The sequence below is a fragment of the Rhamphochromis longiceps genome, linkage group LG8 (assembly GCF_057381845.1).
Source record: "Rhamphochromis longiceps isolate RC_006_pf linkage group LG8, R_longiceps_female_GT1.1, whole genome shotgun sequence".
Lineage (NCBI taxonomy): Eukaryota > Metazoa > Chordata > Actinopteri > Cichliformes > Cichlidae > Rhamphochromis > Rhamphochromis longiceps.
In genome coordinates, this window is record NC_140564.1 from 18,140,138 (window position 1) to 18,254,393 (window position 114,256).

General features: G+C 40.2%; 5 protein-coding genes across 8 annotated transcripts; 3 read left to right on the forward strand and 2 right to left on the reverse strand.

Moving 5' to 3' along the window:
• The first annotated feature begins 239 nt into the window (after positions 1 to 239).
• Positions 240 to 15,525, forward strand: plekha4 (pleckstrin homology domain containing A4). 2 transcript variants are annotated; one of them, XM_085416226.1, is made up of 25 exons: positions 240 to 366; positions 781 to 1,740; positions 3,712 to 3,775; positions 3,899 to 3,997; positions 4,121 to 4,193; positions 4,287 to 4,387; positions 4,538 to 4,656; positions 4,745 to 4,957; positions 5,070 to 5,364; positions 5,671 to 5,727; positions 5,899 to 6,045; positions 6,816 to 6,875; positions 6,986 to 7,066; positions 8,811 to 8,963; positions 9,085 to 9,183; positions 9,387 to 9,495; positions 9,941 to 10,002; positions 10,315 to 10,416; positions 10,508 to 10,598; positions 10,802 to 10,857; positions 11,324 to 11,464; positions 11,547 to 11,954; positions 12,561 to 12,682; positions 12,781 to 12,890; positions 13,821 to 15,525. In XM_085416226.1, the coding sequence occupies exons 2-25, from the start codon at positions 1,700 to 1,702 to the stop codon at positions 14,999 to 15,001; spliced, it is 3,984 nt and encodes a 1,327-aa protein (XP_085272352.1). In that variant the 5' UTR covers positions 240 to 366; positions 781 to 1,699; the 3' UTR covers positions 15,002 to 15,525. The 2 variants fall into 2 exon arrangements, with proteins under 2 accessions (XP_085272352.1, XP_085272353.1); XM_085416227.1 differs by lacking the exons at positions 240 to 366; positions 781 to 1,740 and adding an exon at positions 2,995 to 3,509.
• A 1,105-nt stretch (positions 15,526 to 16,630) lies between these two features.
• Positions 16,631 to 42,118, forward strand: LOC146663452 (liprin-alpha-3-like). The gene is made up of 32 exons (XM_085415282.1): positions 16,631 to 16,866; positions 24,163 to 24,973; positions 27,310 to 27,411; positions 27,839 to 28,003; positions 28,750 to 28,824; positions 28,922 to 28,981; positions 29,198 to 29,326; positions 30,082 to 30,174; positions 30,520 to 30,572; positions 31,124 to 31,217; positions 31,313 to 31,447; positions 31,566 to 31,649; positions 31,767 to 31,898; positions 31,981 to 32,043; positions 32,580 to 32,659; positions 33,001 to 33,184; positions 34,304 to 34,497; positions 34,593 to 34,836; positions 34,928 to 35,067; positions 35,156 to 35,304; positions 35,449 to 35,545; positions 35,785 to 35,866; positions 36,326 to 36,526; positions 36,609 to 36,671; positions 37,029 to 37,055; positions 37,839 to 38,014; positions 38,110 to 38,207; positions 38,306 to 38,481; positions 38,592 to 38,660; positions 39,018 to 39,180; positions 40,833 to 40,922; positions 41,039 to 42,118. Exons 2-31 carry the CDS (start codon positions 24,638 to 24,640, stop codon positions 40,883 to 40,885), a joined length of 3,717 nt encoding a protein of 1,238 aa, XP_085271408.1. The 5' UTR covers positions 16,631 to 16,866; positions 24,163 to 24,637; the 3' UTR covers positions 40,886 to 40,922; positions 41,039 to 42,118.
• A 3,144-nt stretch (positions 42,119 to 45,262) lies between these two features.
• fgf21 (fibroblast growth factor 21) lies at positions 45,263 to 45,932 on the forward strand. Its single transcript, XM_085415283.1, has 3 exons — positions 45,263 to 45,323; positions 45,454 to 45,557; positions 45,642 to 45,932. The coding sequence occupies exons 1-3, from the start codon at positions 45,263 to 45,265 to the stop codon at positions 45,930 to 45,932; spliced, it is 456 nt and encodes a 151-aa protein (XP_085271409.1).
• A 1,980-nt stretch (positions 45,933 to 47,912) lies between these two features.
• LOC146663454 (potassium voltage-gated channel subfamily A member 7-like) lies at positions 47,913 to 52,716 on the reverse strand. Of its 2 annotated transcripts, none has more exons than XM_085416231.1 (3): positions 52,476 to 52,716; positions 51,516 to 52,257; positions 47,913 to 49,509 (listed from the first exon to the last, which is right to left on the reverse strand). In XM_085416231.1, the coding sequence occupies exons 2-3, from the start codon at positions 52,191 to 52,193 to the stop codon at positions 48,616 to 48,618; spliced, it is 1,572 nt and encodes a 523-aa protein (XP_085272357.1). In that variant the 5' UTR covers positions 52,194 to 52,257; positions 52,476 to 52,716; the 3' UTR covers positions 47,913 to 48,615. The 2 variants fall into 2 exon arrangements, with proteins under 2 accessions (XP_085272357.1, XP_085272356.1); XM_085416230.1 differs by having other exon boundaries at positions 51,516 to 52,270.
• Positions 52,717 to 56,671: 3,955 nt separating this feature from the next.
• On the reverse strand, positions 56,672 to 111,134 carry LOC146663455 (voltage-gated potassium channel KCNC1-like). Of its 2 annotated transcripts, XM_085416228.1 has the most exons (6): positions 110,530 to 111,134; positions 102,476 to 103,162; positions 80,752 to 81,733; positions 78,911 to 79,105; positions 77,815 to 77,943; positions 56,672 to 61,788 (listed from the first exon to the last, which is right to left on the reverse strand). In XM_085416228.1, exons 1-5 carry the CDS (start codon positions 110,575 to 110,577, stop codon positions 77,822 to 77,824), a joined length of 2,034 nt encoding a protein of 677 aa, XP_085272354.1. In that variant the 5' UTR covers positions 110,578 to 111,134; the 3' UTR covers positions 56,672 to 61,788; positions 77,815 to 77,821. The 2 variants fall into 2 exon arrangements, with proteins under 2 accessions (XP_085272354.1, XP_085272355.1); XM_085416229.1 differs by lacking the exon at positions 77,815 to 77,943.
• Between the last annotated feature and the right edge of the window lie 3,122 nt (positions 111,135 to 114,256).

Sequence of the window (114,256 nt, forward strand, 5' to 3'; positions counted from 1 at the left end):
AAACCTTTGACCAGAGAAATCTTCCTGTGATTTAATCATCTGATGGATGCAGCTGAATAAAATGTTGTTGGTGTGATTTATGCTTGACCTTTGGCCTTTCAAGCTAATGTTGCCATTTTTTCCTCACTAAAATAAACTGCATTTCCCATAATCCTATGAGAGGGCCCCACAGGTTGTTAAGCGTGTAACAGGAGACTATTAGTAGTCATGCAGCTGTCTGTCACTGCATGCGGGCGACTGCTCACTATGTTAAAAGGGAGTGGTCAATAATTACTGTAGGCTAGCTGATTTGTCCCACGTGAGAACGGGACATCCTGAGCATCCTGGATAAAGACCTTCCTGGATAAAAGCAAATGGCCTGGACACGTGAGCTAATTATAAGACAGCACGATTATTATTGAGTGTTGAGAAATAGCTTGAGTGTTTGCGTCTAGGTCGCAGGATTCTGAAAAGCTCATTTCACAGGAGATACTCTTAGATTAAAGATACTGCCAACCAGGCTTCAGGACGCTCCTGCTTACACTTGACTTTTCTCTTGTCTCCCGTGTTCTTATCATACCACTTAAAATGCTTTTGATATCTTACTCCTGTGCTACAATAACACCAGCTCTCCTGAGGCATGTGTACACTGCTGATTATCAGCATTCAGCTTCTCTTTGAGTGCCTTTCTTCCCGTTAAGCTTTTGTACATATAAGTATATAACAGGCATAGTTTTAATTACTCTCAATCCGTCAACCTTAAAGCGCTGTACTTTCTTTCTTCTTCTTCTTTTTTTATAGCTGTATTAACGGAGCATCATTAGTTTTCTTCTGTACTCTCTACAATCAGCTATACAAGACGCTGACTTGGCATAGCAGAAAAAATATATAAGAAGGGACCATCTCGGAAAATTATTTTTGCCTAATTGTGGGAGCCTTTCAAGTCTAGACAGGCTAATTATAAAATAATTGGTTATCTTATATTTTAATGCAGCTTCTGAAGGTTTTACATCTGTTCTTAAGGCTTCTTTTTCTTTTAATAATTTAAACTTTAATAGATTTAAAGTGCCTAAACAATCCATCAACCAAATGTCAAATTGCTTTCCTAACTCAAAACTTTACTTTGTCTTGCACATGGCATGGTTTTGGAAGTAAGCCAGAGCCTTAAAGCCTTTGTCTCATTGTGCCCCTCATTCTCTGAATATTTTGGCTTTTATTGGGGGTGCTGACTCAAGACTGGCATCCAAATCTCTGATTGTAGTAAAGCTACACTGAGAATTTAAATAATGCAAGGGGCAAAACAGAAGCACGAGAAAACAGCTGTTTTTTGTTTTTTTTAATGTGTGTGTGGGAATTCTTGAGTCACAAACCCACACTCAGCAAAAGACAGAGAGGCTGTCAAGGGCATGGCAAGAGGGAGGGACAGTGAAGAAGAAGAGGGGGAGGAAGAAAGAAGGGGCTCACAGAGAGTGCACTGTTAGTGGACAGAAAAACAGACTGAGTGCTAACAGCCAGCGTAGGTAGAGCACCAAGCGAGGACTGCTGCTACAAGTCAGACCAGAGTGAAACAGTCGACAACAGAGAGGGAGATTCACACGTCCACGGAGAGCAGCGGAGTGTAGCAGAAGAGCGTTGTGACTGTTTGGGCAACAGGAGCTCGTGGTAGCCAAGAAGAAGGCTGCCAAGCCTGAAGAGATGCTGTGAGGAACAGTGCCAAGTGATGGAGCTTGAAGCAGCCAGCAGGCAGGCGCGATTAGTCAGGTATATACAGCAATATGGCATCTTTATTAACATTTATGTCTCATGTAGTTCTAGATGGTTGCACAGTTAAACATCACACTTCTTAATCATTTATCTTTATTTAATCTTTGGTCAATAATGTGACAAATTGTGAGCAAAGTTGCTAAAGGTTAACAATACTGTGAAGCAGCTTTGTGGCTGATATTTATTATCTGTGGCTGAAACACTCAGTGGCCCCCTGAGGGACCTCTTTGAACCTGTGCTAAACTTTTCTGTAGTAACTCAGCAAGTTTTACTCTTATAAGCATCAACTTTATGGCTTCAACACCTTAAAATGTGCAGCAACCAGCAATCTCGTGTCCTCAGAAATGACAGCCCAGTTAAGAGTCGAGAGAGTGTCCTACGTCACTGCTTTGCTTTATCAAGGTCAAACGTATTTTGATAGCTTTCGTTGGCTTTTAAAAGTATGAGAATGTGGGAGACATACAAATGTTTTTGTTGATAGAGAGAGGGAGAGGATTATTTTCTGGGGCAATGTATTCAACATGGTCTGTGTCCAACTTCACATGATGCTTCAGAGTCCTCGGGCATCACAAAGCGCACTCTGTGTCGTGCACAGACCCACCGTTTGTCCTCCCCACCATCCCTCTTTAGCATTTTAAGTCTTCTCCTCTCTGAGGTGGTGACCCTCACTGATTAAAAAGGAGATTTTCCAAATATTTCACAACACCCACAGAACCCCCAGTGGCTATGAGGTTGTTGGTCTCTAACAAAGACGTGACTGAGTTCTCTCATTTACTCCATGCCGCACTTGTAGGGAAATGTGGTTGATACCGGCAGAGCTTGTGGATACCAAATCATATCAAACATCTGGTTCATCCATGCAAGTGTTTGTGGTGGCTCAACGTGAGATGCTCCTCGTGATTTATTTTTTCATCTTCAAGTTCATCTGTATTAGTGTTTCACAAAGGTCACAAATGAGCCAAGAAGGCCGTAAAAATACATCTTTGATAAGGAAGCTTAAGCAGGTGTAACTCGAAATTTCAGTTTCTCCATTGGAGTTATTTTGCTGTCAAATATTTATGGACGAATGCAAATGCCTTACATAATATGCACACACAAAAGAAATGTAAGGAATATTTTTGTTGTAGTACATGAAGAAATATATAAATATATACTGCACACTAATAGTAAAAGAAACAGTAATAAGAAAGTAGTTTAACATAAAATACCAAATCCACTGATTGTTGTATGTTGTCACATATAAACATGCAAAAATTTTATTTTCCCTTTTATATTTAATTTTTTATACTACTATAGCATTATTATTATTATTATTATTATTATTATTATTATTATTATACAAAGTAAACAACTTTTACTTTCCCACCACCATGCTCCTTTATTTGGGTTTTCTATTCTCAGCGATCCACACTGCAGTTATGCAGTTTGGACCAGATAGTGTCTCATACCAGCCCCGTCCCTGCTGCCAGATTGGTTTTCACACAGTCCCAGCCCCTCCCTACCACCACAGCGACGCAGCTGTCACCTGTCAGTTTGCATGGTGGGGATGCGCATCGGCCTGTTATGGCTCAGAATAGAATTGTGGGAGAGTTTTTCTGGAAGTATGGGGCAACCACACCAAGTCCTTGAGAGAATGAACAGTTGAGCAGGGAAAAATCTCAACTATATAGGAATGTGGCATTTGTTACGTCGGAGCTTACAGGGCTGCTGGTCAGTGGAGTGACTGACTGCTTCTACAGAGGGGGACACTGATTCAGATTGTACTGGTAAGCGGTTACATCTTAGCCATACCAGCTTCAAGTAGCTCATTTGAATATGTGGGCAGAGTCATCTTACAGCCATGTATCTTGGTATTCAGGGGGTCTATGTGGAACTTTATGGGGTTTTATTACTGTGTGACTATTTCCTTTTAACTGTTGTTTCCATCTTTTTCCTGTGGTCTGAACACATTTATTTGTCACCCTACAGAATGGATGACCACGACAGAGTAAGCCAAGCGTCCAGCGTGGCCACAATATCTTATTTTCCCGTGGTAAAGTTTTGTTTTCAAATTACAAGGCTCCCGTCTTTGTACGCATGGGTGACCTAGTGTGATGCTGTTAATGCATAAGCACATGTGTGCACACAAATGTATTTTTCCCTGTTTTGGTAACAGGAAAGTGATGGGAAGGTGCAGACATTCGGGAAGAGGTGTCAGTCTGCCAAGAGAGATCCCAACTGCTCTGTGGTTATCAGAGGATGGCTCAACAAAAAAGTACTTTTGCATCATTTGCTTTCATGATCTACTTAAAAAGATCAACAACTTCACTGTTGCATGCGGAAGAGTGTGTGACTGAGTTTACTGAAGAGCAGAGCCTAATTGATCTTCCTCCCGCAGGATAGCTCTGGTTTGAAGCTTTGGAAAAGACGATGGTTCGTCCTCTCTAACTACTGTCTGTTTTACTATAAAGGTAAGAGATCGGCACTTTGTCTGGAGGAGAAATTGTATCATGTGTGGTGATGCATCCCTTCTTTTGTTAATGTCTCATCCATCCTCTTCTCAGACAGCAGAGAAGAATCTGTTCTGGGGAGCATCCCACTGCCAAGCTACAAAATCCTGTTCTGCACGCCGAGGGAATGCAAGAACAGAAAGTTCACCTTTAAGGTATTATTGTTAAACCAAGTCATTGCAAGGATATAAGGCATTCTCCAATCATGCGTATGTGCATGCAATATTTAAGTGTATATGTAGATTAGGAAATGTGAATTTTTAATAATGAAAAAAACAATTTGTGAATAATATGTGTCAAACTAGGTAGTGCATCAGGGGATGCGCTCTTATTTCTTCAGTGCAGACACTCAGGAGGACATGTTGGGTTGGGTTCGAGCCCTCAGTCAGTCTGCTGCAATGGAGCCAGACAGCTCCATGAACAGGTTCAGTTCCATTCAAAATAGTCATGAGGTTTTACATTCGGTCGTTTTACACTATTTTGACTCATAAGCATTTTTCTGATGCTTTCAGGCGCTGCTCAAGTTATCACGACTTTACGCAGATAGGTGGCAGCAGTGAATCAGTGGACCTCCCTAAATCTCCCTCTGATGATGAGGGTCTATCCCAGAAACACAGGCACGTCAGCAGGACTCTGAGTGAACCGAGTAAGCTCAGTGGTGGAAGGATGGGGAGATCGCACTCAGAGCAGAGGGAGAGGCGGAGCATTCATCAAAGAAACAGCAGGTTGTCAAGTCGTCTGTGTGTGTGTGAATGGCATATCCAAGTGGTTTTCTTAAAAGCTGAAACAATAACTGCAAAGGCTGCTTTGTGCTGTTTCTGCTATATTCACAAACAGAACACCGAGCCCAGATTTAAGCAGAAGAAGAGCTTGTGGTCCAAACAAGGAGGAGGATTTTCTCCTGGGTCAAATCGCACCGTCACAAACAGATGTTATGGCAACAGGTTCTTTGACCTCCAGAGGTCAGCTGGGATCAAGACCACACACACCGATGGGAAGGGTTGACATACGACCCCATGATGACCCGATCATGCTGCCACATACTCTTTACTATGCACCTGCCTCACCGAATCTGGAGTTCAAATCCAATCCCAGCACTCCAGGCTCAGAAAGGTGGCAAAGTCTAAGCAAGGTTGGAACTTTCAAAAAAAGATCTTGATATTTAATTGTTTCATGAGAGTCAATCTGTATAAAACCTAATGCCAAAACTCATCTTATCTCAGAGAAATGGCCTCCAAACAGGGGGATTGGAAAGATTTCCCTCGGGATGAATAAAGTATTCTGATCTGAAAAGTATCCAAGTTGTATCACGCATTTTATCTAACTTGACTAATACAGTGTATTAAAAAGCATCAGCTTGAGTGGAATGGCCCTTTTAAAGCACAGTTTTGTGTTAACAGCTCATGTTTGTCAACCCTTTCTCTTTCCCTGTTTTTAGCCTGCCTCTGTATATGGTTCTGTTCATCATAGCAGTGGGCGAAGACCTTTAGGGAAGGTAAGCAATTAAAAAAATCTTTGTTGTTATTAGTAATGTTAAATTTAATTGAGTAAAATCTTCTTAAACAGATCATTAAAGTCACCAATAACAGTTTTTACTCTCTCTGCACAGTAGCACAGTGTTTGATATTGTGTTCTCTTTTCACATACATGCGGTCTCCTTCCTCAGAGTTACTCCACAGGGGCACATGCAGACTTACTGCCCCCTTTACCCCCCTCATCGAGAGCCTCACATTCTCCACACCCCCCACAACACCACCACCATCATCACCATCACCGCAGCCATTTATCTGTTTGTGTGCTACCGCCAGCTATGGTACAGCCCAGCCTGCTGAACTGTGCTGTATTCTTACAGCATTTTGTGTGGTACAACATGCTCAGTGGTGCTGTGGTGTCACGTGTCCTACCCCTTTATTTAAAAAAGAAAACACTGTAGACTTTTTCTAAATGTATTAATACAGTTGTCCTGTGTATGTCATTGACTTGTTATATGTCTGTCACTGTCTTTTATTGTCACTAAGTCTGTTTTTTTTGTTACTAACAAACTGTGTGTTTGTTATTATAATTGTGTTTTTCTGTTTTATTATGTATTTATACTGTTTTGTCTGCCAAGATTATGCTACATGTACTATAATGACTATTACATGAAGTTGGTGTTTGATCAGTAATCTAAAAATACATGTGTTTTAAGCATTTTCAACATTTATGTCTCTGATTCATGGCAATTCATGCTATAAGCAGATGGTTGCAGTGTGCTAAAGCTTGTGCAGTGTTCTGCAGTGTTAAAACAGCTGAGTTTTAACATTCAGGCAGTAACATTTAAGCATTAATCTACATGTTTCCCTTAATATGATTTAACATTAGCAAGATTTTTTTTTTTTAAATTTAAAGAAAATGTTATATATATATATATATATATATATATATATATATATATATATATATATATATATATATATATATATATTTAGGTATCTAATGATACATTGAAGGTTTGTGAAGAGGAAGGAGAAATATTTTAAAATCATTGTTAAAAAAAAAAAAAAAAGTACTGTGAAACAAAAGGGTGACTATGATGATTTTCAGGCCCCAAAACCTGACCCGAGGGAAATTCCACCACTCCGGCCACTTGAAAGTGATGCAGACGTGAGTGTTCATAATTTCAGCATTTGGGTCTTAACAGTCACCAGACCAGCGCAAACTGAAATCATTTGTTAGGTTTTTTTGTAGTCATGAGTTTGATTTTGTCTCCTCAGGCTGTGTTAACAAGGTTGTGTGGGTGTGACAAACTGCTGCAGTCTCTGTCTGTAGAATTGGCCCAGCTACAAATGGATAAGGTCGGAAATTCAAAAGATTTAATTCTATATAGACAATACATGACCCAAGCATTTAATCTAAAGACACACACACACACACATATATAAACTTAGCACAAACAGCAAGGAAACTTTTGTGTGGTCGAGTATTTGTTTGCTGTAAAAATGCTTCTTGGAAACAAATCTTACACCATTTAATTCCCTTTAAATGGTGTAAGATTTGGAAGGAAAACGTATTCGTGGGTTGAGCAGCAGAGTTGAGTATGTGGATCGCACCCATAATTAACTTACCAAATCTTCTCTGCCAATCCCAAACAGCTGTTTCTGCTTTTGACTCTTTATTGGTGTCATTTATTGGATTAGATGATTGAAGCCTTAAAACAGAAGACATACTGGGCCTCAGTAGCATGTGGAAGAACCATACACAGCAACAACAGCCTGGTGCGTCCTTCTCGTGCTGCTCATCAGCTTTGTCACACACTGCTGTGGGATGGCATCCCATTCTTCAACAGCATTTGTTGCAAGTCAGTGGTGTGGCGTGATTGTGCTGATCACTCTGGCACGAATAGCACGCTCAAGCTGATACCACAAGTGTTCAGTGGGGTTGAGGTCAGGACTGCAAGCAGGCCATTCCATCCTACCCACTCCCAAATTCTGAAGGTTGTTTCTGATAAGCCCCACTCTGTGGGGGGAAGCGTTGTCTTCTTGGAGGATAGAGTTCGGTCCAGGACTGTGGAGATGTGTGACTGCCAGTGGTTGCAGAATCTCATCTTGATATTTCTCTGACTTTAGTTTGCCTCCAATGATGACATGCCTTGTTTTTTCAGTTGCCTCCACCAAAAGCCATTACCCTATCAGTGCAGCAATCAGCATAGCGTTGTCCACATCTTCTCCACACTTTGGTCCTACAATCCACCTGCTGTAGGCAAAATCTTGGCTCATTGCTTAGCGTAAACAGGCCTGGCAGTGAAGTGCAGTCCTGGCAAGCCTCCTGGCAGCCCTATGAGACCAGGGATTGGTTGTATATAGGCTGTTCTGCATTGTCTGGGTAGAGAGTAGTCAGGCATATTGTCCTGCAAACCTTGACTATAAATTTGTAGAAGACTATCTATGGTGCTGACAACATGAGGAAATGGTCTTCTTGTGGTTAACTTCTTGGTCCTGTCTCTAGCATCCACTGTTATATGGAACTTGGCCTTCAATTTGGAGACGATACTGGGATTCACTCCAAATAATGCTGCAGCTGGGTTTTGCAGAACACTAGCTTGAAATTGCCCTATGGCACAGGCTCTATCTAGCTTAGAGCAGACACTAACTGACTGCTGTAGCAGGGTCCCTGCTCACAGGTGCAACCCACCTACTCTACCTACAAATGGATTTTCCTTGTAAATATGGCACCATTTAAAGGGAAATAAACACGCTCTACAAAGGAATAAGATTTATTGGCAAGAAGCACTATTACAACCAACTAATAATCAACCAAACACCAATTTCTTTACTTTTGGTTCCACTCAACTAATAGAATTTAAAAAAAAAAAACATATAGGTTCACTCCCAGTACATTTATTTATTAGGACACTGTGACTTTTTAAGAACAATTATTACAGAAAAAATAGGACAGTCGTAAGAAAAGTTACTGAACTTATTGAGTAATTAAAACATTTGTGCAATTAAGCTACGAGAAGTACAGCCAGATTTTGTTTATGTTTATTTAGAACTTTACACACATATAAAGTTCTTTTCCTCACATCTGCGCGTGTTTCAGGACAATGTCCAGTGTGCTTTGGAAGTTTCCAGACTGCAGCTAGAAGAGTGGAAGAGCCATGGACCCCAGGCCCACGAGGAAGCGCTGACCGAGAAGGCTTTGTTACAAGAGGAGCTGGTGACAGTCCGGGCCAGAATGTGTGACGTATCACTGGTGTGTTAAAAAACAAAAAACAAAAACCCTCATATTAGATTACAATAATATTTCTTCACTGATGCTGAATCATCAACTATGGGTTATTGAACTAATCCTCTGATATTTTCTTTATATTCAGGAAATAGAGCGGGTTTGGTGCCAGTATGAGAGGATGGAGAGTGAACTGTCTGTTGTCCGTTCACAACTTCAGCACATCTGTAACTTTGGAATGCCACAAGTAATTTTACACTACAAACCAAATAGTTTTTGCCTGATAAGACCCATGGCCTCCCAAAGAAACTTTGTTAAAGTGTGCACAACATCTATTGAAAAGTTTGCCTCAAATTTGATGATCCTCATGTGGGGAGTGGGGCTCAAAATGTGAAACTCTCTTATATTTTGATGTTCTATGTGGATCATGTCCATGTTCTATCCAATCAGGAGCAATCTCAGGCTCAGAGAGAGCTGTGGATGATGGAGGACATACTCGATGGACTAAAATCCAATCGGAGTCACTTCCGCTACCTGCTGGGGATACAGAGACATCACTGTGAGCATCAGCTAGACATCCTACTGTAATATTCAGACTCTTACTGCACAACTTTTCTTTCATCCATTTATAACAGTCGATCTTTGCCTGAATCTTTGCATTTCTGAACAATAACAGCACATTAAATGTGACATTTAAATGAAAAAAAGGTTATCAACAACACCAGCTCATTACACTGTCTGAGCTACTGACAACCCTTAAACTCATGTACTCAATAATACAAATGATTGAAATACCATGTTTTAAAGCAAGACACGTGATGTTGTTATTCAGTGCAGATCAGTGCCACATAGCTAATTATAATAATAATTGCTCCTGGCTGCCACTTGGGGCCACCAGTGTATACAGCAGTTTCCTGGTGTAACCTTGATACTGCACATGGAACCTGACAATAACCTGACAATGACCAGAGTCAACACTGTGACCTTTTCTGTCTCTCCCTCAGTGTTTCAGTCCACAGCTCCGCATCCTGGATCCCCTGGCTCTCCCACAGAGTGTCTTCCAGTGGTATGACACTTGTCCATTGTTCATTTGTCAGTGGCCCCTGACATTTGCGCTCTGCTTATGAACAAGCAGGGAATTGTTGTCCATTCAAGTCATTTTGCTGGCTTGCTGGCTACATGATGTTTTTTGGCTTTACAGCATTTGATTTTAGTTATTGATAATATTCATCGTGTGAGGCTAGTTGTTAGAGAGTAAAAACAGAACAGCAAGATTTGCACAGAGCAGCATTCATTTATATGACTATGTCTGGCACAGATAAATTGGCTTTTCCATAATAGTTCCACAGTGTTCATCACATTCCTATGATCCCTGCAGGACGTGGAAGAGGAGCCGCCAGTCCGCCCACCGTTACCCCAGGAGCTACAAGAAAGCCAGAGCAGGAACATGAGCCATGGATGGGCAGAGTCCCCATATGAGGTGGGCAATTTTTTAAAATCCGCCAGAAAAGACATTCAAGTTTGGTAATATTTTCATGGATGTTTCTGATATTTCTATGCTTATGTTTCAGGCAATCTACAGCCACACTGTTGATCCTGTACACAGAAGAGGAAACAGCCAGCCTGCCCTCCTTAATGTGAAAGCACATAGAGATCCCTCCGGTTGGCACAAATATGCTCACTACAGAAATAGGCTGATATTAATACACTGTGCTGTATATTAATTTTTTCTGTCATATCTATTATTAATAGCTTTAGTAGGTGTTCTATGCATAATGCTAAATTATCCCACAGTGGCTTTCTACCCTTACATTTCTTTATACCCATCCTTTTTCCACTTTCCTCTATTTTCATCTCATTTTTAGACTCTCAGTCTGGTTCAAAGTGGATCCCACCAGACACAACCAACCAATCGACCAAGGTTTGATTCTTCATAATTTCCTGTGTGTTGGCATGCGGTGTGATCCAAAATGCTCCAAATATAGAAGCAGTCAAAGCTGATATTTCCTCATTGCAATCACAGCCAAATTCTAATTCTTTGATTCTCTCATCCTCCTTGCAATTAGGGCATGTTGCAGTACCTGTTCTAGACGAGAGGGGGAGGTAGAAGCTCACGTCTCAATGCAGTAGCTCAGCTCAACTGTAGCCACCAACCCCCTCTTTCTCACCTGCACAAATGCATATATATAACAGTATATATAGACAGGCATAGCGAGCAAATATCCATCATAATTTCACACACACAGATTCTTCTGCACAAACAGATTCAAACATAAAGCTATTTTAATCATCTTTATAATGGCTGACAGGGTTTCTCGCTTTATGAATCTTTGAGCTGCAGTCATCATAAATGACTCATATTCTAAACAGCCCATGTTTTTTTCTAGAAGCTGAAGATGAAGATGAGTGAAGAAGAGCAGATTGAGAGAATGAAGAGAAATCAGGAGAGGGTGACTAATAGGAAAAAACCTCCTGTTCCTGCTCCAGGTGCCCAGACTCAGGGTCAAAGTTCAGAGCCAAAAGCAGAGGTTTGCCAAGTAATGAATGAATGAATGAATGACTATATTGTGTTGTATATATATTTACTTTTCTTACTTGGTATTCTCTCAGGCCCCTTTTCCCTTAAGGGTGACGCGAGTGGTTACAGCTGTACTACCGTCTTCGCTTGTGGCCAGACGAGTTTCTGTCGAGGATCCTCCTGCTGAGCTTGATACTCCACTGGCTGAGCAGATCCCATCTGAGAAACGGCTAAATCTGGCTGAACAGGGTAAAAAACTGTTAAGCAAACCACCCAGGAGGCCCTTGTTGGAGAATCCTGATCAAAACTGGTCCTCAGCAGAGATGGACCAGGATCAGCCCATTAAGAAGACATACAAAGATCAGCATCAAGGAGCATCCAGGACCTCCACGAAAGAGTTACTTTCAGAAGTGAGCAGAACTGAGAGTTTAGAGACGTCAAGCAATCAAATTCGAGATGACGCCGGTTTAGAAAATGGAAGCGCAAGCTCAAATATAAGGGTAAGAAGAAGACAACATTAAGATTCATATGATTAATAAACTAAAAGGATACAATACGATAAATCCATCACATTTAATTTCATATCAGATTGCAGATTAATTTGACTCAGTCTGAATGAGCTCTAATGTGCTGTTGACAGTAGATTTATCTCCTCTGTCGGGATGTATGACAATTGCACATAAACCATTTTTCCTTTTGTTTTTTGTAAATATGCTTTATTTTTTACTTTTTATTTTACTTTCTTGAACTTAATATGTGAACATTGCATTAAAGTTTAATGCGGATATAAAGCTTGTTTAAACAAACAGCTGGAGATTCTCGATGAAGCAAGAGGCCTTGTATCAGTGTCTGTACAGTAATTCTGAACTACAGTTAATTCAGTATCACTTTTATAAGTGACTCAAAGCCTAATAAAATGTTAAAGCTGTATTTGAGCTGTTATAGAAGGCCTGATGTGACAGATATGTTAATATCATTGCATCAGTTGTGTCATTCAGCAGTATTTATCAATACTGCATAGAAAATTATAAATGTCGCTCTTACAATTATTCTTTTAGTTAAAGTTATTGTTATATGTGCATTTTAATATAAATCCATCTCAACAGAAAGTGGAGCAGTCTACTGCCCTTCTGACCTCAAACATGGACTATGACCTCTGTCTGACCCATGAACAGCGAGAGGCCAAGCTCCGGCGAGTGGAACGAATACGAGAGAGAGTCATAAGAAGGTGTGGGGGGGGGGGGGGGCTGTTTTCTTTTTTACACAGTGTAAATGTTCTTTATATTGATGAAAGTCTCAGCAAATTGGCTGTTGTCTGTCTATCAGCGCAGTCAGAGAGAGTGCCACTACACACAGTCAGCTCTCGGTTATGGGAAAGGAGAAGGAAGTTCACCATGTTCCCTCTGATGCAGCGAGAAAACAAAGATTGAAAGCAGGTACTTACTAATTTAGCAATACAGTATTGATTTATATAGATTTACTAACATTATATAGTAGTTGAGTTAATAATTAACTTGTCACTTAGGACACTTGGCATTATTAACAATTAAAGATCACTGAATGTATATAAAAGACAGACATGGACTAGGAGTCTGAAATTGACTGGAAGCATTATTTTTTATAGCCAGCAGGGGGCAACACTTATGGATTCAAAAATAGATTCTATTGAACTCAATTTCACTCAATTTATGACTTCAATCAGCATTTTCCTAATAAGTTTATGTTTTTGATTGCCAGTTTTATGGCAGTTTTAAACAAAAAGATGTTAATTTTGTAAATTGTTGTGACATTCAGAGGAAAGAAGAAAAACAGTAGTAAGGCCCTTGGCTACCTTGTTGCTATTGTATAAGACCGTGGACAATCTGATATCCCCATGTTGGTCTTGTTCCTACATCATAACAATGTCGGTCCAGGATGAATATTGCAGCTGAACAATCTCATTATCTAAGCAGTCTGTTCACATTAGCTAAGAAGTTAGCTAATGCTATTAAAAACTATCACTAGCAAACCAACACAAGTAAGCTAAAGTTGCTTAACAGCAAGCGTAACTTGATTCTATGTCTGTTATATTGCACAAATTAATTAAGGAAACACTTGTAATGTCTACTATTTGTTTTACATAAACATTTTTTTCTTATTCCAAAACTGTGATATTACAACAATGTGATTGGTTAGTTGCAATGTTAGTCCTGGGCCAACATTATAATGATGATACAGCAGCTGAACTTACAGCTTTTAACAGTAGTCCACTAGCCAGTGGGTGGCACCATGGTCGCTACGTCAAACTTTTATGATGGTTTCTATATTAGTAGAAGTGCTAACTGCTAACTATTGCACCTGACAGATTAAATCATCTGTGTTTTCAGGCCATGATGGCCATGGAAGCTGTGGGGATAACTTAAGAAGTTCTGGAGAGCTTCAGCTTTCAAGTGCAATATCTGAGGATAAAGAGGAAGAACACCAGCAACTTAATAATCAGGCCAAGTTAGAGAACAGAACACAGCACAGCGGGAGACCGGGGGTTGCCAAAAGTAAGATCAAACGTCCAGCTTCACCCTATCATATCTCATCCATGACTGTTTATCCGAAAGATGGAGGGAAGAGATTCATAGGTCTCAAAGATGATGAACAGAAAAAGGTTGAAGACAATCCTGATGGTGATGATAATGAAAGTGATTCTAAGGCCTCTGATCTGAGAGCCAAATGGTTCCTTTCCACAAACCAGTGGAAAGGATTCATACCTCTACAGATCCCTGCCACAGAAACACTGTGTAATGAGGAGGCAGCAGACAACCAGGCAGCTTCATCTGATGGCATTACTGATTCAAATGAAATGTTATCAGCAGTGAGCGAGAGCTTAGAGAAGATGAAAGAGAACCATTCACTCTTCTATAAGATTGCATGTGACATCAGTATTTCAGATTCAGACATAACAAAGAACGATGGGAATTCATGTGCTCAAACATCATCTGGGCCAGAAGATAAAGACCCACTGTTGATCACTGAGTCTGTGCCAGCCGATGCTGCCAGTAATGTTGGCCCTTCATCTGACCAAGAGAATAAGGATGTCACTCAGCCTGTGTCATTAAATGGTAATGAAAGTAGTGGGACAGCTGCTTCCAAACCTCGAGATTCAACAGTGGACCTTCAGGAAAAAGCAACAAAAGATGCTTCTGTTTTTGAAAAGAGCGCTGCAGATGAATGTGAGCACAACTCAAGGTCAGAAAGCCAGCTGAAAGTTAAAGAAACTACTGGCAGAGTTTGCATTGGGGACACTGATCCCAAACAGACACTGGATGGAAGTGCAAGTCAGACAAGAGAGGAACGTAGTAGAGCGAAAGAGTCAGGGGACAGGAAGTTTGGGCGAGTGAGATCGGAAGAACTGAAAAAGTCTGCTAGTTTATGCGACGAGAAAAATGAGAATGTCCCAGAACAAGGCAACAAAAGCTCTGCTGCTCTATCCAGCTCTGTGCATGAAGCCGGACGTGTGATTCGGAGTGCTTCTTTCGGAAAGGCGAGAGTAACAGTATTAAGAACAAGTTTATAAAAGAAAGCACAGAGACGGCTTAAGGAGCTTAAGTGAACAAACTCAAGAAGGACAAGAACACAGTTTAGAGTGACTGCAGTGAAAAATGTTAGAAGAATTCAACTGACTGAAGGAGTCTGGACCTAATTTTAAATTACAAATTGTATAATGGGAACATATAGTATCAGAAACACCTTTAATATTTGGTAAGTTTAAACATTTCCACTATCTACTGTTGAACATTTATGCAAATGCAATGGAAAGTCTTAATATTTCATCATAACAAAAACTATGTACTGTATGGAAATAAAGTATTGTTCATGCAGTGGAAAAAACCAAATACCTTCTCTATAGCCGCTGTCGATACACGCTCTGTGTTTGAGGCTAACATGATCATTCCTCTCAAAATATGCATTCAACATAGCGCAGGAGTCATAGCTAATGGCTGCTCGTGATTGGTAACCCTTTTATTGTTCCTGCTGCAAAATGTGTTGTTGTTTTTTGTATCTCAGATATCCTGATTAATAAAACTGCTGTGTGCCACGTCGAGACCCAGACTCGAGCTTTGTATGTGCCAGAATCACATTTATGTTTTGCTCTCATTTCAGCCCTTTTTTTCCCACCCACTGAAGGTCCCCGCGGTGTTTAGGTGCTTTTCTCTGAGGAGACCTGATGCAGAATTACACGGGGTTGCTGAAAAAGCCTTTGTCACTTTAAATCCTTGCCATGTCTCAGTCGATGACATCATTGTCTGAGAACACATTACATCACCACTTCCCAGGCTCTCTCTCTTAAAGACAGCACCACCTTATGTTTACTGAGCCACACACATATACACACACATGCAGACATACAGTGAGAGAGAGACCCACTGATCTGTTTACAAATGTGATATCAATATCAGCACGCATACTAATAACAGTGAGCATACACACTATGTATGGGCTGGTGAATTAATTTGGTGTAAATGGTAAATTAGGAACAGTAATCGTAAATATAGCTTGTTTCTAACAGGGCTATTCACTTTAAACATATTCCTGCAGTCATTAAATATCATTGGCATGCATTCCAGACACCATTACAGGCTGTTAAATGCAGTCCTGAATACATTTAAAGGAGGAACCAGTAAGTTCTGATATAGGCTACAGTATTTATTGTGTGTTTGCAGCATAAAGTGAAAAAAGGTGGTGCATAATATAGACATAATTGTGACTTTTAGAGGCTTCTTCCATAACAATCACAGCATATGCAGACATATTTAACAGTTAGCAACACATAGTTTTGAGATATATGTTAAACATTCACGTGACTTTTTCTAATGAGCTGAAGTTGGACATCCCACAGCTTGCTTTTGCAGAATCATTTATATGCATATATATAACTGCCTTCTATTTAACTGGTGACTCTGTGGGCAGACTGCAGCCCAGAAACACGGGCAGAATTCGCTAGTGTCAAGAAAAATGTCAGCTGGTTATTTGCTCTTCTCTGATATACATACACACTGTATGATTAATCAGGTGTGTGGCCGGCCCGGGAGTGCGCGTGAGTGCGTGGCGCGCGCGTAAATCAGAGAGATGCGGAGAATGCTGAGAGAATGTTTCTTTAAGACCCATTACCTTCCAATCCGACAGAAGGGGGGTCTGTGGTAAGGTGGCGTATCGTCTCTCTCCGCGTCCCCTTCCTCGCTGCTTAGCTACATGTGGGCAGGGAGAGACGGGGGAAAGGAAATAATAATAATAATAATAATAATAATAATAAAACATACACTAAGCTTTATTTCGGCTCTGGGTGAGGGCACGCACGCCGAGGCGGGATCCGCGGGGGATGGATCTAAGGAATATTTAACATCAAACATGGACACTACAGGCTCCCCCCTGATGACTGTGGTAAGGATGGAACTTCACACCGCCCCATCGCAACCCAATTTCAACTGAGAGGGATAACAGTGTTCGTCGAAAGACGCAGAAGAGGAGAGGGGAGAAAAAGGCATGCATGTACTAATATATCGGTGGATGCAGTGCGCGCGTGCAAGCGTGTGATAACAAGTAGGATGCCTTGCATTGTGTTGTCACGGATCGAAAGGGGGTGCTTTACATGTGTTTGTGTGTGAGTGTGCGTTTGTTTGCGTGTGTGCTGGTTGGGGGTGGGGGGCATGGTTGTATTTGCTAAAAGCACGGGCAGTTATTAGATAGACTATGCAACGCGGTATGTCGCTGTCGGGCATTGACAGGTGTGTTGGCAGCACACGCCAAGATTTATTTAGGGCGCGCTTGCTCGCTCCCGTTTGCATACAGTTAGGTGAGGCGATAGCTACTTGCGAGGGAGAGAGAGCGAGATGGGGTCCTCATAAGATGATAAGATGCCACTGTATATTGGCCTGCTATGTTTTGCTTGTAATTAATCATGGCTGCAACTAAGCTCTTTGCCGTTGGGAGCTTTGTAGTCAAACCACCCAGCTCCTCTCACTGCCTTATGGCTTTATAACTCCATAATGGTTGAGAAAAAAATTGGTCTGAAAATGTGCATTGAGTATTTATTTATTTATTTGGTAGGGGGACATAGTCCACAGTTTTAGTCGACCAGGATCTCTGTGGAGCAGGCATGGATTTATCTTCCTCCCAATCTGCTTTGATGGCCATTTTAACAGCCGAAGTGACAGATCTGAGAGCTGCAATACACAACTGCCCTTTTTTTTACTATAAGAATGTAGATGTGCGCGTGTGCGTTCGTGCGCCCATCATCAGATGGTCTTTCCTGCATACATTCAGAAATGGAGGTGCAGGCTGGCTACAGCTTGCTCGACCTGTCAGTTTCCCCCTTTAGCCTGGTGTGCAGTGTGAATGCCACTGCAAATGAAAGCATGCTGGTTCGGATCCCGGTGTTTCCATTCCTCCACCCAAGCTGCCGACAATCATTTATCGATTCCAGTGATGCGTCTCTTGCCCAGGGGTACCGTTAAAGGGGGAAGAGTGGGGTAGGCGTCCATTATTAGTGGCTATGCTCTGCTTTTAATGGAAATGCAAATAATTCACTGGGCATGCATGCATTCTTGGCCGTGAATGTGATTTAACATTTAAGAGGATGTAAAACCGGCTGCAGAGCCCCTCATTCTTCAGTTTCTCATTGTTGGCGGCTGTGGGAGCCTGCAAACCCCTCTCCCCGCCCCAGTGTCTGGTGGAAGAGAGCTGTTTTTGCAGCTCTATCGCCCCCTCTCTCTCTTCCTCCCTCCCTCCCACAAACACACACTCAGAGCACACAGTTTTTCTTTGCCCATTTTTTCTTTTTTCTTTTTGTGGAGACAGGGAATATTTAGTAACACGATACCCCGCCTAATTAGGGGCCTTGTCCTAACTGGTCATCTAGTAATCACATACTGTAAAGCCAGTCTGTCCAAGCCAGAGAAGGGAACCCATCAGAATTCAGTGTGACTGTTTATCACTTGTGATGATGATGATGATGATGATGCTGGTGTGGGCAATCACATTCTCGCAAGTACATTCGTTTCAGTGTGGTAAGACTTCAGCTGAGACTTCAGTAGTGACACTGTGCCTGAGCTCACCCTTTACACCAATGAAGCGGATACATTTTAGGGAAATGTTGCCACCAGCTCATTGTTTTCTATCTGCTTTTCATATTTCTACAGCAATAAGGAGAAAAGAGAAAAGGTCTAAGTAATGCTACTATGCTGCTAAAGCTTGTGGCATGATAACTATCCTACAGCAGTCTCTCTTGTTTTGTCTCTTCTGCACATGCTCATAAAGACAGATCCTGAAGCCCAGTGACCTCACAGCTGACGCTTCAGTCAAAACTGCAGGCTGCACAGTTATGTTATGCCTGCACTGAATCAGGACTCCAGCTTTTATTGCCGTTTTTCCACAACAGACTCATCATATGACACTGTAGGAATTCAGAGAAATGTTAATGTGACCTGTGCATTGACTAGTATGGCTGAAGTATTTACTTTAGCCCTTTCTGAACTAATGCAAAGGTGCTTGTTAGGATGGGTTATAGCAGCCAGCGTGGATGAAAGTTTAATTCTGTCCTTAGCAGTGCCCTTTTTGTGCGCCTCAGTGTATGTTTTGGGTAGTTTGGAACACAGAGTAACTGCCAGAAGCTGTTGTTTATGTTACATTGCTGGTTTGAAGGAACCACTCGGGGAAAAGTCTGAGCAAACATTTGAGGGTCTTAGTGCAATTTCATGAACAGCATATTTTCACTAAGCTATGTAATGGACCTGATTCATACACCCAAGCCAGAGGCACCATCACCAAAGGGTTTTCAGTTCATATAGTACATTTTGACAAATATATTTGGTCCTTTTTAATGTAAAAAAGATGAATACTTTCTAATCCAAACAAAATGGTGCATTATTAAATTTCACAACAACAATGATATCAACGATTTTTTTTAAAAACACCTAATCCAAGGAAATAAGTATAAACATTAATGGCTTTATTAACAGACATACTTTATCTCTGATCCATACTGAGCCTCATCATCAGCTGTCTTAGTGCTAAGGATAGGCTGTAAATAACAGCCACCGTCGTGTCAACCACTGGATTGTAAAATCCTAACATGCAGTGATAAGCTGTCAGTCATAGGGGTCATGCCCTAAATAAGCCCTTAATAATTAAGACCTAATGCAATTTTCTTTCTCCTCATACTGTTCAGTCAGACAACTCATGTTTGAACTGACTGATTTTAGAACCCAGCTGATTTACCGGCTCCGCTGCTCCCAGTATATAACCTATTGCTGATGTATCTTTATCTTTATAACGACTCATAAATCAAAATTTAAAAAGTAAAGAGGAGAAACACTTTTCAGCCATATTATAGGTGTTGATGGCACATAGTTTGTCCACCTCAGACACATGTTTGGAACCACAGAAAAACCAGCTGACCCATGCAGGATCAAGCAGCGGGTGAACGAGTACAACAACGAGTTGTTGTAGCAGTAAAACAGACTCATAAATAACTAATAATGACACATAAAAATGCTAAGTTTATGCTTTTTGCGAATGAAAGAAAAAAAATACCGCCATACAAATTAGATTTTTAAGTAATCAGATATTGGTCTTAGTTTTAAAAATATATCATTCAGGGTCTAATTTATTTATTAAAGCAGGAGAGCCTAGTTTGGCATCTTGGCTATGAACTCATTCCTTTGCATAAATATGATGCACATAGAAATCGGAGTGATAAGTAAATCTCTCTCCCTGTAGTCTATAGGTGGATGCTGAGGTGGTGGAGGGGGTGAACCAGCAGTCACCCATGCAGGGCAGCAGTGTTACTGATGTGTCAGAGAGAGAGAGAGAGAGAGATGGCAAGTTTTGTATCTAAAATAGATTAGATCCAAATTATGGTGTGTGATGGTGAAAGTGAGCAGCGTTAGTTACCACAAAAAGGGGAACTAGCTGGAAATTAAATGTATTTTTACAGCAAAGTTTAAGGATGTTAATTTATGCTGTAAAGTTTTGAATTTTAACATGTGGTTGTGAATGATTGGCGTCAGTATCATTTTGTAACCCCAGAGGCTATTAGATATTCAGTGACATTTTTTGTATCAGAGAATTACACACCTAAAGAAGTTTTCCCACTATGAAGCAGATTATCACCTTATTATTTCCTGTGTCTGTGTTGAAAGGCCTTACCTAAAATCTCACCCTTTCTTAATATGGAACGCACACTGCGGTCTTGATATGGTTTATTTTTGTGTATGTGGTCATCAGACTGCAGCTATTAATCTGTCAAAGAAGTTCAAAGCTGTTCCTGAATCAGATTTTTATTTTGAACTGTATTTTAAGGATATGCAGGCGATGCCAGGTCAGTCTTGCGTCTTAATTATCCACCAGCGGAGCAGGAAAGGAAGTAAGCTGTTTTTTAGTGGGACACACAGCAATATTGCCAAGTGCTCTAGCCAGCTCACCAGCATGAGAAGCTAATTCAGAGCTGTAACAGACCTTAAATTACCAACCAACAGCTACCCCATTTGTGGTTCCTGGATGCCCATATAACAACGATAAGCACTGATTTTACAGGAAAATCTGGACCATGTTGCCTCAGTCCCCACCGCCCCATTCAACCTCCAATATTCTGTAAATACATACAGTGCTGCCCCTTAATACACTCATTTACACTGCCTTTAAGATTGATGTGTATAAAGTGCTTTAAGTGCACAATATGGCATCTGAGCATATTTAAGACGCCCTTCTTAACATACTGTAATACCGCCAAAAGGCTTTTACTGTGAGGTTTTATATCATTTTAATCAGTTTTGGTTGTCAGTGTTGTTTCTAAGTTGTTGTTTCATGATATCACATCATAAATACCCAAATTCTTTAGGCTGAAACGTTTTGAATACAAATAGTTCCAGTAATTTCTAGTCCCATTTCCACAGGTGAATTAAATAAAGCATTTGACATGTAATCTCCCTTTACAAAATTGGGTTGTCAATCAAGAATAGGTTGTTTAAAGAGGTCAGTGAATTAACAAGTCAGCCACAAAATGACAGACCACATAAAACTACAGAGTGGGGTCGGTGAGTTTTGAGGTCCAAAGTGTGTAAAAGTCGTCAGCATGCGGCTGAATCAGTAACAGCAGAGTTTAAATCCATAAACATCAGCAAAAACAAGCTGCTTGCTTGGAGCTTCACAGTGTTGGTTTCCATGGCTAAATAGCTCCTGTAGGTGTAAGTGGACCAGTAATTTTGTTCACATACTGTTTAAAGCTGTTTGAGTACGTATCCGGTATTAGGATTATATGGAGATCCTCTGAATACTCCAAATTTAAGTAACATTGCACAATTATTAAAATGTACAATTACATAAACTAAAAATGTTTTAGGAGCTGAATTTTTTTAACACCAGTCTTTTTTCACCAGCTGATTCACACTGTGGATGAACACCAGCTGATTCATTTTTCCAGCAACTATATACCTTTTATTTTTGATTTTTTAAATTCAAATTTAGGGCTGTCCTAAATACATAGTGGGGGTATTTAATGCTAAACACCAAAGGTTTTTATAGATTGATAGATTTTTATCAATCCCCCATTTTAATTTATTATGCTGTCCCCTTTATCACCGAAGAGACCACTAACTGAGTTATTATCACTGGTGCTGAGCCCTGTGGCCTAAATATGGTTGAATTACAAAAAAGATTATTTTTGCTGAACTCTGAAATTCTTCATTGCACTTCCTGTTTTGTCTTTTTTCAGTCTCACTGATAAAAAAGAATTATGTGTAGTTCACCACATGAGTCCAAACCACTCGAAAGTATAAAGTGCGAGCCCTTAAGTACTCCAGATAAGACAATAAAAAATATTTGTAGAAAGCAGACTCGAGACAAAATAATAATGCTGATTGCTTGGAACTGTATGATTTTGGCCCACTGTTTGCAGGATCAGACACAGGCCTCATTTGGTAATTTAAAAAAAGGGTAATTTAAGATATGCAGCTGATTAAAAGAAAACCAGTGCAGTGAGCTCACTTCTTCATACTTAACTGCCTTGTTATAGAAAAGCCTTACATTCTCAGTCCATCCAGGTCATGAAAAAAGAAGGCAGTTGAACCAAAAGAAATTCAGCTGCTTTCTATTTTCAACTTCTCAAAAAAAGCTTTGAAATGTAAAAAAAAATTAAAACTTGTTTTGATTTTTCCTAAATTTCAAGATTACCTTAATGCTTTAACTTCACTAACATATTTGAATGTTTTGTTCATTTCTTTTTCTTGTGGCCAAGATCAGATTCCAGTATGAACTGGTCCAAAGCTCAACTGCATGCTTAGCAGAGCTAAATGACTCTTAGATTTCTCACTAAAAAGTTAAGCTCACCATAAAACAAGAATCACGTGAATGGAAGTGGCCCAAATCAGAATAAGAAATATTAGATACAGTTATGAGTTGTGCTCATATCACAAAAAGCAAACACTCTTGTTTGCTTTTGTAGCTAAAGTTTGAAAAGTAGACTGATGCCACTCTCTTATCTGTCCGTAACAATATAACGCTAGTGCATCATAATGCTAATGCAGCATTTTAGCATAAAAGCTAACACTGTTCCACCTGAAGGTAAAAACCCATGTATCCACAGTTCAACGTGATTCACTGTGGTAGATTTTGGAAACGTTGAATCAAGCCAGAGGCAACTATTTCAGTCTTTGGGGCAGATTTACTAAATGGGACAAAACAGTGTGCTAGCACAATCCCCAAATAGGGCTCATAGGTGTATCTAGTTTTTCAGTTGATGTGCAAAAAGGTGTGCGTTTTCTAAACACAGGCACAGTCAGTAATTTTCAATGTCAAGCACAAAAAATAAGATGCTTTTGTTGGGGTGGAGTATTAGCACAAGTAACAGTAAACTGAGTTTTGCAGATGTTAGCAAATCAGATTTAAATATATCCCTCCCTATATTTTTGAGTCTTCAGAAAGGAACTCAGAGAAAAAAACATATGCAACTCTCTGAGTTTCCACCCTCCTTGGGTGTTTTTGTTTTTACACCATAACCTAGTTTATGACTTAGCTAGCTAATTTCTAGCTGGTACTTTACACTGTATTTCACAAATAGATATGAAAGTGACATCAGTCTTTTCATATTATAGTGCGTTATAACCCCGAACTTGTCGTGACAGATGACTGTCACGCATTGTATAATGGAGGTTTCTTCCTGTTCAAAGGGAGTTTTTCCTTACCACTGTCGCCAAGCACTTCCTCATAGGGCTTCTTCTGATTGCTCTGTATTACGTCTTCACCATACAATATAAAGCACCTTGAGGTGACTGTTGCTGTAATTAGAACTCTTGGTGTTTTCCAAAGTATTGAATTATTGTTTCAGTTACCTTTTAAAGTCAGAGTCTATGTTTTGTGGACTATGACTGAGTTGAACAGCATTAGTTTAAATTTTCACTCATTTCTCATGGTCCATGAATCAGTGTGAATTGTATTCAGATTCTGTTCATTTCATTGGAGCTGCCATTGCATTATTACATATTAGGTCAACCTGTTTGTCATTTTGTCAGAAATGCTAATTACAAATCAGCAGTTGGCTTCATTGTCACCGTTCCTCACATTTTCATTAGTCTTGTTGTCGCAAACTACCAGCTCATGCTTGTACAGTACTTTCACAGTTGTTATACTCACAGTGGAATTTATTGTGTGAGATCTAATACAATGTGTGCTTTGATTTTTCAGCTCTTACCAACGACGCTTTGAGGAGCCCTGCCTTGTGGACACAATTTAGGTGCATTGGTCCTCCTTTGTCCCTTCCTTTCCCATTACCCCTTCCCTTCTTCACCCTCAGCCAATCCTACAGCCACCCACAGAACGACTTTCCTGCAGTCCCTCTTATATAACAGGGGAACACATAAGCCTTCTAATCATTTGCCATGCAGGTTGGGACTGAGTGATGCAAGTCTAGTGAGCAAAGACATACAAAAGTAAGTGCAGGAGAAAACAGTTTAAAAAAGGCAATAAACACAGGAAGATGTAGGAGTAGACATAAACCAAAAGAATAATATTTTTGGAAAAAAAAATGTAAAGATTTATATTTTGTACATCAAACTTTTGGCTGAAGCTTAACAAAACCCAAGGCACGACAACAGGCGTTTTGCACGTACAATCCCCCATTTAGTTCTCTTTTATTACTTGACACACACGACACGGTCTCATGATGATGTGCGAGGTGATGCCCACCATATCCGAAGATGGGCGAAGTGGCACCGGTGGAGGCCCCACCTCACCCGCCAGCGCGGGAATCGGAGGCCCAGGAGGAGCAATGGGTGGAGGAGGATTCAGTGGCAGGGAGCCCAGAGGTGGAGGAGATGAAGGAGGCAGCACAGGGAACTTGGAGTCTCTAATGGTCAACATGCTGACAGAAAGGGAAAGGCTGCTGGAGAACCTGAGGGAGACGCAGGAGAGCCTGGGTACAGCTCAGCTCCGCCTCCGTGAGCTTGGCCATGAAAAGGAGTCGCTTCAGAGGCAGCTATCAATTGCTCTGCCACAGGTAAATCTGTACACGTATATATTTACACTGTGCTTGTGTACGTGGGTTACAACGTTTGGGTGTGTTTTCCTGATGCAAGTGTTTTATGGAACATTTCTGCCTGTAAGGTAACTTTTGCTTATTCTCTGCGTTATCAGAACTGAGTTACATATGAGTCTGCATTTATGAGTGTGTCATCATGAAGCGAGCTCATGAGACAGTAAGCCTTTGCAGTGATGCCTCGTGGAGAGAGAGAGACACTCAGCTCCAGCTAGAACAGGACATTAGACACTTCCCCCACTGCATGCTTAGAGTCTTCACTAATTCTGTTTCTAGTAAATGCTGTAGGTTGACGCTCGTCTGGCTGTCAAGTCCAAGTTGCATCTGCAAATTTCCCCTTCGTTGTGTAACCAGGTTTTATTATGTTTGTTAATCATGTCGTTAGTGGGTGATTAATGAGAGTGGAAGATAATATGTGCTTGGGCCTTATCTGAACTTCAATAAAAATGTAATTTATTGGAATTCTCTGAGCTTGCCTGATAAAATTGCTTATTGATATTAACTGGAATTTACAAGTTTTATCCTACCATTATTAAAAAAAACTCAATCTCTCCTTTCTCCTCATCTAAAGCTGAATGTATTGTAATTATAGTATGTAGAATTTAATGTACACGTGACCCCTCTAGCCACTAATATACAAGGTGTGTCAGGACAAATAATAATAATAATAATAATAATATTTTTTTTTAATTCAGTCAGATTCCTTTTTATGCCTTTTTGATAAAGTCCATTTCTGACTTGACTGTTGTAATGGCTTTCTTCCAAACATTTAGGGTTACTGATGTTAAGTTAATCCACTGAGTTACTCACGGTTCAGTTTGGTGTCCAAAAGTAGTCCAGAGTGAGTAGGAAGTCAAAGAGTGTGTGTGGATAACAAAAAGGTGCCGCAGCAACCCAAACTAAAGAAAGTGATTAATGTACAGTATGTATACAACACCATATACTGACCACGCAGTTTAACACAATACTTATTTATAGCAGGCAGTTTTACGTGTCTCCTTAGTATTAGGCTCTAACACTCGTCTAGAACATCATACAATCTACATATGCTCTCCAACTATTTTGATAGCTTATTATAGTTTGCTTATTTTGAACAAAAATACCACACATTTTCCCCTTAAATTTCCATAATAAACCTAGTTTAATATCATATACATCCTCCTACATGTCCACTATATGGATGTTGAAATGTGTTTCTTTGTTTTCTCAGCATATCAGTTTTTCCATAAATTAATTTACTGGTTATAATAATAAGCAGTTATGGCCTTGAACACCTCGGAAACAAGGTTAAGTATTAATGTAAGAGCCATATTGTTGGATGGAATTCGAATGTACATGTGTTCATGTGAGTGCAGCATGAATTATAAGACAATGTGTAATTTCTCCGCGACATAGGGCCACGTGCACTGTAGACCAGGAATTCAAATTTATTCAAACAAATGGAGGCCGTAGCCTGTAAAGATAGAGTGAGATGAAATAGAAATGAAACGACAAGGGGACAAGGAGAGCCAACTGCGAAGCTGACCCCTATCCAAACAAGAAACAATCCCATAAGGCCAAGAGCCAATAAACACGCTGTGTCACCATCTGTATAGATTTCTCTTTGGCTCTTTCTCTTTCCCCCCTTGTAAACACAAACCAGTTTCATATGCCTACCTTTAAGTGTTTGTGAATCCTAACCCTAAACATCTGCACACTGTCACTCTTAAAAGCAGCTTCTAAGGCCTTAGATGCGTTTTATGGAAATAAAAAAATCTTTTACCGTCGATCCTATGAGTTTTTCTCACTGTGCAGAAATCGTGTAGTACTACCTCTCCTTTTCGGGCTCACTTTCAGCACCATGAAGGAGTTGCGAGCGCATTCCCAGTGGTGCTGTAAATGACATATCAATGCTGTGTTTTGGGGGGTCTCTCCTGTGCATTCCAGAGCCGAGTCATTGTGTAACAGCGTGATGTAATCCATGCATGAATGCGAGTTCACAGAGGAGGATGAGCACGATGAGAGCGGTGGTGGAAAGTGTGTCATTGATTTACATGATTATTATGTAGGTTTACATCATGTTTGTCCTCCTACATTGCTGGTCTCAGGTGTTTCACAGAGTGTGTAACTGTAAGCCTTTGGTTCTGTATATTTTTAGCACTATGTGTGCATTTGCTGTGTGTGTGCATGCTCGTGTCTCGCCTAGATCAAAACTCACTGCAGCTGAACTGCCTGTGCCGAGACCACTTAATCTATTAAAGCCATACGTTTGTGTAGTTTGTTTTCTTGCCTCTGAACGCAGCTTGTGTGTTCCACAGGAGTTTGCTGTGTTGACTAAAGAGCTGAACGTTTGCCGGGAGCAGCTTCTAGAGAGGGAGGAGGAGATCGCTGAGCTGAAGGCAGAAAGAAACAACACACGTGTAAGATGTTTAGCAGCCATTTTGCTTATTAGCACTGTAACAGGCTCTGTGTTATCTTCCTCACCCATTGTGGTTGTGTGGGTGTCACACTGTTTCATTTGCTTCTGTTTGTTTTTCCTTCTCTTGATCTTCTTTTTTTTCCTAATCCACGCTCTCTTTTCTCTTCATGGCCCCTTTTCATTGTCCATATCTGCTTTCATTATGTCTTTTTTTGCTGTGCTGAACGTTTCTCGTCACTCTTAAAACCCTCACTGCTCTGTGCCGCCCCTGAGCCTACTCTCTTTTTTCATGATCCCGGCAGTTACCCTGTAATCTCTGCTCCTGTCTCTAATTCCTGCTCATTTTGTATGAGCTTTTTCCTTCAAATTGCCTTTCTTACCTCTCTCTCTCTCCATCCTTCTCCCAATTAACCCACTCAATCGTTCAGTTGTTGCTGGAACACCTGGAGTGTCTTGTGTCTCGCCATGAGCGCAGTTTGAGGATGACGGTGGTGAAGAGACAAGCCCAGTCCCCTGCAGGGGTCTCCAGTGAGGTGGAAGTCCTCAAGGCCCTCAAATCCCTGTTTGAGCACCACAAGGCCCTGGATGAAAAGGTGTGTTTGAAAGGCTGAGAGCAAGAGATTTCACTCGCTCAGACCAAAAATTGAGCCAAAAGATTATTAAACTCAAAGTCATAAGTCACTAGAAACATGCTTGAGGTAAAAAGGGAGGTGAAAGGACAGAATCGGCAGGTGGCAATAGAGCCCACTAGCAGCACGGAGATGTCAGAGGGAAAGATGGGAGACTTTCCAGATTAAATAGACCACCAAAGTGTGAGGGTGTGTTTGGTGTATAATGTGAGAACAGAGAGGCAGGATATACATATATATACAACTTGGCTGCTCAAAGTAGGATTCAGGCTGCAGGTTTAGCTCACATGTTTCCGTATAAAATCAAATATTATTGCTTTATGACAATGAAAATTTACTTTGACGTTGTTTGCTGTGATGATCATATAAAGGTCCACTTATAATGAACTGCTCTTCTCCCGAGTTAGCACTAGAGCATCATTTACTGTGATAGACGTGAATAAATCAAGTCCTGTCAGCCTTAGTGATTGTCTCATGAGGATTGCTCACACCCAGTGCTGAGTTGGGTTCAATTAAAATGCAGTGTGGTGTGCAGAAATTCCCAGTGTAGCTTCCGTGGTGAGCTTCATCTCTGATGCGTGTGTTTTGACCTCTCATGAACTCTTATTTGCTTATTCGGTAGTGATAAAAATGTAATCACAATCTTGATATTAATTCCCCGGTGTCAAGTTGACTTACTGCATGCCATTTCGTATTGCTTCACCCCGCAGGTTCGAGAAAGGCTCCGTGTGGCCCTTGAGAGGGTGTCCATGCTAGAAGATCAACTCGCAGCGTCTTCTCAAGAGGTAAAGTCTAACATGCCAGGATTGTGATTTGACGTTAACGAGCGGCTCAGTGTGAAGGGAACATTTATTTGGATCGTCTGTTTATCTCTCTTTTCAGGTAATCTCTTTAAGAGACCAAATTAAAAGACGTCAGCAAGGGGTGGACGGCGGGAAAGATGTAAGGGAGGGTTTTATGCATGTTGGTTCCAGTTGTTTTTGTGTATGTGTTAGCGTCCAGACAGTCAGTAGAAAGTAGATATTGGGTAACATGGTGTGTCAGTGTGATTTTTAACTCACCTACAGTTTCATTTACGTTTTTCTGCAATAACAACCCCATTCTAACTCTTTTTTTTCTTCATCACTCTCATTTCCTGCTTTATTCTCACCATTCCAGCGACTGCCCAATGGTCCTTCCTCTGGACTGGAAGATGGGGAGCTTGACAGACAGAGAGAAGGGGAGATAGAGCGGCAGAGAGCTGAACTCTCCCAGCTGAGGGAGAGGCTGGCCCTCATGTGCCGGCAGGTTGGTGTTTGTGATCCTCTGTGTCGAACTTTGTGAGAATGGCTTTTAGAGTTTGCATTGGGTTTCATGTCTTAAACGGTACGCCCACAAATTCTCTGTCAAAATCCAAAATAAAATATAAAAGCTTCTAGCAAAGTCCTGATTAAATCATTTACTATTGTCCACACATCCACAACATGCCTGACCCATCCCAAACGGCCTGAAGGAAAGCAGGTGAAACTGTTTGAATTCCCAGCTACATTTCTGTCTCCCCTTTGTTTGTAAGTTTGGTTTATTATATAACCCACCCTGGCTATCGTAATAAATCAGTGCCAGCTCCTCACTAGCAATTCCAGCAACACAGCATATCCCAAGGAGGAGGATAACTAATCACAGTACTTCTCCTGGTCACCCTCTTCCCTCTTGTGGCCGGTTACACTACTGCAGTTGCTTTAAGACACCGTATTCATCCCATATAGTAGGCTATATGACGCCATTTGATTTTAATAGCTGTACGTAGCACAAAATCTTACATAAGAGATCAGAAATGTTTAGAGTAAAATGAGTAATGCTTTGCTCTAACCTTCAAAACATCTTAAAACCTTTTGCGTGTTCTGTGCGTCACCACGTTACACCCCCAGAGTCTCGTGTGGACCCAACTGGCATTTGTAATCAGTCACTGTCTTGTCTGTTTACACTTAGTGCCGTGGCGGTTAATACTGGCTCACGTAGGTTCAATCTGTGTCATCTCTGGTCCCTTTGTGTTGTCACGTTAGGTCGGGGAAATAGAGGAACAGCTTGCCGCCGCCAGGAGGGAGGTGACGAAGTCAGAGGAGGCCAATCAGAAGCTCCAAAGGGAAGTGAAAGAGGTTTGTTGGGCCAGTCTGTCTCTTCATGGCCAAGACCCTGAGATCTCACAGCACCCAGGGTTCCAAGAGTACAACGCAACGGGCATATGTATTAATATTTATTATTCCAAAGGGGGATGAGAGTAAAATTAACCGATATCAAAGAAATGCTGGGCTGAAATGAATGCCATAATAAATATTAATATACTCCTGCAGTCTAACAATAGAGTGCTCTGTGCACGTATTCAAAGAAGCGTAGTAGAAATCTCTTACCTGGCCAGTAGTTTTCTACGTGATAAGCACTCATGTGTTTTGTATATTGCAAGTTTTATATTTATATCATTTTGTTTCATGAAATATTACCAGGCCCTTTGCCAAAGAGAGGACATGGAGGAGAGGATTACAACACTAGAACGAAGGTATTCTTTTCTTTTCTTTTCTTTTCTTTTCTTTTCTTTTCTTTTCTTTTCTTTTCTTTTCTTTTTTTTCTTTTCTTTTCTTTTTTTAGTCTTCTATTTGTAGCTATCTTGTCTATTTGTCATCTATTTGTAGCTTGAAAGAAGCTCAAGACCAGAAGACCAGAATTTTATGCATAAACTATGATGCACATAGCAGAAGGACCATATGTTTCACCTGTTGGCAGGCAATGCGTTGCAAAAGCATCGTGACGCCTCTTTATAGCATCTAAGCTAGTTTTACATAATGACATTTGCATTCACTAATGATTCAGTGAATATTTGGACAGAAACAGTAATTAGTTTGGATGTATTACCCCTTAGATTTGATGTACCGGGTTATATTAACATTTGTTTAGAATTAATACTCCATTAAACTATCTAAGTTCCTGTTTCAGATTAGTGCTGTTTCAGCACCAGCTAACTTAAAACAGTCACAAACATTCATATATGTCACGGTATTTCGATTTAGGACCGCTGCAGCATTCCTCTTTGATGGCGGCTTTGTGTTGCAGGTACCTCAGCGCCCAGAGGGAGGCGACTTCTCTACATGATATCAAAGACAAGCTGGAAAATGAGCTGGCGAGCAAGGAGTCCCTGCACAGACAGGTAAAGTTTGGCTCAAACAAGCCAGTATCCAGCTGTGTTGGTAACAAAAGTCACGAACGTTTCTGTGTCTGATGAATGTTTTCTTGACTGTCTAGAGTGAAGAAAAGAACAGGCAGCTACAGGAGCGTCTGGATGAGGCGAAACAGAAGCTCCAGCAGACCCTGCAGAGGGCAGAGACATTACCTGAGATTGAGGCCCAGCTTGCACAAAGAGTGGCTGCTCTCAACAAGGTGGGCAATCAATATCAACCACTAACTCTTTTGAATAGAATATTCCAGCTTTTATTCGAATCTCATTTCAAATATTTTAACCAGCATCTGCAAATATCTTTTTGTTCTTACACAAAAGGCTGAAGAACGTCACGGAAACTTTGAGGAGCGACTACGGCAAATGGAAGCTCAACTTGAGGAGAAGAACCAAGAGCTGCAGAGGGTGACATTAATCATATTTTCCTGCTGAGACACAGTCTGATGTGAATTCTCAATTCTGAATAAAGTTTAAATTTTATCTCTGCTTTTATTCCTCCTCTCCTTCGTGTCTTCATTCCAGGCCAGGCAGAGGGAGAAGATGAATGACGAACACAACAAACGCCTCTCAGACACTGTGGACAAGCTTCTGTCAGAGTCCAATGAGAGACTTCAGCTGCATCTCAAAGAAAGAATGGCAGCACTAGAAGAGAAGGTAGAAAAAGAAGAGTATTGTGTATAAACCACTGTACCACATGAAAATGCATATGTATACTTTTTGTTTTCTTTGCTTCTAGAATGCTCTTTCTGAGGAACTGGTCAATATGAAGAAAATCCAAGATGATCTTCTTGCTAATAAGGTATTCACTTTTGTATTTTTTGTAGTTACAGATTAGAGGTGAGACACCCCATGATATGATGTTATCACAATACTTCACTCACGATACGATATTATTGCGCTTTTTTACAGTTTGCAATAACTAATACTTCGATGAGTAACCTTTTTTTTAATAGTTAAATAACTTATCTCAATTAAGTTATTATGCTGCCAAAAGAGGCTGTGAGCCAACACCAACACCGTCACTAAAATCTGCCATAGAAGAATGAATGAGGTCAACTTGGTAATTACATGTAGTCTGTTACTGATAGTGCAGATAAATCATCAAAGCTAAGTGTTGGGTGATTTTTCATTTGAGACTATTTAATCGAAGCCCTTTTTAATTGTTTCCAGAGTGTTCGGACTTGTTTAATAAAATATTAATATTTGTTGTATTGATACAATATCCCCACGCAAAATTTCACGATATGATGCTGTATTGGTTTTTTCCCCTACACCTATTACAGATGTTTAAACCTTTGGCGTCATGCTAAAAGTGTTTTCTCCTCTTTGTTTTAGGAGCAGCTGATTGCTGAGCTGGAGCGAGTCCAACTGGAGCTGGATCAGCTGAGAGGAAGGCCAGGCTCGTCCTATTCCAGGTTAGCTGACATGAACCCTCACGGCAAAGTATTTATGCACCGTGCCCTACATTTATGAATACTCAAAGTCTCCCAAAGAACACAGCGCTTATGCTGAGTACACCATTTGTTTACACTCCTCTGCTTTGTAAAGTTGTTCACATTGTACCTGGAGGCTGTTGGGCTGTCTGATAAATACACAAACAAATGCTTTATTCATAATTTTATAGCTTTTAGTTTTAAATTCCTTGTTTATTTATGGGGGAATCTTTGTGTGTGACAGTGCTGTGTGTTTGCACACTCACCCACGAAATGTTTTCAAGTGCTGCTGCTTAACATTTGAATTCTGGATCTCATCATAGGGCGGGCAGCGTGAGCTCACTTCCCTCCACCCTTTTTCGAAGATCTCTTCCAGGGAGTGCCTCGGAGCTGCGGTACCCTCAGGGTGGAGGCTCACTCCCAGCTGGCTATGGCAGCTCCTCTAGTGGGGTCGTGGTCAGGCGTCACCGTGGCCGTTGGGGGACTCCTAGAGATGATAGTAACAAGGTGTCGATCTCAGGCTGAGATAATGATGATGTGCATATATGCAACGTTATATACAGCCATCATAGGCTTAACTTTGTGCTCTGAATGATTTCTTTAAAATGTTCTTTTTTCCAGGGTGGTATGATTGTACAAAGAAACAAGAACTGGGTGCAAAAGTTTGAATTTATTTGGGATTTTCTCTGATCCATGCAGGGTTAAAAGTGTAGAAATACCCTCACTAATGTTTCATATTCCAGAAGCCTAGTGGGTCAATACTAAACATTTGCAAAGTTGCAAGATCATCAGTTAAAACAACTGTATGTAAAATTAAGTTATTTGGATTTGTCACCACTTCGTCAAGATCTAAAAGAAGACCCAAACTGTTACCTTCAGTTGAAAGGAAATTGGTTAGGATGCTCAGGAACGATGCAGGAATCACCAAGGCCTGCTATGAGCTGAGAACTGCCTTAAAACCAACATCACTTCCATACTAAAGTGTGTTTTTCATCACTATGGGCTAAGAGGATACAGACTAAAATCGGCATCTTCAATTTCAATTTCAATTTGCAGCTGCCCACATGGACAAGCCAAATGTGTTCTGTAGAAAGATTTTATGGCCAGACAGGATAAACATTCAGCTATTTGGCACAATGACAAGAGCTATGGTTGGGGGCTTTTGAGCGTAACAACACTATACACAAAGTGGATGGAATAATGAAGAAGGGGGAATTTAAATGAATTTTACCAACTCTGCCAAGAAGAGCAGTCACATATTCAGTCAGAAATATGCCAAAAGCTTATCGATGGGAACCAAAAGTGTCTGGTCAAGGTGCAATTTGCTAAGAGACATTTAAGCAAATATCAGTAGGGAATGTGTATAGTTTTGTGTAGAAAAAAATCCCAACTCAGTTCAAAGTTGTGCACCCAAATCTTGGCTTTTAAAGACTTTAAAGATGCATGCCGCACAATCATTCCACACCGGGACGTGAACAATTCAAATAAATCATTCAAAGCACCAGATTACCAAGATATATAAGCCTTTGTAAACATTTGACCACAACTGCATATACTGTGATATGGTGCTATTTTCTGAATGACACCATTGTCTCTATCCGTTCTATTGTTTTTCTCATTTTCCAGTATGGAGAGTGGGACAGCAGCACTATGCTGGGTCCTGGGTTTGAGGGCGGCGTGGAGGGAGGCTGCTCTGATGATGAAGAGGATCGGGAGACTATGTTCGGGTCGGAGCTGCTCTCTCCCAGTGGGCAGACGGATGTACAGACTTTGGCCATCATGCTACAGGAGCAACTGGAGGCCATTAACAAAGAGATTAAGTAGGTTTTGTGTGCAACAGTGTGTAGATGAGAGTGTTGTGAGATCCTAGGATTGTTTAGCCTACTGTTAAAATTCTTCTCTCTTCTCCTTTAAGGCTGATTCAGGAAGAAAAAGAAAGCACGGAGCTGAGGGCAGAAGAGATTGAGAGTCGGGTCAGCAGCGTAGCCCTCGATGCCTCAACTCTTCCACCCTCTTCACTGGGTGGACGTGACAGTGTCGGGAGGGGCTACATGACTCCCTCCATCACCTCGTCCACATTGGCGTCACCCTCACCACCCAGTTCTGGACATTCCACCCCCCGCCTGCCCCATTCACCTGCCAGGGAGAGCGATAAGCAGGTGCTGTCTCACTGCTGTTTTATACCAACAAATGAGTGAAGTTACACTGAATTTCCCCATATAAACCTTTTGAACTTTGTCCACCTTACAGAACAACAAAGACGGTGAAGAATGCAGAGCACTCGCCCTGATTGACTCCACCCCTCCGCCTGTTCCTCGAGCCCTACGGTTGGACCGAATGACACACACTCACCCAGGGGCAGGCCTTGATGATCACCGTGAATTTCGCAGGTACTCAGAATAATATTAACATGCAGTATATTTGGCTCTGAATTTAGCCCTGAAGTGGACTCAGTTTTCCGTCCCTCTGTTTGTCCAGTCTTTCTGCTGACGGTGCCACCACAGCTAGCCAGGATTCCCTTCACAAAGCCAGCAAAAAGAAAAGCATCAAATCCTCTATTGGTCGTCTCTTTGGCAAAAAGGAAAAAGGACGGATTGGTGCACCTGGACGTGAATCTGCCTCACTGGGTGTGTGAACAGCCTGGACACTAGTCATTCAAAATGCCGTCTCTCATGTCCAAGTCATACATTTATCTGTTTGCAGTGAGAGAATCATCAACAGTGAAACCAATACAGGAAGTAATTATTATTTTTAACCTATGATCTTTACAGCCTCCACACCCTCTGATGACCTGGGTTCAGCTGATCCATTAGGTCTGGCTAAACTTGGAACTGGAACAGTGGAAAAAGATCGCCGCAGCAAAAAGAAGTGAGATCAGTCATCTTTCCACACGCTTCTCATGTTGTAGCGACATCTTTGATCCTAATGCGATATTGCAATACATTTCGTAGTTTAGTATTAATTTAAACAGAAAAATGTACGCCTATGCGGTGCCGCAAGGCTGAAACGTTTTTAACTTCTCATGTTGATTTTCTATTTATAAAAGAAGACAGTGGTAAGGTGAGATATGAAGAAATTAATCTTCTGTTTTCCACTCTCCTTGCCAGGCACGACTTATTAGAGGAGGCATGTCGTCAGGGTCTGCCTTTCGCCTCATGGGATGGCCCGACTGTTGTTACGTGGCTTGAGGTACGTTTCTGAGCCTCAGGACATAAAACCATCAGACTGATTTGGACCAGTTTATGTAAAGTTTAGTATGTTGTCATTACCGACATATTACATTACCGGAATATATATTGTATACATGATGGTAGATGATAATCTTATTTAAAGCCAAAGCTTTAAATAATGAGGTCAGTGAATGCACAGGTAGAAGTCTCTTTGGAGAAGTCTTTTTTTCCACTCTTGGTAAAGCAGCCCTACTCTACTGCTATTAAAACCTTCTGTCTGTGAAGGGCAACCAATCAGAAGGAAGCCAGCTTAAACGGAAGGTAGCTGGGGAGAAAAGCTAAAAATGCTCGTTTCAGAAATAGGATGTATTTTTTTTGGTATTTCACTCACAAGGTTTTTGTCACCAAGTCATACTTTATTTGAAGAATGTTACTGTTACTGTTCGTTGTGCACCACTTCTGCTTTCTGTTGTCCCAGCTGTGGGTCGGGATGCCAGCGTGGTATGTGGCAGCATGTCGTGCCAACGTGAAGAGCGGCGCCATCATGGCAAACCTGTCGGACACAGAGATCCAGAGGGAGATTGGCATCAGCAACCCTCTACACAGACTCAAACTTCGCCTAGCCATTCAGGAAATGGTCTCCCTCACCAGTCCATCTGCACCCGCAAGCACTCGCTCTGTAAGCCTGCGTACAAATCCCAGTTAAAAAACACGGCACGGGGGGTAGACACAAACTAATAATTTGTGCGCTGCCGTTACAGTCAACAAGTAACATTTGGATGACGCACGCTGAGATGGAGTCTCTCACTGCTGCCACCAAACCAGTAAGATTATATTTCATGTGAAATACAGAGAAGCTGTTTTTATATTGCATTGATTTATTTGACACATTTGTTATGTCGTGAGCAAACTGTCCCGTTAATAAGGTTTCTTCTTTTTTTTTGTCTCTTAATTAGGCATGTTTGGCTACACCTTTCCCTTGCTGTTCCCTAAAAATCAGTTTTGATGTAGTGTTTTCCATCTAATTCTCACTCACTAACAAAGCTTTTCCTCCTTTTGCCTTCCCTCTCCTCCTCTGTCCCGACACTGATTCATTACAAACACAAACTCTCACTGGTGACCTTTCCCTCTCTTTGCAAATATCTGCTCCTTTCCTCTGTACGCTCGGCCTGAACCGTAAGGAGCAGAAGGAGTTCAGCTGGGATCAGGTGAGCTGCTGAGAATCCACAGGCCATCACATGATTTGCAATTTATTTTTAAATAAAGGCTTACCAGGAAACCAGGAGACACAGCCTTAAAGGGAAGAAGAGCTAAAACGAAGTCTTTAAATATGCATCTGTGTGTCTAACGAGACATGCTTATATAAATCCAGGTTTGAAGGTTGTAGACTGGCACTTATTTTGCCTTTTTTTCATCTCTCTCTTTAAATAATCAGAAAGTGAAGGAAAACAAAAAGCAGCAGAAATACTTTACTTTCATAGGTCTAGAGTTAACACATAACTAATTATTTGAGACATGAGTTACACTTTAGCGGCGCATTTTTAGAAAGTGAGACCAAATTGTTTTTGCCATTTTAGGCTACAAGTATACTGTTTCCTGTTCCCAGTAATACAGAATTTGTTTCAGAGAGATGTTTAGCATGACCGCTGAGTGGCCAGCAGTGTGTATACACGAGTGTGGTGTATATAGAGCCCACGGGAAGGAGAAACAAATGGAGAAAACCCTGCATGGCGGGGGATTTTGTTTTTATTACACTTTCAGGTTTCCCTTTTACTACTATTTTCTCTGCACTTTATCTGCCCTGTTCCAAGGAATTAAGAAGTCACTAAATATTGTTAATACAAACACATTGTAATTTTTCCTGTTTCATTATTTAGCTCAAGTGAAACACACAAATTTGTTTTATATTCAGAATGTTACCTTTAGGATTTTTTTTTTCATGTTTATTATGCATCTTGTTTACTCTCATGTCTATAAACCTTGTTCTCCAGATCCTGGCCTATGGAGACATGAACCATGAGTGGGTGGGAAATGAATGGCTGCCCAGCCTGGGTCTACCCCAGTACCGCTCTTACTTCATGGAATCGCTGGTTGATGCTCGCATGCTCGATCACCTCACCAAGAAAGAATTGAGGGGCCAGCTGAAGATGGTGGACAGTTTCCACAGGTGAAAGAAAGGACACCCACGTTATTGGATTAATTTTATGTTCTGCATATTTCCACCCACTGCATGTCTTAGGTCTCTGTCCTTACTACTTATAGGGTGAGCCTTCACTATGGCATCATGTGCTTGAAGCGCTTGAACTATGATAGAAAGGAGCTGGAGAGGAGGAGGGATGAGAGCCAACATCAGAACCAAGGTGAGGCCTTTGGATAATGCCCCAAACTTGATTTCAAAGCATTAGTTTACTCACACTGGTGTGTTTTTGTCTTTGTCTTTGAATTTGTGTTTCTCCAGATGTGATGGTGTGGTCCAATGAGCGAGTGATGTGCTGGGTGCAGTCTATCGGTCTAAAAGAATTTGCTGACAACCTGTTAGAAAGTGGGGTCCATGGGGCCCTGCTGGCACTGGATGACACCTTTGACTACACTGACCTGGCCCTCCTTCTTCAGATACCAAATCAGAACACACAGGTAGACTACCTCACGTGCTCTACAACAGCCGGCGATGTCAGATGCTCTTCTGTTATCTTAATCTACAGGTGTAAAATTACCCGAAACATCTTTTCGTCTGTCTCTTTCAGGCAAGACAGCTCCTAGAGAAAGAGTACAATAATCTCATCTCCATGGGAACAGAGAGGAGGCCCGATGAGGTACAACAACAGGAAATATTTTCAGGAAATATTTTTTTTGCCCTTTGTTTAATGTGCTATGAAAGATAAATTTCTTTCAGGGTTAAAAAGAAAGACTAAAACATGGCTTTTCCTTGTAAAGGAAGGCTTTACTGCTAGTGAACTGCTGGCAAGCCACAGTGGTTCAGCTGTGTTTACACGGGTGCTAATTGCTTAGTTACAGCTTGTAGGGCTAAAAACTGTGCAACTGTGGAATATTGTCACAACAAATACTGCTTTGTCAAATACTGTTTTGTTAAACCCCACTAATGCATAATGAATAAGGGCCAGTGAATGCTGTTGTTTTGAATCACTAGCATTATTTCCTTGTCTCCACAGGACGGCACAAAAACATTCACACGGTCACCGTCATGGAGGAAGATGTTTAGGGAGAAAGACCTCCGTGGCGTTACCTCCGATTCCTCAGAAACATTACCTGCCAACTTCCGTGCCTCTGCCATCTCGACCCCGTCTGTCACACTGAGAAAAGTCCAGAGTGAAGGTGAGGACTTGAGCATGATAACAACAATACTGTCAGGATCAGGGATTACACAGCAGTTTTTTCCTGTTTAAAAAAACCCCAAAGGAACAGTTCACCCCAAAATCAAGTTTCTATCTTTTATTTCTCTGGCTTTTGCTGCTATTTATCATTCTGAAGTATTTGGGTGTGAGTTGCTGGGATGTGGAGATATTAACTGCAGAACTATGATGGAACTGGTTGCTCCAAGCACCAAAAAACCCCCCAAAAAAACCTGACTCTACAAACCTTGCTGTGAGCATGTTATCTATGTGCATGCTTCCTTTGTTTGGCAAATAGAGACAGTAAAAAGAAAATAGTTCCTGCATAAATTTGCTAACAACAAGGTTTTTTGTGATTTATACAAAGAGATATTTTGGTGCTCCACATGTACCATCTGGATAGATTATATTTATATTTAAATACAGTGCTGTGCAAAACCCTTGAGTCAACCTTCATTTCTTTATAATTTCATTTCAAAGAGCCAGACTTGGGTTTTTTTTTTTTTCTAAAATGGACTTTTGAAGCTTTTCTTTGGACATTGGCTGCTTTGTCACTCATTTTCAGGTGAACTCTTGTACCTGACCCTTTTCAGAGAAGTGATTTTTGTTTGTTTAAGTCAGTTAACATTGGTCTATGAGTCATTCAAGAATAAAAAAAGATGCACCTAATGGATGAAGTCTATACATACCAAACATAACTGAAACATGTGCAAACATATATGGAAATAAAACATAAAAGGCAAAGTCTCTGGGCCAATCCATGCCCGATATGTTCCTTTGTGTGTTTTTCCACCCAGATATGCTTTTACCAATCAAATGGTATCGCATGGTGGATCTGTTGATCCTTTTCTTATTTTGAAAAGAGCTCCAACACCATTGGCTGAAATGCCTCCACCATGTTTTAGATGAAATTAACAGAAATATCCAGTATTTCTTTAGAAAACGGTTTCCTGTTCTTTTTCTTCATAACCAATGAAACTAAAGATGTCTGTAGACATTGATATGGTTTGGACCAAAATTTTCAAGTTTGGATTCAGCACTCCAAAAGTGTCACATATCTCATCCTTACTCCCTGTTTCACTTTCTTAAGAATGGCTTCTTCACGGCTCTTAAGGAAGAGAAACAGCAGCTGCACCTATTTCCCATTTTCTTTGCAAAATATAAAGCAATGAATGGTGATGCAAGACTTTTATATTAAAAACGCATTATGCAGAAATATAAACAAAGTCTTGCAAATGCTCCTACTTCCTACAGTGATAATAACAATTTAGCAGTTTCATTGGTTATGAAGAAAAAGAACAAGAAACAGTTTTTTAAAGAAATACTGGATATCTCTGTTAATTTCATGCAGAGCAGTAGATGAGAAGTTTAACATGATTTGCTTTACAGTAAATATGAAACTATAGCCAGTAGTTGGTTTTTCCTGAGGAACAGTAAGCTTTATTAGCTTAACAGAGCAAAATCGGTGTTTCCCTAGGATGCTGTGTTTCTTAATAGTTTATATTTGGAATACAGAATTTAAAGCTTAGCAGTGCCGTTTTTTTTAATAACATCAGTAATGTTTTGCTTTACTGACTTGTATCTGTTTGTCTTGTATATTTAGCAAGGACTAATCACCTTTTTTTCCCCTGTCAGCAAACTCTGGTCCAAGAGCAGAGTCGGGGTCTGTGAGAACATATTCCTGCTAAAAAAAAAAAGAAATAAAGAAATAAATAAGCACACCAGGTGAGAAAAGCACTCTGATTGATCATAGCTAAAAATAGCTTGAGCGGACACCACATCAGTCACGTCTATACGGTGCCATTATGACTCTTTAAATGTCTTTTCTTATATTTTCATAGAACCCCGCCCCCAAATCAACCCAAGGAAAAACACATTTTAGAGGAAAAAAAACCTGAGGAACAAAAAACGAAAAAACGAAACAAAAAGGACACTAGAAGATGACCAACAACCTTCGAGCCACATGTCTCGAAAAATCAAAGATACAGAGTGAATGATTTAAAGATGTTAAAAATGGAGTGAATGTCTGTTTTACCATCAGTCTCTCTCTCTCTCTCTCTCTCTCTCTCTCTCTCTCTCTCTCTCTCTCTCTCTCTCTCTCTCTCTCTCTTCGATCCATAGTTGTGGCATGATGCTGTTTGATTCTGTAGAAAGTGGCCTGTAGAAAGTGACCAATGCCTATCGTGAATTCATCTTCTGTTTTTCCTTTTTTTGGTTTTTTGAGTGTAAGACGGCAATATTGACACAATGAATTTATAGTTTTTAAACTGGAAAATGCATTCCTGTTCCTATCAAGAGAACAATAGTCCAACACGCATCCTTTAAGTTGGTCTGACTGCGATTTAGATTGATTATAGAACATACTCAACAACGCCAAGTAACATCACAATACAGTATGGTGTGGCTAGGGGGGAGGTTTAAGGCCAGAATGTAGGAGTACACAAGGAGGACGATATGTATGTTCTTAAGCCATAACGGAGGTGAGATGCACAAATGTGAATAGGACAGACAATGAGACAATTAGCAAAGTGCTTTATGACAAAATCCTGTTTAAACTGGGGGAAAATGACTTGAGTTACGGAGCATTTGTGTTAATATGCATGCCAAATTCAACCATTTTAGAGTGAACGTCATGATATCGATCATCAAATGATGTGAAAGCAGGACTTTGTAAAATGTGTGTATTTTATTTTTATCATTTTTTATGATAACTGCTATTGTTTGTATGTATGTATGTATGTATGTACAGTATGTATGTGTGCGTATTAAACTGTACGTTCATTTCATACTTAGTTTTAAGACTGACTGTAATTTCATTTTAGGTTGACAAAGGAAATATGTTTTAAATTATGGACATTTAAGATATGCTACTTGTATGTGTACATTTTGGACAACAAATTGTGTTATGATTTCAATTCATATTATTGGAGAGTAGTGATGATAATTGATTATAATATGATAACAATAATGATAATGATTGTAAAAGCTGTAATTAAAAACAAACAAACATACCTGTATGAATGTTATTGAAGGAGTTATTTCAGAGTTTCGCCTTCACACAGCCTGCCCACAGAAGATCACATGCGGGTGAGTCAATAGTTATGAAGCTCTTAGTAAGAAATATGTTTATCAGACTAAAATATATATATTTACATTTATATTTACCACACATTTTCAATTTCTGGCACTTTAAATTAGATAAAACGATGACTGGAAAATTCTAGAAAAGTTACAAAACTTTCTTAATGTGAGTTCATCAGTGGGGAGATTTCATAGTGATATCAGTCACTTAAACCTTTTAATGGTAAATTATGTTTTCCAGTAAAAATGTTAAAGTTAATATGCATCTCACAAAATTGTTTCATTTTTTCCCATTTTCACTGTTTCATTAAGGAACATTTTTATACCGAAATAAATGAGAGAAATTGACTTTTTATGGCTATCCATAACATTTTCTGATATATGGCAAAACAACATCCAAAATTTCCTTTGTAAAGACTTTTGCTTCTAATATGTACATGAAAGGAAATAGAAATCTTGAATCTGACTTTATATTAAATAATATTTAGTAATAAATGACAATGTCTGTTCTGTTTAAGCAAATTAGTGTACTGTATGCACTGTAGATGGATAAAATTGAGTTTGTAAAGCAAAAAAATAGATGCTTTATGTAAGTAATCAAATTGGGAAGTTGCATGGTAGCACTTTTTTTTTTAACATTTATGTTCCCGTCGTGCTTGCCTGCAATTTGGTCCATAACAGAGTGATCTATAATAAGACATGTTGGTGATATGTAAACAGCCTGGTTTTTAATATTATATTAGAGCAAAGAGATTACTGTAGTGACACTATAATTGCAGCCTATGTTACAGGGTAAATTTAGCACCACATGACTGGAAATGAGCCAAAACAGATGGCGGATTATAGTGGAAGTTATAAATAGTGCAGGGCCATTTATCGCAAACAGTTGGACAAATACAGATTTTTTTTTTTTTAAGGTGAGAACACAGAGGCAGAACATATTTTTCCAATCGTTTCACTTCCATAACTCATTATTTTAGGTTATGGGAATAAAACCATCGAACATACGCAGTCTAAATGAGTCCATTTGCATATTTCAGGATACCATAAAAAGTGTGAGACAAAAAAGAATGATTTTAATTTATGTAATTAACTGGGGTAGTTTTAGTTTGATTTCTATTCATTGGAATACTCACCCTCATCACCTGTAAATATATTGACGCATTCATAAAGATCCTTAATATGTGAGGGTGGGGAAAAACGTGCTTAAATTAAGAGCATGATGGGTTTTTCTTACAAGTACTTCTCGCACACACACTGATGGGACTTACACCCCAATTTGCTGGAAGCTTAAAAAGTAAACAGGAAAATCCAGCATAAACATTAAGGAATATTTTGAAGTGTTTCTGACTATGTTCTGTGTGTATTTGTACCATTTGATTGGGAAACAGCATGAAGAGTTTTCCATATAAAACAGAGACATTTATTTACCTAAATCTATTACTTATTTTATAGAAGTTGGAGATGGATCAGTAGTAAATCAGAGCTTTGAAGAAAGCATCATCAATTATTTCTTTGGCCTTAACGGTAGTGTTTGCAGATGCTTCACATTCTTAGCTGACCGATTCAGTATGACAATGCAGTGAAATAAGTGATGGTGCAGTTTGAAGACGTTTCACCGTGATGCACCTTTTCCTAACTGGAGAGTTTCCGATCTGACGTGAGGCCTCTCTTGTGACTGCACAGCTGCATTCCTGTAAACACTCCGGCTGCTTATAAATCTGCTTCACCCACTCGTCCCCCCCATTCTCTCTCAAACACACGCATATCAAAATAAGATAAACACCATAAAACTCAAAACACACTTGGTCACTTCCCACTCCCAATTCATTGCTATTATTCATTCGGGAGATGACGCAGACACTTCCTGTTATATTTTCTTGCAGTTTTTAAAAGTATAATTGGAGGGATGAATGGAAAAGCAAACAGCACACTCGTCCACATGTGACGAAGCAAAATTAGTGTTGTGCTCCGGTCAATTTTCACTACAATATTTCAAGGAAAACTATGAAAAGGAAAGAATTGCTCCAATGTATTGTTGTGTAATCAAGGTATTTTGAAATATACTGAGTATATGTGATGCTCTATCTAATCAAGAAGTCATGAATTGCAAATTCCAAGCAATACTAAAAATTCCTCACATAAGGAGGTTCTGTAAGGTGTAGGGCTTCAATTAATATGAACAGAAGCAGTTGTTTAAATACTAATTCATATCAAAATGTGTTCTGTGCAAAAAAAGACTAAAATTCAGGTGTTGGTAAATATTGTGATTAAGTTGAGTTAAGTGATGAAATCACTGGTTAACATAATTATGTATACATGTTGCATACGTGCATGATGCCTCAGAAAATACTTAGTCCACTTGAACCTGTGGGAGTCCAAAAAAACACAACTTTACAACAACTCTTACTGTAAGTGATCTGAGAAGTCCATACACAGTATGAGAGCAAAGGTTTTCCCCTCAGCATTCAATCACACTAATTATGTAGAAATGTCTGACTCATGCGGTCATGAAGTAGGACCTCCTTCTCCAAGCTCCTTTATAAGGGCCAAAACTTGCTCCTGGAGTCACTAGTGCACAGTGGTATATTTCTTATTTAATATTTTTTTTTTTTTTCATCTTTGCAAATCTATTTATTTTTATTTATCTCTTATTTATTCATCTCTTTATCTTAAAGCTTCGTCAATCTTTTTTTGCCCAAATGCCTTTGTTTTTTCACCTGTCTTCTCTTCTCTTAATCATTCCACTTCCTGTCTCTGTGTCGTTTTATCTCCCTGACTCCAACCCGCTTTTATCCTTTAATAATCAAGTCAGAGAAGTGCATCTTTACACAGGTATTTAAACATTTTTTCATTGCAGCAATTCACAGAATAATTGAATGCATGCGCAAAATACAAACGAGGCGATGTCACTCTTATAAAACTCAAATGTTTCTGATTACTTTCCTTCATTGCTTCTTTTTGCAGATAACCACAGACGTGGGATGTATTTGCAGATGAACATGGATGGGAGAGTCACAGGAAGTGATGCTCAGACACCTTACAGTGAGTATTAGGAGGATAAGCTCGCAACAGATTGCATATTTGGCACTGACTTCCATCCACAAAAGACAGTGGATAATTTGAGGCCTATGTACAAATCTAATTTTTATTATCACTATTTCTGTATTTTCAGGTTTGCTGCAGCTGAAATCAGTTAAACCAGGCCATGTTATCATTAAAGGACCATCATCATCTCTTTTTCTCTGTATGGATAGCGAAGGCAATCTGAAAGGGCAGGTAAGCTATAACACCGAAAACTGATTCCTCCTTTTTTGCATCACTTTCTATCAAATCTTAACAATATTTTAACACTATTTTCAGAGTCACTATTCAGAAACCAGCTGCACCTTCAGAGAAATGCTGCTGGCTGACGGATACACCCGTTTCATTTCCTCACAATATGGATTTCCCATGTCACTGGCATCAAGACATTCCCCAGATCGACACGCACTTCCCTTTACACGGTTCCTACCACTGAGGAATAACTTGAAAACGGATAGCGTATCTGAGCAGATGCCAAACAATCAGAGACTTTTTAACGTGGACTCTGATGACCTTCTTGGAATGGGTCTAAATTCTATGGGCAGTCCTCAGTTTTCTATGGACAAATAAAAGAATGAACTGCACAGACTTCTCACAGATCGGCACCTTTATATATGTTTTTAGATTCAGCCTGTAAACTTGATTTAGTTTTGAAATGAGTAGCTTTCTGTTATTTGTTCTCAACATGTTTTTGCGGAGGCAATACTAATGTAAGTTATTTATTTATTACTATGTATTGTGGATTTCAAATTGTTATTTATTATTTTTTTTACATTTCAAAAACTGTAACTGTACTTTGAAATCATGTTTGTAACATTCTGCTGATTTTGACATGTGATGTTTCTGAAGGTTCCCTAACACAGATGTGCTGGGGAAGCCCAAGAGGTTTCTGTTTGTACAACTCAAGTGTGTTTATCTTATTGGGGAGAAATTCTGAATTAAAACAAACATGATATAAATATTTGTTGTCAAATTTGTCATGAAAAGATTGAGCAACCTTATTAAATGGTTCAACAAACCAGAATGTACTTAAAAAAGCAAGCATGTATTTACCAAGTACACAGACCGGGAAAGTAGAAGTGGGAAAACAAGCGTGTTGAAGTGAAAGCATGAGCACCCTCTGGTGGTACAAAATCCAATGAGAGGTAGACCAAGTGTGTGGGTGTATGTTTTTTTCAATGACTGTAGAAAACATGGACGATGCGACAGCTCCCCAAAAATAAAGCCAAAATGTCTCTATCGTCTTTTTTTTTTCACAGTTATTGTTTTTTTGTGCCTAATGAAATTTTGCCTCGTCTTTGGCCAACAGATTTTCTCAGTTTATATCCCCCTAAAAAAAAGTTTTATGTGAGTTTAACAATTTATATTTTGATTTTTTTGATTTTTTTTTGTAAGGTTTAATTATTCTCATTTTATATCAGTTCTTTTTTTTTTCATTGTGATCTATAAACAGACATTGTAAATGCACACTTTCTTTGTTCATCACTTCAGGCCTGATTGCAGGTGACCGTAACAGTGATTACATTCCCTATAAAGATTAAAATAAGTGATCACAAGATTTGTATTTCATGCTATTTTCCATTATTATAAAGTAAACATAGAGTTTACTTGAGGAGTTGTTTGAAACTCAAAAAGACATCTACTGTCATCCAAGCATTGCATCGCTGACTAATCTATTCCAGCAGACAGGGATCCATTGTTAAAGACAATGAAAAAAGGTTTATTTTAATCTACATTGTAAAAAAAAGTAATATAAAAGTATTCTACTGTGTATTTTACAGTTTTGTAATGTTTTTCTAGAATATCATTAAAATTACGTAGACTGTGATTTTACATTTCAAATGTAAATTAACGTAAAATGACTGTAAATGTAAAAGAACATAATTTTCTTGTTTTTGCATATTTACATTGATAAAATGCATTCACAAATGTATCATAATTTCACAAATATTTATTCATTATTTGAAAGATTAAACTGTTAAATTCAAATGTAATGCTATGGAAAAATATATAAAATAATTCTCATAAACTTTTTTTTACATCAAATAATTATTATTATTAGCGTTGTTTAGGGCGAACGTGGCTCAAGAGTTGGCAGTTTGCCTTGTAATCAGAAGGGGTTTTTTTAGGATTTTTTTTTTTACAGTGTACTTGCCCTTTACTGACTGTTAAGCTAACATCAATAACACAAAGTAAAACACATTATTACAGCAGTTTACACAAGTGAGGTAACATAAGCACACATACCTTCCATGGATCATCACTGTGATGTGTTGGAAAGTCTTATGTGTTCCTGTGAATCTGACAGCAATGTTGTTGAAGGTATTGCTTATAACAGCTTAGTGGCTCTTGGAAAGGTCAGGCATGGACACACAATAGTGAAAACAGAGCCGCAGTAGACTAAGCTAGCAAGGATTGTTATATTTCATTGTCATAAATAACACTGCTGTAATAGACCTTTTCTTAACTGTTAAATACTGACTAAAAAAAACAACACAAGGAAACCACAAAAAAAAAACCCAAAAAAACAAAATGGGAAACTTAAGAAAATTATTAAAATATAATCTTTATCAAAAACACTGAATGCATTAATCAAGCAGATAAATACAGAACATTTGCCATGGCAGTCAAATCAATTATTTAACACAGGCATTTTAGGTAATATATAAGCCAGAACTAAAAAAAAAAAAAAAAATCTAATATGCATACATTATACTTATAGAACAATATTGAGAATGTGAAAGGTGTTGTATGAGAGATCTTACTCTGTCCTCATTGACAGCTCAGCTGGTATTTGGTTGAGTTCTGAAAAGATGTGACATTCATATCGCCTGTGATCTGTCTGCTTTCATTTCAAACTTTCAGGCACAAGTACTAAGACATTATAGTTTCAAGACACAAGACATTCAGGAAGTCATCTCAAACACAAGCTGACAGCATTAATAAATAAAAGCTTGTATTTCATTAATATCACAACCCTGAGAATGTAAAACTTTTGTCTTTTAAACCAGTGTTATGCAAAAGTTGCTTTTCAGTGACATTTGACTGGTTAGTGTTCCAGCAAATAACAAAGGCAATATTAGGTTGTCAGGAGGTATATGAGCATTAAATTGAAATGACACAAACTAGCATTTGTTGGTTCACTAGTTTGTCTTGCCAGGACTTCAGAACCTTTAAATACATTTTTATTTAATTGTGAATCATGAACTTTTCTTGCTTTTATGATTTTGTCAAAGGATACAAAACTTCCTCCCTAAACTTGAGTAACCAGTGGTTCCCTCAGATACATGTTTCCTCCCTTGTACTCTATACTCTGTCCTGTACACAGTCCACCAAGCAAAGTCCCATTTAGAGGGCTGCAAATACCTTCACTGGCATAATAATCTCCCTCTGGATCCTGGCCATCTTCCTCAAAATCCTCTCGTTCAGCCTCCTCATCCTCCCATAGGCCAGTTTCGACATGAGTGTACTCACTTCGGTCCTCGCATTCAGTCTCTCGATGGTAAAAGTAGCTGAAGTTGGACACAATGACAGGAACAGGCAACGAGATGGTAAGAACACCAGCAATGGCGCACATAGAGCCCACCATCTTGCCCCAGACTGTTGCAGGGTACATGTCACCATAGCCTACTGTAGTCATGGTGACAACTGCCCACCAGAAGCCATGTGGTATACTGACAAAGTCTGTTTTGTTGTGGTCTGCTTCAGCAAAGTAGACAGCACTGGAGAAGAGGATGACGCCAATAAACAGGAAGAAGATAAGAAGACCCAGCTCTCGCATGCTTGCCCGCAGTGTCTGACCAAGAATCTGGAGGCCCTTAGAGTGACGAGACAGCTTGAAGATCCTGAAGACCCTCACCAGCCTGATGACCCTGATGATGGCCAAGGACGTGGCTGGAGAGGCATCATTGTCTTTGACCAGTTCTGTTCCCAGAGTGACAAAATAAGGCAGAATAGCACTGAAATCAATGATGTTCATGACATCTTTGAAGAAGTGCATTTTGCTGGGGGAGCAAGCGAATCGCATGATGAGCTCAAAGGAGAACCAGCATATGCACACAGTCTCCACCATAAAGAAGGGATCGTGGAAAACACTTGATGCAGCAGGCATGTTCTCAGACATGTTCTTTGCTTGGGAGTGATGCTCCTGCGTGAATGACACAGGGTAGACAGGAAAAATGTAAAACATACTTGTGAAGTTAGAAGTAAAAACAAAAGATAATTTTAAAAAAAAATCAAAAAACACCTAAGTAACAAAAACATTTGCCAGCACCTTAAAATTAACAGGATGTGTCTTGATTGTTTGATCAAACTAAAAGTGCATAAGTTACACACACAAAGTCCCACAGGATTTGTTGTAAATCAAACCTACATCTATTTTCTAACTACCAATAAAATACATTTGTATGTCTCTCAGCTGAAAATGTGTAGAAAACCCATGGAGGCGTGGGGAATACATTCAAACTCTACACAGAGATGTCCCAGCTAACCAGAACTGTCTTGCTCTAAGGAAACAGTGCTAACTACAAACTACTATGCAAAACCATGGCAAAAAATCTGGTAGGTAGCCATCCATAGAACAGTGAACTAATTTTAATATTATATGGATTAAAATTAATTTAAAAAAAACTTTAAGTTTGCTGGCAAGATTTGTTACTTTTGATAGCACCAGGTTACCTGTTGTGACCAGTCTTTTTGCTAAGCTTAGTTAAGCTAAGCTAAGTGGGTCGCTATAGCTATATATATATATATATATATATATATATATATATATATATATATATATATATATATATATATATATGAATGTGGTATGCATTTTATAATCTAAGTCTTCCTAAAACATATTAAGTAAACATATGTTCTTTCAAATGCAAAGCTGTTACTGTATATTGTGCTAGTATTTTACTTTAAAAAATACTGCTGAGTTAGGTAGTGTTTGATACATTAAACTACAGTATGTCGCCCACCATGCTATTGGTTCTCACATTTGGCAGCATTGCAAGTGTTTGGCATCTGCACTTTTCCATTCAGCTATCTCTTCTGGTCCACCTGTCATTCCATCATGTGTGCCACTTATTATTATAACACTGCATATTTAAGCACTGGCTGGTGGCTATTTAAAACATCTTATACTAAACATTCAGTTAACAGTATGAAATCGGATTGCATGGATTAAAATAGATGTGTTTAGTATGCTGTAATGGGTTGTGTGGAATATATATAAAGCTCAGAGTAGACATAAACTTAGTGTATTCCTTATGACTTTCAGTAGCAGGTCAGTGACAGTGTTTATTACTAAAGGTGGACATCTATGTGTTGATTCGCTCCAAGGGCTCTCCTAAGACTATATTTAACCAAGTGAGATCTCTGAAGAGAAACATGAGTGTCTACTTGCACCACTCCTCATCCATCTCCACCTTCATCGCTATTCCCATCGCCCTGGCTGCCGAGGCCGTGTAACATTGCCAGTGCAGTTCAGTGAGTGTACCGCTGACTCGAACAGGAGGAGGTTACAGTAGTTTCCTGGCAGCTGCCTTGTGCAAAGGAAGTCTGCCACAGCACAGCAGTCCTGGAGGAATGTGTTAACATGACCCAAAACAATGCAGCTCATCCTGTGACACCTTTTAGTCTCTGGTTCTAAGCCACCTGGAAGGCCTTGGCTCACCTTTGCCTATATGTATGGTCACTTGTGACCTTTAATTAACACACTTAACTGTCTTCTCGGGTCTGAATATGCTTCCTATTATTTGTATTCCAATACCCACCCATTAATCCCTGTACCCTTTAACACTTCCTGAATCCGAGCGTATCAAATTTAACAGCCGACTAAAATAATCACGCCATAAGCTCTCGCTTGCTCTGGTCTGCTTCCAGACATATTGGCCAATAGTATCCTATGTCAGTATTTTTCCTCTTAGCACACTGTAGTACTCTTCTAGTGTGTGTTTACCTAAACAACAGCTTACCAAAGTATTATGTTTCCTTTGACCCAAACAATCACATATATTTCATTCAAGACTTTACAACAAGATTTTGGGTTTCTCTTTTAGTGCCTTGATACCACCATTTTGTCTTTCAGGTAACCCTGCAAAAACCATCCATCTTTCACACCTTTCCTTCCCAAACATGAACTTGAATTAAATTTCCAACCTCTCTGTCATGTCTGAGGTCAGGAAGTGTCTCCAGGCAGAAGATGAGGATGGACACCACGATTACCATCACACTAATGATGGCGATGATGCGTGCACCCGATGAGGACTCTGGGTGCTCAAACAGCATCCACAGTTTTCTCTGGAGTCTGTTGGATGGCAAAGGCCTCTCCTCTTCTTTTGGAAAACCTTCGTCCTCCTTGAAGCGGTTCATGATGTCCTCTCCGAGCTCATAGAATATCAGCTCATCCATGAAAATATCCAGGGGTATGTTTGCAGGCCTCCGAAGCCTACCCCCTGACTGGTAAAAATACAGAATGGCATCAAAGCAGGCTCGATTGCGGTCCAGGAAGAGCTCATTTCGAAGTGGGTCAAAGTAGCGTGACCTTCGTCTGGGGTCGCCGAGCATGGAGTCAGGGAATTGGGCTAAGGTGCGAAGCTGAGTTTCATAACGCATCCCTGATACATTGATGGCCAGTCTTTCACTCAGTGCCCATCCATTCCTCCATAGAGATCCTGAGCGACGCTTTTCTTTCTTCTTCTCTTTCTCGTTTCCCCTGATCTCCTTCTCTCCTTTCTCCTCACTGTCGAGCTGGTCCTTGAGATGCTCGTCCTTCTCCCCATCGCTCTCTTTCCCTCTGCCTTCTCCTTCACTGGACTGTGGATCCCTGCTTTCCATCCCTGTTATTATCCTAACCGAGGGAATGCTGCAAACCACCCTCTTGAGATTTTGAACACCTGGACTTAAAAGAAAACCTGTTTAAAACCAGAGTGATTATTACATCAGCGAAATAGGTTTTCAGTTGATAAGCATTAGCAGCAAAGGACTAAAGAGGGGAAATTGACATTTCATGACAGATTTCATTACATTAAAAGTTAATTCATGGTTTTGTTTTTAGATGAACTGAAGGCAAGACAACAAACAATGTTAGTACCCAGTTAATGAATATAATTTACTCACTAAGAAAAACAGCTGGTGGCAGAGGCTAATGACGGGGTGAAAAATCACATTGTTTGTTTCCTTCGGCTCATCAGGTTGTCTCTCTTCCTCTCTATCATCGTGTCTGCCTGTCACAAGCACAAAGCCCTTGTTTGGCTATCTAACTTATCACACAGAGGTTTAACTCTGATCAACTTTACACAAACTGTACTTCCAGTTATTTGCTCCGGGAACATCCAGGATCTCACCCTGTCCCTCACTGCCTCACGTTGTCTGCCTTCAAATTTTGGGGGGAATGCTGTCCTGTTGAAATTTGATCTGTGCTGGACCCCTCCACCCCCTTCGTGTCCCTTCCCTCCATTTTAGCTAGGGGGCATGTCAACCTTCAACCTCCCTATCAAATGTCACCTCTGCATGGTATTGCCCTCTCTAACAAGCATGGGCGTGTGAATGACAGAAAACCCTCACTGTTTTTCATTAAGTCGAAATGACTGGATTTGAATGTGCGTAGATTAAAAACCAGAACTGTGGAGTTTGAGCGTCATAGAACGAACATATAGAAAACATATTTTTAAAGCTTTCTAATTAATTCCATTTTCTAGCGTCTTCAGTAGGCTCCTCCAATTACACTCAAACCAATGCTGCAGCCTGAGATTGGGGTGAACTGAAATATGCTGCAACAAAATTCCATGTTAAATTACAATAAACTACTTGGATCTGTTTGGCAGCATGAAATTGTTATTTTACAGTATAACTACCGTAATCAACAACAAATGTGTTGTAGTTACTAAGTTGCTCTAAATATGTTTTCCTTTTTACATCACAGTCATTTATTTTTACACCAAATTTAATAAATTTTGTAGTATACAAAAATGTAAAAGCACAATCACTTGAATTTCTTACAAAGCTCATATTAAAAATTAACTTTTGACATATCTTCATTTATGTAAATATTATTAGGGTTGATTTTCACAAAGTCCACCACTAAACTATTCCACAAGTTGGCAAACACAAATGAAATCATCATCCATTATTATTTTATTTAATACATCTCGTGCTTTTGTTATTTTTATGTACAAAAATGTCTTCAGTGACACAAACCTAATGTTTGTGTCACTGAACCTATTAGGTGAACTGGCTCACATTTTTCTATTTGTGGAGCGGCACAATAATAAATTATTTACCAGTGTAGGTTTTATTTTGCTATATCACATATTCACCCTCATTTCACAGATAATGATACTTTGAGTTCAAAGGAAATTGGACCCTTGTCTGCCTCCATCACCTCTAAATCAGGATCAGCCCCCACCAGACTCTCAATCTGTTGCTGACGATAGCTGTGCCACACAACAGGCTTCATGGGGGGAAAAAGAGCTACCGCCTACACCTTGGATCTGCTAGTTCATGCAGTTGGGTGGAAAATCATTCAAGTGTCTGTGACAACTTACAGGGGTACAAACGGACAATACGAGAAGAATATTATTAAATTTGTGGATTTTTATTTTTTGGACCGTCATGACTGTAGAGAGATAATCTACTAGAAACAATCAGATTCAAGCCATTGTTACATTTAATGACAGGGCTGTCTTCTGAGAAGTCATTTGTTACCCATAAACAAAAAAGAAATAATATAAAATTATATTAAAATAGATAAATTTGCCCTAGAAGAAGAATACCAAGCTGTTATTGTTTTTAGTAATGTGTCACATATTGTAAAGGACCACAGATTATTTCTAACTGCACACACAATACTTGTGACGTTAACCTATCTCTACCAAAGTGGATTACTACTATGTTTTACCACCAGAGGGAGGTGATGTTTAGGCACAAAGGAGAAAAACTGAAAAAGGCCTCTGCAGACATTTCTAATAGCTGTTGGCAAAAAAAACAAACTGCCATCCGGGCTGATATAATACACTGTCATTTGATCACAGTCTGCTTACTAAGAACCTGATGACCATTTGTTTTACAAACCAATACACTCAGGCATATACAGATACAAATATTTCAACGCTTTGTGAATATAAAGTATCAATAAAATGCAAGAGGGAATTCAGCTAGATTTTTTGTTTTGGGTTAAAATTTTGGAAATCAATCATTTTGTGGTATTCTTGGTGTTGCAATATTCATCATAACCTGATTGCTCCTGGTTCTATATAGTGCCGTATAACTCTGCTGTTCGTGCAGCTATGCAGCACAGTCATTAAATCTTGTGACTCCCATGGGATGGCTACACATAACCACTACAATTTCACAACACAGTTTGAAACCGACAGTTGGTAACCATGAGTAGAAAGAACAGCCAATTCATTAGACCACATTTTTATTTCTTAGCATGTGGCCCTGCACCAGCTTCACTCCCTTAATTTTCCAAGCAGCAGTAGTGCAAATGTTATGCAGTAATCTTGTTCCACTACGCAAGTTTTCTTTTAAGAGGTTTGGTTTCTAAAGATACTTTCTCCCGGTAACAAATTTTACTCAAAATGAGGCTGCTTTGAGTTAAAAGTGATAGAAACGAGTACTAAACCTAGACAGCATATAAGACAGACGTAGCTTCTGGGTTGGAAAAATTAAGGCACTGCAGGAGTGTCTTAAATCTGCTTTCTGTCTACAGGCTACTAGATAGGTGACTGTGACTGCAAAAAAGACTTACAGTCCCATAGTAGTTTATTTTTTAAAATATTGTTTTAATTTTGGTCATATGTTGGTTTTTTTAATGAAGAGTTGTCTGTGATATGAATCCACACACTGAATATTTCTTATCAAACATAACTCATTAGCCAATGCGTGCGCAGTTTCACAGTCAGACATATTCCTCACTAGTAGTTTTTTTCTCTTTAGCAAGCCAGATGACAACGGAAGAAACACTCACCTCAAGGCTTCAAAAAACACGACCTCAGAAACCAGTGGGTACCATCATGGTAACTACATCCATCTTTTATGCTGTCCCTGATGTTGACACAGACAATGGCTAGCTATTTGCTACTTGACATCAGCTAAATTGAGTTGCTGCTTTCCGAAGCATTTAGCGAAATAAAACAGTGTGTCTTATTGTTAACTATAGTAAAAGCCCCTCCAAAGAACTTAGTTAGTAGTAAGTGAAAACTTAGTATCTGTCAGTTAGTTTGCCTGAATTAATGGGTGTTTACCTCTGTTTAATGCACACATACCAGTATATGGATGTAGGTTGCTAACAAAGCCAGCTAGCATTAGCTGATAACTTAACAGACTGGCTCTTCGTTCAAATATGGTCACTTCGAGGTAAAAAACAACAACAACAACAGGCACGTGACTAAAATGCTTCAAAATGGCGCTTCACAACCAGGTTTCTAAATATCTGGGGTTTTTTCTTCCAAACAGTCCATAGTTCAGGTATAAAATATTACAGGTAGTAAGTAATACACTTTATTGCCAAAGATTTCACATTCATCAGTATAACTTGAGTGATAATTCCATAGCATTTAATATGATGTTGGCCCACCCTTTGAAGCTATAACAGCTTCAACTTTTCTAGGAAGGCTTTCCACAAGGTTTAGGAGTGTGTTTATGGGAGTTTTTGGTGATTCTTTCAAAAGTGCATTTTTTAGGTCAGATGCGAAGGCCTTGTTCACAGTCTCCACTCTGATTTATCCCAAAGGTGTTCTATTAGGTTGATCTGGACTCTGTGCAAGCCAGTCAAGTTCTTCGACACCATACTCACTCGTCCATGTCTTTATAGACATTCCTGTTCCTCTCATTTTGGAACAGGAAGGGATATGTTGGTATCCAGTGTCAGGAATATTATAAGTTACAGTTATCTGATATCAAGCTGGGAAGATAGCACTTAGAGTACATCCTCAATCTTAAATATCATGACACAGTTACTGCTGACCTCAAATTTATCGATTGCCATTATGTGACTGTTTCTCAAAGTAACAGTTACTGACTTAAACAGAAACTTCTTGTAAATGCTGGCACTGATATACACCATGTCCTTCCAGTCATGAATTCAATGTCAGTCTCCAGTTTCTTGGACAGCTTTGCATTTCACTGTGTTCTCACTTCATATCAAATTATATCAATCACTTTATTGTGGTATCCTGTTCCCGACAGGCTGATAAACAGTGTTAACTGTGACAGTCGGTGCAAAATGTCACTCTATCAGTCATATTCAGCCGGTGTTCACAAACGCCCACATTTGATCAGAAATCTTAAACAGACACACGAGTGGTGTTACTTTTTCATTTATTTTAAGTTAATTTCAATGATTTTAAGCAATTTTAATGTCTCTGAAAAAGCATCTCATGACTTTTAGTTTGTTATTCATTCAAGCTGCTATGAAGATTGAGATTCACATTAGATCGCATTGACATTCATACATTATAAGTCTCAATAGTAGAAATATGTTCAATTATGACACTTTATTGATATGTTTCTATTTTTTCTTCAAAATATAAAAAGATAGATCATGAACATTCCATTGAAATATACTTTATACAGTTCTTGATGAGTTGTTCTTTGTTTTACAACATTTCAAAAATAAAATCCGGCATAAGTCACAACCAGATAATCCAGTGACCACCTCTTCGCCCCATTCACTCTCCTACTTAGACTGCAGTACAATGGACTAGTACTTAAGTCTGTTTTAGACAGTTTGATAGCTTCTAAAATGAATATGTCTTCATCTTTGGATGCATAATGATACTATGTACTGTTAGTTCAACGTATATTGGGTATGACTTTGTATTAATCATTATATTTCTAATTAAAATAAGATATATGATATATGTTAGAAAAATGTAGTTAGTATGATAACATTGATAACAACTCTGTCATTATTAATTTGTAAAATAAAATATTTTTCAATTAGTGTGATTGCTAAGTTACTCTATGGAAAACCATAAAGCCACTACACATTGCAATCATCTAAACTGATGACAGAATATCTGTGTCTCAGGGAGCATACAGTAAGTGTCTATCAGTGGCATTCGTGGTGCAAATTGCATACCGTGTCCTCAACTTAAAAAAGAAAAACAGAAAAACATATTAAACATAAACGAGCATATAAAGAAAATGGTTACCACTGAGTATGTGTCATCCAAGGACCACATGACACTTTCCCAACACCTGCAGATGACATGTCCACATACATAATAGTCATTGTCACAACAGTTGCACCTCCTTACCATGTAAAGCAAATTTGTTCTTTTGGTTACGGTGAGTGTTTCTACATGAAATTTATAACATTTTTAACAGATTGTAAAAATAAAACAGACTTAGCACTCTCAACATTGTAACTCATTCTCTTCAAACGTGTCTAAATCAAATGGCAGTATTATGCATTGGAAAAGGAAAGACATCTTTTTCAGCCTGGCATTGGCAGAGCAGCCACAACGTAGAGAATGAAGGAAATAAAGACTGTAACCATGAAAAATAAAAAGAGGAAAAGACACTACTTGGCCATAAAAACAAAAACAGCTGGGTGAAGCACAAGGTTTTTGCAAGTGTGCGCACCATTGCAAGAAGTTTACCTCTGAAATATTCATAAACATCTTTGTGACCATCAAAGCCATGGTAGCTTAATGCCTTCCAAAATGGGAACTGAAATTGTGAGTTTTTAAAAGATACGCGACCAAAAAAGAAATTCCATGGACCATTTAATGCAAATAGACAAAAGTTCTAGACCCTGTAAAACCAGTGTAGACTCGACAGAATTTTTGAAGGACTTCTACAGTCTACATCACACCACTGAGTCTCATATTCTGGTGAGCCTCCAACTGCAATGTACTAGGAATGGACAAAGAACCGTGCAGCTGCCTGAGCTAAGCCCTGGACCAGCAGGGCCTGAAACTCACTTGGAATACCAAGACAAGGATGAGGGGCTTAGAGAGCACTCAACAGTGACATTATTTTTTACTTATTACATCATTATCAATCTCCCCTTGGTGGACACTGGTATTTCTCACCCTTTCGTTCCCACTTTCTGACATCATTTTGGAAGCTCTGGGTCTTTTTGATTGGTACTCACATGACTGTGCTGTTTGTTGTAATAAGCTGCCAACTAGCCAGCTGGATGACGATAATCATGGTAAGTGACGAATGCAAAGACCTGACCATCTAAAAAAACGAAGACGAGCTACCTCTACACACTCATGCTGACACTGCGAGTGTGAGTAGTTTTCAGTTGCCTCTTGGAGGAAGACGTTTCTGCTCTACAACACGGCACAGTGTTTATAGTTATCAGGACTGGATTCATGACAAACAATGATAGGAGGCTAAGGGAATATGTCAAGACTCTGTTCCCCCCCTTGAGAGATTATCAAGTCATAATGCATGCGTTTGTACACATCACTGTGAGGTGTTCACATTATCGTCGTCTATATACTAGGATTTTTTTTTTTATCTTAGAAAGAAAATAGCAAAACACCTACATCCAAGCACATCATTGACACACCTGAGTCCTTAAAACCACACAAATTTTGGAATGGCAGTTGGTTCCATGCAAACCTGATATCTCCGACTATTTGCCAATATAGTATCTTTCGTACTGTTATTGGTCTTTATTGGATAACCTACACATCTACTCCCATGTTTCTATGAATGGAACAGAATTGCCTATCCTAGCAAAATCCTGCCATGGGACATCCAAGGCCTTTATAAATCTCTAACACTGAGATTTTAAAGATACTCCAAGGACTCAAGGTTCTCCATTTGACCTGCTACAATCTTGTGACAACTACTGTATTATTGCCAAAGAAAAAAAGCAAACTATGAGTAGTATTCAAGCTGTCAAAGTTGTGGTATGGAGTGCTGCTGTTTTAGAACTGCTGCTGCTCTTGCTGCTGCTGCTACGTAAGTTGTGCAAATGAATCAAGGAGGAAAACATGGACCTAACAAAAAAACAAAGAACATCCCAGGAAAGAAAGCCTTTGCGCAGGTGCTATAGGCAAAGTCTTGAACGACCACTGTTGACTTAGAAGAGTTAAAAAATATACTGCTCAGTGCATTAGAAAATAAAACAGTGACAGAAAAGGTCAAAAACACTGGAATGACGAATGTAGGGCAGTAGTAGCAGAGAGATTTCATCAAACAAAACATAGTTCAGGGTGTACTTTGCAAACATACATGTTTCAATATTCACATTTTTTTAACTTTTCAAAACAAAATATAGCTCTTCTCTTTCATTATAATCTTTTTTAAAACATTAATTGCATATAACATTTTTTTTAATTAATTTTATATATATTTTTTTGTATCTCTAGCACCCTTGTCTTCAACTAAGGGCTTGCAGAAAAGACAGTCATGCAAAGTAGTCATGCTGGTAAACAAAGTTACAAAAATGCATTATCTTTTTTTCTCCATTTGTTTATCTCATCGTCCATCCTCCATCATCCCCATGTCTTTGTAGGTGCAGTCTGTCATTGCTCATTGTCTTTCAGAAAACATTTTCTCAGTGCTTGTGGGGTAAACAGCTTTGCACACCCCTCATAGCAGATTATTTTCTCTCCGTATTTTTATAGGACTTTGACTCCATTTCTTGATGCCAAATACTCAAATCACATTTGCATCTGACTCTATTTTTTCTGTCATTCTGGACTTTTTTTCTGCTCAGAAATCTCCTCCAAAGTAATGGAGAGTTGTGGATTTGTTTATCAAAATATAGATTTGTTCTCTTTGTACACTTCCGCGTTTGCTCTACTCTTGGTCCACGTCTTCTGGTTTAACTCTTCGCGTAAGGGTCCCCGAAATGGGCCATCTTTATCTTGACACTTGCCCGTGAAATCGTTCACATCAAGGGCAAGCGAGAGATGGGGCAGTATGAGTCCAGGGAGTGCTGTGCCTTGACTCGCAGTGACAGCCTTTGTGTTGAGGGAGAAGATTTATCTGATTGGTCCCTTTCAAAATAACATTGAAATTACAACCACTGGAGAGTGAATTAAAAACAGTTCTTGTAGTGGTATGGTCTTATTTGTCATTCAGGAAGGCTGCTATCCCTTGATCGATGAGGACTTTACTCCACCTCTCTTTACTCCCCATGGCTGAATGCTGAGTCAGTCAGACATGGGAAAATATCCTATATGTGCAAATCAGGATAGGGATAGTGGCAGTTTAATAAGTAAGTTCTATTGGGCAGTGAATTGTAGGGCAAGTATAAAACTCAACCTTAATGGAATATTTCCTCAATCTACAACACATTAAAGAAGGTCATTCAGCAAGTGCATGCTACAGGACCTTTGGGCAAGCCCATGTCAGTACATGAGAGATAAAGACAAGTCTTTTCTCACTATTTTGTTGCAGTGACTGTTTCAGGTGAGTATAAATGTACAGTAAATGCCATATGTGACATGTTTGAGCAGATGCTACATGTGCTTTGTTTACATGTGCTTCACACTTGGTATAGTTTGTAGTTTTTTTGATATCAGTGCTGTGAGGAGGGCAGTGTTTCAGTCAGATAAAAGTTAATGGAAGACATAGATTCAGTGGCAAACATACTATACACGTGCTAAGCTTGAACAAGGGACCATATGGGTGTAATATATATATATATGTATACATATATACATATCAATATATATATATACACACAGGGTCCCCCAAATGGGCCATATATATGTATATATATTTATGAATATATATATAAAATATATGTGTGTGAATGCCAGGTGTTTTAATGAGTAAGACCAATCCTTTGTCTCTCGTGTACTCGTTTTTTGTTTTTGTTTTTTTAACTGGAAAAGGAACCCAAGAGGAAAATGACATCTAAAAGATCCCTTGAATGCATAAATTCCTCTCTCTGTGAACGGTTGATGAGTTAAGTCAAGTTATTTCCCAGCCAACAAATGCTACAATATGTTAGCAGAGATGCTACATTGTTCATTCAGTCCCGTTGAAGACGTGTTTTTTTTTGTTTGTTTGTTTTGTTTTTTCAGAAACTCAAAGTTGCTCAGTTGTTCAGTACTGTAGATAGCACTGAGTTGGTCTTCATACAAGATGGCGAGTATTAGTGTCAGAGAGATGTCATCTGGAATGTGAACTAAGGGGTCCTTTTTTCTCCCAAAAGTGTGTAAGTGCAATGCTCAGTCAGTTTGCCAAAGGAAAGGAAAAGAAAAGGTCAGTCAGACAGCTGTAAAAAGTGTGGTTGGAGTTCCGAGAGGCTGCTTTGGTAACAATGTGAGGAGCAGACCATATGATTTTTTAATTCATGATTAACCTCTGGTCTCTCTTGTCACCCCAAAGATCTCCTTTAAACTGTCCATCCGTGTCACACCTGTCGTTATGTGGCTCCCGCCGCAAATTTGTGTTTACCAGTTATGGACTCTTCATTAGAGAGAGGGCGAATGCTAGAAACTTAACACTGTAAAGAAAAGAACAGAAAGCCATTAATATCAGGTCCACAGAGTTTGTGAAATAGCATGCACAGTAAAACGTTATAAACAAACTGATTAATTTATAAAAGTGCTTAACTGATATAAACCAGTCTTAGTTGTAAAGTCATATTCTGAATGTCAATAATAGGGACTTTTGTAATCCAGGTTATTAATTCTGTTAATATTATGTAGAATAGGAAAATAATCAAGGATTGCTATTACCTGTAAACTGCAGGTTAACAGTGTCAGAATGAGGTTCACACATTTAAACTGTAATGACATCTACAACAAGCTACAAAAAAACCAGTCTGTCTCATAGATATGTACAGACAGTAACTTTGCATATAACTTAAGTTCTGCAACTCTGCACATAAAACATGAGTGTAGAGGTTGCTATTTTTAGTACATTCCTGTAAAGTCCCATTTTGACAAATTGCATTCTGCATTTGTGATGTTAGCTGGATCCCCTCCGTTGTGTCAAAGGAACAATGTCGCAAGGAGCCAAATATGGCAAACAGGATGGGTGGTGAGTGAAGACTGTGTCATTGCGGCACGCACCACAGTTCTCTAGCAGTCACTGAATATATTACTCTGGGGTCTATGGTGAAATCACAGATGCAGAGTGCAAGTACAAAGTGGACGTATAGGAAGCAAACGAAAATGACAGCGCTGCTGGGTGTGGTCCAGAGCTGCACAAGGAGATAAGTGAGATTTAAGTTGGGATAGATTTTGCTTATTATGGGCAGAGTTGCTGTACTTTTTTGTAATCACACATTTATAATTTATACTCAGGTATCGGTGACGATAAAAATGACAGCTGACATTATTAAAAAAACAAACAATAGACTGAATGAAACTTGCTACCAGCCAACTGACCAACTTTGCACTTCAACTTTCAGTGAACACAGCAGTCATTGTTACATGAGTGAGTTATGCACAGAACATTTCAAAGCACAGAACATTTCAAAGTGAGCAGGATTAGGGAAACTCTAATCAGTTCTTCACTAGTCTGTGTAAGTGCGTGTGTGCAAACATTTTCATTTGAATGATTTGTATACTTCACGGAAAAGGACATTTTTGACATTTTGACACATGGACACATAGAAACATACTGAATGCCATTCATGGAGGTTTTCACATCCACAAAAGTATTATTGGACTTCAGATTGTGAGATTGTGGCATTACTCCCAGACACAGTTTCAGGGGTTTAACACCTACCCTTAAGCTACACTTGAAAACACAGCTACTAATTCCAGAAAATGCTTGTCAACAACACCACACTATGAAGTTCATTCATTTAACAAATCTAGCAAATTTTGTGATGCCATTAAACATCTTTCAAGAAATAAAACACTTCTGTTGTGGTCACACCAGCAAACATTAATGTACAATACAATTATCCATTGTTGATGCTGTATAAGCTCTTCCTGTGGGTCCTTCATCTCTTCATTTGACTTCCTTCTTCTATCAGTATCCAGTAGAAAGGTGCCAGACAAAAAAAACCAAACAAACCAAAAAATAAAAACACAGCACAGTAACTAGGAAAAGTCACTTTTGCAGTAAATGTAGCTCACAAGCTTACAATTACTGCTCAGTACATCTTAATTTAACCAAGACATTAAGTGAAGTCACTGAATTCTGTTAATATCAATAAAGTATTTTTTTTACATGTGTTAAATGCAGACATATAACCATTACTGTATATGACTCTCTCCTATTGTCAAGTGAGAGTTCCTATGTATGAATATAAATATATAAATTAGCCACTATTGGACAGTAAAACAATATTATTTGTCTGGTCATAAATTACACTTTAATATCTTTTTCCTCAATTTAGTATAGTTATGTTTGCAGACATCTTCCACAGCCTTAGACTCATACTTTGTGTATTGCCCAAAAATACACAAAAACACAAAATACACAGTGCACAAAGTTGAAGGAGGATGAGATTCGTCGTTATTGCTTTGTTTTCTTTTTTCATTTTGATAGATATTGCAATAATATTGTTATTGTGAAAAATCTGACATTGTGACAGCCTCATTTAGGATCTGATGTTTTGGGGACAAAATATGCAGTTCTGACTGTGCCTTTGTCTTATTCACTCATTTCCACACAACATAGCTACGAAGCTATAAACACAGCATAAGTAAAAAAGAACAACAAGAAATATCTTTAACATTACACAAATAGCAAATACAGGTGTCTTTGACATTATTCCTATGTTCTTATATTGCTCCAGCACTTTACAAATGTAAATATTACTGCCTGATTTGTTTAAAGGGTGGTGTATGCATTATTTTAATGCATACACCACTAGTTATATTATATATTAGTTATAAATCTGATCCCTAGGGCAAATTCGAGGAACAGTTTAACTAATTTTTCCGCTGTTGGGGATTGACATTGTTTGTTTTATTCTGCTATGTCCAAGACTTTGAGATTTTATTCACTCATCATCCTCTTAATGGCCACTACAAGTTAGTCTAACTATCTTGTTATGCACAATAGTGACACACACAGGCGTTTAACTGAATTCACAGTTTCACTTCCACCCTTCTCAAAGCACAAAGTTCAGCTTCATTCTCTTCCTTTCTAGAAGGTTTTTACAATACAGTCCTGCATATTTTCCCACAAAGCTGCACATTTATCAAACGTTTTTTGATACATTAGTCGTGATCACTGAAATATTCATACTCATTGTACGTTTATATCGATTAACATAAAGCACATGTACTCAAATCAGTTCTTATCAAAGCAAATACCGAACTTACACTCTGAACCTTCTTTCAAGCCATCATTACAGGTCACTGGATAATTACATAGATTTAAAAAAAAAAAAACCCTAATCATGTGATAACAGTAAAGAAAAAGATAATAAAAAAAAAATGCAAACATACCTCAAAAGTATGTATTTATAACTGGAAACCAAGTTTGTGCATGGGACTTTTAGGATTTTTAGGGAAAGCCAAACATCACTTTACATGCATATGAGATCAGAATCAGTGGTTATGGAATTTCTTGCCCTCCCCTCATATGGTATACATACATAGGTTTTGGCTTTAATGTATATGTAGATACAGATATGTACATATTTAGTAAAAACCACTGACCTATTGAGCATTACATCAAAGGTCTAGCTAGTTAAATCTAACTTTAAGTTAAGCCTACATGGGCCTCATAGAGGCACTTACAACATACTGCCTGTTTCGTTTACTTAAACAATGGGTGCTTTGGAGGATTCTAGGTTATTTGCATTTGCCACAACTACTCGTTTCTCTTTTTACTAAACATATAGTCAGTCGATTCAGAGGCAATACAAACTGAATATAAACAAATGCAGTACTCTTGTAGTGTTAATGTTAGGATAAGGTTGTGTGAGGTGTGGTACTCCCCTCATTCGCTGTTAATCAGTTAAAGCATTCAAGCAAAACAATCCCCTGCAGACATTGTAAATGATGGATGGACATGTTCTTTTACTGTAACACAAATTTACATTCTACACAAAGTTGCATAACATCCGAAGTCAAAGCATCTGCAAACTATAACATCCACAATGGGGATTTTATAGATTGCGTAGACATTCTATGATAATACAGTACAGTAAGTGGGCACAAAAAAGGTTTAACGAGCACTGAGAAGCGATGTGAGCAAACCTTATAGTCCAAAAGATTTGCTTGTGTGGACTAAGAACATCTTTGAGCATGTGATCTAGACCAATCAGTGATTCATTTCACTTCACAAAAGACTTCTCTGTAGGATAAATTAATTGAAAAACCTATCCCAGAGTTTTCCTATCTTAACTGTACAAGTCCAGTTTGACATTTTACATCAAGTATCTATCAAAAATGCTTTCATTCACAGGAGAACTAAATCTCGGCATGCGGTTTCGGATATTTTCAGACAACACTAAAATGTTGTAATTTTCTGACATCATAATCATGAAGTGAATCAACCTAACGCTACTTTGGTCTGAAAATATATGCGATGGCCTTCAAAACCAGCAACGGATGAAGCCAGGCAAGCATTACTTCTTACAGTGCCTGAATGTCAAAATCTATCCTAACGCAGACACTAAAACATCATTCAAGGAAAACATTCAAGTGATGTCACAGCTTTCATGTAAACGCTGCATATCTAGGTTCACAAATATAAGGGGTCTGGAAGCATGTGGATAGTAAGACTTCAAAACAAGTATGGAAATACTTTCCTTTTACAATTGTCTGTAAAAACTAGTTCTGAAGCATTTTGATTTTTTATTTTTTGCTCTCTTCAGTCTATGTTCCTGTTGGTTAAGAATCCTATGAACAATTTACAACATTGTATTATTTTAATAGTTATTTTAGACAACCAGTGGCATTAAAATGTCATTTCTTGCCATGAAATACACAGTATTCATGAAAAAAATACAAAATCATTAAAAAACTAAAGCGATTTAAAATGACAGCCTGGACATCAAAAAGTCTATATACTGAAATAAAACAAGAAAAATGGCTCGTGTCATCTGAATAACGTTTGTACATTTACAGCTGGTATAGCTAAATCAATGATAATGAGGAGATTGCCTGCTAAGTCTGTGCGTGTTTTAGATTAAAAATATATCTGTGTATTTACATATGTATGTGCACAGCATGTTTTCCAGCATTAACGTAATGTTGCATGTTTATTGCATTCGTGAATGTGTCACTATTTTTAAATCGTTTTTTTTGTTTTGTCTTTTTTGCTTTTGATTGAGATTGCTGAAGGTAAAATTATAGCGACAGCCCACCTAAACATGATGGTTTATTTGAAATTATTAAAGAAAATGTCAAAAAACCCTTCAAAGCATAAATGGTGAGGAAGAAATTAATTAGATTTAGAAAAAAGGAAGAGGCAAGTTTGATTAGGTGGTCCAAGGTTTTCATTGTATACTTGTTTTGTAATATTATCTGTTTCTGATGCCGAGACACAAGCTTCAAGAGTGAGCAAATTAACAATGATTGTTAGTAAAGTGCTTGCATTTGATTTGACTGTATAGTTAATTAAGTAGTAATCCATATCTGACATTGTACATTTGTTCTAATCTTCTTGTTTATAAATACTTTGCATTTAAATTTCTATAAAACGTTTTAGACCTACAAGTGCATATTTCATTTATATCACTGTCCTGATTATACTTCAAAGGCCAACTCAGTCATTTGCTACCATAAAACAGAAGATTTTGCTCCTTTGCCAAAGGCCATTTCAGAATAACCAGTTAGCATGCGTTGAGCCAAGCAGTCCCACTTATATGTAGATATTTGAATGGTAAAATTTCTCACATATCACCCTTCACTATAATTTGTTATCAAAAAGCTTAAAAAAAGACCTTGTGAATGTCTGCCTTACTGGTATAAAGATTTGGCTGACATGTGGGTAGATTTAAGGTTTAGATTTTGCTGTTATGTGGCGATTATATGATAGTGCATTTGAAGGAATATTACAACGCAATGCAAAATAATCCAGTGGAACAATATAATAATTGGGGAAATAAATTAGCGTTACAGGGAAGTAAATATGGAAAGCAATAAAATCTGATTTTTTAAGCTATTTTTTCTTAAGTTAATCATAAGCCTTAATTTTTTTTTCAAATCAGTTAAAGTGTCTAATGAAACAATACTTTTCTTTGTTAATGAGTATTGGCTTATCTATATTAGACATCTAGAATAACAACAGTAGCAAGTGGATCAAGTGAATGTGCAAGCATCTAACAAAGGATTAGACAACGAGACAATGATCGTATGTATTGGCTCCTAACAGCAATACAATATAAGAACTATTATTTTCAAGAGACATGTTCACCCTCAGAATTAGATAGCTCTTTTGGTACAATAAAACACGTATTACTTTCATTTGTTTCTGATTTTGTTGACATCCCCTAACTTTGCTGTGTAAACTATCAGCATAAAGTGCCCAATGACGTCACAATAATGAAAATGAATTGAGTGTTAATTGAGACTTACATAGGATAAGTTTTTTTTTTCAACATTGTGGAATGCTTACGCGGCGCTGTGTTCACTCGCTATATATTTATTATATTATCTATATATTTTTCTTTGTCTTTGGCTAAATAAACTAAATTACACAATATGGACAAAAGTACTAAGCCACTTACGTATAACACTTACTGGAGCTGCTTGACTATGACTTGACCATTTTTGTCCTGATGTTAATACCAGAGGAGCTGTGGAGGTTGTTGACCTTTATGTGTGACCCTGCTTTGTGGCCACATTACAACAAAACAACTTACAGTTGATTATGGACTATCTTGGAGGGAAGACCTTTCACTGACTGACTTATTGCAATGGTGGCATCCAATTACATTTTTTAGAAGTGGAAAAAGTCTGTTGAATGAGAGGCAAAATGTCTTAAAAACTGTTTAAAAAATGTGAAGGATTTTATCCAGCTGTGGCAATGGCACACGTGAAACACCTGAATTCAAAGATTAAGAGATGTGGCTCAGTAATTTTGTTCATATCATGTATCTTGCTCCATGATTATTTCACTGTATGAGTGTTAGGAGTCTAAGTTAGTTTGGTCCAGAATTCGCAAAAATATTCATCTGAAAATGTAACTGAGCACATTTTTATAACACCTTCTTGATGCATGGCACTATTTTATTCACTAAGCAGCCCCAATCAGTTTTACATTACTTGTAATTATTTAAATAACCACTTATCTTTAAAGCTAAATTTTGCATTTAACTCCACCTAACATGCTTCATAAACCATTTGATTCACAAGACAAGATCTCATTCTTTCTACATTCGAGTTCATTGTATGTTATTGCTATTGTATTTGCATGGCGTACAATGCAAATGGAGGCTTCAACGTAATTGGTCCATGGCTAATCTGCTGCATCTCTTATCAGCCAATCATTAACACAATTTCTGCTACAAAATGGAGGGGATGGGGGAACGACAGCGCCGCAGAGGTCCTGGAGCCTCATAGGTCTCAAAAGGCGGGCTAGTAATAGGAGCGAGTCGCAGTGCTGACCCAGTCATTCCCGATATGTTATTAAGACTGCGAGATTTTTCATAGCCGGTTGCTTTAAGACAATAAATATAATAATAAATCAGTTTAATAAATTGTTTGTATTTTTTTTATGTCATGTGCGAATAAATGGAAAGAAAATTAGTGAAATGTTTACAGATAATATGAAAAATTCCCATATGCAGAATGTTTTTTATGAAGGTTTCATAGTTTTGAAACATGAACATGAGGTTGAAGATGTTAAAAGTAGGAATTAAAAAAAGAACCACAAAAGTGAAGAGAAAAGAAAATGAAGGATATTAAATGAAAATCATAAAGACATATAAAGGACAGACAGACAGAGACAAGACAGACAAGACAAGAAAATGCGAGTTATGATATGCCTTTTTTTCCTCAAAAAACATAAACGCAAAAGATTTGTAGATATTAAAAAATTTAACACCAATAAACAGGCCATTGCATAAATTACCCAACACCTTGTGAACGGTAACGTCCGATGTTCAGGTAATTTGGACAACTATTTGGCCAAAACCGCAGTTTACACAACAGCAAATACTCTGATATCACTGATACATTGTAGTTGATCACATGAAGTTTATGTGGAATCATATCATGCTTTGTCAGCAGCCCATTTTGTATTTACTTGGTATGAACTTGGTATAAACTTCAAATGGCCAAAACAAAAATGTCCTCTCAGCCACATTTAAATCACTTTGTACCCTCGGTAATCACATCCTGTTGTGAGTGACTACTGAGTCACTTTCTATTTTGATTACAGTGGGAAACAAAGAAGTTCATTTAAAACGCTTTCCAGCTACAAAAGGACCTTTAAATTATAATGCGTGACACTTTGCATTTAGCTTAACAAATAACCAATTCATCTAAGACTACGTTTCCTTTCCCACTGTATTTTTGGTCCAAAACACTTCATGCATACACTGAGCCCTTCTTGTAGGAAGCAGCCACAAACAAGGTTGTGTTGTGATCACAGTGTTGTTGCATCAGCTGTAGTGAAAGGCCCCATTGTTAGATAGCAGCTATCTGCTCTAACAATGACTGACTGACTTATAGTGAGTGGAGTTTTATACATTTACTAGCAATATGCTCATGTTAGCTGAAATGAATGTAATGCTCTAACACTGTGATGCTGGAGCAGAGTTTGTGGTTTCTGTACACTTAAGTTATGGATGTAAATTTTTGTCAAACTCCATCCACCATAAGGCTGCGTCAGACAACAAAGAACAGCCACTGATCCAGTGTGACACCCTTTGTGTCTTCCTGTTGCAATGGAAAAATATGACAACATTCAGGGTCAAAGTGGCCGATTCTACCACTCTAGATAACCAACCTTAAATCAAAGTATTTCTTTTTTTTTTTACTCAAACACTTTCATCAGATGGTACCTCAGTGACATATTAATGATGCATATTTGCATCATTAATATGTCACTGTACTGGTCATCTTTGGAGTAACATACCACAAACACTTTTGAAAAGCTGCCTGGCAAATCTGGTGCTGCTTCATTCTCAAGTTAAGTTAGAGGAACGTTTTTCTCATACCACGCAAATGCATCAAGACAAACTGTCAGTTTACATCAAGTGGCAGCCATGTATAGAAAGACTGCTGACTGAGTACAAGACGGGAGGAGAAAAAATAAACAAACCTGGTATGTTGTTGGAACTGAACAACGCTTGATAGTGTGCTTTCAGAGTGAGAGTTGAAGATCAAAACTCAAACATCTCTGCTTATTTATTCTTAATATTGTTTAACAGTTAAAATAGTCAAATTGAAATAATCTGAAGGTGCCTTTCCTACAGCTAACAAGCAAAGATCTTTTTATGGCACAATGTATGCTTGAAATCCAACATGATTTTAAGTTTACTGTTCAGATTCACATGTAAGAAAAGATGTTTTCTTTTCTTTAAAAAGGGAAACAGAATAGTCATAATCGTGAAGGTTTACAAAAACAGTAAAGGCTGAATATTAGACAACTTCTAATTTGGATTAATGCTCTGCATATCTGAAGATATGACGTATGATTTATGGGGGTTCACAAAAAATAATCCTTTATAAGAACTTTTAACAAAAGTCGATTCTTTGATTTTAGTCACAAATTCCTTCCAGTATTTTCTATATATTGTTAAAGATCACCATGCAGCATGCTAAGTGTTCCACTGTGCTCGCGTAATAGCTATGTTTTATATACACTCACTCACTTTATTAAGTACACCTTTTCAACTGTTAAATATGGCAAGCATCTAACTAGCCAACCACATGTCAGCAAATCAGTTTATTTAGGCTTTTAGGATATGGTTGTTGGTGCCAGTGACTTAGCACCAAGCTGGTCTGATTTCAGAAGGTGCTATACTGGGATTTTCCCACACAAACACCTCTAGAGTTTATGGAGAACAGTCCAAAACTGCAAAAATATCTATTGAGCTGCATGTCTCTGGGTGAAAATGCCTCGTTGATGCCAGAGGACAATGATCAGACTGCTTCAAGATGACAATAAACACTTGCTACAACTGAGGTATGCAGAAGAGCATCTCTGAAAGCTGATGTACTACAGTGGCAGAAGAATAAAACGGGTGCCATTCCTGTCAGCTAAGAACCGGAAACTGAGGATATGATTGCCACAGGCTCACTAAAACTGGACAACAGGGTACTGGAAAAACATTGTCTGACCTGAGTCTCGATTCGATTCGGATGATGGGGTCACAATTTGATGTAAACAGCATGAACCCATGAATGGTTCAAGCTGCTGGTTGTGTAATGGTGCTGGGGATATTTAGTTGTCCATCCCTTTATGAACATGGTCAGAAGTGTACCAATATTCTGATGGCTGCTTCCAGCAGGATGTCACAAATCTCAAATAATCTCAAAGTGGTTTCTTCAGCATCACAATGAGCACCTTCGGGATTTTGTAGAAAAGGAGATTTTCACCATGGATGTGCAAGAGAAATATCCAGCAACTGTGTTATCCTATCATAAAATCATCATCGTCATCATCAAAATTGACCAGCAAGGGGTCACACCCGGTATTAGCAAGATGTACCTAATAAAGTGGCCCGTGAGTGTATATTCAAATAAAGTTGGTAATGGTGGTCTTCTTAATTTCTGGCTTTAATATGATCTCACTGACATTTAATAAACTGATTTCTTCAATCAAGCTTTTTAATGTGATTCGTAACACTTGCCGAATGGCATATCGGTAAAAATGGAAATTGAGACACAGAAAAGCAGTTCCCATTTGTTGATTATATGAAAGGTGAAAGTGATAGAGAGCAATGAGATCAGGTGGTAACATGGTTGTGATGGTTGTTCAGCTGACAATAGTTTGCTTTTGTCACACACAGACTTTGTTTTAAAAAAATCCAAGAAGAAGAAATATTGTGAAATGAAAATAAAATAAGTTAATCATGTCTCGGCCACTGCAGTCTCTCACAGTCTGCTCTCCTCCTCTCTGGGCTATCTGCTGCATTTACAACAACAATCATCTGTGGTTTTGTGCTCTGGGATTCTCTATCAAGGGAAACGGTGAGTCTGGCTGTCACTGTATTCAGTGATGACATAATTCCTGCCCAAAGTCACACTTAATTTACACTATAGAGGGAGTATGTACCTACCTAGAGTCAGACTTTAGTTACACTTGCACTGCAGTGGCGGCCTGGGGATGGGATGGAGAATGAGTGTTAATCACACAAGGAGAAGGCTATGTTGAGGGAAGACACAGAGGAACAGAGACAGCACTGCAAATATTGTTGCCAGACTGTTTACCAAGCACATAATCATGTGAAATTAAGACTGACTCAAAAAATAGCCTTAAAAACACACTGTACAGTACTGTATGTCATGGTCCTGGGCCATGTGGGCCCAGTATTCTTAGTTCCTTGTATTTTTGTATTTCGTTCCTTATTTAGGCCATGTTTTCTGAGTTGCCCTGTTGTGTTGTTCCCTAAGTGTTTTCCCTTCATGGCTTTTACCCCCTGTGTGCCCCTCTGTGTATCTGTGAGCCCTCGTCTCTCCTTATGTTTTATTCCATGTTTCCCCTGCCCATTATGTCTAAGTTCTCCCCGTGCTCTCTCTCCCCCCTGTGTGCCCTCTATGTATTTATGAGCCCTCGTCTCCCTTTGTGGTTGTTTCATGTTTCCCCAGCCCGTTATGTCTGTGTTTTCCCCGTGCTCTCTCTCCTCCTGTCTGAACCTCTGTGCCTGTACATGTCATGTTCAGTTCACCCCGCCCTGTCTCGTTATGATTATCAGTGTCACCTGTGTTCCCCGTGTGTGCCCACTTTCCTCGTTTACCCTCTGTGTATTTCTGTCTGAGTCTCCCTCTGTTCGGCGTCGCGTTCTCCCTCATGTTGTGTGTAATTCTCCCCGTGGTTCGGTTCCTTGTACAGCTCATGCTTTAGTTTTCCCAGTTTTAGGTTATTTTGTATTACTTCTCGTGGCCAGCAATAAAGCTGTGTTTTTTGAGTTTATCCCCGTGTCTGTGAGTCTGCATCTTGGGTCCTTCTCCTGCCTGCCACACAGCAAACCATGACACTGTATGCATGTGTGAAGGCAATAACCTGTTTTCAATCACTGTTTATAGCGTCATTGACTGTTTGATTCTTTTCTAAGAATGGCCACATACACACTGGTTAATTCTTACATGGTTTAAAGATCGTATGATCTCCTGTTACCAATAATGAAATGTACTGATTTGGTCATGACCATTACTGAAGCCACAATATGTGCATACACTACATACAGCTCCTACTATATCTTCTAGAGAAGATATAACATCCAGCTGCATCCTACATCCTTTAGTTTGTAGTATGTAGGTCAGACGTATGCAGTTCATGTCGAACCCAATTAATATTTTATGTCCCTGCTTCTTGTACATATATGTGAATATACGCTGTGCATACATGTGTATCGGTAAAAATCTGGCTCAGAGAGAATATTTGTAGAGTGTGATGGGGGGAACACAGTAAGACACACACAGTGGTACTGTTACAAATATCAGATCATGCATGGCAATGTAGAGCGAGTTTTACATACTGTGTCAACCGTAAAGAGAACACATGAGAGGACTGACAAGTGTTACCACATAAAAAACTTTCACACGGGTTATAGGAAAAGGCTTTTAGGAGTTACTTTTAGAGTTAGCGTGTCGCTCTGGTAATGACCTCGAGCACAGACAGAAACAACAGACAGGTCTGTGGTGGCTGGAAAAATATTTCTGCCAACAGTTAACTTTAATCTGTGTCAAAATTAACAATATAAAACAATGGGGTAAAAAAGGAGCAGATGAAATGTCAATGAAGAGCATTTTTTTCCCTGTAAACCTCAGCATCGTATCTGTTTAAAGTCTAGATAAATTATATTATCCTTCCATGAAAATGCTGCAGATTTACTGCGGATTTGCTAATAAGTATTAAAAAATCTAACACCAATTACCCAACACCTTGTGCACGGTAACGTCCGATGTTCAGGTAATTTGGACAACTATTTGGCCAAAACCGCACAGTTTACACAACAGCAAATACTCTGATATCACTGATACATTGTAGTTGATTACATGAAGTTTAAGAAATCTTATACCACTAGTGAATTTATGTGGAATCATTAATTGCCTTGCATTATGCTTTGTCAGCAGCCCATTTTGTATTTACTTGGTATGAACTTCAAATGGCCAAAACAAAAATGTCCTCTCAGCCACAATTAAATCACTTTGTACCCTCGGTAATCAAATCTTGTTGTGAGTGACTATTGAGTCACTTTCTATTTTGATCACAGTGGGAAATGTCACATAACAAAGAAGTTCGTTTTGAAACTCTTTCCAGCTACAAAAGGACCTTTAAATTATAATGCGTGACACATTGCATTTAGCTTAACAAATAACCAATTCATCTAAGAATGAGCACACTGGACTCATTCTTATATATATATATATATATATATATATATATATATATATATATATATATATATATATATAAGTAAACTAATGATAATTAGCGTAATAACATGAATGCATAAAAAGCACAGATAAGTACGGATTTGCTAATAAGTAGTGAACGTTTTGGCCAAATATGCTCTTGAGAATGCCTTTAACCAGCGAGATTTGCACCACTTTTCTGTTAATTTGTTCCGCTGTTTTGTTGGCAGTTTTGTTTGTCACTCCGATTCAGAAAAGACAGATCGCAGGTGATGGTGAAACTCAAAGGGGATCACAGGAAGAACACGAGGGAAGTCACAAAACACAAAACAACAAAAAGAACTTGTACAAAACACAATATCAAGAGAAAAACAAAACAAAATACAGAATACAGCAAAATATAATTAAAATTAACATAAATCAACTCAATCCACACACATACACCTCGAAACAATATAGCATTCAAATAAATACTTCTTTTTTTTTTTTACCAAACTGCTGGATAACACATCACAGTAATACAGATGCACAGAGCATGTTAGAAACACAGAACAGAACAAAAAAACACCTCATATACATATATAGAGGAAAAGAGTGTGGAGAAGAAGAGAGACAGAGGAACAGAGAGACAGAAGCCAATATAAACTCCTTGAAGAAGGTCTGGAGGAGTGATTTGGAGTGAGCAATCAGAGGGGGGTGATTGACCGTTTGACCTTAGTGAGCCATGCATACGGCACTGGGTGCGTAGGAAGTCAAATGGCCAACAATCCAACAAAAGAATCTGAGAAGCTAAGAAAATAAGTTGGCAAAAACACCTTATGCATATATCTACAAAATAAATCACAAATAAAGCACACAAGAATGATTTTTAGTCAGCATGGAGGAAATCCCTCTTTAAAAACAAGTGGAGAGCAGGGACTATCATAACTGTTATAAACCCAGTGCTTTTTGTTCATTTAATTGATATTCAAAACTTCTGATTCACAAATTTAACAGATTAGTCAGATAAGTTTGAATGCTCCTATATAACTATCTTTTTTCCCCCCAATAGGAAAGAGGTAGGCATCACCTTGGCCAGGTCATTTGTCTAACACGGGGCTTATAGACATGGAATCTTGTTATCAGATACTAGAGACTCAAGTGTCAGAGAAAGTAAGAAACAGATCAAATTGATTTGGTATTTACTGTAAGCACTTAGTACAGTCTCTTCCCCCAGTGCACAAGGCTCAACATTAAAATACACACTAAAACAATAAAGACTTTTATACATCGCTTACCTACAAATTACAAGCTCTACACAGCATCCTAATAACCCAAGCACTTGTTTTGCTCAATGGACTCCTGATTTGTTTTAAAGAGGGATCTTTGTAGCACCTAGATTTTATATTACATATAGAAAACCATTAAAAACTGCAGCGATGTCAGCAACCTCTAACTGAAAGGCTCGGACAGCTCGAGGCTCGCTTACCTTAAACAGCATGAAGCCGCTTTTTCGGTCAACTCTGTCATAGCATTTGTCTTTCTGTCTGGCCGGTAAGTGTTTCAGTCACCAAGTGCAGCTTATGTTCCTTCTGATTTTTCCACAGTACTCATACAAAAGGTCCTAATCTTTGGACTACACTAGGCACTGAAAGCACAGTTATACGGTCAGGGGATAGTATTTCAGATCCATTACATGCTTATTTTGTAAATTAGCACTCTGGTATTATAACTGATTTGTAGGTCAATTTTTTTGTTTGTTTGTTTTTTGATTAATGCATTCTTTAAAATGTTTGCTAGTGTTAAGCATGCCATGTTTCACGAAGTGATATCCCCTGACACAGATGGCTCCAGTGACCCCAGTTACCTTGGGCCTTGGAAAGGTGATATCCAGCACTGCAATCACAATGTGTTAAAGTATCAGTGCAGACCAGCTGATTAGAAATGGTGCATATGTACATGTAATTTTGCAAATCCTTGTGGCCACATCACGGCGTAGCAGGGACAAATGCCACTGTTAGTGCATACAACCAGTGCGAGAGTACATGTACATATTATATATACAGGTGTAAATAGAAAGGTGTTGTTTATAGTCAAACATTGTTTTTTTTAAATTGCAGTGTGCACTTCTGTTTGCCAAGGTGGAGGTCCGTGGGGTAGGGAGTAAAACACAATAGGAAGGGAAAAAACTAAATTAAGCCACACACGACAAACACAAACACAACACTCAGACGGCATTGAGAGGACAGAGACACAGTGTATAACATGTAAGAATGAAAAAAGCGCACATACACACGCGTGATATGACACAACCTGAAGAGAGAGACAACAACAACACAGAGGCACATCAGACAACAACATGACCCGCTGTTCCCATTGGTTCTTCTTCAGTGTCTTGCTTTATTAGTTATTGACACAGGACACAACAACGGGGTTATTTTTCATTTGAGCTTCTGGGTGTTATTTGCACATGTGCATACCCGCATGGATGCGCTCTTGCACTCTCATGACTGTATGCAGGTTTTAAGCTCTCACACAGACAAACAAGTAATTACTGAGTGTATATCACAGCGAAATTTTCACATTTTCTCTCCAGATTTTTTCTTTTCTTTTCTTTTTTATTACATCTTGTACAGTGTTCATTGAGATTGTCATTCACAAAGTTATAATAATAAGTACAACATTGGGCTGAGGTTAGGACTCATTGTATGAAATACCTCTGAAATCACAAGGTGAGCCCCGAAATACCCTTTGCAACCCAAACCTTAACATTCACACTGAAGTGCTACCTAACCTGAGCTCAAATGTTTGCATCATTCCACGCGTTCAGGCACAGATAAGTCTTCTTACAGGTGACACAAAGGACAAACTCCATTGAACATTTAGACACAACACTGTGAAAACATTTGGTGTATCTGCATATCTTTTGAGGTCATGCGTAGCATGTGCAGCTGCATCTGTGTTAAAGTGGGCACTACACTGCTGTTTGTGCAATTAAAAAACATCCTACCTCTAGGACAGCCAGATTAAAACTTTCTGGATGTTTCCAGGATACAAGCTCCTTTATTAAAAATTTTTTTTTTTTTTTTTTTTAGTGTTACCTCTGGTCTATGGTTTGATCCAGGAAGATGTGGAGTTTGCATTGAGGTCCTGCTGTAACAGAGACCCCTCCATCTTATACCAATCCTCAGTCAGAGGGGAGTCTGGGCTGGGTGCCAGGGCTGCTGCCTCTAGTTTGTTGTCAACAGGGGGGTGTCGAAAGTTTGGAGGGAGTGTGGGGGAGTGTTTCAGTGCAGGTTGGTGGCAGTGGTGGTAGTTGGATTGCAGTAGTAAATGAGGTGTTGGGTTATCATGAGCATGAAGATAATGGACATGGGGCAACGAAAAGGGAAGGCGTTATGGTGGAGCACAAAGGAAAAGAAGGGGTGAAATGAGGGCGTGGGTTTCAAAAGGGAAAGAGCGGGGACAGGAGGGTAGATGTGGGGCAAGTTTGGGAGGGTAAGTGGTCAAGGGGTTGAGGGAAAAGTAAATAAAAAGGACAACACAAGGCAGGAGAGAGAGAAAGAGAGAAACAGACAGGGAGAAACAGAAGTGACGAGAAGTAAATTAATGCATGGTCAACTGTCTGAGTCCAGAAGACAGAGAAAGAGATCGTTTTTGAGCATGAATAAATGTGACATTATGGGACACAGAACAAAGTTCACAGACACCGTGGAAAGATGGAAGATATGAATGGCTGAGGCATTGTGAAGAAAAAGGAAAAGGAGAGAGGTAGAGGGACAGAGATTCTTGTCCGACAGAAGAAATAAAATGTGATACCAAGCGGTGATGGAAACACAGACAACATGAATGTGAAGAGATGGAAACAAACAGAGCAGAGCAGAAGAACTTGGTGTGTATGCATGTGTGGTAAATGCACGACTGTAGATGTGTGGATGTTTTGTTGCTAGCTGTGACTGAAGTCTCCTAACTCAGTTTATAGTGTGCTGTCCCATCCAGCGCATCTTTCCTGCATGTTTGAATGTGACATTCAAAACGTATAATGACCTATATGTAGTTTATCTGCATTGGCTGCCTCTGCACTTATATAATATATAATGTATGTTTACATCATACTGTGCCAAACATCTTGCTGTGTGGATCTGTTTACATAAGATGTGCATGTTTTGCATATCCGTCTCCTGGTGTGAAACATACCTTTCCGCACATTCCCATCTGTGGCACGGAATTCCCTGGTATTAAGAAGGAAGCAGGCTCTGTCCTGCTGGTAGCGTTCCCGAGTGGGGCCTCGCCCAATAGGACTCCTCTCATCCGGGCTCAGCACCTGGTCGATGGTGGGGCAGTCCTCATTAGCCAAGGCGGCTGAGGCTGCGTCACCATTCTGCTTAGAATCTAGTTGAGGCAAAGGAAAGTGAAAAACACCCAAAGAAGAATCATTGTGCTACAAAATTAAACATCTTGTTTAACTCAAAAAACAATTTCATATCTAATTCCTCTTTTCCGCCTACTCGGCTGTACTTGACTCGACTTGACTCTGGTTAAGACCAAACCAGTGTTGGTTTGTTTGTAACCATTTCTCTTGTTCAAAATTTGCTCTGTTTGATTTTTGTGAAGGAGTCGCTCTCATGACCCAGCCTGAGCCGTCACTACCTGGCCAATCAGTGGAACGCAGGCTGTCGACGTCACATTTTAAGCTTGATGAAGCTCGCTTGGAACCCTGGCTAACAAAGTACTTGGTACCAGATAATACTACCTAATGGAAAACCCTATAAACCGAGTAGAGTCCAATCGAAAGAGAGGCTTTAATGTTGGCAGATGGCTTTCCTTCCCTAAACGTGGTTCTGCCAGAGGTTTCTTCTTGTTAAAAAAAGGTTTTTCCTTCCCACTGCCACCAAGTGTTTGCTCATAAGGGGTCATCTGATTGTTGGGGTCATTTCTAACATTATAGGGTCTTTATGTTACAATATATCTGGCATTAATAAAATTCAATTAATGTGTCCTACTCTAATGTAGGAAAATAAAGCATGTTCTGGTCAATCCTTCTGTTTGTAAGGGGAAGCCAACCAGAAGAAAATGTCTTGTTCTACGCAGTGAATGAGCTGAGGGCCTCACCAAGATTAATATGAATGATATGGAACTATGAGTCATGCAAAGACATGTTAGTAGACAAGCTTTGCATATAATGAAATTTTTACTTGATTGTACTTTCCGAGTCTGGAGTCTGCTATCAAAAGTTTGACTGATACAACTTGCTAATAAAAACAAGGAAAAAAGAAAAAAAAGAAGAAAGAAAAGACACCGCCCACAAATACCTGGAAAAAAGCCAAGCAGACAAGATGTAGTAAAAGCACTGAAGAAATGTTTTCTGACTCACTAATGATCAGGCCATTGGAGTAATGCATTTAAGGTGCATTATTGTGGCATATGACTGACGCCTGATGCTGCAGCATGTAAAAAGCGCGCCAAGAGCCACATTACTTCGCCTCCTGATTTCACTGTTAATGCCAGAGAGATAATATGTGGGCTGACTTTCCTCAATTCGGGGAGTCAGCTCAAAGTTGAGATGCATTAAGCTGTTTTAAAAGATAATTGAGGTCATTTTCCTTCCATAATGTTTGTTTTTTCCCCCCTGACAGATGGAGGCCTTAAGGCAACGGTGAACCTACCAGTTGATCATAAATTACATATGAGTTGTGATGGGCCAGCAATTTCTCCAGGGTGGCTCAAGAATCAGCTATGCATCTCTTCTTGATCGTACTTCCACTTCTTTCTCTTGACACTTTGGTACTCAGTTAATTCTCAGTTAAAAGTCTAAAATCCTTTTGTACGCTTCAAACTACCATGAGCAAACTGTCATATTGATTACAATCATGCAAGTTCGTTTTAGATTGCTTAAAGTGGTAAACAACATAGTGAAACTTGAATTTTATCTTGAACATACACAATTTATTCATTTCTATATTTTCAACAGTAAAACAGATTGCATATGTTCTCATGATAAACATAAGCAGCATTAAAAAACAACAACAAACACTCACCTCTGTTGATCTCTATAATTTCTTCTTGGGCAAGAGGACAGTCACCTCCTATTCCTCCAGACCCCATCACTCCTCCTAAGACATTTCCCAAGATTCTTTGTGGTGATGCAGTAGCCATCGCCAAGGCATCTGGCTTGCAGTAGTTGGGGGACCCTGGTTGTGGCGCTCGGGGGATATGTTTGTTCTTCTTTTTGGGAAGCTTTTGTTTGGCCATAGCCAGAGAGTAGTACATGCCGAAGTTGTTGACAATGACAGGTACAGGCATAGCAATGGTTAGCACACCAGCCAAGGCACACAGCGCACCCACCAGCATCCCTGACCATGTCTCCGGGTACATATCTCCATAACCCAGCGTGGTCATGGTCACAACCGCCCACCAAAATCCAATGGGGATGTTCTTGAAGTTGGTATGGGCACTGGCTGTTGGGTCATCTGGGTCTGCACCAATTCGTTCAGCATAGTAGATCATAGTGGCAAAGATGAGGACACCAAGAGCTAAGAAGATGATGAGCAGGAGGAATTCATTGGTACTGGCACGCAGGGTGTGGCCAAGGACACGGAGACCTACGAAGTGGCGAGTCAGCTTGAAGATTCGGAGGATACGAACAAATCGGACAACACGCAGGAACCCCAGGACATCCTTGGCAGCTTTGGAGGACAGCCCACTCAGACCAACCTCCAGATAGAAGGGCAGGATGGCAACAAAATCGATGATGTTGAGGGTGCTTTTGAAGAATTCAAACTTGTCAGGGCAGAAGGTGACTCGAAGCAGGACCTCAATGGTGAACCAAATGACACACACACCTTCCACATATGTCAGCCAGCTGTCAGTCACCACCTCATAAACGATCTCCTCACGAGTCATGTTGCCCACTGTGACGTTCTCTGTCTTGTTGAGGATGGTGTTGAAGGCCTCGTGCGTCTCCATGCAGAACGTGGATATGGAGATGAGGATGAAGAATAGGGAGATAAAAGCCACATACTGAAAAGAATGAAGAAAAGGGTCAATAAAAAGAGTTAATGTAGGAAGAGAAATCAGAGAAAGAGCAAAAGAAAAAAGTCAAATTATGAAAATCCAGCGAGGCAAAGAACATCAGAGAAAATGTCAGCATTTTAACAGTATAAAACCTCAAGCCAACCGCAAAAGTAAATGCATTAATTATTCATTCAATTTAATTACATTAAATTAAATTTAACAACCAGTGAATGTATAACACTTATACCCTTAAATAGTATACTATCAGTTAATACTCAACTCAATATTTAAAAATGTCTTAATATGTCAGTGTGTATCCTACATATTCCAACTAATTACCACATCTTAGCCAGAAAACAAAAAGTGTGCAGAAAGCTATAAAAATATTTCAGAAGCATGTAGTCCACAAATAGAACTTATAATCAGAAGGGATAAAATAAATAACTGAAAATATGTCTGCCATATTACACTCATGTGGAGAAGGAAGTTTTCACAGGACTTTATTCAGCTCTATGCAAAGAAACTAAGAACGCCTTACTTAGTAATTAGCAGCCAGTGCTGATAATCAAATTGACCCAAATAACTGATCATTAGCAAGTGTGAGCACCTCTATAAAACCAGAGGCTTTGGCAGTTTCCCAGTCTAGAGCATTCAAGTGTGTGTTAACACAATGTCACCATCTTCCTAGTTGTGGACATCCCAGCAAATTCCCCCCAAAATCCAACTGTGCATGTTAAAGTTTAAAATTCATGAAGGTGCAATGAAAAAAAGACTAATAGGTGTGGCTTATTTGAAAGGGTTGATAAGAGAAATACTGTCTAAAAAGAACTTGGCAACATGATTTAGATTTGCAAAGTTGCATCTAAATAAACTACAGACAGACAAGACCAAAGACAGTTTGGTTAAATAGACAGCACCGCATTTGCAGAAAACCAAACACATCACCAAAAACACTTCATGCCAAGTGTTTTGCAGCCACGGGACCTGGGCAGCTTGCAGCCAGTGAGCCAATCTATGTGCCAAACTATTAAATGTCAAATGCGAGGCCATTTCGTCCATCAGCTAAAACTTGGCTTTACAATGTAACAGTGACCCCAAACACAGCAACAAATCTGTTGCAACGTCCCAAAGTCTGGAGCTCAAACTGACTGAAATGATGTGATGAAACCTTAAAAGAGCTGTAAAAAAATAAAAGGAAGAGTGGCCAAAATTTCCTCACAGTGACGTGAGAGACACACAGAAAACAATTAATTAATTAAAGTTTTTCCTGATAAAGGTCGCGCTGCAAATTAGCCAAAACAATCACTGGGTGTATTTAGTTAGTTTTTTACAGTACTGTTTGGAATCCCATTGTTATGAAGATTTCATTAACCTCACTACTCATTTAAATATCATGCAGATGCTTTAAGGTAACATTACCCTTCACACAGTCATATCATTTGGCCTACTTGTGTGTGTTTCTTTAAATTGGATATTTTGACGAGTCTTTTCAATACTTAATACTTGGTGTTCATATTCTTAATGCTATGGTTGCATTTGGCCTATTAAAACTAACAACTCACACTAACTCCCATGCTTTTTTGTTGATTTATTATGTTGTTATTGTGAACCTCTTCTGAGAAATGTATTGCTTATCTTTCCACAACCTGGGTCCTTTCTATATACTACAATATTTTGCATCCCATGGGTTTGCCTGTTCACTTCAGAAATCTCTGCAGCTTTCCTTGACAGAAAGAAAAACAAGCCAATTTAAACCATCACACTGTCCCGCTTCAGACATCTCTGTTTTCCAGTTTGTTTCTAGCTCATCTGCGTGATCTGCAGTTTACTATATGAAGCCAATCTTTTCCCTTCACTGTAACTTGTTCAGTTGTCAGCGAATCAATGACAGTAGTGTGATGACACCAGTGTGCGAGCGGCTGCTGCACAGTCTTTCCCCATTGTGGTCCATTCCTAAGCCCTGCAGTGTATTTATAGATGCAGTATACTTTGTGCATTACCAAATAAATAATAAAACACAACCATGGCCCGAGGAGCAAAAGAGAAAGGTAATTCATACTTGAGTGGAGTCCATATATATAAGAACCATGAGTGCCCTCAGCATATTGTGAGTGCCAGCCTGTATTTTTGGCATTATGCACTTATGTAATATCAAGAGCAAAATGTTTATAAGAAGAGGCTTTATAACTGGGCAAAAAGAGCAACCAGTGCCACTTATGTTTCTTGAAAGGTCTCCTTCCCCCCCACCATCCCTTTTCTTTGGGTTGGAAATTGGATGAGAGCCTACACATATTTTCTCTAAGTGCCTTCATGACAGAAACAGACTGGGCAGAAGGCTTAATACTGTGAGCGGTTGTATTTATTGAGGACATTAGCCAACGAGCATTTAGCCAAAGACGTGACCTTCCAGGAAAATCAGTAAGTTGGTGTCCATCCTGTAATTCTTTTTTGATTGTTTCAACCATTCGTTGGTTGTAATGTTATTTTATGTTGTTTAATGTTGGCTCAATGAATCAAGAAAGTGTAATTGCATTTTTTTTTTTTACAGGCTACCTCTTTGCAGCCCAAATACTTTGGTAATGTATATCATTAGATTTGCTCCTGTTTTTCTCTTTTGCTTTGGTCTGTCATTCTTGCAGCATCTGCTGTCCTTTCTGGTCTGTTTTCCCTCCCGCTCTCCTTCTCCTCTACCATCTATGCTCTTTCTTTTTTCCCCTCTCTTTTCCATCTCTACTCTCTACCTCTTTTTTTCCTCTGCTATGTTTCTCACTAGTTGGTGTCTGACCTACTTTCTCAGATTGCTGCAGTACTCTCCTCCTCTGTATCATGAAAGCACACACATACACACACACTGAGGTTCTCAAACACCCTCTACACTCCCCCACCCCCGGTATCAACCCCCACCCTCCCGTCCCAGTGAAGCGGGATAGTACCAGTGGGACCAGCACAGGATGTTCCCTTATTGGCCGAGCACCAGAAAGTCTTCACAAGTACAAATCACAACAACGAAGAGAGTTTCACCCTGAAGTGTTGTGCTCATTTTTTGTTTGTTTTTGTTTCTACTGTTCTTTTTATTCTTTACGACGTCAGACATTACTGATGCAAGGATTATAATAATAGTTAATAACTGAGTAGATGATAAGCATGGGCAACTGTAGAAAGCATGAGGATGCAGAGACTGGGAAAAAAGTGTGAGATCTTGTCTTCAAAGTGAGCTTTTCCATGTTGTCCTTTGCGCATGTACGAGCTAACACATACACAAGAGACTGCAAAAAGAAACTTGTGGCAAAACCGTAATAACACTGTATCGTTTATGTAGGTTACACAGGTGGAGACACAGGAGGGGGTGGACAAGTGGGAGGGAGACCAGACGATGCGGATCCATGCGTGGAGAAGCACAAAGGAAAAAGCTGAAGCAGTCCAGAAGCAAGGACATAGAGTAATACGAGCAAGGTGAGAGGGATGGACGAATGCCAAAACGGTTAACAAAACTCAGAGATGTGACCGAGGCAAGATTTGCTCATTGTTCTGATGATGTTAATGTGATGTGACTGTGTGATGAAAAGAAGACTTTTGCAATGACAAGCAAGAGGACAAAAAGTATGACGGAAATGATGGTGAGAGGAAGAGCGAGGAGCCAAAGAAAAAGAAGCAAACCTAACAAGAGACTGAAGGCTAATAATAAATGACAGGCCTTAGCAACTTCTGTCAAACGGAGGGACAGATGGAGCTCTGTGTCTTTTTCCAACATGTTATTCCGTACAAGTGATTTCAAAGCTGCTCAGAACTTATGCATAAAGCTAGTTTATATTACTGAATCTCACACAAAGCTGGATTAGGTGAATGTCTGAATGTCAAATACGTCCATCTAATCGTTCTAGCACAAAAGTGGTAGAATCTACACTACCAGCCACTTCATTAGGTACATATGTTCAGCTATTTGTTAATGTAAATATCTAATGAGCCAATCAAATGGCAGTAAATCAATGCATTTTTTAACCTCCTGAAGTTCAAATCGAGCATCAGAATGGGAAAGAAAGGAGATTTAAGTGACTTTGAACATGGTAAGGTTGTTGGTGCCAGAGAGGCTGTCTGAGCATTTCAGAAACTGTTGATCTACTGAGATTCACTTGCACAACCATCTCGAGGGTTTAAAGAGAATGGTCTGAAAAAGAGAAAACATCCAGTGAGCAGCATCTCTCAAAAATGCCTTGTTGATGCCAGAGGTCAGAGGAGAATGATAGGAAGACAACAGTAACTTAAACAACCACTTGTTACAATCAAGGTGTGCAGAAGATTACAGCTGGGCTACAGCTGTGAGCTAAGAACAGGAAACTGAGAATATAATTTGAATATAATTTGAAGGGTCTTACCAAAACTGGTAAGCAGAAGAAACATTTCCTCTGGTCAGATGGGTTTTGAGGTCTGTGACATCGTTCGCGTGGTAGAGTCAGAATGTGGTGTAAGCTGGATCCATCTTGCCTGGTATCAACAGTTCAGGCCAGTATGGTGTGGTGTTGTGGCAGATATTTTCTTAGCACACTTTGAGTGAGTGTTGTTGCTGCCCATGTCCAGACCTTTATGGAGATGGTTAAAAGTGTACAATGTTCTGATTGCTGCTTCCAGCAAGAAATTGTGCCATGATGCAAACTGGTTTCTTGAACAAGATAGTCACCAGATCTCACTCAGTAGAGCATCTAGATCCTCATTATGGAAATGCAGTCAACAAAACTGCAGCAACTTTGTGATGGTGTCATATCAATACGTATCAAAATCTGTGAGGAATGTTTTCAGCACCTCGTTGAATCTATGCCATGAAGAATTAAGGCAGTTATGGAGGAAAAAGAGGGTCCAACCCAATACGAAGCAAAGTGTACCTAATAAAGTGTCCAGTGGGTGTTTTAATCTCTTTTCACTTTTGAATTCAGTCTTTATGTTGTTGTTTTTCTCATTCACGTACCTCATATACCTATATATAACATAATTATGTGGGCTCAGACACAGTAGATGCACACACCTTAAGCTTTTATACATCATTTTAAAAAAGGCCAATTTTTATCTACTCACATATTAGCACCAAAATATGAAAGTTAAACAACTTTGTTTGAGCCGATCTGACAGTGAGCTCAGCTCACGAATTTAATACAGTGAAAATAATATTTCTGCTAAACCAAATGTAGCTGAGCGCACTGTTCACGAGCTTGATTTGTTGCAGAATTTTGTCTTAAACAGAGCAGATCTGTTTAGATTATTCAAACACACACATCTAAAAGCTGATTTGATTCCAGCTGCAAGAATCACTTCTGTTTACACTAAATAACATTTTCTTTTAACCAAAAAAAACAAAACAAAATACCTCCAGTTAACTCAACACAAAGGGAAAACAAAACAAAACAAAAACGAAAGCGTTAATCATCTGTTTTCATCAATCAACAAAATGCAGTGAATGAACAAAAGAGAAATCTAAATCAAATCAATATTTGGTGTGACCACCTTTGCCTTCAAAACAGAAAACAGCATCAATTCTTCTAGCTACACTTGCACACAGTTTGTGAAGGAACTCGGCCGGTAGGTTGTTCCAAACTTTGGATGTAGACTTCCTCACATCCTTCTGTCTCTTCATATAATCCCAGACACATTTGATGATATTGAGATCAGGGCTCTGTGGGGGCCCTACCATCACTTCCAGTACTTCTTGTTCTTCTTTACGCTGAAGATAGTTCATACTGACTTTCGCTCTGTGTTTGGGGTCATTGTCCTGCTGCAGAATACATTTAGGGCCAATAAACAATCATTTATAATTCTGAAATCATTCTTTTGTTTACAGCATTTTTCACACCTGCCTAAAACCATTGCAACTGTACCTGTAATGCTGGCACATCAACTCTTCAGCTGTTATTTTTAACTTATAAATGACTAAATTAATACAAGGGGGAATTTAAACTGATATTTTGGGTGTTATAATTTAATCTGGAACAGTTTTAAAACGATACTTGATGTAATAAAATTCAGAGGCGCTGTATATTTTTGATTCACCGTGCCAAAACCTTTAACACCTGCTGAGCTGGCACATAGTCGGACTGCTCTTAATGAGAGGCATTGGCTGACTTACAGAAAAAACAGAGTAAGTTGAGAAAAGGTATTGTTTAAGTTTGTTTAAGTTAATTGCACATTACACCGTTCATTGTGCATTACATGTGTACATATATATTCTGCACCCAGCTAGAGTTGCTTGTAGTTGTAATGTGGTTGTAATCTCAGGTGTACCAGTACACTAATATTTTAAGGTATTACACCCATGGGTAAGAAGTCTGTGACCCCTCTCTGATGGCAAAATTGTAAGTGATGACCTAACAGTGGCTGAGGAGCTGCCATCGTCCACATGGAGAATAAACAGGATTATAATAAATTATAGTCAGTGCTAGCTCTAAGCCCTGAAAATTTATGTTTTTATCATCTGTGTTAACCACACTGACTTCTGCTATATAATGATATACAAATATCATAAATATAAAAGAGTCAAATATAAATTTATAAATGTATCAAATGAAACTGCCATTAAGATGGACCACAAGAATGTGCATGCTCTAAATGTCCGAGTGAGTCTTTGTGCCGTTCTGGCTGTTTTGTGCTATAGAGATGATTTCATTACAAAAATAATGATGACTCAATTAAGCATCATATGAGTCACGAGTCACAGTTCTTGGGTAAAATGACTGTTTTTCACTCTTTAACTTAACAAACAACAATATTTACTTACTCTTCCATCTTCCTTTCTTTATTAGCAAATTTCTTGCTTCATATTAAATTAAACTTTTGGAGTTGGATGTTTTTCCTAGTAGGAAATCTTATACACAGAGGAAAGCACTCTGTACTGAGAAAGCTTGACCTAACAATGACAGATAAACGTATTCAGCAAAAACAAAATGCAAAGACACATTCGGGTTTGGGTTTCATTACCCTGGCAGCTTGAACCAAAAGTACTGCAATTAATTTGACTGAGATGAGCTAAAAGCCACAATCAATTATTGCTCCTGATAAAACAAAGGTCCATTCATGTTTTCAGTGAGTAAATCGAGCCGTATTCACAGCAGCAGAGTACAGTAGATTGCACAGTAGATGCGAACATCAAATCAATACTACTCAATCAACATGGCAAGCAGGAGTTTTCTGGCTCTGAGGGGGACAGAGAAGCACTCAAACTGCTTGAACATTAATAAAATCAGCTTAAATCTATTCATCAAATCAGCCTGCAGCACACAGCTGCAGAGCCTGTGCGTGCATTCGATGCATATACATCTGTTGGTGTAAGTTCCTGGCACCAAACGTGTGCGTGTGTGGACATGACTCACAATGTGAAAGAGACAAACAGCCTATGGGCACAGGAGGTGTGTGCGCACACTTGCTGATCACAGATAGCAAGTGGTAGCTGCATGAGCACTGCATTGAAGTGATGGAGAGGGATGAGCAGGGAGACAGAGAGAGAGAAGTGGAAGAAGATGATAAAAGGAGGAGTAGCAATCTGTCACTTCACACTTATTTATCTCCTTGGGCGCTTTGTTCTCTCCTGCCATCCCTTTTTTTTGTCGCTGTTGTCGTCACAGCAACGTAAAGGTGTGCACTCTGGACGATGCTCTCGGTGCGTAGCACTTACAGGCACAGGTGCAATGTGGTCAATTCCCTACATTAAAGCTAACAATGACCTTCAAGGTCCAATCGAGCCCACCACACCGTCCCACCACCTTCCTCCTTACTCTCTAGACACCGAAATTAGATTTTGAAAGATCATCAACATAAATTTAAAAGAGCGGGAGTCAAAGATGGAGAGAGGAGCAAATGAAAAAAAGAGCCTCTTTGAGAGAGCGAGAGAGAAACTGCGAAAGGAAGTTGATCAAGGCGAGCGCTGATTGTGTTTCCGATGGATGAATGAAGAAGGGAGAGCAAAGGAATGGAGGTGGAGGAGAAGGAAAGGAAAGAGGAGAGAAGACAATGAGGGGCAGCGGAGAGTGAGATTGCAATAAAGAGACAGGGAGCGAGGAAGGAGGAGGTGCTGGGAGTGCACGAATGTAAGCGATATAACCGAGGAGAGATTGTCGGAGCTGATATTAGCCCTACAGGCATTTTTGCATGCATGGCGGTGCGCTGCGCTCTTCCTTAACGGGACCCTAGTGGCGCTGTGTTTACTGCGGCACCATCCAGAAGAGCTTTATCATTACAGTATTACCACAGCCCTGCCTGGCTCTGTGTCACCATGACAACCACTGCGTTAGCCTCTGCTTTCAGGCACCAAGGACAAGACCAAGCCAAATACTGCTCCTACAGCTGGCATAGAGGGCTGAATGTATACAGGAGCAAGAGCCAAATTGTGATCATTTGGTCCAGACGCTGATTGTCCAATCAAAGGCTTTAGTTTATCAAGTTAAGGGCGCGTGACCTTGACAGTGATACATAAAGGCAGGTAAAGGATTTTGCTTCTCGTTAACGAGGCTTTTGTTTGATTACTGTTAGTATGACAATCAGGGAGCGGTGGAACGTGGAGTCTTTCCCAGCAGGGCAAAGCAAATGGAGGGGGGGGGGACCGCCGCTGCGGAGTCAGCACTGATAAGGAGACACTGAAGGATGATCTGAAATCTGAACATGAATGAGGCATGAAAAATGAACATTTGAACGATGTGAAATACAGAACCCTCTCCTGAAGGGCAACCTGAGCAGCGGCTCAGACCGGGATCGGGTGATTAATCTATTATCTTAGGTGAACGACCGCGGCCATCACTCAGAGACTTCCAAAGTAACCACTTAGCGTGCAGGGCGAGTGTAACCTTGGGTGGGTAACGGGAATAGCCTTCACTTGTGCCATCATCATCATCATTGCTGCAGAGCAATACTGAAATTGATGGTTTTGTTTCTTTTAGTCCAAGATCATCAAAAAGAAAAAAGAGAAGAAAAAAAAGAGTGAAACACCAAAACTAAAATGTCAGGAAAAAGAGCGTGCTCCCTTTACCGACACGTGAAGTGGGAGACTGTGACAAGAGATGAAGTCTGAATCAGAGAAGAGAAAACACGCCTTCCTCTTTTTTCAGAACTGTATGTTTTCTTTTTGTTGAACTATGAATGACTTATGTCAGTTTACTTTATGCAGCTTATGAAATATGTCCATGTGAACCACGATTACATCATTTTGAATCCAGTCCACTGACATACAGCTAATGCCACAGTGGCGTTCCAACATTGCAGTTTAAAAGCTACACTTTAGAAATTATAATCAAAGCAACTGCCATGTCTCTGCCAAGTCTTAAGCTGTCCCTCTTTTCTTTATGCTTTGCAAATGCAAATGTGAAAATATGTGCAAACATAGATGGACATACTTTATATAAGGCAACAACGAAGCTTGTTCAATTCTAACGAGCAAGCGTTGGGATGACTTTCTCTCACCCTCAGTCCGAGGCAGACAAACTAACATACACACACTTTTATACACATAACCTCAAACGTGCACACAGACACACAGCACACACATGAGACAAGCAATCACCTCTATTGAGTCAGACCTGTTGTCACTGATTTTTAGGTCCAGTTCTTGTGTAATGCCGCATTCTTTTCTCCTCTTTTCCCTTCCTTAAGAATGGCTTCTGGACAACCACCCTTCCAGTGAGACCATTGCTGGCAGGTCTTCAGTGAAAAGCAGAATCCGCCAAGGTCCTGTGTCTGGTCTTTGGTGGATATTTTTCTATTATTTAGGGACATGACTTTCCTACACTGCTCATCTGCCTGCTGCAGATAGGCTTTCAATTTTTCTTTCTCCCCCCACTTGTCCAGTTTCCTCATTTCTTTTTGTTTAATTACACACTTCACATAATGCCAAGATATATGCCAAGTTTTCATCTAATAGCATCTAACAAGTGTTCTCTTTGCTATTTTTCATAGATTCAAGTAAAGAATTAGGAACAAATTATGGAGTTCTGCAACAGGCTGCTGGTAACAAAGAGCCTAAATGTCTTATTTGCTGAGTTGTCACACTGGTTCATCTCTTGAATTTAGAGACTATATTACACTTGAGGGATTCATAGGTCAGAAAAATATTCCTCTGAAAATGGTCAGGTAGAAGCACTGAACTGAAAATGAGTGAAAAAGTAGCCAATTTCTCAAGAGAAACACTAAAAATCTTCAGAAAACCTGGTGAACTTTTGCTCAAGACGACACAGCACTGTAAGAAGTGACCACCAGCAGCCAGACGGCTTAGACTCCTCCCAGTCAGGAAACAGTCCAGCACAAACCTAATTTTACATTTTATTTAAAAATATATATATAAATAAACTACCTGAAATCAACACTGATGATTAAAAAAAGTTAACAGGACAGATTTAACAGAGATGGCGCTGTCTAAATTTATAGCACAAGACAAAATCAGGCCAGTGTTGCATAACCGGATGCTGTTCAGGAACAGTTCCATCACATTTATCTTTGTTGACAATTGATGGAAGCCAAAACTGTAAATGAAAGTCAAGTTCCATTAATTGTTGAGCTTTTTTTCTCAGGATAAACAACACGGGTGGGGGAAAGTGGCACAGAGCGAAGAACATGCAGTTAAAGCCCCTACTAAGGGGTCACCCACCGCCCAACACGGGACACTGCGGAATTTGCAGGGCAGGAGAGGTGAGGCATGAAAATGATGGGCCTGGTAAATGTGGCACGTGCAGCAGGACAGCTACATATGTCGAATTATCAAACGCGCGAAACACGTGGCCACATCCCACGCTCGTACGGATGCTTTTTCAGGCTTATCAAACCCTGTGAATCCACGAGGACATGAAAGAGTAGAACGTTGACGGCTGGACCCAGGATGTGAGATATAATTAGCTTCTGCTCTGGTTAATCCTTGCGTATGTTTTATTTTCTGAGAGCCGGAAACGCTGACTTTCAAGGGTCAGTGCTCTTGGAATTGATTCAGGTAAAAATTCAATCACAACGCGCACTTCTGTTTCAAGAGATTCCCTGAATGAGTCAACTCCTTGACATGATACAGTCAAATCGGTAAGCTGTTGCACACACATACACACACTCTCCAGCTCTCTAGTCGACACGTCACAGTGTCGTACATGCTCTGCAGCATTCAGGTCTCCTCCATTTCATTCCCACTGCAATCCTGTTAAGCTGGGGGAAAAAAGAAATAGAAAGGCGCCACATGGAGATAAACTGAGAGCATGTATGTTTCTTCTTGTCTGCTCTGTATGTGGTTCAGACTCTTTTGCCATATATTTCCGTTTCTCCTAGCGACACAGCTCCAATCTCTCTCAGTCGATCTTTTTTTCTTGGTTCCTCACCCTGCAGTCTCCATCCGTGCTCTCCTATCCTGCTTGTACTGTCTGAGCCTCTAAAGCGGGTCTATTTTTCTAAACCTCCTTTGTCCTTGCTTCCTGTCCTCTCCCTTGTCTGCCTCATTACTTTGTCCATATTCTACCTCTTATAAAAAAAAAGACGCATCATGGAATCTGAGCAAATGCAAACTGCTCATAGAGCACAACAACAACAAATGAAGCTAGGAAACTTCTCCGAAAATTTCCTGATCTAAACAAATGTTTGCACACATTTCCATCCAACTCTACTCCAAAATCAGGCTTTTACACGCTTATATAGATCCTCTTTATATTTAAAATGGTCATATACACACACTCCACATCGCCTCTGCTGCCACTTGGACACTTGGATCGCAAGTAAGCAGATGGTCACACAGGAATTGTCCCAGTGACGCCGTCTAATGTCATTTTCCAAGGGAATGAGCAGGGATCCAGTGTGAGTGTCTAAGTGCCACGTAAGTGTGGTGAACCAAGCCAAGACACAAACCTGTTACTGTAAAAGCATACGCCTTAATAACCACACGCTGAATATCAGCACAAAAGGTATTTGATAATAAACTGTTCCTTTAGGTAATTCTACAATAATTACAATTAAATAATCATAATTACATTAAATTCCAAAACTGAACTGGTTGGGAATATTTTGTAAGTTATCCTAACCTGAATCTTGAATCTCTTTGGGTTGCATCCCAATGGCTGCCGACCTCCACTCTAGGCACATTCTGCAGGCTCTACTCTCAGGAGAGAGGACACAAAATATAATTTGCCCCTCGAGACTTTAGAAGATGTGGCAGGTTCTCCTTTGCATCCAGAGTTATGGTATATATTTCTTGAGGGTAGTAAAGTATATCATGATAAAATACAGTTGTTAAAATTAATATTTGAATGCTACTATCTTCTCAAATGTAATAATTTGCTGTATTTCTCTGATTTCTATCATTCAGTTTGAATAGTCAGCCAAGATAAGCTTTTTCAGGGAGTTACATTGTATTGGCTTAATCTAATTCTTAATAAAAATATTGATTAATTCCACCCTTGTGTGATTATGGGAAGCCTTTTTTTTTTTGGTTTAATTTAATAGCAAACTAACATTCAGTTTGTTTAACGCTTTATCCACACGTGAGTGAGAGTGATCCGCAGGATGACGTGCGGAGGCATGAAGTGATTTATCAGTGTGCTCTAAGTGCGCACACTCAGCTGACCGGTTTATGGGCAGCTACCCTTACAGTGTACAGGCCAATGTGTACATGTGAGCGTGCTCAGAATGATGTATGTCCGGCCAGGTGTTTGAGGGAGTCAAATGGAACATGCGTGCCATAATAGAAATGGATAGCGTGTTTCTCTACCACACTAAGACTTTCTCCAGACACTGCTGGATATCGTTTATGAATTATTGACTGCCTTTACGCTGTGAAAGGACTTTTGATTCAGCATGCAATTAAAACGTTTTTTTTTCTCCTGCCAGTATGTGCACACGGTGTACTCCTTTGTTTACTCATACATGTGAATGTAGCAGTTTGTGTGATCACTACAGTACAGAGCACATCGCTCCTTTGCACGATTTGACAAGACTTGCCCCATTTAGGGAATTCAGACTCCTACCACTGTAATCGGCTCTGGCACCGTGCGAGCTCTCCTCCACGCCACTGTTCTGAATGTTTCCAATCCCAGAGAGCGCAAGAGCAAAATTGCCACTATGTTGAACTAATTGTGTGTGCAGTCCTGAAGAGTGCTGATTCAGCACTTAACCAGGATGGCTAAATGGACCAAGGCCGAGGTGAAGGAGGGAGACGGCTGAGACAGGCATAAAGAGCGGGAATGTATTAGAAGTGCTTAATGCTTCTGCCTGAAATATGATGCCGTGTCTGTAGTTTGACATTTTGGCAAATACCCTTATTTGTTTTCGCTGCCAAGAGCGGAGAGATTGATACTGCTTTCATGTGTGTTGGATAAATATGTTGCTGCAGCCTGCAGCACCAGCCGTAACCTTAACTTAGAGACAGCTAACCTCTTTCAGTCCCAAACGTAACGAAATGAGCATGCCAGAACATGCAAAAGTCACCAATATTGTCCCATTTGTGTAAGCTGTACAAGGCCAAGTGTATAAGAAGCAATTCACAGTTTTCAGAGGGTTATGTGTCAGTCTAGTTCCTGGCTCGGAGCAGTTGCCAGGCAACCAGCAGAGCCTTCAGATAGTCACTGGTCCTGGCTAAGACATAGCTAACATAACAGCTGAAAGATTTAAAATCAGTGTTGTTACACTTCGATTTTTGTGCAGGTTACACAGAATGTGTTATTAAGTGACATTCAGAATTTGCTAGTATTTATTACTCAGACCCGGCCTAACTGTTTCCATCTGTTTTCAGCCTCGATGCACAGCTAAGCTAACCAGCTGCTGGCTGCAGCACAGCATTAACTGTACAGGCATGAGGGGGGTATCAGATGTCTCATCTAACACTCAGCAAGACAGGGGCTGAGCATATTTCCCAAAATCTTGACCTACTCACTTAACCTCTTCCTCCCTGGAGGTCTGTTTGTTGGGTCCAGGCTATATCTGTTATAAAAAAGGGCAACAAATGCTTTTTTTGCTTTTTAAAGGCTTGGGGTTTTTTGAAGAAGAGTTAGAAGTCATGATTTCTAGAATAAGTACAATAATTCTGGATTTGGGCTTGTTGATAAAAAGTTGCGACTTATTCTCTTATGTAAAGTTTTGATTAAACTGAAGGAAAATTCATAATACTCAATAAAGTTGGTTTGTTTCTGTTTAAATTTCACTCTTATGACTGGTAATAATAAGCATAAGGACAATAAAATTCCCCAAAATGTGTCTTAATTGCATGCTTATTTTGTCCTAGCCTAGAGCATGAGTGTCAAACATATGGTCTGTGGGCCAGAACCTGCCTGCCAAATGCACATCTTTATATACATTGAAAACTCTAGAAAGTTAGGGAACGTATTGGGACACAGGAATGCAGGAAAAATGCAGGAATGTATTGTGTCGCATTTCCTGTGTTACAAGTTGCAAAAATAGCTAATGTCACAAGAGGCAGATGTCCCAAACTGTTTTGTTCTTCTAATGGATCAGTAATTCTGGAGTAAAAATAGAATGGAAACCTCCTCGCAAGCAGAAATTCTTTTATTTATTTATCTTTTTTTAAATGTTTGCATTCAGGAACAGATCACGCGTAGTTGCAGTGACCAACTGTTCGCCCACATGGTTAGGGTGTTGCATGCTCAACCTCTAAGTAACCACTTTCAAAATCAAGGTGATCACACAGGTCCCCTGGTGGACTGGACTCTGAATGTAAGCAGTTAATATCAGCTTCTGTTTAATGTGAATTTCTGTTTGTGTAGACAGTAACAGATATCAAAGTTAAATGCTGTTTTATCACAGACTGCATGTAACTGGGAACTTGACCCCACAGCTTTGACTTTGAAAATTTCCCTCTGAAAATGGCAGCTGGCTGTGAGCGGGTGCAGACCTGGTCCCCATCTTCAAAGCAAGCATCAGAAAGGAACAAGACTGCAAGTTGCTTGCACACAGCTACGATAATCTTGGATTTGGTAGTGTGACTGTAGCATAAACCAGAGTTATGTTTCTTAAGGCATCTGGGGCTCTTTTATCATCTGTTTTTGTTAATGCACAGTTCAATAAATGTGAGCTTTTTAAGAATGAACTAGTTGAAGAAAGGGAAAAATGTGGAGGTGTTTTATATAAGGTATCATTAGCAGTTTTACTGGCCCACTTGAGATCAAATCGAGCCATGAACTAAAATGAATTTGACACTCATGGCCTTGGGTAAAAAAGGTTAAACTGATACTATTTATTCAGTTTAGTCAACTCTTTTTTTCCCCTCTAACACCTCAGATTTAAGTGTAGGCATTCAGATGGCTTACTTACAGCTGCAATGTATGCGGTCCTATATATATGACTACAAAGGTCACATCAGGCTCTTTTTGGCCCTCTCAGGTGTTGTCTGCTTATTCAAAGGTCGTGCTTCTGTCCTTGTTATGAAACATCAAGCATTTATCCAGTTATGTATCGCCAACAGTGAGAGCTCAAGTTACAAGCCAGCGAACGGAGGGGACAGGGACTTCCGTCGATGCAAACACAACACGAGAAGGCCTGCAGTACAGAACCTTGTCAGTGAAAATTGAAACAGAACAAAATATATATTTACCAATTGCAAGCACAGGAAAGGCAGGTTAAATAAATGCCACGCCTCTACTTGATCTGAAAAAACAGTTTATCTTAATGAACTTGATAACATGCTTAAAGCTTTAGGTATTTTGAGAATTGTGGGGTTTTTCTGCTTATTTGCTGAATGGTCATATAAGCACAGAGTCTTATCCTCTCTCCAGTAATGGAAGAATAGATTTGCGATCAAGAATCAAATTAGGGCCTCCTTTCCCTTTCTTTGCTATTTTCAGATGCAGCCCACAGGGAGGGGATCTAGAATGGAAGTGGGAAAATAGGCCTTTTTAGCAGGATTGCGTTTGAATGGAAGTAATTGGGAATCACTCCCACTGCTGAAGGTAGAACCTGAACTCTGGATCCAAAAAAGCTGCACATTAAATAAAAATGCAATGATTTGAGAAGTATTTAAACATGTTATCTAAATGGAAACAGAATAAATAAGACACAGTATTTCTCTAGTATTCTGAGAAAAAATGGTTTAATGAAAATAAACGCTCATTTAAACTTTGATGGTGCAAGAACTCTTAAAAAGTTGGGAGAGGGGGATGTTTATCGCTGTGTTACATCACTTCTTCTTTTAACAACACTCTGCAAGCACTTGGGAACAGAGGAGACCCACTGCTCCAGTTTTGAAAGAGTTTTGAAATAATTTTCTCATTGTTGCTTAATAAAGGATTTCAGCTGCAGGCTGGGCCCGCCACCAACACAGGATTTTGAAGACCGATATGACATGCGGTGATTTAGAAATCCAGTAAATGGGCCGATATTTTTTTTTCTTCAGCACCAGAAACATAAACAGATTTGCCTAATTTCTGCTATGTTTAGTTATTTATGAGTTCTTACTAAGATGACATGACAATGCGGTTTAAAAAATAATCATTTTATTGTCACTAAAAGCCGTTGGCTATTCTTGCTCTGCTTGGATCGGCTGGTTTTTCCGATTGTGGCAGGGAACTGGCTGTTATTTGCCGTAGGAATTTGCAGACAATAGACAGTCACCTTCACCACAGTTTCCATTGAGATCCTACCAGAATTGGGAGTTTCTGTATTTGGAGCTGTGTAGCTCTGGGGCAAACAGAACTGGTGCAAAAAATCTCACAAGACTGCTAAATTAGAAGTGACCCAGTATATAGTATAAATCCTCTGCCAGTTAAAATCAAAAGAGGGCGACATGCTTTATTGAAAATTGATGTAATACTTTATCAAAGACCTTTTTACTACTGCTGTCTATGAGCCAAATTAGACAACTAAAACACTTTTTTTTTTTTGTCTTTGCATACGTAGCTTTTTAGTGACGAGTCTTAACTCAGATGTATTGTCTCCAACATAAACTTAGGTTACATAAATGCCTGTCAGTACATCCTTTCTGTCTATTTTCTGTCCAGTCCTGTCATTTTCTACCCGGAGACAACCTGTTCTCAGGCTGTGGCATAGTGGCAGGTCAAATTTGTGTTTATGACAGCATTGTGCGCTCCAGCACTGAACACGGTGGAAAAGAACTGCAAACAATGAACCACAAAACATGACCTTCAGGGAGAGGTAGGCTCTGGACAATCTCTCCCCCCCCCCCTTTCCAAAAAAAGACTCAAATACAGGCACACAAAGTCAGATTTGGTGGGGCCAAAGGGGCATCTTGTACATGCTGAGCGGCAAATGGTGTTTTGTCAGAAGACTGCTGACAAAGGCAACTGGGCCCTTTTGGTTTGAAACTGGAAGTAACTGAAATACAGCAAAACCAGTGGGACAGTGGCGCTGTATGACAGGATTATAACAGGTAATCCATCAGTTAATAGCAGGTTGAAAAGTAGATTATTTTAAACACAGCAAAATATTTGAAACAGTACAAAGAATAATTAGTTCAACATTCTTATAGAGATCTATGTTTAAGTGGTGTTATTGATCTGGGTGTCACATTCATACAGATTAACTCCCCTAATCCAGGCTTTAACATCAGTCCCGTGTTTTTTAAGTGTCTGTTTAATTTGTTATTACACCATACATTTTTTAAGGTAACTAATAATTATGAATCAGCTGTTATTGTCTTCATCATTAGCATGTATTCAATCTGTCGAGTGACAATTAATGGCACTGACAAAACATTACTATGTATTAGTAGATTATATCTTATTTTTTTGCGATCGCTGCTGTTCAAGCAGACTTGAGTTTAAAACACTAAGTTGAGGAAAACATCAACAACAAAGGGAATAAACAGACCAAGATCAAAAATCTGTCTTAGCTCCGCTGGAAAATCTATGTCACCCAGGCCTGGATCAATAATGAAATCAGATGCAAATTGTATTGTATAACACCTCATCAAAGAGAAACATATATGTCCATAAAAATTGTCAATGGGTTAACCGTTTGTGTTCAGTGGCGCAGAATGAGCCCGAGCTTACCCGGAGTTTAAGAGCCGATTGAGAAAGAGGGAATTGCATTACAAACAGGCAACGAGAGAGGATGATCAATAAAATATCAATCAATAGGCAGGCAAGAGGGTCGGGGTAGGAAAATTGGATGGCTCGAGCCTTCACAGATAATCGAAGACGCTAAGACAAGGGTCCCCACCCCCATCGTGCAACGTCTTTCTTTCTGTGATTGTCACCCCCTCCTTGCTTGTCTCAGTACCCCTCTTTCACCTCTCTTTCTTCAGTGCACCCCCTCCTGCCAGTCAGTACCCCTCTCAGGCTCCCCTTCAGTCCCTCTTCCCTCGATGTCTCTCCACTATCTCACCTCTTCTCCATTTCTCTCTCACTCCCACCCCCTCCACCTCTTTTCTTTTTCTCCAGTGCTCCCCCTCCTTCCTCCCGCGTCTACTGCAGCAGAAAAGCCAGCACCGAGAAAACCAGCATGTGTGTGTTTGTACATGAGTGTGTGTGTGTGATACTACGGTAAATCCACGAGCTAGCCTCACACGATCACCTGCAATGAAGGTGAAATTGAGAAAAAGCCCCCGCGTGCGTGTCGAACGCTCCGATCAAAACATTGATTGCTGGCGCGTTACATCACAGCCATGCAAACAAACCCCCTTTAAATCATTAGAGTAATGTCTCTCCTCCTGTCTCTCTTTATTTCCTCTCATCTCCCACTTCTTCCCTACGTCTCTCTCTCTCATCTGCCTCGTTGTATTTCCACATCAGCATCTCATTTTCTTTTCTTTATTTTCCCCTGTTTCTCAGCCCTTCTTCATCTCTGTCTCTTCACATGTAATTCGGATCCCTCAGGATTAAAAAGGTTCTGCCACACCGAACAGGACACTTTTAGAAAGAGCAAGGCTGGAATAGAAAAAGGAATGATCTGGGTCACATCGCTGTTTGACGTATGGCACTGGCATATCAGACCTACACAGCAAACTGGGGCTACGTTCGCCCACAAATACAGCCAATGTTTTGCAGGCACTGAAACGAATCCAACTAATCGCACCTTAACACCCATGTAGTATCGCCAACACCACTAACTGCAGCCATTATGCTGAATGAATGTTTTTGTATGATTCATGTGGTCTTTGCCTGTAGATGTAGTGTTTAACTGTATATTGCATAATACAGAGCATAACACACAGCACTCGAGCAACTAGACAGGAGCTACAGTAGCTTGCATCCGAGGTATGGCAACAGCAAAAATGACGCCTCCTTTTGCTTGGACCAAATTTGCATGTAAATCCAAACTATGTCTCCCTCCTGTATACATAACTACCCAGGTGAGTTGTTTCTATGGGATGGAGTGGAGGTAGACGGGGTTGGAGTAGCGAGAAATCAATCTGAGAGCAATTCTTAGAGAAGCACTTCCTGCCTGATCCCAAGTCCAGAGAGGCAGGTCAGGTGGCCTAAACCCAGACTATGTGTCAGTCACCATCTGCCACTTTTTTCTTCCTCTGGAGGGAACTGAAGTCAGGTATGCAGATCTATACCTGGCGCCAGAAGAGGTGCAAATGTATGTGTGAGTTTTGAAAACAGGGGGAGTGAAGGTATAGTCTCATCTGTGGATAACTGTAGATGTAGTATGTATTGCTGAGTGTGCAGTGATTTATGATTACATTTTCCCCACTCAGCTATTTTCAGCATGATGGCATGAATGCCTGGCCACTGCAGGTGTCTGCCGACTGTCTGGTTTAGAATGTGGACCTACAGTATTCATACATTCCACAGCACCAGTGGTTTCTCGCCTTCACACCTTCAAAACTGAAAATATCACTAGCAGCAAAAGCAGGGAGCAAGATGAGGATGATCAGAATATAACTCTCGATACACAAAATCAAAGCAGCTGTGATCAAACAGCTGGATATGCCTTTAAGTGAGAGGGGGGAGACCCGAAGCCAAATGTAACTGTTTTCACAAACCCACAGATCAAACCACAGTCGGGGGCACTTGTTACTCTTACACCTGTGTGATCAAATGCCATTAAACAGCTGCTTTTAGCAAGTAAATCATTAACTATTCACATGAAAACAATAAAGGCTATCCCAGCTCAGGAGTAAGTTATGCGTAACAGGAACAAGGACCGTGCGTAAAAGGCATGTAGCTTTCAACTGGAACAAGAAAAAAAATCAGCAGAGTGAAGCACTACCAAGGGCAAATGTGTGAAAAGACATGCAGTACAACACTGACGTTTCGACGTCGTAAAAGCTTGCTTTCGGCGTCGTGCCAGAATAAATACGACCAACATGAAAAACGGCACAGCGACGTGCATCACAAACGGACAAGCATCACCTAATGAAGGCGTTTGGATGCAGGAGGCGCAGCGGATGCTGCGTCCGGAGGCAGATACGCGTTAAACCTGCTGGAGCAGGAGAATGTGACGATGGAAATCATGATACCGAGACAAATGTGGAAATGTGATTGACAGTCTTCACTGTTACTTCGTCTAATACCCATTTACCAACACAGCTGACATATAGTTTCCCATTTTTTGTCTTGCGCTATCAGCATTAATTATTCAATAGCAGTAAGTCTACATACACCAACATTTAACTCGAGCTATACTGTTGGAAATAACACGCCAGCAGTCATAACTCTTCACTTAATTACGAGGGCTTGATTTTTCTGCTTTTGCAGGTAATGTTAACTGGATGACAAAAAAAAGTTTTTTTAAAACTTATCATGACTCAGGCAGTACTCTGAGATGTCATTAGTCAGAATATGCAACAGTAGCCTATGCAGAAATAAGTTGGTGCCTCTGAAAGAGACGTGGGTAACTCACCCGGGCATATTTGGAGGAATAGGGGTCTTCAAAGAGTGCCCATATTCTGGGTTGCCAGGTTTTCCACCAGCCCGCTTTCCTCGCGTCCTCTTGCATGCACAGTCTTTTCAAGTCCCCATCCGCACCACCCAGCGCCGGGTCGTCGTCTGGCGCGTCCGGTTCTGGAGTCTCGAAGCTATCCAGCGCCTCCTCCGCATCCCGATGCTGCCGGTAATTCATCCAGCAACAAGCCTCCACGTCCGTCTCATCGATGCCCCAGAAGGCCAGCTCCTCTTCGAACAGGGGACCGCACACATCGTTGGGACAGTGCAACTTCCCGGTGCGGTAATAGTTGAGGATGAAGGAAAACACCGACGGGTGGCGGTCGAAGAAGAACTCGTCTAATTTGGGGTCGTAGTCGAAGTTGCTGAACGCGTCCGGCTCGGTGAGCCACGACAAGCGGGTACCGGGCAACGTTTTTAGGGTGCTCCGGTAGGTCTCATGCCGCACCCCCCCGCAGTTTATCACGATTTTCTCGCTTTCCGACGGACAAGTCATGTCTGCGCTGTAACATGCTTTGTTGGACGACTTGTTCCCACCCTTGCGCCCTTTAAAAGAGGATACACACACCGAACTGAGCATAGAGGACCGGGGGGAGGGAGAGGATGAGAGAAACCGAAGGGAGGAGGAGGGAGGAGTCTGAGGAGTCTGCGGGAGAGAAAAAAGGGCAGAAAATTTCAGCAGAAGGGAGAAATAGATGTGGATTATCAACATTGCAATACACATTAAAAATCACACGCTAATGCCAGCTGTATGTGCAATCATTCACTTGATAATCAGCCAGTGGAAGGGAGGAAGACGACCTTGTGCAGGTGCAGAGGGAACAAGGAGAGCAGGGATGGAATTGATGGGTAGCAAAGTTGTTTTGTTTTTTTTAAGCACAGCATACCGGAGCACACAAACATGCCAGAGCAATAAACAGGTGGCTTAGAGCACATTCATGAGTCAGCAACCATATGGGCTGACTGTTGACACCAGTGTGATGAGAAGATCCCAGATCCCAGTCTGGAGTTACTGTGCTATGTAGCTTTAGGGTCTCTATACTGATCTGGTTGATGCTCAAGTCAGTGTTCTAACTGAGCCACTCAACTCAGCTTCACCCCTCCTGCACAAATGCAGAAATCCTGTTCCTTTACCAAAGAGTCATGTGTGAACATAGAGGAGAACTGGGGATCTTTCTTATTATCCCCCCGCCTTTCCTCACGAATGCTGCTCTGACACGGTGGTGTGTGTGTGTGTGTGTGTGTGTGTGTGAGTGTGTGTTAATTGCCTCCCGAGAGTGTGGTGTCCGTACTAATGTTAGATCTCCTCAATCAGCCTATGCGTGTGCTACACACACTGCTGCAGCCCCCTCCGACCGCACTGAGATCCATGCAACGCACAGTTATGCCGATGCTCTCTCTGCTGTTCTCTCTCCCATGTACTCTGTGTGTGTGTGTGTGTGTGTGTGTGTGTGTGTGTGTGTGTGTGTGTGTGTGTGTGTGTGTGTGTGTGTGTGTGTGTGTGTGTGTGAGATGGCATGCAGGGATAGATAAGAGGAGGGGAGTGAAGTAAAGGTGAGAGGAAAAGGACATAAATCCGATTTTTCTTTCTTTCATTTTTTTAAATCCACCAAAGGGGCAAAAAGGACAGAACAATCAGGAGAACGAGGCTCAGACAATGACCTTATGATGGGGGACAAAGCAGGGAGAAAGGGTGATTTTTGGAGAGAGGGGTGGAAAAAAGAGACAAAGTGAATGCAGCACTCTCACTGGGGGCATTTACAGCGAACAGCTACTGTAATATTGTCTCTCCTCTAGTAATGGAAGAAGGGGGTAGAGGAGAGTGTGTAAGGGGGCAGGAGGAGGAGGAGGAATTGCAAAGGAGAGTGCTCTATAAAAGTGAATGAATTCTGCTGCAGTAAAAAGCCAGAGTTATTTGCTCGCGCTCTCCCTCTGTTTCTACTCCAGGTGAGGTCGGATTGTTCACCCACAGGCTGCTCTGCCATCCAGAGGGGCTCGCGATGTTTCAGAAAAGCCACGTGATGGCAGCCGCAAAGGCCGTACCTGCACCACATCCATGTTGTGAACCTTTTTTTTATAGTCAAGGAAATGCACCACTCTCCTCCTCCCCCTCCTTTCCTGCAAGCTCTTAGTAGCCCTCCCTCCCCCCCACCCTCTGCCTAGTTCGACTCTCTCCCTCACTTTGTCTTCCTCACTTGCGCTCACATTCCGCATAAAGGAATCACATTTCATTGGAGGAAGGGGATCGGGGCTTCACTTCTTCTTCTCAAGTGTACCTGTCCGTCTCTGTCTTTCTCTCCAGTTCTTTCTACTACCCCCTCCCTGTTTTCATTTACTCACTGCAGTCCTACAGTCTAATTCTCTCTTCTCTTCCATTTCTCTCGTCTTTGACTTCGCTCACCTCTTCCTCTCTTTTTCTCCTTTTCCAAAGTAAGCTTCCTTTCCTTCGGCTCCATCCTTTCCTTCTCCTTCCCCCTCTTACTTTTTGCTATCTTTCACACGGGATGCCACTTACTATGTGTCTTTCGCTTTGCTAGAGTTTAATCCTGTTCTTCTTGTCTGAAGGAGCAACTTTTTGGTTGTCCATGGAAAAGTTTCCTGTGTCTTGGCAACACTCAGGTAAGATCCAGCAAAATCAAGGCTACTGCATGGATTAAGCACTAACTGTGCACAGGAGACAAAAACTTAAAGTAATACATCCTAAGTTCACAGATCAGAAAACAAATCAAAGTGTTAGATGCCTTAAGTTTTTTTGTTTTTTTTTCTGTGGCAGTCTTACTTCTTTGCAGTTTTGTTTTTCTGCTGTTTTTTGGTTTGTTTTTGGGTGCAGGAGCATTCAAACTGCTTACTTGACAGAAAAGAAAGAAAAAACTGTGAATTTGTTAGTTGCACTGCATTATCGTGCCAAAGTACTTTTAGTTTGATGCTTTAAATAGAGCCTGAAGAAATATCTGCAACAAACAGAATGTTTGGAGTGATGAGGTCAGAGAGGGAGAGTGTAAAAAGATCTTAATCCACAGTCAGCTTTGTCCGGTGGGGCTTCCCAGCAGAGAACACTTGTGTTGTGGGGTGGATTATTTTTCAGCACCACGGACAGCGGCACTCTTTCACTCTCTCTGCTCAGGAACTTTTAAGAAGCAGCTTCTGTGAACTCCCTGTGAAACTTCCATCCTTTAAATAACTTTTTGCGTTGTTGCCATTTTAACTTTGACACATCGTGCCCTGGCGTGTTCTTCACAGGCAGTCATGGGATATAGTTGAACTTCTGAATATTTTATACGTGGACAGCCGCAAGCCTGTCACTGCAGTTAAATGCCTTTTTGTTCCCTCACACTTAAACATGGTGGGACTATTGATTCTCATTAACCATTCTTTCATGTACCAGAACGTGTAGGTTAAGTGGGAAAGGGCTCAGCTGGGCTCTCTCTCACACTCTTTTGGGGAATTGTTAAAGCCTTTAAGTTTGAACTTGAGCTAATGTTGCCATCATTGTGACAAGATTGCCTGTAAAGAGTTTAGAGGTGAGGTGAGTCCTTTGCATTTCAGTTCATCTTAATACAGGGGAGGTAAGCACTTCTCTTTAAGAGTCAGCATCAGCACCTTCAGCACTGACAGCAGCAGCACAAAAACACACGGAAGGGGGGGGCTAAAAGTGGGGAAGTAAGGCTACAGAAGGTGCAAAATGAAGAAAGTAAAAAAGCAGCGGTTATTAAAAACAATGATGGAGAGAAAGAAGAGAGAAAGGTTCGAGAAAGAGGATAAAAATTGAAGGAGAAGCAAGTAGGAGGAGGGGGAGAGTGCTGAGGGAGCAAAGTGAAGGAACAATCCCCTCGCCTCCTCTCTCCTCCCCTCCAGCATCACTACTTTCTTTCTCCTGCAGCTTTTCCTGCCTTGGCCACCATGTCCTGCGCCACCCTGCTACTACTGCCTCACCACTGCACACATACAGAGGGGGAAGAAAGCGAGAAGGAGAGGGGAATGAGGGAGGGAGTGAGGGGAGGGGTACACTCACACTCACACACACACATGCTCACCTGGCTACAATGAAAAGACTGAGAAAAAACACACACACACATTTTGGAGCCGAAAAGCAACTTAATTTTCTAAACCTTTTAGGGCAGGAGATCACGTCTGCAGATAGATATGGAGAACGGGTCTCAGAGAGGAGGAGCGCACGCGCGATGCTCGTGCACAAAGACTGCACTGACGCTAATATATATTAGCAGAAACACTGCAGCAAGAGGGGGAGGGAGCACGAGATTATGGGATGCATTGACTGTGAGGTACCAGCAGCAGCACCGGGGTGGGGGGGTGGGGATGCTAGAGAGAGAGAGAGAGAGAGAGAGAGAGAGAGGGGGGAGGAGGAAAGAGAGGAATTTGGAGGAGTGCTGACTATGCGGAACAGAACGAGCAGTTGGCAGAAAAAGCAACAAAAAAAATAAAAGAACAATTACCAATCGCAGAGAGGGAGATGGGAAGAGATGAGAGACACTTAGATGTGCTGGAGAAGGAGAAGAGGGAAAAAAGTAGGGGTAGGGAAGGTATAGGACAAAGTGAAGAGTGGTGGGGCAATGAAAGAGAGGAGCCAAAAACAGGTGGGGGAGGAGGAGGAGAAGCACAGAGAGGAAGACCTTGCAGTGGTTCAGGATAGCACCTGAATGTACGTGAAGGCATGTGTGTAGAAGGAGAGGGAGGGAGATGTCCTGCAGTACCAGCAAAACGCATGAAAACAGCAGAGTGATTAAAAGAGGGCGAGCAGAGGAAGGAAAACCAGTGTATGGATGTAAAACAGACACACAGCTGAGCTGAATGGCAAATGTGCCGCTCGGGTGGGGGGAGAGGAAGGCTTTACAGGCAAGTGTGTAATGTATGTTTATGTATGCGCGCGTGTGTGTGCGAGGGAGAGAGGAGAGACAGCGCAAATTACGTATGTGTTTCTGGTGTGCAGCCATTTTTTTCCCACCAGCTACCTCATCAAAGGATGTAACCACAAGGCTTCACGCTGTTCCATCCATATCGCCTCCCTCCCTCCCTTCCTCGTCCCCCCTCGCTCTCTCCCCTCTCGCGCACTCCCCAGTGCTGAGGAGACCCCAGCAGGAGAAACCGAAGCACTGCAGCATGGTAAAAAAGCACTGCGGTCACCTCCCCTTTTAGTGCGGTGTCACACCACGCTCTGTCCTCCCCCCACCTCCCCCTTTTCCACTGTCACTGCACCTCATGCTCTGACTCTCTTTCTGCCAGGAGAACAGAAGATGTGTGTGGGTGTTTGTGTCTGGATAGTGGCACGGGGTTGGGTAGAGTATGAATAGATATGAATAGCAGGAATTACATGAATGGATGCAAAGGAAGCAACAACAACAAAAAAAGGAAAAGAAAAAAGGGTGTGTATGCAAAGAAAACGGGGCTCTGAGCAGCTCTCAGACAGCTTAATCTAATGAAAAATATGATGTAAGCGGGCACCACACATCAAAAATAATAATAACAATGACAAAGCTCACTAGTGGCCAATTCCCAGAACATGAATTAAAGAGCCAATCAATTAAGGAGGCATAAAGGAAATGGCCAATCAACCGGAGGCATCTCCTCCACTCAGCAACACCAGTGTGTAGATCTCCCGGGGGCTGACCAATCCACAAATACCGCAGCACCAGCACCCCCAAGGGGGGTCTTGAGCCTTGTGCATATTGGTCAATCACCCCAGCCAGAAGCATGCAGCAGCAGCTGCTCCCTTTCTTTTCAGGAAAGGAAACATATCCCTGGGAACGTTTGTTTTAATGATGTGGGGGGGGATGGATGGGGGGGGGGGATTAATACATAAAGTCATTTTCAGGAATAGACTGGCTGCAATGAAGCCTGTAATAGAGCTCCGAAGCTCAGTCAGTGTCCATGACTAAAATCTTTTCTGCCTGCAGGACGATGAGGGCTGACTTTTTTTTTTCTATTTGGATAGATCTGGGTGATACAGCATGTAGGGTGAAGGAGGAGTGATGGAGGAGGAGGTGCTTCAAGGAGAGGTCATAACAATTCTGAAACAGCACTGAGCACAGGGGGGGTAAAGGCACAGGATAGTGTGTCATGTCGGGAATGAACTCTATTTTTGGACATGGATAAATCTGAGCGAACATCCTTCAGTATTCAAACTTTCTTGGAGCATTTGCATCAGAAGCAGATAGCTTCATCCCCCAAACCTCCCGTCTCTCTTTTAGGCAATTTAAACCTGTCTCCTCCTAATTAATGACACTGCCCTTCCTGCATGATTAGGACCATTATGATCCAGCAGTGCAGCGATGTGGTACATGAGGCCAGACAGACAAATGGGACGAGGGAAGAGGTATTACTGGACTAATTTCTGACCTGTGAACTATCCAGCGATTAGACATAAAAGCAGGGAAAGGTTAAGTCACAGATGGGAGTCTAAGCAGGTGGGGAGTAGGGCGAGAAGTTTTAAAGCAGAGCTATAAAAACAAGATGGCATGAGAAGAAATGACATGAAATTTGATCTTGAGGTGAACCTCAAGGTCAAGTGGTGGAAAGAAAGAGGGCGTAAAAGACCGGCTAGGCTCAATCAGGTGGTAAATCAGATGAAAGACGGGAGGAAACTTCATAACGGAAGACGGGAAGCGAGAGAAACCATCAGAGTCTCGGAGAAGAGACAGGGTCAGAGGCAGGGACACACACACACTAAACCCAGGACACGACAGATCAGTAATTCAATCACTGCCTCAAAATAGATTATCCCCCCCCCCCCCCCCCCCCCCATTGCTTAAACAGCAGCGCCCTCCTTTTCAAGCCCCATCACTACTCTGCCAATCACATCAACCGACAGCATGCCACCGTCTCTGGAGTTTTTCCCCCCTTTTTTTCCCTTTTTTCTTGTGCTAAAATCGAAGGGGGTGTTTTCTGGGTTACCCTTAATCTAAAAATAGCACCAGCTGTAGATTTATAATGCAGGATGCTGGGGGCAGAAGAAGAGAGTGCAAATGGAGGAAAAGATGTAGAGTTCCCATTAGGGGGAGAGCACGTTGGAGCCAGTTGGCAGGAAAAGGAATGCATGTGCTGGATAAGTGACGGCAGAAGAGGCATTATGAAACCAGAGACTTTGTGTGTAATGCAGCGGAACGTGGCAGAAGCAGATTGTCAGAGTATAGGTGAAGTGGTGGCGTGGTGGGTTGTAGGGGGAAGAAGAAGAAGATGACCGTGTCTAGACATTTAACTGCCCTGCTAGACTTCCCAGATGAGACGCTATAACCTTCCAGTAGTTCCACTCCAGTAACCCCCACCCTTCATATCGTCCTCACAGCATCTTCTCCTCTGTGTGTTTGTGTGTCAGCCCTCTCACCCTACTCCTATAGTGCCTTTATCAAACCTCCATTTCAGGCCTTGACACTTACCCAGTGCTGCCACGATGCACAAGCAAACACACAAACACGCACACACTGAAAGCACATGCAGGTAGGACAAATGCATGCCTGTAAATGCGCAAAAGCAGCACACACATGGAGTTATTTACTCATGCAGACAGACAAAATGATGCAGATAGGAATGCATACACACACACACACACATACACATAGATGCACACACACACATTCCTCTCAGAAGCGTGAAACTGCTCTGATCTAGTGGTGTAGATGGGGAAACACCCACCATTTGTGCAATGAAGGATGTTAGGGATTATAAAATGGAACAATTCTGAGGCGTCATATCAGTGGGCAACACTAAATCAGACTGAATTTCTCTTATAGCAGCTAGAAGGAAAAGATAATAATTAAAAGAACAGAACATATCCTGATTTCTCCACGTACTGATTTTAAAACATGAAACAGGATACAGAAATATTTTGCAGATATTGTGGGAAAGACACGATACTTGTTGAATGCAGGTTAGAGGCTGTATTTTCGCCTTTTTTTAATCCAGGCCAATAAAAACCCTCTTGATATTAGGCGGATAAAACGCAGAATATAAAACCACCATAAAAATACAGACAGATACACAGACACGGTTAATACTCACTTGCTTTTGGTTCTGGTTCGATTCGAGTGCGCGCAGAAACACGCACATCAAGCTTTAAAAAGATCAATCAAAATGTAGTTTTCTTTGTTAGATTGCTCTTTCTTACGATTTCACAGAGTATCCAGTTTCTCGCAGACATTCAGCTGATCTGTTTTGGGGGTTTGTTTGTTTTTTTTCTGTTTTTTGTGGAGGGTTTTTTCCTCCACGCGATTATAATAAATCAGAAATAGGATTGCGCGCGACTGTTGCTGGAAATCTTGTTTTGATAGCGTTATTGCCGAATGTTACTTAGAGCTTATGGTCATGCTGATGATGGCACGGGATGAGTCTTTCGGATGAAATGAAGCAGAAGTCCCCCTGAAAAACAAAAATCTGTCTTTTGGCTATTTCCCCTCGATTTCAGAGCCCCTCTCCCACCTTTGTTATTGCCAAAAACAAAAATAATTGCCAGCCTTTGTTACAGTGTCTCTACGCTTCCAGGCGCAGGGTGTAGCTACCATTCAGCTCTTCCTCTGTCTCCCCCATCCAAATGTTTCAGTGGAGATGCAGCCTGTAGACACCTCGCTCTCTTTGCCTTTCCCTCTCTTGTGCCTCTCTCTGTTCCTTTGGAGGAGCGTCACCTTCTGCACTATTTTTTTCCTCAGACGATACATGTGGGCGGATTAGAGAAGAAGACAGAGGGGTGGGAGGACCCCGGTGAATACAGAGGCTAATTTCTCATATGGCTGCTGAACTTTATAAATACATATGCTGAGGAGAGAGAGAGAGAGAAAAAAAATACACGCTGGGCTATAAAAAGAATAAATGCGCTGATTTATTTTCATTTGTTTAACTGCCTGTTTTTTCTCTCCCCCCGTTTCTCCCCCTTCACTTCCCCACTTTAGCCTGGAGCCCACACATGCTCACTCTGCTGGACGGACGCACAAACACCATTTTGTCTACAGGTTCGCAGCCTTGACTCTGCCTTGGCTGACATCACCAGTCATGTGGTACAAGCTGGTGGATTATGTCTGAAAACAGTAAAAATACAGAAAATTTGCTTTTTTTCATCTCTGCTATCATACATTAAAAGAAAAAATCTGAAATTCTTGAAATAAGTGAAGCTGCATGGAGAATATTCCCTTTATAGCCTGTAATATTATACAAAGTGTCACAGGATTAACAACATGATTTTTAGGTGAATCTTGGGGCGAAAACTCTGCTTTCTACCTGCTGCTTTTACAAGAAGACTAATGGTATGTGGAGACGACTTCTAGCAAAAGTACAGAGATCAGCAGGATATCTTGATGGTGCACTTACTGGCAGGAAACTGTCAATGAGAGCTGCATCATCTCATGAAACTTACAAGGAAGAAAAGTCCTTTGACCACAAAATATTCCTGTAAGAGCAAAGTGCAGACAGAAAACCAGTGAGCTAAGGAGACAAAGGAAGGTGGGAGATATTTAAGGATATTTACTGATTTTTTTATGGAATCAAACACTGAAAACTGTAACATCTGAACTGTAATGTGATAGTTTATCCAATGCATCCCATGCAGTCTGTGCAAGGAAAAGGGGCTTTATGCTGTAGGCAGGGCATCAAAATATAAATACAGTCAGCTATTCTGAACAGGAAGCCTGAGTCTTTATTTTCTTTTTCTTTCTCCACTAAGTTGAAAAATTAAAATGATTAACACAGGAGCCATTTGTGTCTTGCAAAGCAGCTTTTAAGTCCTTTTTCAAGTAATTTTTCAAATTAAGTCACCTTTTACGAACCTTACAGATCTAAGCACAAAATCTAGAAGCTGCTTTTTCCTCCCTCAGGGAACACGCCTTCATTTATACCTCCAAGAGCCCTGCGGCATTGTCTCAGATCAGTCAAACGTATGATTTATAGAGGTGTCAAACTCCTCTACACCACAGTTTTTTTTTATCATAAAACCATCTAAAGCACTTGGTGTATTGGCAGTACTATGAGTCTTTGGCCAAGACAGCAGCAGCTTTATTGGGCTTTACTGGACAAAAGCCAAAATTTGCATGTAATGCTCTCAGTAATGAAGCTGGTGTTTAGCACAAATTATCTACCAAATTCATCATTTTAGCATTTAGCCTGAGGATTGTTATTCCATCTGCAGTCATTTCAGTTTGGTGGCACAGCTCTGCTTTGGGACTTCCCCACCCTTGCATAACTGTGCATGGACAGCCTGAGGCAGGGAGAGAAGCGACAGGAGGGGCGTTTCCAGGATTTAAAAAAAAAAATGGGATGGCAAAGGGAGGATCCAACAAGAAATCAGAGAATTCTATGAGAAATAAACAATAAACTAAATGTGTTTAATTGTACTGAGTGGTAGAAGTACACAAGAACTATAAGCACAGATCCTTTTGTTTACAGTTTGCAAAGGAAAGCAGTCAGAGTGCAGTAGGAACACAAAGGACCGCTGTTAGGTACACTTGATTTCAACCACTGCCACTGGTTGGTCTGCTGTCTTTTTGTCAGTGCCATACGTCACAGCAGGTCAGACTGCCATTTTATAAACCTCGACTTTTACTCTTGCTGCTGCCCTTTTGTCACAAATCACCCCTGACACTCGTCTCCACCAGCTCCACTGCCCACACTCTCTTCTTCACCTTTCTTGTGCATTGTCCATTGTTTTGGATAGTGGACCATTTGTAGTCCTTGCACCTTCACAGCCACATCTGTCTACACATGTTCTATTTTGCTTCTACTGATTTTCATTCCTATTCTCTCCATTGCATACCTCTAGCTTCCAGACTCTCAGTATAGATTACAGCATCATGTGCACGTCCACTAAGAGTCTTGCCTGACCTCATCTCTCAGCCTGTCAGTCAACCCTTATGTAAACCCACCCCCACCTTGAACCAATATGCCACATCTGCCACACACCTCACCACTGTGTGGCTGTCCCCATAAATGTAACCAACCAAAATACTAGCATGGCCCAAAGTCAAAGAGCTGCTAAGCTAAAACCTAATGTACCAACTATGTCCAATAACAACAAGACTATCAATCACTGCTCATCAAGGCACCATTTTCTGCTTTCAGTTCAAAGTGAAGCCTTGCTTTGTGGCCAGAACAGACGAGCAGGAAGTCAGCCACAGAAAGTAGCTGACACTGTTTCTTCATCAACCTGCATAAATACTGAATGCTCAACTTTGTCCATACTAAGAGTGAGCATTAGTCATCACAGACACTCGCAGTCAATCTCTGGGCGGCAGCATACCGCAGCTCATGCATAAGGAAGCAGGTAGCAGACCTGAGCATACATCGTGTGGACGAGACAAGATTTCCTGCATTGAGAAAGAAGCTGTGAAAATGCCCTCAATCTCATAGGTTCAACACAGTTTCTAGTAATCTATTTAGGAGTTATTGTTCCTACTGCAGAGGTGGATGTTGAGACCTTTACGTAGTTAAAAAATGAAAGAGGGCAGGACTAAACAGCCTATACAAAAATAAAACCTCCCGAAGCGATCTTAAGGCGTTTGATGCATTTTATGTTCGGTGGAAGGTGTACGAGGATATACAATTGCTTGTGGTAAGGGAACGAGACAGAACACACAAATCAAACAGAGCAGAGCTGCTGTTTGTATGCTGTGTGGGACCAAGCACCAGATGTCAACAACAGCCGCAGCAAAGTGCAGTAATTGGGAAGACTATAAGAAGCCTTTTAAAGAGTTATTAACTAGTGGCGCGTGAGCAACAGCAGTAATGCCTCCAGTCTCACGATGTG

Coding starts and splice junctions, on each gene's coding strand:
- plekha4 (XM_085416226.1), top strand. CDS start 1,700: ATGGAGCTTGAAGCAGCCAGCAGGCAGGCGCGATTAGTCAG. Junction 7,067..8,810: donor CCCAGCTACAAATGGATAAG/GTCGGAAATTCA, acceptor CGCGTGTTTCAG/GACAATGTCCAGTGTGCTTT. Junction 10,003..10,314: donor CCACAGAGTGTCTTCCAGTG/GTATGACACTTG, acceptor TGATCCCTGCAG/GACGTGGAAGAGGAGCCGCC.
- LOC146663452 (XM_085415282.1), top strand. CDS start 24,638: ATGATGATGTGCGAGGTGATGCCCACCATATCCGAAGATGGGCGAAGT. Junction 35,305..35,448: donor ACGTGAATCTGCCTCACTGG/GTGTGTGAACAG, acceptor TGATCTTTACAG/CCTCCACACCCTCTGATGAC. Junction 37,056..37,838: donor AGGAGTTCAGCTGGGATCAG/GTGAGCTGCTGA, acceptor CTTGTTCTCCAG/ATCCTGGCCTATGGAGACAT.
- fgf21 (XM_085415283.1), top strand. CDS start 45,263: ATGTATTTGCAGATGAACATGGATGGGAGAGTCACAGGAAGTGATGCT. Junction 45,324..45,453: donor TGATGCTCAGACACCTTACA/GTGAGTATTAGG, acceptor CTGTATTTTCAG/GTTTGCTGCAGCTGAAATCA. Junction 45,558..45,641: donor AAGGCAATCTGAAAGGGCAG/GTAAGCTATAAC, acceptor CACTATTTTCAG/AGTCACTATTCAGAAACCAG.
- LOC146663454 (XM_085416231.1), bottom strand. CDS start 52,193: ATGGAAAGCAGGGATCCACAGTCCAGTGAAGGAGAAGGCAGAGGGAAA. Junction 49,510..51,515: donor ACCTCAGACATGACAGAGAG/GTTGGAAATTTA, acceptor TCATTCACGCAG/GAGCATCACTCCCAAGCAAA.
- LOC146663455 (XM_085416228.1), bottom strand. CDS start 110,577: ATGTGCGTGTTTCTGCGCGCACTCGAATCGAACCAGAACCAAAAGCAA. Junction 103,163..110,529: donor CGAACCAGAACCAAAAGCAA/GTGAGTATTAAC, acceptor TCTCTCCCGCAG/ACTCCTCAGACTCCTCCCTC. Junction 79,106..80,751: donor AATTATAGAGATCAACAGAG/GTGAGTGTTTGT, acceptor TGCCTCAACTAG/ATTCTAAGCAGAATGGTGAC.